The following is a 144,179-nucleotide window of genomic DNA, read 5'->3' as shown; positions in this document are numbered from 1 at the left end:
TAAAATATTCCGGAGGTAAAATAGTCCCCCATTCGGATCTCCGGGCGGGGACTACTCAAGAGGATGTCGTTATCAGGAGAAAGAAAACTGGCGTTCTACGGATCGGAGCGTGGAATGTCAGATCCCTTTATCGGGCAGGTAGGTTAGAAAATTTAAAAAGGGAAATGGATAGGTTAAAGTTAGATATAGTGGGATTTAGTGAAGTTCGGTGGCAGGAGGAACAAGACTTCTGGTCAGGTGACTACAGGGTTATAAACACAAAATCAAATATGGGTAATGCAGGAGTAGGTTTAATAATGAATAGGAAAATAGGAATGCGGGTAAGCTACTACAAACAGCATAGTGAACGCATTATTGTGGCCAAGATAGATACGAAGCCCACGCCTACAACACTAGTACAAGTTTATATGCCAACTAGCTCTGCAGATGACGAAGAAATTGAAGAAATGTATGATGAAATAAAAGAAATTATTCAGATAGTGAAGGGTGAAGAAAATTTAATAGTCATGGGTGACTGGAATTCGGTAGCAGGAAAAGGGAGAGAAGGAAACGTAGTAGGTGAATATGGATTGGGGCTAAGAAATGAAAGAGGAAGCCGCCCGGTAGAATTTTGTGCAGAACACAACTTAATCATAGGTAACACTTGGTTCAAGAATCATAAAAGAAGGCTGTATACATGGAAGAAGCCTGGAGATACTGACAGGATTCAGATAGATTATATAATGGTAAGACAGAGATTTAGGAACCAGGTTTTAAATTGTAAGACATTTCCAGGAGCAGATGTGGACTGACCACAATCTATTGGTTATGGCCTGTAGATTCAAACGGAAGAAACTGCAAAAAGGTGGGAATTTAAGGAGATGGGACCTGGATAAACTGACTAAACCAGAGGTTGTAGAGAGTTTGAGGGAGAGCATATGGGAACAATTGACAGGAATGGGGGAAAGAAATACAGTACTAGAAGAATGGGTAGCTTTGAGGGATAAAGTAGTGAAGGCAGCAGAGGATCAAGTGGGTAAAAAGACGAGGACTAGTATAAATCCTTGGGTAGCAGAAGAAATATTGAATTTAATTGATGAAAGGAGAAAATATAAAAATGCAGTAATGAAGCAGGCAAAAAGGAATACAAACGTCTCAAAAATGAGATTGACAGGAAGTGCAAAATGGCTAAGCAGGGATGGCTAGAGGACAAAAGGAAGGATGTAGAGGCTTATCTCACTAGGGGTAAGACAGATACTGCCTACAGGAAAATTAAAGAGACCTTTGGAGATAAGAGAACCACATGCATGAACATCAAGAGCTCAGATGAAAACCCAGTTCTAAGCTAAGAAGGGAAAGCAGAAAGGTGGAAGGAGTATATAGAGGATCTATACAAGGGTGATGTACTTGAGGACAATATTATGGAAATGGAAGAGGATGTAGATGAAGATGAAATGGGAGATACGATACTGCGTGAAGAGTTTGACAGAGCACTGAAAGACCAGAGTCGAAACAAAGCCCCAGGAGTAGACAACATTCGATTAGAACTACTGATGGCCTTGGGAGAGCCAGCCCTGACAAAACTCTACCATCTGGTGAGCAAGATGTATGAAACAGGCGAAATACCCTCAGACTTCAAGAAGAATATAATAATTCCAATCCCAAAGATAGCAGGTGTTGACAGATGTGAAAATTACCTAACTATCAGTTTAATAAGTCACAGCTGCAAAATACTAACACGAATTCTTTAAAGACGAATGGAAAAACTAGTAGAAACCGACCTCGGGGAAGATCAGTTTGGATTCCGTAGAAATGTTGGAACACTTGAGGCAATACTGACCCTACGACTTATCTTAAAAGCTAGATTATGGAAGGGAAAACCTACGTTTCTAGCATTTGTAGACTTAGAGAAAGCTTTTGACAATGTTGACTGGAATACTCTCTTTCAAATTATGAAGGTGGCAGGAGTAAAATACAGGGAGTGAAAGGCTATTTACACTTCGTACAGAAACCAGATGGCAGTTATAAGAGTCGAGGGACATGAAAGATTATTCTACTCCAACTTTGTGGAGACATGGAATGAATAGAAAGCTTCCGAATGAGTTAAGGCATATTGTCGTTCTTAACAAAGAATTATTCATTTTTTGTCATTAGACATTGACTGCTTACCAGAACCTTTGCCACTAAAAGAGAGACAGCGGGAACATATGAAGAACGTATTGTTCTTGCCACTCAGTTCGATTTCTCTGTTGCAGCAAATGTATCGTTATTTACGTACAAGGGTTGGACAAAGCCATGGAAACACAGTGCCGCGCTGAGTGGCCGCATGGTTTGAGGCGCCATGTCACGGACTGCGCAGCCCCTCCCGCCGGAGGTTCGAGTTCTCCCTCGGGCATTGGTGTGTGTGTGTGTGTGCGTGTGTGCGTGTGTGCGTGTGTGCGTGTGTGCGTGTGTGCGTGTGTGCGTGTGTGCGTGTGTGCGTGTGTGCGTGTGTGTTCTTAACATAAGTTAGTTAACTTAAGTAGTGTGTATGTCTAGGGATCGATGACCTCCGTAGTTTGAACATTTCAAACACGGTGAGAAATACTTGCTTGAACACAAAATACACTACTGGCCATTAAAACTGCTACACCAAGAAGAAATTCAGATGATACACGGGTATTCATTGGACAAATATATTGTACTAGAACTGACATGTGGTTTCATTTTCACGCAATTTGGGCGCATAGATCCTGAGAAATCAGTACCCAGAACAACCACCTCTGGCCGTAATAACGGCCTTCATACGCCTGGGCATTGAGTCAAACAGAGCTTGGATGGCGTGTACAGGTACAGCTGCCCATGCAGCTTCAACACGATACCACGCTTCATCAAGAGTAATGACTGGCGTATTGTGACGAGCCAGTTGCTCGGCCACTATTGACCAGACGTTTTCAATTGGTGAGAGATCTAGAGAATGTGCTGGCCAGGGCAGCAGTCGAACATTTTCTGTATCCAGAAAGGCCTGTGCAGGACCTGGAACATGCAGTCGTGCATTATCCTGCTGAAATGTAGGGTTTCGCAGGGATCAAATGAAGGGTAGAGCCACGGGTCGTAACACATCTGAAATGTAACGTCCACTGTTCAAAGTGCCGTCAATGCGAACCAGAGGTGACCGAGACGTGTTTCCAATGGCACCCCATACTATCACGCTGGGTGATACGCCAGTATGGCGATGACGAATACATGCTTCCAACGAGCATTCACCGCGATGTCGCCAAACACGGATGCGACCATCATGATGCTGAAATCATCCTAAAAAATGACGTTTTGCCATTCGTGCACGAAGATTCGTCGTTGAGTACACCACCGCAGGCGCTCCTGTCTGTGATGCAGCTGAAGGGTAACCGCAGCCATGGTCCCCGAGCTGATAGTCCACGTTGCTGCAAACGTCGTCGAACTGTTTCTGCAGATGGTTGTTGTCTTGCAAAGGTCCCCATCTGTTGACTCAGGGATCGAGACGTGGCTGCACGATCTGTTACTGCCATGCGGATAAGACGCCTGCCATCTCCAGTGCTAGTGATTCGAGGCCGCTGGGATCCAGCACGGAGTTCCGTATTACCCTCTTGAATCCACCGATTCCATATTCTGCTAACAGTCATTGGATCCCGACCAACGCGAGCAGCAATGTCGCGATACGATAAATTTCTCCTCCTTACACGAGGCATCACAACAACGTATCACCAGGCAACGTCGGTCAACTGCTGTTTGTGTATGAGAAATCGGTTGGAAATGTTCCGCATGTCAGCACGTTGTAGGTGTCGCCTCCGGCGCCAACCTTGTGTGAATGCTCTGAAAATCTAATAATTTGCATATCACAGCATCTTCCTGTCGGTTAAATTTCGCGTCTGTAGCACGTCGTCTTCGTGGTGTAGCAATTTTAATGGCCAGTAGTGTAAATTAAACGAAACATTAAAGACGAATTGATAAATGTGTAACAATACACAAATGCAATGAATTTACGTGGCCGAACACAAGTACGTGTATTTCCCATGTAAGTTGACATCCTACCCCCCGCCCCCCCCCCCCCCCGCACCCCCCTTAGAAAGGGTCCCAATTAATACTGGGTGGGATTATTTGTAACCGGTAGACTAAGAACACGCCAGTAAATTTGCATGCATTATTACCTATTAGCTGATAACTTTCTCTTTTGTGTGACATAAAATTAAATATAGGAAACATAAAACCAGTAAAGACAAGAGACAAGTAAGACAGTACACATTTCTTCAATCTCTAAGTCACACCATTTTTCTCTCTTTAATATCGCTACAGCTTTACATGGCGTGGTTTCCTTTCTGCGGAAGAATCTATTGGTTCAAATGGCTCTGAGCACTATGGGACTTAACTTCTGAGGTCATCAGTCCCCTACAACTGAGAACTACTTAAACCTAACTAACCTAATGACATCACACACATCCATGCCCGAGGCAGGATTCGAACCTGCGACCGCAGCGGTCGCGCGGTTCCAGACTGTATCGCCTAGAACCGCTCGGCCACTCCGGCCGGCAAGAATCTATTACCTCATCAAAGTTCGTCAAACGTTTGGCTACATGAAAAATCAAAATGTCTTTGTCTAATACTGCAAAAGCTGTGAATGCGAATAGAACCCAAGACTGGTGTCGTTTCTCGATTTGATTACGTTACTGCCATTTCAATATTTCAGCAATTGCAACACAGGCCAAATAAGCGAGACTGTTGTAGCACAAATGGTCATTTTTATGTCTTTCATTTACATAAAAATCACGACAGAACACAATTCATGAAGCACCAACATCAAATGCGTAGTAGGCCAATTACGAGCAAAAAGTTTTTTGTTAGGGAATAGTTTCACATTTCGTTCAAGCATGAGATCGAAAAGTAGTACTACGAAATTTTTATATAAATTTGGAATCTTCTTATTCTCCCACATAATTTGTAGACCCCATTTCTTCTCCTTCCTCGTTCTAACAAACAATATTGTCATCTCTAATTCTGTAACTATTCCTGCCATTGTGAACACTTATTCTCCGGTTAACTTCACTAACCCTACCCGAGTTATAGGTTCAGTTACCCCGCGTTTATTCTCCGGTTAGATTGTCGTGTTCGTAAACGAATTTTCGGCGCTATTCCGAGAATAGAACCCCAGATCACGTAAGAAACGGATTGACCGTCCTTACGGCGGAACAGGCAACCGTAAAAATAGTTTTCCCGTCGGTCAACAGATGTCGCATGCGACGCTACAATGCTAACTGACCTGTCCATGTCGCGGAATTGGCAACGCTGTATCTTCGGTGACGTGAATGACGCTGATTTGTGTTCGGCTAGAGCGTTGTGCACGAAATGCATTCGTCACACAGCTGACTGTAGACCATGATCGGCTATGGTTTTTCCCGAGTTTTCAATCGAAGAATGTAGATTAGCTCCTGTAATTCTACAAACCAAGTTTATTTCTACTATAGGGATACTTCTCACAATCATATGCGAAATTAAATAAATGAAAAGTAACACACAAGTATTTCTCGTGAGTTACTGTTTAAATGCAGACTGTATTGCAGTCGCATAGGTTTTACGCTCGCCTTCCATGGCGTCTATTTCCTCTTTGTTATACAGCTCTTCTGATACGGATTATGGTGGTAAAAAAGATCTCCACGTGCAGGTTAACACTAGAAAGTTTTCGAAAGCTCAACGTCTTTGAAATATAATCCGTTAATTTACTGACAAATATTGCACTGAGCAGTGGGCTTCGCGTCCTGACATTACCGACATAATTATTTATTTTGCATAAAGTATGTATAGGGATTAGGTGAGTTATAACTACAAGATATTTTTCACATTGAGACTGTAAATAAGTTTAAGAAACAGATTTTGCTTCTTTTCTAAGTATTTCTGTAAACGTTCTTAAGTATAACCACATTTTGCATTTGCTTACTGTTAGTTGTAAACAAATATAATTTCATGTACGCACTTACCAACGATATCTTCGAAAAAAAATATTGTGAAACTTTAAATATCGTGAGTAAAAAAAAAAAAATGTGATGGTAAACATCTTAATTTTGCGGTCAGCACATCTACTATTGTCACAAGCAGTACTGTTTTGCTCAGATTTAACACATTACTTTTTTCTAGTTAAACGTGGTAGAGTGATCAAGGAAAGGCAACCAAACTTATTTGTGCAGCCTAACGGAGAATCTTTATTTGGTACTTAAATACAATATGAATGAACTACATATTTTTTATAATTTTCAGATTTTACGACAGTTCTACTACGTTTGTCTTTGAACATTTAAAAAAGTCCAAATCGCAGCAAAGATTTCATTTAAAAATTATATGATATGATTCTTGTACAGGAAGGGCTGCCACATTATATCAGAATATATGATCGACAAAATGTAGATAGGATCGAATGCTTAGGGCTCTTCATTAATTCTTACTCGTAACTAATTTATTGATTTACCCGAATTTAAAACCCACTCGCGTAACCTTTCTTTATCTTTGACGGGAAATCTGAACATTTTTAATTCAGGATTTGTTCGTCTACTCCTTCCACAGTTGATATACTCGCAGGCCCTCGGCATGACGACTCGATCCACTACCACTGGTATGTCAGAAACAGCCAGCTGCTGACAGCCCGCCTTGTGTAAGGTGATAGAAATTACAATAAAGAAAAAAAAACAAAAAAAACAGAAACAGCTGTACTTCACAGACGCCAAATAGTGGAAAGCTGCACGCGTGAAGCGTATGTTGCCACATATTTCACAGAACGGAGTGCCATCTAGTGGTTGATTCCACAAGTAAGGGTGCGACGCTGTCGCCGCCTGGTGGCCGTTCCCTGACAAGGGTTGCCTGCTAGACCAAGCGATCGGGCAATCTGTTTCTTACGTGATCTGGGATAGAACTTAAAGCGTCTACTAATCGGGGACTGTACAACTGGCAGTGTAGCGATCTGGCAAAAAATTTTTTGGTCAAAATTTCATTTTCTTGTATACACCGAGAAGATAACATGTAATCTATCTTACCTCTTATTCCTGTTAGTCGTTTAATTCCACTCTGGTAGTCTGAATTTATGGATTTCGTTAATAAAACAACGCTGATCATTCGCACACCTAATCAACCACGTAAAGAAACTGCTTGGCGTCACACCAGTTCGGGTTTATTCAGTTCAGCTTGTATATTCGAGCCACGTTTTGTCTGCGGGAAAGTTTTTGCCCTGGTAAAGACCATGTACACTATGTACACATTTAAAAATAAACTTGTGATCCGTTCACAAATCGACTTAGAATGTGTTGAAAAATGTTCAAAAACCATGTGGGACGCGTGTCAGAATCATGTGAATAATTAATAGACCAACGTGCGATGGATGCTAAGGCGCTTTGTGGAACAATGTTTTTTCTTCAAGAATTTTAATTTGGTGGGGAAGATACCCCGGGCTGCCCTCACCACCCTATATCCGGGCCTAACTGAACGTCGCACTCGCGAACCCACCTGCACCAAAACAACACGACAGAAGCTTCACAATCTGGGGTCTGCAGGACGAGCTAGAATCACAAAAGAACACGTCAGTAGAGCAAAACAGGAACACGTGATGGAAGGAAGTTATTCCGTCGGATGAGTTTTGTTTCACACTGTTTCCAACTTCCGGCCAAGTTTAAACTTTCCCTGGCCTACGATGCAGACTGGTTACTACCAAGAGTGAAACATGGTGGGGTGATGACTTGGGGCGCCATGTCGTGGTATTCCAAGGACCTCAAGATTACTCTGCGAAATCGCATTACAGCCAATGATTGATTTTAGGAAATGCAGGAAGAACTGCAGCGGATAGGCACTTGGTGCAGGGAGTGGCAACTGACCCTTAACACATACAAATGAAATGTATTGCCAGTATACAGAAAGACGGATCCTGTATTGTATGATTATATGATAGCGGAACAAACACTGGTAGCAGTTACTTCTGCAAAATATCTGGGAGTATGCGTACGGAACGATTTGAAGTGGAATGATCATATAAAATTAATTGTTGGTAAGGCGGGTGCCAGGTTGAGATTAATTGGGAGAGTCTTTAGAAAATGTAGTCCACCAACAAAGGAGGTGGCTTACAAAACACTCGTTCGGCCTATACTTGAGTATTGCTCATCAGTGTGGGATCCATACCGGGTCGGGTTAACAGAGGAGATAGAGAAGATCCAAAGAAGAGCGGCGGGTTTCGTCACAGGGTTATTTGGTAAGCGTGATAGCGTTACGGAGATGTTTAGCAAACTCAAGTGGCAGACTGCAAGAGAGGCGCTCTGTATCGCGTTGTAGCTTGCTGTCCAGGTTTCGAGATAGTGCGTTCCTGGATAAGGTATCGAATATATTGCTGCCCCGTACTTATACCTCCCGAGGAGATCGCGAGTGGAAAATTACAGAGATGTAGATGTAGAATGATTATGTGACCGTGCTGACTGATCAGGTATATTTGCTCCCCAATGATAGGAAAACAGTTCACAAAGCTCGCACATCTAGTACTGGTTTTGTGAGCACGAGAATGAATTTTCGCATCTTCCATGGCCACCACATTCATCAGCTCTCCATAGTATTGAGCCTTAGCGGTCTACTTAGGAGAGCAGAGTGCGTGATCGCAATCAAATTTCTGGAGAAAGGGGTTCCCATGTGTGAACTTCGCGAGATCACAGATACTGTATTTATACGAAGTTTTGTTATAAACAACCTAATTGAGTTCATATCTGATTATTTCGCTTCAGAACACGTTTTACTAATGAATTGTGTGGACGTGGAGAATGTGATTCCACATATGCACTATAAATGTAAATCACACACAATTCCGATACTAATACCGTAAACACCGTAGGATTTGACTATATACACGTTCACTTATCCCTGTAATCATCGACAACGAAGTTGTTTATCGTTAAAGTATGGTAACATGGCTGTAAGTACGATGTAAACATAACCTGAATGATGTGACAGCTGTCACATGCAATTTGCCCGCACCCCAAAGCTTACACCAATAGCGAACAAGCAGCTTTACTTGTATTAGTTGGTGCCTACATATTAATGGCGGACGTCGCCATTTGCGCGCGCGACCGTATGCATTAAGGTATGCAAACTCGCTTTGAAAATAACACTGCATACACGTTTGAAGTACATCCTCTCAAACGCCACACAAAAACACGCAACTGCAGCAGCACTAATTTAAAAGCAAGAGGTATTTTAAGTAAACGGAAAATACTTATAGCTAACGGTGGGTCAACAAAGCTACATGCAAAGTTTTAACAGTTCACTTCAACCAATTTTATCCACGTGGCTATAGTAAAGAAAAGAAAAAGGAAGAAAATAGTTTTATAACGAAACAAATTATTAGCAATTTGAAGTGATAGATATCGCACAGCAATGCAGCTTACATGTTCGTTGTTGGAGGCGAGATGGCGTGTTGAGATGACAGCAGTGGCTTCTGATGTTGCAATGAAGTTATTACAGCAACTCCATTTGTCCTTTTTTCGCAGCGAAGTATGCTGGTAAAGTCTCGTCTTGGTTAGTCTGCAAAGTTGTACAGCGCACTCCAACTGTCATTACGCGCTGCGACGGCAATCTCTTTGAAGTCCACGATCCATTTTCTCCACAAGGTTTTGCATCTCATATCAACAATGCGCGCGCAATCACGCGGTACACTCGTGAAACGCTCGTACATGAGGATCCCCACATCATCGCTCGTGCGCCGACAACAACACCATGTTTAAACTCACTCCATCTGCCATTATAGCAGCCGCACCGGTCAAACAATTGCGCCAGGCACTTGTCTTATATACGCGTAGCCGATCGCAGCGCCGCATTCTGCCTGTTTACATATCTCTGTATTTGAATACGCATGTCTGTACGAGTTTCTTTGGTGCTTCAGTGTCTTCGACCATAGATACTAGTAGACTGGCCTTGCTGTGCAGAAGCTATAGGGCTGGTGTGGCTCCAACATAAACCACGTGACTGTTGGCAAAATGTGGCGGGATTTCAAATCAGCGGTCTGCCATACTATGTTTGTATCGTATTTTACCCACATTTCTCAATTGAATGTCAAACGCTTCCTTTTTTATTTGCGAAAAATTATGGCAGAACTACATTAAATCTAACAAATACATCGAACGCCTCTCTGGTGGGCAGCGGGACGAAATTACTATAAACTATCAATTAAAGTAAAATGTCGTAAAAATTCTTTTAAACACTAAGAGTGGGCTCGTGTCAAAACTTTAAATATTGGATTCGCCGCGTTTTGAGCTCTAGTCACTTTATAAAAGAAAATGCGATATGGGAATTATGTCAACTATAAGTGCCAAAATTGTCGAATTTAGGAGCAGGTCCATTTTAGAGTATCAATTTTAGGTGCACTTCAAAGGTTCAGTTCCTACTACTTTTACAAAAGTTTAAACTATCAGTTTAAAAAAAATGATATTTTAGATGAAAGGTGAGACTTTGAAGTTTCAGAAAATAATTTTGGAGCCTACATTTATTTAATAGTATTAGAAGGTAGAAAAAAATTCTCTTCAAGTGTCGACTATAGGTGCTCTTGCCTTATTATAATCTCACTTGTATATACAAAAAGGCGCCTATGTGCCAATGGCTTAAAGTTTTTCCGTTTCAGGGCCTGTATCCAAAGCTGCCTTCGATTTTCATCCTTAGGGAACCTATGAGTAGGAACGAGAAACAGTTATATTTACTTCTGTAACCGAATTATCACAGATAGTTTCCAAAATTTAATATGAGTCTGACTTTACAGGCATCACTTTCAACACTTTAATTTACGTGATACTCTATTTCAAGTGTAAAAAAAAAAACATATAAAAGTCACTTCAACAGATTTCAATAAACGCATCTGCACTGTCATAGAAACACACGTGAAATGTAATGCCATTTTCCCCGACAAAACGCTGAGTACAGCCATAAGCGCAACACGAAACCACCATGTTTTGCCAACATTCACGTGACTTTAGCCCAGAGATGTTGGAGCCACGAAAATGACGTCAGGGCCAGTCTATTATATTTATGGTCGAAGTTCATCAGTGTATATGAACCAGGGACCTCTGGCGAGACAGTACAACAGGAACTCGGTTAGATAAGACAGATATTGATCCATTATTTACCTGCCTGGAGCGACACTGTTAATATGCTCGTCTCTGACCTGAGTTCCTGTTGCCTCACCACGTGAGACAAAGCCGACACCGGCACGTGTGAATGAAATGTATGGTAACACAAATCAGTATAGTGTGTCTATTCCACATCGTCAGCGGCATAGTAGGCCGTGTCCGGAATGTTCGTATGATTCTATGGCCCCAGCACACACGTTAATCGCCATGCTTTTACAGGAAAGTTTGCTCAAGCACCGACAATTCCTGCTTTATACGCATGAGAAAAAATATCCTCATCCTCACATTTCCATTCGTAGTTCAAAGGAATATTACAAAAAAAAGGAGGTTCCGATGGCTCTGAGCATTAGGGGACTCAACATCTGAAATCATCAGTCCCCTAGAACTTAGAACTACTTAAACCTAACTAACCTAAGGTCATCACACACATCCATGCCCGAGGCAGGATTCAAAAGTGTTCAAGTGTGTGTGAAATCTTATGGGACTTAACTGCTAAGGTCATCAGTCCCTAGCTTACACACTACTTAACCTAAATTTTCCTAAGGACAAACACACACACACACCCATGCCCGACGGCAGGATTCGAACCTGCGACCGTAGCAGTCGCGCGGTTCCGGACTGAAGCGCCTACAACCGCTCGGTCACCGTAACCGGCAAAGGGAATCTTACCTAATACGAGGAGAGAGAGATAAAAAAAAATACAGTTTGCTGTATCATATACGCAGGGGGAACACATGTTGTGGGCAATTTGAACAGGCTTTTCTTGCTAAGTGTAGGTCAGAGCACATCCAAGCTCGCTTACAGCGAGAAGTGTACAATCCAGAGACTTTCAACCCGAAACAGCGCAGTCTCAGAAAATATTTTCAGAAGTATTAAGGAAAAACACGCAACTGAGACAACCCAACAGCACACAAAGATTTCATAATTGGGTTGTTTATAAATAAATCTTCTGCTACCAGTCACGATTTTCTGTATTTACTTTTCACACGACGCGTTTCGGGAAATGATTTCCATTTGCAAGTGCGTTTTGTGTGTGTATCATGCCATTTTCGTGTGGTGTTGTCGATGTGTGAGAGTCAGCTTCATTTCGTTGACTTTACTGCAGTATATAAGAAACACGCGTTTTATTAGTTGGTTATTGACCTCTTTGTGAAGTTAGTGGCGAAATTTAGAATAATTTGTACTTCCAGTTTTCGCCACTACAGTCCACCCCCCTAGCTCAAGTTTGGTAGGGTTGTCCATAGATCGCTTCCGATTCTGTTGCACGGCCTATGCTGACGATGTAGTCATCTGTTTACGTAATGCCGACGATGTTCGAGCTGTTTTGACGTGGGTAGCGACTTATCGTGAGGCGTCAGGTAGCTCTTTAAACGTACCTAAGTCACAAGTTATGTTCGTTGGCACGGGACTTCCCGTGGAGTGCGTTACACCTCTCACCACCGTTGATACCATTCGCTGTTTGGGAATAGATTTTTCACCTGATCTCCGGCGTTCAGCCACCATCAACTGCCAACGCCTCCTTTTAATGATCAGAGCAGGTCTTATGGACCATCGCCTCCGATCCCTAGATATTCTCCAACGAGCTCGATATGACAATATATACATCGCATCCCGAGTTCCCCATGTAGCACAAGTTCTACCTTTCCCGCTCACTGTGGCACGTCTCATGTTGGCAGCGATGGCATCTTTCGTCAGCTCTGGGCTGTTGTTCAGAGTTAACTATGCAACCCTTACTCTTCCCCGTGAAGCAGGTGGGATAGGTCTGTTTCACGTGCCGTATAGAGCTTTTACTCCAGACAAAGGCAGTATACAATTCCTCCAATTAGGTCGTCCACCTAACCCGATTGAACAAAAGTTCCCCCAGGTTGACTGGCGTCATGTATGGCGCGCGGTGTTCGCCTGTTACCTTGAGACAAATCTTCAATCTGTCTGGTACCTAACTGTCAATGGTAAGCAAATCAACCAATCTCGCCTTCATCGTATCCACCTCGCCCAATCACCTCTATGTTCCACGTGTGGAGTGCCAGATAATGACGAACATCGGTTTGTTTGCGGACCGGCGGCGGAGGTTCGGCAATTGATTCGTCGTATTGTGGCTTTTCTAGCGCGGGACCTTCCGGATCGGATTACTCCTCTTTCATTATTATTTCCGGAACATGACTATTTTCCTCGGACAAAGACCAATGCTGTGAATTGGATTCGCGGACATGCCATTCACTACCTGTTTGGACAAACTGTAGACTCTGTACTCGATTTTTGGACATACCTCAATGACCGTCATTATGTCGTTGTCCGTCACCCAAAATACATTTTTCTCGAACTTCTTTGGGAGTGCTTTCCACGACCCGCCCTGCAGCTGGAAAGTGTTAAGTCAAGAGAGAAGAAAGTTTCCTGTTTGAACCAATGAACATTTCTGAACAATTGAACGGAACACATCAATTTCGAGAAGACGTGACTCAATATATTACCAGCGGGGCGCAGAAGGCCTCTGATCAATTACACACACACACAAAAAAAAAAAATAAAAATAAAAATAAAATCCAGAAAAAGGAAGATTTTGTTTTGTTTGTAAGGATAGCCCTAACCTTGAATTCCCATATTTCCCCTGGTATATAGGCAGCTCTCTCGAGTAGGTTTAGCCAGGAGCCAACGCCTGAAGTGGACCAGACTTTTTTGTTGTAGGATGGAAAAGTGGCGGTGGCACTTAGTTTCTTCTTTTTTTAGTTCCATTTTCCTAGGGGGATTTAGAATAAGAGAGAGAAAAAAGTGGCCAAGCGGCTAAAAAAAGTGGTTAGGGCAAAATAGATCAAAGATCTAAAAAAAAAATTAAAAAAAAACAAGCAAAGGTCCCGAGTTCGAGTCTCGGTAAAAAAAAATGGTCAGCGTGACGGACTGCCGTCCTAAGGGGCCCGGGTTCGATTCCCGCTTCGGTCGGGGATTTTCTCCGCTGAGGGACTGAGTGTTGTGTTGTCTTCATCCCCATTCGGCGCGCAGATCGCCCAGTGTGGCGACGAATGTATTAAGACCTGCCCCGGCCAATGACGCCAAACGCTGATTTCCAATTTTTACTTCACAAAGAGATCGATAACCATCTAAAAAATCGCGTGTTTCTTATATACTGCAGCAAAGTCAACGAAATGATGCAGTCTCTCACACGTCGACAACACCACACAGAAAACGCAGTTGAAAATGGGAATCACTTCCAGAAACGCGTTGTGTAAAAAGTAAATAAAGAAAATCGTGACGGATATCAGAAGATTTATTTATAAGCAAACCTATTGTTTCCACAGTTGCAGGCTTTCAAAACCATTTATGATTGATCAAAGACATCATAGGAATACTGAAGGGCAAACTGCCGATCAGCATTCGTGAAAAATTGATTCATGCCCTGGAAGGCACCGTGGAAAACTGTGCTCTGTAGTAGATTCGCTCGATCTGATTCAGCAGGACACCAAGTGTTAACGCAACGTAGGCGCAGCGACGTACTGTAGAATTCCGAGAACTACAGTTAACAACGGCTGGAATCCGTCAGTCGCAGCAACGGCGACTCACCTCCATCTGGCCCTAGAAATGAAAACCCACACGATCCGATGCAAAACGACTTAGGGCTTTCGAGGAAAACTGAAAATAATCAACACCGATACCATCCTGGATACCAGACGGTTAGGAATATGCCAGATCAGGGGTACTACGGTTCTTCAAACAACGTAAACCACTGGTAACCGAATTTTCGCGGACCATCACCCGTACGGGGTGCAAATGGCAACGATACGAGGGCAGTTCAATAAGTAATGCAACACATTTTTTTTCTCGGCCAATTTTGGTTGAAAAAACCGGAAATTTCTTGTGGAATATTTTCAAACATTCCCGCTTCGACTCGTATAGTTTCATTGAATTCCGACATGTGGCAGCGCTGTACGGAGCTGTTAAAATGGCGTCTGTAACGGATGTGCATTGCAAACAACGGGCAGTGATCGAGTTTCTTTTGGCGGAAAACCAGGGCATCTCAGATATTCATAGGCGCTTGCAGAATGTCTACGGTGATCTGGCAGTGGACAAAAGCACGGTGATTCGTTGGGCAAAGCGTGTGTCATCATCGCCGCAAGGTCAAGCGAGACTGTCTGATCTCCCGCGTGCAGGCCGGCCGTGCACAGCTGTGACTCCTGCAATGGCGGAGCGTGCGAACACACTCGTTCGAGATGATCGACGGATCACCATCAAACAACTCAGTGCTCAACTTGGCATCTCTGTTGGTAGTGCTGTCACAATTGTTCACCAGTTGGGATATTCAAAGGTTTGTTCCCGCTGGGTCCCTCGTTGTCTAACCGAACACCGTAAAGAGCAAAGGAGAACCATCTGTGCGGAATTGCTTGCTCGTCATGTGGCTGAGGGTGACAATTTCTTGTCAAAGATTGTTACAGGCGATGAAACATGGGTTCATCACTTCGAACCTGAAACAAAACGGCAATCAATGGAGTGGCGCCACACCCACTCCCCTACCAAGAAAAAGTTTAAAGCCATACCCTCACCCGGTAAAGTCATGGTTACAGTCTTCTGGGACGCTGAAGGGGTTATTCTGTTCGATGTCCTTCCCCATGGTCAAACGATCAACTCTGAAGCGTATTGTGCTACTCTTCAGAAATTGAAGAAACGACTTTAGCGTGTTCGTAGGCACAAAAATCTGAACGAACTTCTCCTTCTTCATGACAACGCAAGACCTCACACAAGTCTTCGCACCCGAGAGGAGCTCACAAAACTTCAGTGGACTGTTCTTCCTCATGCACCCTACAGCCCCGATCTCGCACCGTCGGATTTCCGTATGTTTGGCCCAATGAAGGACGCAATCCGTGGGAGGCACTACGCGGATGATGAAGAAGTTATTGATGCAGTACGACGTTGGCTCCGACATCGACCAGTGGAATGGTACCGTGCAGGCATACAGGCCCTCATTTCAAGGTGACGTAAAGCCGTAGCATTGAATGGAGATTATGCTGAAAAATAGTGTTGTGTAGCTAAAAGATTGGGGAATAATCTGGTGTATTTCAATGCTGAATAAAACAACCCCTGTTTCAGAAAAAAAAGTGTTGCATTACTTATTGAACTGCCCTCGTAATAGGCCAGTTAATTATTGTTAACCACCTTTTGGTTGGCTGTAGCAATATTCTGAACCTACAAGAGGGGTTGAGGTCCCGGAGAAACGGCCTCCCAGAAAACCAGAAGTGGTTTTATCCTGTTCCCTGGTATCGACTGGTACGGGGCCACACGTTATAACGCAGAAAGACGTGTGTATCGTTAGATTAGATTAGATTAGTTTTTCGTTCCATAGATCCGTGCTGAGGAGATCCTCGTGGATGTGGAACATGTCAATTTTTTAAAAGCTGAAATAACAATACTAATAGTATGAAAATATACAATACATCATTTGTTTCTATTAAAAAATTCGTCAATGGAGTAGAAGGAGTTGGCCACTAGTAAGTGTTTCAGGCTCCTTTTAAACTGATCTTTATTTGTAACTAAATTTTTTTGTTTGCTGGCAAATTATTGAAGATGAGTGTTCCTGAGTAGTGGACCCCTTTCTGAACTAAAGTAAGTGCTTTTAAGTCGTTGTGCAGATCATTTTTGTTCCTGGTATTGTACGTATGAACTGAGCTGTTTATTGGAAAAAGAGATATATTATTTAGGACAAATTTCATTAAGGAGTAAATATACTGAGAGGCAGTAGTTAGTACACCCAGTTCTTTGAAGAAGTTTCTACAGGACGTCCGTGAATTTACTCCACAAATAATACGTATTAACGCTTTTGGACTCTTAAAACTTTTGTTTGACTTGAAGAGTTACCCCAAAATATTATACCATATGACATTATAGAATGAAAGTAGGCAAAGAATGCAACCTTTCTCATTTTTATGTCACCTATACCTGCTAGCACTAGAATTGCAAATACAGATTTGTTAAGGCGTTTCTGCAATTCTGTGGTGTGCTCCGCCCAACTGAATTCATTATCAAGTTGTAATCCCAGGAATTTAAGACTGTCAACCTTTTCTATCTGCCCTTCTTCATACTTTATGCATATGCAGGGTGGAAACCTCTTACAGGTTCTGAATTGCATATAGTGAGTCTTTTCTAAGTTTAATGTCAGTGAATTGGCTTTAAACCATTTATTAATATTCATGAAAATATCATTAGCAAATCTTTCTAGAACTACACTCGACATACTATTTATTGCAATACTCGTGTTATCTGCAAACAAAACGAACTCTGCTTCTGGCAGTGTAACTGATGAGAGATCATTAATGTACACAAGAAAAAGCAATGGCGCTAAGATGGATCCTTGTGGGACACCACATGTAGTTTCTTCCCATTCTGATGATGACTGATGACTTAATTCACTAGTCCCTTGCACTGACACTCTTTGTTTCCTGTTAGCGAGGTATGACTTGAACCATTTTGCAGTCGTTATAGTAACGGAAAGAATTACGCAATAAGTTATGTGATGATCTCTTGTCCTGTACAGAACGGTCTGAACACCAGGTTCAGCACGCACTTCATGCTGTTGTTGGGCCGGCCGGTGTGGCCGGGAGGTTCTAGGCGCTTCAGTCTGGAACCGCACGACTGCTACGGTAGCAGGTTCGAATCCTGCCTCGAGCATGGATGTGTGTGATGTCCTTAGATTAGTTAGGTTTAAGTAGTTTTGAGTTCTAGGGTACAGATGATCTCAGATGTTAAGTCCCATAGTGCTCAGAGCCATTTGAACCATTTGCTATTGCTGGTGGAATACCAAACGTGGTAGTTTTAGAAACAGGAGCAAAAATTAATGCCTTGGCGAGTCTTTTTTTTTTTCAAAAAGATCTCTGGGACTGCAAGATTCCACGCTGTCGTACAAAACTGTATTACGTGATGTCGGGAGCTATTGACGCCCATACGCAGAGAATAGAAAAGCAGGGATAGGTGCAGTTAAAATTTGAGAACTGAACTGCTGAGTGCACATTTTTCATTTTGAAGGGATATGCGCCTTGCTTTCTGGACATGGAATTACTACGGGGATTGGTACAAAAGTCAATTTCCTCAGTGGAAACTGTCTATTGAATATTGAGAGGAAAGAAATAGTTCTTTTTTTTCATCAGTCTTCTCACTGGTTTCTACACCTACATCTACGTGATTACACTGCTGTTCACAATACAGTGCCTGGCAGAGGGTTCAATGAACCACCTTCAAGCTGTCTCTCTACCGTTCCACTCTCGAACGGCAAGCGGGAAAAACGAGCACTTAAATTTTTCTGTGCGAGCCCCGATTTCTCTTATTTTATCGTGATGATCATTTCTCCCTATGTAGGTGGGTGCCAACAGAATGTTTTCGCAATTGGAGGAGAAAACTGGTGATTGAAATTTCATGAAAAGATCCCGTGGCAACGAAAAACACCTTTGTTTTAATGATTGCCACTCCAATTCACGTATCATGTCTGTGACACTATCTCTCCTATTTCGCGATAACTCAAAATGAGCTGCCCTTCTTTGTACTTTTTCGATGTACTCCGTCAGTCCCACCTGATGCGGATCCCATACGGCACAGAAATACTCCAGAATATGGCGGACAAGCGTGGTGTAAGCAGTCTCTCTTGTAGATCTGCTGCATCTTCCTAAGTGTTCTGCCAATGAATCGGAGTCTTTGGTTTGCTCTACCCACAATATTATCTATTTGATCGTTCCAATTTAGGTTATTTGTAATTGTAATCGCTAAGTATTTAGCTGAATTTACAGCCCTCAGATTTGTGTGATTTATCACGCAATCGAAATTTAACTGATTTCTTTTAGTACCTATGTGAATAACTTCACACTTTTCTTTATTCAGGGTCAATTGCCACTTTTCGCACCATACAGATATCTTATCTATATCATTTTGCAAGTCGTTTTGATCATCTGATGACTTTACAATACGGTAAATGACAGCATCATCTGCCAACAATCTAAGACGGCTACTCAGATTGTCTCATATGTCGTTGATATAGATCAGGAACAATAGAGTGGGCCGCGCTGTATTAGCCGAGCGGTCTGTGACGCTGCAGCCATGGACTGTGCGGCTGGTCCCGGCAGAGGTTTGAGTCCTCCCTCGGGCATGGGTGTGTGTGTTTGTCCTTAGGATAATTTAGGTTAAGTAGTGTGTAAGCTTAGGGACTGATTACCTTAGCAGTTAAGTCCCATAAGATTTCACAAACATTTTTGAACAATAGAGTGCCTATAGCACTTCCTTGGGGAACGCCGGATATTACTTCTGTTTTACTCGATGACTTTCCTTCTATTACTACCGACTGTGACCTTTCTGACAGGAAATCACGGGTTTGATGCGACCCGCCATGTTTTCCTGCCCTGTGCCAACCTCTTTTATCTCCGAGTAGCACTTGCAACCTACGTCCTCAACTATTTGCTGTATGTATTCCAATCTCTGTCTTCCTCTACCGTTTTTGCCATCTACAGCTCCCTCTAGTGCCATGGAAGTCATTCCCTGATATCTTAACAGATGTCCCATCACCCCTTCTTCTTGTCAGTGTCCATAAACTCCTTTCCTCTCCGATTCTGCGCAGGACCTCCTCATTCCTTACCTTATCAGTCCACCTAATTTTCAACATTCGTCTATAGCACCACATCTCAAATGCTTCGATTCTCTTTGTTCCAGTTTTCGCACACTCCATGTTTCACTACCATGCAATGCTGTACTCCAGACTTACATCCTCAGAAATTTTTTCCTCAAATTAAGGCCGGTATTTGATATTAGTAGACTTCTCTTGGCCAGAAATGCCTTTTTTGCCATAGCGAGTCTGCTTTTGATGTCCTCCTTGCTCCGTCCGTCATTGGTTATTTTACTGCCTAGGTAGCAGAATTCCTTAACTTCTTTGACTTCGTGACCAGCAATCCTGATGTTAAGTTTCTCGCTGTTCTCATTTCTACTACTTCTCATTACCTTCGTCTTTCTCCGATTTACTCTCAAACCATACTGTGTACTCATTAGACTGTTCATTCCGTCCAGCAGATCATTTAATTCTTCTTCACTTTCACTCAGGATAGCAATGTCATCAGCGAATCGTATCATTGATATCCTTTCACCTTGAATTTTAATTCCACTCCTGAACCTTTCTTTTATTTTCATCGTTGCTTCCTCGATGTCCAGATTGAAGAGTAGGGGCGAAAGGCTACATCCCTGTCTTACACCCTTCTTAATACGAGCACTTCTTTCTTGGTCGTCCGCTGCCCCTATACCTTACCCCTATTTTTCTCAGAATTTCGAACATCTTGCACCATATTACATTGTCGAACGCTTGTTACAGGCCAACAAATGCTATGAACGTGTCTTGATCTTTCTTTAGTATTGCGATGTCAGACTTGCCTCACTCGTGGCTTCACCCTTCCTAAAGCCTAACTGATCGTCACTTAACACATCGTCAATTTTCTTTTCCTTTATTCTGTATATTATCCTTGTCAGCCACTTTGCATGAGCTGTTAAGCTGATTGTGCGGTAATTCTCGCACTTGTCAGCTCTTGCAGTCTTTGGAATTGCGTGGATGAGATTTTTCCGAAAGTCAGAGGGTATGTCGCCAGACTCATAGATTCTACACACCAACGTGAATAGTCGCTTTGTTGCCACTTCCCCCAATGATGTGAGAAATTCTGACGGAATGTTATGTATCCCTTCTGCCTTATTTGATCTTAAGTCCTGCAAAGCTGTCTTCTGATTCTAATACCAGATCCCGTATCTCTTAAAATGGACTCCTGTTTCTTCTAATAATTAATTCACGTCTCATGTTAGTATTTTAGTATTTTAGTATTTCATACTTCCTTGCAGAAATAGTATTAAATTTAATTCGTACGCGGGCACTTCAAGCCAGATTCTGCCAGAACGTTAAGTTAAAAACATTAGCCAGTAAGGTGCTATGGGCAGAAGGTGACCTTGTTGACTATGCAAGTACCGATCCTGTGTCAGTGAATTTAGAAATCAATTTGCCTGATACCAATACGATCTAAACCAAGGCACAAGAATGTGGGTGCCTCACCGAACATCTAAAGGCTGAGCTGGCGGAGTTGTTAGTGTCACTTGTCAAAGTTTTCTCTAGCAAACATCACATGAATGTCATTCCCCATGATAGCCTAGTTTTTCACACCAAACCCATTCCATTCCATGGGCGTAAAGAGAAGCACTGAAACACAAAAAAAGGAAGCGTGAAGCAGGAGATACTTAGGATGACTTTTTGCAGGTTTTACTGTATGACTGTATATACGAGGTGCATTCAAGTTCTAAAGCCTCCGATTTTTTTTCTACGGGCTGGAAAGAGATAGAAACATGCGCATTGTTTTAAAATGACGCCGCCGCGTTCATTGTCAATACGTTCCAGAGATGGCAGCACCGTACGGCAGATGGAATTTTACCGCCAATGGCGAGAATGAGAACTGTTTTAAATACTTAAAATGGCGATGTTTTCCTTACTTGAACAGCATGCAATCATTCGTTTTCTGAATTTGCGTGGTGTGAAACCAATTGAAATTCATCGACAGTTGAAGGAGACATGTCGTGACGGAGTTATGGATGTGTCAAAAGTTCGTTCGTGGGTGCGACAGTTTAATGAAGGCAGAACATCGTGTGACAACAAACCGAAACAACCTCGGGCTCGCACAAGCCGGTCTGACGATACGATCGAGAAAGTGGAGAGAATTGTTTTGGGGGATCGGCGAATGACTGTTGAACAGATCGCCTCCAGAGTTGGCATTTCTGTGGGTTCTGTGCACACAATCCTGCATGACGACCTGAAAATGCGAAAAGTGTCATCCAGGTGGGTGCCACGAATGCTGACTGACGACCACATGGCTGCCCGTGTGGCATGTTGCCAAGCAATGTTGACGCGCAACAACAGCACGAATGGGACTTTCTTTTCGTCAGGTGTGACAATGGATGAGACGTGGATGCCATTTTTCAATCCAGAAACAAAGCGCCAGTCAGCTCAATGGAAGCACACAGATTTACCGCCACCAAAAAAATTTCGGGTAACTGCCAGTGCTGAAAAAATGATGGTGTCCATGTTCTGGGACAGCGAGGGCGTAATCCTTACCCATTGCGTTCCAAAGGGCACTACGGTAACAGGTGCATCCTAAGAAAATGTTTTGAAAAACAAATTCCTTCCTGCACTGCAACAAAAACGTCCGGGAAGGGCTGCGCGTGTGCTGTTTCACCAAGACAACGCACCCGCACATCGAGCTAACGTTAAGCAACAGTTTCTCCGTGATAACAACTTTGAAGTGATTCCTCATGTTCCCTACTCACCTGACCTGGCTCCTAGTGACTTTTGGCTTTTTCCAACAATGAAAGGCACTCTCCATGGCGGCACATTCACCAGCCATGCTGCTATTGCCTCAGCGATTTTCCAGTGCTCAAAACAGACTCCTAAAGAAGCCTTCGCCGCTGCCATGGAATCATGACGTCAGCGTTGTGAAAAATGTGTACGTCTGCAGGGCGATTACGTCGAGACGTAACGCCAGTTTCATCGATTTCGGGTGAGTAGTTAATCAGAAAAAAAATCGGAGGCCTTAGAACTTGAATCCACCTCGTATGTGTATATTGTCTTATGATATGATGTGTTATTTTTTTTTAATGGTACATGAAGGGATACTTCCTGATGTGAAGGTCCATGAACTCCATGAAACTCTAATATGCAGACTAATGTGTCACATGGATCAACTCTAAGATGAAACCATGATTTAGACCCATGTTTTAAAAATAATATATGTTAATATGAAGAGTTAGAGGCTACTCTGAAAGACTGAGTGATCATAACTACTATAGTAGAGTCCAAGTCATGACGTAATTTAGTTGCATAATGGGAAACAATCATAGTTAGCAGGCCATCTAATGATTTTTGTAAATTTCTCTATGTTGTTAATATCAGTTTACAATTTAGATTTATTTTTTTATCTAACAGTGAAAATATTTGATCATCAAAAGCCTGAACATAGGAGGAAAATTTAAAACCATTATGATGTCATGTATCACAATCTATTGATTATACAAAGATATAGTACTATGCATTAAGGTACCTAGAATTGAAAATCTTCTGCCCATAGCAGAGTATTGTTTATACGCTGAAATGACCTCTGAAAAATAACGTAAACTGTTTAATTTAAGTAGCAAACCACAGGAAATGATTAATTAGATTTTAGATGATTATATTATCGTTTTACTAATCCGCTACAGATTTAAGTAACGACTTGTCATCATCTTGAGGTTGACATGGTATCAAAAGGCAAACTGACCCAATGATTGTTTTTGTAAAAGTTTGAGCATGCGAAGTAATTAGGGAATTTCTTTTAGGTCTTGACCGTTTGTGATACTCGCGTTCTTTGTGATTTTCTATTTTGCGTCTCATTCCGAAAGGTTACAAAACTTAAACCACATCATGTGCAGGTCTAGAAAACCTGATGTCCTAAACCTTTCCGTGTAATTATTTCTGTTGTTTCGAGTACTGGGCCAAGATGTAAGTTTCTGACCAGTGTATTCCACAGTTGGAAAAACTGTCAATAAGTAACAGTATCCATACTTAAGAACTTACGCGAGCCCTATCATTATACTTCGTAAAAGAAAAGTACTTATAACGTGAAAGTACTTTGTACGCAGTTATTACGATGCAGGGACCAGAAGAAATAAATGCTTGTTTTGGTGAGGAATATGACGAGTGCTTAAATGCAGTGTCTCACCGATGTGATAAAAAGGTTCCGGTGAAAAATATGAATGAGCGCATTGAAGGGGTACTTCAGCAAGCAGGGTGGAGACGAGTGTGACTTCGTCGGAAACACAAAATCCTGTCAATCTGTAGGAGAGTAGTAACGCAGGCACTTTTGAAAAATACACGTGCTACGATTCTGTGTAGTACTCGCACGAAAAGTTGGCTGTGAAAAATGGCAGCCGACAACACTGGAATCTGCTACGGACTTTACTGTTGCTGCGTTGTGTTCAGAGTGTGGACAAGTTTAAAGTTCCCATTGTTATGAGTTATGCCCATCTGCCAAGAAAGGACACTATTAAAGTGCGCGTAGCGAAGTATTTAGAGTAGATATTTACATCTACATATATACTCTGTTAGCCACCAAGCAGTGTGTGGCGGAGGGCATAATTCGCGCCAAAGTCATATTCGCCACCCCCCCCCCCCCCCGACCTTTGTTCACTCGCGGATCGCGATAGGGAAAAACGACTGTCTGAACGCCTCAGTACGAGCTCTAATTTCCCTTATCTTTGAATGGTGATCATTGCGCGAATTGAAAGTTGGTGTGTATGCTCTACATCCTCGGCGAAGATCGGATTTCGGAATTTAGTGAGCAGCCCCTTCCGTTTAGCGTGTCGTCTATCTATCTCAAACTTTCTATGAGATTTGTAACGCTCTCGCGATGGCTGAATGTACCCGTCACGAATCTTGCCGCTCTTCTTTGCACCTTCTCAATGTCTTGAATCAGACCCAACTGGTAAGAGTCCCAAACAGATGAACAATACCCTAAGACTGGACGAACTAACGTATTGTAAACAATTTCCTTTGTTGTAGGACTGCATCGGTTCAGGATTCTACCAATAAACCGCACTCTAGAGTTCGCCTTGCCCGTTACTTGTGTAATCTGATCATTCCATTTGAAATCACTTCGAACAGTCAAACCCGATACTTGACGGATGTTACCGCTTCCAAAGACTGAGCATTTATTTTGTACTCATACATATTGGGGATTTTCGCCTTGTTACACGCAGTAGGTTACACTTACTAATATTGAGAGATAACTGCCAGTCATTACACCACGCATTTATTTTCTGCAAATCCTCACTGATTTTTTCACAACTTTCTTGTGATACTACTTTCCTGTAGACTACAGCATGATCGGCAGTCTAATTCCGCTGTCAATACCATCAACCGTATCGTTTATGTAAATCGTAAAAAGCAGCGGACCTATTACTCTGCCCTGTGGCACACCTGAAGTTACGCTTGTTTCTGTTGAAGTCAGCCCATAAGAGAACACTAAACCATGGACTCCTGTAGGAGCAAAATAAGCAGTTTGTGAAGACAGCAAACATGAAAACTAATGCCAACATAAAATCAGTGAAGAACACAAGTCCCTATAGATGCCGGTCATGATCGTGTGAAGTAACTGGAAGTACTGTTTAATGACCATGCGCCATTTGATCAGGAATCAAAGCAACGGGAGATTTGCGCTTTCTAGTCTCTATGGTGCGTTGATACTGCCTCGTCATTTTGTTTCATCATAACTGTCGCATGCTGATGAAGAAGGTTGGTAGCACCAATGCCAGTCCGGCTCTATTATCTACGTATGTAGATTGTTGACAGTTGGGATTGTGGGTCTCACGGGAAGCATGCAAGGGATAAGTCCCTGCAGTCGCGTTATTCATCTGTGTCCTCGGTGGCTCAGATGGATGGCTGGCATGGTAGCTCAGCGTGTTCGGTCAGAGAGCTGGTTGGCCTCTGTAACAAAAAAACTGAGTGAAAGGCTCAACAACGAACTTTAACGGATGTCATGTGACGTCCGCAACGACCAAACACGACGAACAAAATGCAATCAATAAATAAATGGATAGAGCGTCTGCCATGTAAGCGGGAGATCCCGGGTTCGAGTCCCGGTCGGGGCACACATTTTCAACTGTCCCTATCGAAGTATATCAACAACTCCTGTCGGCAACTGAGTGTTTCAATTAATTATCATTTATTTTAATTATATACATTTTTTAATCTACATGAACTGTTTCTGGGGTACTTGAACGTACTCAAGTATGGAGGGTAAATATACCTGGAATAGAATGGGGTTTGTACCATTAACGCATCAACAGACACAGTATAATAAATTCATATATGACAACAGAACACTTGTAACGCCGGAAATGCATATCCTCCCATTTCCATCTATTGTACTATAATTTTTTTTCCTTATTTTTGTTACCTGAATATATAACATTTCTGTGTCTTTGCCTATTGTAATCGTTTTACTATTTGTATATATATATATATATTTATGCATTTATGTCGATGTATAATTGGTTTGTTTCGTAAATATTATTTGTATTTTTACGCTGGGTCTTGCCTAGGGAAAACTGCTATCGAACGATTACATCGATAGGTCGTGTGAAGAATCAAAGTGTGTAGGATCTTTGGTAGTGTTAACTCTGTCGCGTGGAGCGCGGGCAGAGAGAGAGGAGTCTGCCTGGAGTAGCGAGTGGAGCAGGTGTGTTGTGTGAAGCTCCCGCGAGTTGCCGCGCTTTCGGGGTTTGGCAACATGTAATTGCGCTCGACTTGCGATGATAGTTTCTGACATGGTGTCGCGGACGGAAAGCATTAGCTGGCGCACATCAAGAGCCCGTTTCGCCTGGTGACCGGGTCGAGAAGGAGGCGCGCCAACATCCAGCTTCTGCAACAGCGACGGCCGACAATGAGTGACTGTCGCCACCTCCTCGGTCGACGGCTTCAAACCTTCAATCAACCAACAAGGAAGACTGCAAGCACGTCAAGTTTTAGAACTGTATGGCAGACCTCAGCTTTTAAAACTGTTCAAATCACAAAATTACAGCAACTTAGCATGAACCTTTGTTGCTCATTGTCCCAATTGCATTGCCAAGCAGGGTCCCTACCTTTTCCGAAATGAACCCGAGTGTCGTTGAAATTCAAATATAATTCGATTTCACTGCTTTAATTTCAAAGTTCAGTTAAGGCATTCATAGCTGGCTACAATATTTAGATTACACAAGCACGAATTAAGAGTGCGAGTTTTGTTACCGTATTTTAGCTTACCTGTGACTGCAGCTCAGCTTGGTACGTACTAAATTTTACTATTGTTAATTGTACAGAATCATTTAATTCAAGTTCAAAGTTAAATCCCTTATTTCTAAATTGCGTAGATTCAAGTAGCTTTTGAAATGATTGTTGAGGTAGTCCAAGACTAACCGTATTTTACTGAATTTCGATGTGCTTCAGAAAGAAAGCTCACTATTAACTTCAGTCACTAAATTAACTTTCGATTTTCCTGTTTTATTAATTCTTTTGCTAAATTAAGTCAGGGTGTAGCGAAATTTATTACTTCTGACAAACTTCCAGTTTTTCACACTACACGTGTCAACCTTCAGTTGCCACATTTCTAGTGCTAATTATATGTGTAATAACCTTTCTTTTTCAGTTACTATAGTAATTGTCCTTAGGACTGGCGACCGTAATTTCCCCAAATCTCAAATATCTAATTACCGCTAGTTAATTGTGAGCGTAACGGCCGCACATTTACTTTCTTTATTAATTCTACCCCTTTTCAAAATTAATTTCCACCTGTTTCATTAGCATTTTTCCTTTCATTTAGATGTAACCCTTTCCTCCCTCTTTACCGACAGATTAACTTCGGTGACGATTGCTTTTCCCAAATTTCCATTAGGTACACGCGGTTTAATTTATCACTGTCATTAAGGTCGATAAGTGAGGGGGAGGTTACACACTTTACAATTCATGCATCTACTTTATGATTTATTCTTGTATTAACTAAAAGTCTTTTCTTTGGAACTGACACTGAAATGAAACACATGAACTCACGCAAATTCTGACAGTTGTCTTTTATCGTATGACCAACTGAAGGCTTTTACCACAAATTATGTCATCAACTGATACTTTGTTGTAGGCTTTGAATGACACTGGCTTTTCTCATACAAAAGCGTTTCCTAAGTGCTAGCACTGAACCAATATGATCACAATAACCTGACCATTAGAAGGAATACCTCATCACAGCTGAGTCAGCTTTGAGTCAAGCCCCACTGCCCCTCAACCAATCTTTCTTCATGCTTCACATACCTTACATACTTCCATAAAACTTGATGCAGAACAGGAAACAAATAACAGTCAACAGGTTATAACGATATGTTTACGTAATGTGTATACATAACCATACAGTTATAAAAATCCCCGTTCGTAGTCACTAATTATAACAATATGTTTACTTTTGTGCTGTAACATATAGCAATAATCAGCGGTGGAAATATATTTGCGAACGCCGACCGTGTGCGGCTGTCTCTTGTTGGATCGTCTGATCAGTCGGAAGTTGCATTGCAGAGGAGAGTAAATGCCTGTTCAAAATATAATTATTTTTGGATAGCTCAACATGAATTTCCTAAGGGACCGTAGTTTATCATGCATTTACCAGTAGAATATGGCGCGGAGAAAATATTTTGCCGCATGCAACTTCCGTCCGATCTCGACGAAAGAATTCGTGACTGTGAACTCTCTATTTGGCAGAAACGTAAAGAAAATTAAATAAATTCATGAAAGAGTGAGGCATAGATTCTATAATAAATAAATAGTCCATACACCAGTTCCACTTAACTCTGAATTTATGGCAATTAATAGATTAACTTACACTGCAATGGACATTTAACATGGATGCCGTTTTGACTGGCACTTCTATTCTCGTAAAGAAAATAATTCCTTTGACATTTACACAGACACGCCGCACAATAAATCTACTGCTATGCAGTATTGCACTTTCAGTATTGCACTTTTACTTTACACTAAAATAATATTATTTTTAACGATAATAATACGGCGGCAAGACATGCGCGTCCGACACAAGTTAGAAGAGACAAGAGAAAAATGAGTAACTGTTCATCGAGAATATCTCGTACATCAAAACAAAATGTGTAAAAATGTTCTTCTTCCGTCCGTTTTTCGCGCCGCGGTTTTCAAAGTCAATAACTCAGTGCTTCTCTGACGGCGCTTGGACAATGAACACATTACGTCACAGGTCGTTCACCTTTTACATTCTCGCAACATTATTTGCTAACTGTAGCGACTACTCGATTAGTGAATGATTTAAAATGATAAGGCAATCACATAATGTTACAAGGTGTGCTGGACGAGATGTCCTGTCGATGCCACTTCCCAGTAAAACTAGCTTCTTCTGAATGCATGCTGTGCCTTCGTGCGAGCCTCACTCCACCACTTATGTGGCAGTCAACCCTAAAGCAATTTTGATCAGAGCACAGTGGTGAATGTGTATTAGGAAGATGGTATAGCTTAACCACACGATTCACACCACAACTTGTGAGGTACTGAGGGTGTGACCATCAGATGATCCCAGTAGCTCCCTCAAGCGGTGGTGATGGGTTGTGATCGTGGTGATGCCTTTCCTGTAAGACAACTCGCATGCCACTGATAGGGTGGATGACGATGGAGAGGGCGAGGTCGTGCAGATCCTCCACCGTGGACACCGGCAGCACAAAGAACTTCCTCAGCACAGCTGCCAGCAAGGTCTTCACCTGCATCACTGCATAACGCTTGCCCACACAGTTGCGCAGCCCTGCCCCAAACGGCACATAACAGTAGGGATGGCGACCCACGCAGTTCTCCGGCAGGAAGCGGTCCGGATCGAACCTGTCCGGCTCCGGGAAGTAGTTGGCGTTCCTGTGCATGAAGTAGCTGAACACGACGGCCATGCTGTCCTCGGGGAGCCTGTACCCACTGGAAGGCAGCACCAGGTCATGTGGCACATGGCGTGGGAGCAGTGGGGCCGCCGGGAACATCCGCATTGTCTCCTGTCGAAAAATGTGTGTGAAATCTTATGGGACTCAACTGCTAACGTCATCAGTCCCTAAGCTTACACATTACTTTACCTAAATTATCGATATGAATAGGAAGGTAGGGCAGAGGGTGTGTTACTGTGAACAGTTCAGTGACCGGGTGGGTTCTAATCAGAATCGACAGCAGACCAACACCGACAACGATAGTTCAGGTATACATGCTGACGTCGCAAGCTGAAGATGAACAGATAGAGAAAGTGTATGAGGATATTGAAAGGGTAATGCAGTATGTAAAGGGGGCCGAAAATCTAATAGTCATGGGCGACTGGAATGCAGTTGTAGGGGAAGGAGTAGAAGAAAAGGTTACAGGAGAATATGGGCTTGGGACAAGGAATGAAAGAGGAGAAAGACTAATTGAGTTCTGTAACAAGTTTCAGCTAGTAATAGCGAATACCCTGTTCAAGTATCACAAGAGGAGGTGGTATACTTGGAAAAGGCCGGGAGATACGGGAAGATTTCAATTAGATTACATCATGGTCAGACAGAGATTCCGAAATCAGATACTGGATTGTAAGGCGTACTCAGGAGCAGATATAGACTCAGATCACAATATAGTAGTGACGAAGAGTAGGCTGAAGTTCAAGACGTTAATCAGGAAGAATCAATACGCAAAGAAGTGGGATACGGAAGTACTAAGGAATGACGAGATACGTTTGAAGTTCTCTAACGCTATGGATACAGCAACAAGGAATATCGCAGTAGGCAGTACAGTTAAAGAGGAATGGACATCTCTAAAAAGGGCCATCACAGAAGTTGGGAAGAAAAGCATAGGTACAAAGAAGGTAGCTGCGAAGAAACCATGGGTAACAGAACAAATACTTCAGCTGATTGATGAAAGGAGGAAGCACAAACATGTTCCGGGAAAATCAGGAATACAGAAATACAAGTCGCTGAGGAATGAAATAAATAGGAAGTGCAGGGAAGCTAAGACGAAATGGCTGAAGGAAAAATGTGAAGACATCGAAAAAGATATGATTGTCGGAAGGACAGACTCAGCATACAGGAAAGTCAAAACAACCTTTGGTGACATTAAAAGCAACGGTGCTAACATTAAGAGTGCAACGGGAATTCCACTGTTAAATGCAGAGGAGAGAGCAGATAGGTAGAACGAATACATTGAAAGCCTCTATGAGGGTGACGATTTGTCTGATGTGATTGAAGAAGAAACAGGAGTCGATTTAGAAGAGATAGGGTATCCAGTATTAGAAATGGAATTTAAAAGAGCTTTGGAGGACTTACGGTCAAATAAGGCAGAAGGGATAGATAACATTCCATCAGAATTCCTAAAATCATTGGGGGAAGTGGCAACAAAACGACTATTCACGTTGGTGTGTAGAATATATGAGTCTGACGATATACCATCTGACTTTCGGAAAAGCATCATCCACACAATTCCGAAGACGGCAAGAGCTGACAAGTGCGAGAATTATCGCACAATCAGCTTAACAGCTCATGCATCGAAGCTGCTTACAAGAATAATATACAGAAGAATGGAAAAGAAAATTGAGAATGCGCTAGGTGACGATCAGTTTGGCTTTAGGAAAAGTAAAGGGACGAGAGAGGCAATTCTGACGTTACGGCTAATAATGGAAGCAAGGCTAAAGAAAAATCAAGACACTTTCATAGGATTTGTCGACCTGGAAAAAGCGTTCGACAATATAAAATGGTGCAAGCTGTTCGAGATTCTGAAAAAAGTAGGGGTAAGCTATAGGGAGAAACGGGTCATATACAATATGTACAACAACCAAGAGGGAATAATAAGAGTGGACGATCAAGAACGAAGTGCTCGTATTAAGAAGGGTGTAAGACAAGGCTGTAGCCTTTCGCCCCTACTCTTCAATCTGTACATCGAGGAAGCAATGATGGAAATAAAAGGTTCAGGAGTGGAATTAAAATACAAGGTGAAAGGATATCAATGATACGATTCGCTAATGACATTGCTATCCTGAGTGAAAGTGAAGAAGAATTAAATGATCTGCTGAACGGAATGAACAGTCTAATGAGTACACAGTATGGTTTGAGAGTAAATCGGAGAAAGACGAAGGTAATGAGAAGTAGTAGAAATGAGAACAGCGAGAAACTTAACATCAGGATTGATGGTCACGAAGTCAATGAAGTTAAGGAATTCTGCTACCTAGGCAGTAAAATAACCAATGACGGAAGGAGCAAGGAGGACATCAAAAGCAGACTCGCTATGGCAAAAAAGGCATTTCTGGCCAAGAGAAGTCTACTAATATCAAATACCGGCCTTAATTTGGGAAAGAAATTTCTGAGGATGTACGTCTGGAGTACAGCATTGTGTGGTAGTGAAACATGGACTGTGGGAAAACCGAAACAGAATAGAATCGAAGCATTTGAGATGTGGTGCTATAGACGAATGTTGAAAATTAGGTGGACTGATAAGGTAAGAAATGAGGAGGTTCTACGCAGAATCGGAGACGAAAGGAATATGTGGAAAACACTGATAAGGAGAAGGGACAGGGTGATAGGACATCTGCTAAGACATGAGGGAAAGACTTCCATGGTACTAGAGGGAGCTGTAGAGGGCAAAAACTGTAGAGGAAGACAGAGATTGGAATACGTCAAGCAAATAATTGAGGACGTAGGTTGCAAGTGCTACTCTGAGATGAAGAGGTTAGCACAGGAAAGGAATTCGTGGCGGGCCGCATCAAACCAGTCAGTAGACAGATGACCAAAAAAAAATTATCCTAAGGACAGACACACACAACCATGCCCGAGGGAGGACTCGAACCTCCGCCGGGACAACCCGTACAGTCCATGACTGCAGCGCCTGAGACCGCTCGACTAATCCCGAGCGGCTCTCCTGTCGATATGAACGTTGTTCTGTCTAATGGCAGATATAGGTGATGGTATAATAGACTTAGAGAAAGCTTTTGACAATGTTGACTGGAATACTCTCTTTCAAATTCTGAAGGTGGCAGGGGTAAAATACAGGGAGCGAAAGGTTATTATCAATTTGTACAGAAACCAGGAAGCAGTTATAAGAGTCGAGGGACAAGAGAGGGAGGCAGTGGTTGGGAAGGGAGTGAGACAGGGTTGTAGCCTCTCCCCGATGCTATTCAATATGTATATTGAGCAAGCGGTAAAGGAAACAAAGGAAAAGTTCGGAGTAGATATTAAAATCCATGGAGAAGAAATAAAAACTTTGAGGTTCGCCGATGACATTGTAATTCTGTCAGAGACAGCAAAGGACTCGGAAGAGCAGTTGAACGGGATGGACAGTGTCTTGAAAGGAGGGTATAAGATGAACATCAACAAAAGCAAAACGAGGATAATGGAATGTAGTCGAATTAAGTCGGGTGATGGTGAGGGAATTAGATTAGGAAATGAGACACTTAAAGTAGTAAAGGAGTTTTGTTATTTTGGGATCAAAATAACTGATGATGGTCGAAGTAGAGAGGATATAAAATGTAGACTGGCAATGACAAGGAAAGCGTTTCTGAAAATTAGAAATTTGTTAACATCGAGTATAGATTTAAGTGCAGGAAGGCGTTTCTGAAAGTATTTGTATGGAGTGTAGCATGTATGGAAGTGAAACGTGGACGATCAATAGACAAGAAGAGAATAGAAGCTTTCGAAATGTGTTGCTACAGAAGAATGCTGAAGATTAGATGGGTAGGTCACATAACTAATGAGGAGGTATTGAATAGAATTGGGGAGAACAGGAGTTTGTGGCACAACTTGACTAGAAGAAGGGATCGATTGATAGGACATGTTCTGAGGCATCAAGGAATCACCAATTTAGTATTGGAGGGCAGGGTGGAGGGTAAAAATCGTAGAGGGAGACCAAGAGATGAATACACTAAGCAGATTCAGAAGGATGTAGGCTGCAGTAGGTACTGGGAGATGAAGAATCTTGCACAGGATAGAGTAGCATGGAGAGCTGAATCAAACCAGTCTCAGGACTGAAGACCACAACAACAACAACAACATAATAGTAAAGCATGGCATGTGGAGCAGATGAGATATCTGTAAGATTCTACACATATTGTATGACAGAAACTGCTTCCCTTCTAGCAACAGTTTATCATAGGTTGCTATAGAAACGAAGGGTACCTTGTCACTGTAAAGAAGCGAGTTCCCTTTTTCTAAAAGGGTCATTGGACAGATGCACATAATTATCGGGCTATACAGTGGTCGCCAACTCATTACTCAACATCGCCAAATACCAGCAGTACCACAATTTTTAAATTTGCATATACACACATAAAAAAAAAACTTTTACGTAGCCCCAGTTCCGAGAACTCCTGAAGACAGACATTGACTGTGGATATTATATCACAGACGTTGACTGTTCAGAGATCTCTCTCAACCCACCCAAAGATGTAAACAACCATACGTGAACCATCCCTACACGGTCAATACCGCGGTTAGATTGCGTCCACATACACTACTGGCCATTAAACTTGCTACACCAAGAAGAAATGCAGATGATAAACGGGTATTCATTGGGCAAATATATTATGCTAGAACTGACATGTGATTACATTTTCACGCAATTTCGGTGCATAGATCTTGAGAAATCAGTACCCAGAACAACCACCTCTGGCCGTAATAACGGCTTTCATACAGCTGGGCATTGAGTCAAACAGAACTTGGATGGCGTGCACAGGTACAGCTGCCCATGCAGCTTCAACACGATACCACAGTTCATCAAGAGTAGTGACTGGCGTATTGTGACGAGCCAGTTGCTCGGCCACCATTTACCAGACGTTTTCAATTGGTGAGAGATCTGGAGAATGTGCCGGCCAGGGCAGCAGTCGAACATTTTCTGTATCCAGAAAGGCTCGTACAGGACCTGCAACATGCGGTGGTGCATTATCCAGCTGAAATGTAGGGTTTCGCAGGGATCTAAGATCTAATGAAGAGTAGAGCCACGGATCGTAACACATCTGAAATGTAACGTCCACTGTTCAAAGTGCCGTCAATGCGAACAAGAGGTGACCGAGACGTGTAACGAATGGCAACCCATACCATCACGCCAGGAGATACGCCAGTATGGCGATGACGAATACACGCTTCCAATGTGCGTTCACCGTGATGTCGCCAAACACGGATGCGGCCATCATGATGCTGTAAACAGAACCTGGATTCACCCGAAAAAAATTACGTTCTGCCATTCGTGCACACAAGTTGTCGTTGAGTAAACCATCTCAGGCGCTCCTGTCTGTGATGCAGCGTCGAGGGTAACTGCAGCCATGGTCTCCGAGCTGATAGTCCATGCTGCTGCAAACGTCGTCGAACTGTTCGTGCAGATGGTTATTGTTTTGCAAACGTCTCCATCTGTTTACTCAGGGATCGAGACGTGGCTGCACGATCCGTTACAGCCATGCAGATAAGATGCCTGTCATCTCGAGTGCTAGTGATACGAGGCCGTTGGGATCCAGCACGGCATTCCGTATTACCCTCAGGAACCCACCGATTTCATGTTCTGCTAACAGTCATTGGATCTCAACCAACGCGAGCAGCATTGTCGCGATACTATAAACCGCAATCGCGATAGGCTACAATCCGACCTTTATCAAAGTCGGAAATGTGATGGTACGCATTTCTCCTCCTTACACGAGGCATCACAACAACGTTTCACCAGGCTACGCCGGTCAACTGCGGTTTGTGTATGAGAAATCTGTAGGAAACTTTCCTCATGTCAGCACGTTGTAGGTGTTGCCACCGGCGCCAATCTTGTGTGAATGCTCTGAAAAGCTAATCATTTGCATATCACAGCATCTTCTTTCTGTCGGTTAAATTTCGTGGTGTAGCAATTTTAATGGCTAGTAGCGTAGTTACTTTGTGTCACGAAGGGCTCTCAACAAGAGAAGTGTCCAGATGTCTCGGAGTGAACAAAGAGATGTTGTTTGGACATGGAGGAGATACAGAGGGGTAGGAACTGTCGATGACATGCCTCACTCAGGCGGTCCAAGGGATTATGGCTCGGAGTAAACCTGACAGCAACGCCACAATGTTGAATAATGCTTTTTGTGCAGCCACAAGACGTCGTGTTACGACTTAAACTGTGTGCAGTAGGCTGCATGATGCGCAACTGCACTCCCGACGTCCATAGCGAGGTCTATCTTTACAACCACGATACCGTGCAGCGCGGTACAGATGGGACCAACATGCTGAATGGACTGCTCAGGATTGGCAGCATGTTCACTTCACCGATGAGTGCTGCATTTGCTTTCAACCAGACAATCTTCGGAGACGTGTTCGGAGGCAACTAGGTCAGGCTGAACGCCTTAGACACACTGTCCAGTGAGTGCAGGAATGTGGAGGTTCCCTGCTGTTTTGGAAGGCGCCGTAACGGCTGTACGATACGTGAATGCCATCCTCCGACTCTTAGTGCAGCCACATCGGCAGCATATTGGCGAAGCATTCGTCTTCACGGGCGACAATTCACCCCCCCACCCCTCTCATCGTTCACATTTTGTGAATGACTTCCTTCAGGGTAGTGGCCAGCATGTTCTCGAGGCATGAGCCCTACCGGACATGCCTCCGCTAGACTGAAAAGGGCTGTTTATGGACGGTGTGACCCACCAACCACTCTGAGGGATCTACGCCGAATCGCCGTTGACGAGTGGGACAATCTGGACCAACAGTGCCTTGATGAACTTGTGGATATTATGCCACGATGAATACAGGCATGCATCAGTGCAAGAGGATGTGCTACTGGGTATTAGAAGTACCGGTGTGTACAGCAATCTGGACCACCTCCTCCGAAGGTCTCGCTGTATGGTGGTGTAACATGCAATGTGTGGTTTTCATGAGCAATAAAAAGGGCGGAAATAACGTTTATGTTGATCTCTATTCCAATTTTCTGTACAGGCTCCGGAACTCTCGGGACCGAGGTAATGTAATAATTTTTTCTGATGTGTGTAGCTAGGTTCATGTTATTAACTTAATTAGGTTACTTCTAAGCTGATCTTCACTAGAGGCGGACTCAGTCTGATTGGGGTACGTTCGTGGAGGTTCATGCCTTCTAAATCTCCCATACACTGTCATCTTGTATACTTGTTTTGTCTGTCTCTTTTCGTTCATCCACTCTGTATATCCAGACTATCAACATATGTTTCTCAATACGTGACAGTACATCTTCTTTCACTCCACAATGCCCCTAAAAATAAACTTAATAAACTATAATAAGAATTTTAAGTCTTAGTTACACTATAAAGTACACTGAAAAAACTCAATATCAACATAGTAACTGTGGTGTCACCGCCAGACACCACACTTGCTAGGTGGTAGCTTTAAATCGGCCGCGGTCCATTAGTACATGTCGGACCCGCGTGTCGCCACTGTCAGTAATTGTAGAACGAGCGCCACCACACGGCAGGTCTAGAGAGACGTACTAGCACTCGTCCCCAGTTGTACGACGACTTTGCTAGCGACTACACTGACGAAGCCTTTCTCTCATTTGCCGAGAGACAGTTAGAACAGCCTTCAGCTAAGTCCATGGCTACGACCTAGCAAGGCGCCATTAGCCTTACAGTGCTTGTATTTAAAGAGTCTCACTTGTATCATCAAGAATGCTGTATACAAATGATGGATAAAAGTTAAGTATTCCCGCAGCTACGTACTTTTCTTTATAGCATTCATTACGTATCCTGTTCCAGACTTCACGCCAGCCGGCGTGTGTAACGCGTGCATTTCGGCTACTTCCGAGTGGCGTGGCTGTCTTGTTACGCCACAACAGTAACTATGTTAGTTATTTATAAAATTAAATCATAAGCTACTTATGAAATTAAATCATGACAATGACTGACAACCACTAATGCGAGTTATTGCCCTGCATCTTCTTCGAAGATCAGGTGAGTCAAGTTTCTTTCTTGTTTTTAATTTTGGGCACGATTCTGGCTTCTCATCAATACGGCAGTCTCTCAACTGACTCTTGATAAGGTGGAATTGCCAACTGCACGTATGTGGATTTTGACTACAACTCTAGAGTTTCCTGTGGAGGCACACAGTCGAAGGAATACGTTGTAGAACAGCATACAAAAGTACGACTTGATGATACACGTAGAGATGTTATCTTTCTGGAAATGTTTTCCCGATTCAGAGCACTCACCTAAAGAATAATACGCAGGAATACCAATTAAGTACGTAAAAATAAAATAAGAATACAGATGATATTTATAAGTATTTTCATTTGTTAAATCACAAGCTTATATGTGTCACTACCATTGTCTGTATCACTTATTTCCGACAGAGTGTAAGTAGGTTGTTTATGTTTTCTTATTGGCAACGTTACGTAGCGCTCTGTACGAAAATCACTGGCTGTGTGCTGTGTGCAGTCTGTGGCTAGTTTGCATTGTTGTCTGCCATTGTAGTGTTGGGCAGCGGCAGCTGGATGTGAACAGCGCGTAGCGTTGCGCAGTTGGAGGTGAGCCGCCAGCAGTGGTGGATGTGGGGAGAGAAATGGCGGAGGTTTGATATTTGTAAAAATGGATGTCATGAACTGCTGTATACATTATGACTGTTAAGGTAAATACATTGTTTGTTCTCTATTAAAATCTTTCATTTGCTAACTATGCCTACTAGTAGTTAGTGCCTTCAGTAGTTTGAATCTTTTATTTAGCTGGCAGTAGTGGCGCTCGCTGTATTGCAGTAGTTCGAGTAACGGAGATTTTTGGTGAGGTAAGTGATTTGTGAAACGTATAGGTTAATGTTAGTCAGGGCCATTCTTTCGTAGGGATTTTTGAAAGTCAGATTGCGTTGCGCTAAAAATATTGTGTGTCAGTTTAAGCACAGTCGTGTATAATTTTCCTAAGGGGACGTTTCAAGAGTTATTATTATATCACTTTACAAATTATCTCTTATCATTTCATTACTGACGTCTTTATATTATTCTTCTTCCGTCCCATTGTACACTTTTTTCACACTTCATGAGAAGCAGTTCCGCAACATTTCAGCATGATAAAAATTATCTCAAGTGCCTGCTTTATACAACCACCCACTTTCGAAGATGTAGTCATAACTAGCAAACGACAGTATAGGGGACATTGAACACACGCTCTCTGGTGATTTCACATAGCCCTTTCAACCGCCATGTCCTAAAAATGGATTCTCCCAGTCCATCAACCGACTTCTGCACAGCGGCCACGAAGTTTCAATCATACTGCACATGTGCACCCCTGGGTGGTATTTTGTGGAAGAGCCACACTCAAGGGAGCAAAGAGCCAAATGTGAGTCGCAAGCTGCTGTTTTCCGACCACTGGGCCATATCACGACGTCAATCTATTGCAGAGTTACTGAACATGTTGTACGCTAACATACTGTGAATTTTTAGAGAACCAGAATCTCCTCTATAAATATCAACACGGATTCCACAGAAAGAGAATTTGCTACACGCAGGTCGCTCTCTTCCTCCATGAGATCCACAGTGCTGTAGACACATGGAATATACACTCCTGGAAATTGAAATAAGAACACCGTGAATTCATTGTCCCAGGAAGGGGAAACTTTATTGACACATTCCTGGGGTCAGATACATCACATGATCACACTGACAGAACCACAGGCACATAGACACAGGCAACAGAGCATGCACAATGTCGGCACTAGTACAGTGTATATCCACCTTTCGCAGCAATGCAGGCTGCTATTCTCCCATGGAGACGATCGTAGAGATGCTGGATGTAGTCCTGTGGAACGGCTTGACATGCCGTTTCCACCTGGCGCCTCAGTTGGACCAGCGTTCGTGCTGGACGTGCAGACCGCGTGAGACGACGCTTCATCCAGTCCCAAACATGCTCAATGGGGGACAGATCCGGAGATCTTGCTGGCCAGGGTAGTTGACTTACACCTTCTAGAGCACGTTGGGTGGCACGGGATACATGCGGACGTGCATTGTCCTGTTGGAACAGCAAGTTCCCTTGCCGGTCTAGGAATGGTAGAACGATGGGTTCGATGACGGTTTGGATGTACCGTGCACTATTCAGTGTCCCCTCGACGATCACCAGTGGTGTACGGCCAGTGTAGGAGATCGCTCCCCACACCATGATGCCGGGTGTTGGCCCTGTGTGCCTCGGTCGTATGCAGTCCTGATTGTGGCGCTCACCTGCACGGCGCCAAACATGCATACGACCATCATTGGCACCAAGGCAGAAGCGACTCTCATCGCTGAAGACGACACGTCTCCATTCGTCCCTCCATTCACGCCTGTCGCGACACCACTGGAGGCGGGCTGCACGATGTTGGGGCGTGAGCGGAAGACGGCCTAACGGTGTGCGGGACCGTAGCCCAGATTCATGGAGACGGTTGCGAATGGTCCTCGCCGATACCCCAGGAGCAACAGTGTCCCTAATTTGCTGGGAAGTGGCGGTGCGGTCCCCTACGGCACTGCGTAGGATCCTACGGTCTTGGCGTGCATCCGTGCGTCGCTGCGGTCCGGTCCCAGGTCGACGGGCACGTGCACCTTCCGCCGACCACTGGCGACAACATCGATGTACTGTGGAGACCTCACGCCCCACGTGTTGAGCAATTCGGCTGTACGTCCACCCGGCCTCCCGCATGCCCACTATACGCCCTCGCTCAAAGTCCGTCAACTGCACATACGGTTCACGTCCACGCTGTCGCGGCATGCTACCAGTGTTAAAGACTGCGATGGAGCTCCGTATGCCACGGCAAACTGGCTGACACTGACGGCGGCGGTGCACAAATGCTGCGCAGCTAGCGCCATTCGACGGCCAACACCGCGGTTCCTGGCGTGTCCGCTGTGCCGTGCGTGTGATCATTGCTTGTACAGCCCTCTCGCAGTGTGCGGAGCAAGTATGGTGGGTCTGACACACCGGTGTCAATGTGTTCTTTTTTCCATTTCCAGGAGTGTATGTGGGGGCATCCAGCTGGTCCAGCCTATTAGACAGCCTTTCCAGAATGATGTCAACGTTTATGTAGCTTATGGTTGATACACAATAGTGTAGTGCTATGGTAAACTACATCTGAGAGATTACAATCTAATCATTAGCAGTTCATAACTAATCAATTGAGATTCAGTTGGATTTTGTGTCATTAGCCGATAATAAGCAGAAAGAGGGTGGTAAAGCAAATTTATTTTTGCCAGTGTCATGATTTAAATACACTCCTGGAAATTGAAATAAGAACACTGTGAATTCATTGTCCCAGGAATGGGAAACTTTATTGACACATTCCTGGGGTCAGATACATCACGTGATCACACTGACAGAACCACAGGCACATAGACACAGGCAACAGAGCATGCACAATGTCGGCACTAGTACAGTGTATATCCACCTTTCGCAGCAATGCAGGCTGCTATTCTCCCATGGAGACGATCGTAGAGATGCTGGATGTAGTCCTGTGGAACGGCTTGCCATGCCATTTCCACCTGGCGCCTCAGTTGGACCAGCGTTCGTGCTGGACGTGCAGACCGCGTGAGACGACGCTTCATCCAGTCCCAAACATGCTCAATGGGGGACAGATCCGGAGATCCTGCTGGCCAGGGTAGTTGACTTACACCTTCTAGAGCACGTTGGGTGGCACGGGATACATGCGGACGTGCGTTGTCCTGTTGGAACAGCAAGTTCCCTTGCCGGTCTAGGAATGGTAAAACGATGGGTTCGATGACGGTTTGGATGTACCGTGCACTATTCAGTGTCCCCTCGACGATCACCAGTGGTGTACGGCCAGTGTAGGAGATCGCTCCCCACACCATGATGCCGGGTGTTGGCCCTGTGTGCCTCGGTCGTATGCAGTCCCGATTGTGGCGCTCACCTGCACGGCGCCAAACACGCATACGGCCATCATTGGCACCAAGGCAGAAGCGACTCTCATCGCTGAAGACGACACGTCTCCATTCGTCCCTCCATTCACGCCTGTCGCGACACCACTAGAGGCGGGCTGCACGATGTTGGGGCGTGAGCGGAAGACGGCCTAACGGTGTGCGGGACCGTAGCCCAGCTTCATGGAGACGGTTGCGAATGGTCCTCGCCGATACCCCAGGAGCAACAGTGTCCCTAATTTGCTGGGAAGTGGCGGTGCGGTCCCCTACGGCACTGCGTAGGATCCTACGGTCTTGGCGTGCATCCGTGCGTCGCTGCGGTCCGGTCCCAGGTCGACGGGCACGTGCACCTTCCGCCGACCACTGGCGACAACATCGATGTACTGTGGAGACCTCACGCCCCACGTGTTGAGCAATTCGGCTGTACGTCCACCCGGCCTCCCGCATGCTCACTATACGCCCTCGCTCAAAGTCCGTCAACTGCACATACGGTTCACGTCCACGCTGTCGCGGCATGCTACCAGTGTTAAAGACTGCGATGGAGCTCCGTATGCCACGGCAAACTGGCTGACACTGACGGCGGCGGTGCACAAATGCTGCGCAGCTAGCGCCATTCGACAGCCAACACCGCGGTTCCTGGTGTGTCCGCTGTGCCGTGCGTGTGATCATTGCTTGTACAGCCCTCTCGCAGTGTCCGGAGCAAGTATGGTGGGTCTGACACACCGGTGTCAATGTGTTCTTTTTTCCATTTCCAGGAGTGTAAATGTTACGAGTTGTGGTCGAGAAAAATTTCTGAATAATTTATGGATTGGGTCATCAGTGTAATTAAATTTAACAACTTGCCTTACTGTAATAAATATAGTGATAATAAGGGTGTCAGTTAGTGTGAAATACAATAGTGACGACTTGCAGATGATCTACCATTAAGAATTTTTTGTTTAGTACCGAATCGAAAGAACATTCTTGTATGAAGTGAAAGTACAGTCTGTATTCAATGTGATACGGCAAGGAGAAGACAAATGACTTTATGACACTATTTATGATCTTACTGTTAAAAAACAGATGCTTCACGTGATTCTTTATAGCAGAGAAAAAGAATTTACAACTGAAGGTAGGAGAAACTGCGTAATAATTAATATTCGGTGCATTGCAATATTGTAAAACGACGACGGTGTTAGAAGAGGTTTAACACAACAATAATAAGATTGTGATATTTAATGATGAAGAACCTCGTCCACATGAGTCAAATAAAAGTTCAAGGTTACTACAAATGCCTGAAGCGATTTCTTAAATTCACTGTGCTATATCAACTGACATACTGTCACACTCCTAAAGAAACACTCAAAAACTTTTGTATTGCTGCAGTCACTCTTCATATTTCTGCCACAAGAGCGCAGCAGTAGCCAATTAGGCAAGATGGCGACAGGCGCCGAGAAAGTGTATGTTGTGCTCGAAATACATTAGCGTCAGTCTACTGTGACAGTACAACGACACTTCAGAACGAAGTACAGCAAAGATCTTGGAACTGCCAACTCCATTCGGTGATCGTACGCTCACTGTAAAGCTTGAAGATGTGTCTGCAAGGCATCAACGGGCGGGCCTGCAACGAGTGAAGAAACGGTTGACTGAGTAAGGGGAAGTTTCGCATGTAGTCCACAGAAGTCGACGAACAGAGAAAGTAGAGAGAGCTGAACACACCACAACTGATCGTTTGAAAGGTCTTAAAGAAACGACTGAAGCTGAAGCCTTACCTACTGCAGTTTCTACAACCCTGACTCTCGATGACGAAGTCAGATGCTTTGAATTTCTGGCACAGATGCGACAGATTATGGGAGAGAGTGGGTTTATTAAGTTACATATTCTGTGAATGGCACAGTAAACGGGCACAATGAGCGAGTTTGGGGGACATAGAATGCCCATGCTATCACGTAGCACATTTGAGATTCACTAAAAATTAATGGCAGTGTTTAAAGCTCACAGTCCTTGTTTCTTCTGCAAGAAACCGTTACAGGACACATGTATCTGGATTTTCCGGGAAATTGGCTCATGCCACAATTGAGACCAATAGTGTGGACTTCATCTACCAATAGGATGATGCTCCACCCCACTTCCATCAAAACGTTCGTGAACTCTTAAACAGAAAATTGATAGATGTTCGTGATAGGGATGATGATCATTCATGTCATGGGCTCCATTCTCTTCCAACGTAATACCATGCGACTTTTGTGTGAAATTACGTGAAAAATTCATTGTTTACACCTCCTCTACCAATAAAGTGCCATAACTACAAGCAAGGCTGCATCAGTAGTGCTTCTGAACAGAGTGATAGCGACATGCTGTACTGAACGCAGTAAGAACTTGATTATCGACTTCATATACGCAGAATCAGTAGTGAGGCACACATGGATTGCAATATGTCAAAAAAACTTCCAGAGTTTTAATGTATTTGCGCAAAAACCCTGTGACAATAAGTAAAATAATATAGCTACAGAAAATCTGTGAAATCACTTGAATATTTATAATTACCTTGTAGAAAGATTTCCTTTTCAAGTGAATTATGAGCATGATTTTCACTTTCAATAATGTTTAATGTTATAACAATCAGTGATAAATGAACTTTGGCCTTCTAAGCCAATTAAAAGAAGGATTTTCAAGAACTACGTTAGCTTTGTGTTATGAAAGTTATGCACAGGGGTCAGTCAAAAAGTAATGCCTCTTATTTTTATTTTATTTGTCAAAAGGCTGAAAACCACAACACTGACGATTGATTTATGGCTTTTCAATATAATCTTCGTCCATGTCTACAGTTTTGGTCCATCTTTTAACTAGGGCATGTATTGCAGTATGGTAAAACGCATTGTCCTGCTTCAGAAACCATTGGCACACAGACGTTTTCATGGCTTCTTCATCTTCAAAGTGAACCCCCACGATGAACTTGTTTTAGCAGCCTGAACAGATGGAAGTCTGATGGTGCCAGGTCAAGTTTGTGTGGGGGGATAAAACAAGACTTCCCATCCAATTTTCACAATATCTTCAGTGGTCTGACGATTGGTGTGTGGTTTTGCATTGTCATGCAAAAAAAGAACATTCGCCTTAGTTTTTGTTGGGCGAACTCTTGAAGACTGGGTTCAAGCTTTTTGAGGGTTCTGACCTATTGGAGAGATTTTCTTGTGCAGCTCTGCTCCAAAAACTCAAACATAATCACACGCTCTGCAGTCCAGAATACTGTAGCCATAACTTTGCCTGTCGATTGAACAGCTTTAAACTTTTTCTTCTTCGGCGAGTTTCTCTGATGCCATTCTACTGACAGCCTCTTTAATTCTGGTTCAAGAAAGTGTACCCATAATGAGATTTTCACTCTGCAGCGGAGTGTGCGCTGATATGAAACTTCCTGGCAGATTAAAACTGTGTGCCCGACCGAGACTCGAACTCGGGACCTTTGCCTTTCGCGGGCAAGTGCTCTACCAACTGAGCTACCGAAGCACGACTCACGTCCGGTACTCACAGCTTTACTTCTGCCAGTACCTCGTCTCCTACCTTCCAAACTTTACGGAAGCTCTCCTGCGAAACTTGCAGAACTAGCACTCCTGAAAGAAAGGATATTGCGGAGACATGGCTTAGCCACAGCCTGGGGGATGTTTCCAGAATGAGATTTTCACTCTGCAGCGGAGTGTGCGCTGATATGAAACTTCCTGGCAGATTAAAACTGTGTGCCCGACCGAGACTCGAACTCGGGACCTTTGCCTTTCGCGGGCAAGTGCTCTACCAACTGAGCTACCGAAGCACGACTCACGTCCGGTACTCACAGCTTTACTTCTGCCAGTACCTCGTCTCCTACCTTCCAAACTTTACAGAAGCTCTCCTGCGAAACTTGCAGAACTAGCACTCCTGAAAGAAAGGATATTGCGGAGACATGGCTTAGCCACAGCCTGGGGGATGTTTCCAGAATGAGATTTTCACTCTGCAGCGGAGTGTGCGCTGATATGAAACTTCCTGGCAGATTAAAACTGAGTGCCCGACCGAGATTCGAACTCGGGAACTTTGCCTTTCGCGGGCAAGTGCTCTACCAACTGAGCTACCGAAGCATGACTCACGTCCGGTACTCACAGCTTTACTTCTGCCAGTACCTCTCAGTTTGTAGAGCACTTGCCCGCGAAAGGCAAAGTTCCCGAGTTCGAGTCTCGGTCGGGCACACAGTTTTAATCTGCCAGGAAGTTTCAAGTGTACCCATGTTTATGTCCATGGTCACAACAGCTTCCAGAAACTCCCCTCCGTCCAAACACAAGCGTTGCAAGAGTTGAGAGGCAATTGTTTTTCTTGTCTCCGTTGAATAATCGTCACGCCTTGCCTTAGCTAAGAGAAGCAATGCGACGTAAACCATCTGCTAACTCCTGGTGGTCGCCACAAATGATATCATCGACTCGCTGGATGTTGTGGGGAGTCACTGCAGGCAACGGCTTGCTGCTCTGCGTTTCGTCAGCCAACGGGATTTTCCCGTCAGCTTCGTCACAGCGACGAACCCACCGTCTAACAGTACTGACATCCGCTGCTGTATCACCACACACATTTTTTGTTCCTTCACGAATGTGAAAGGGCGTTCACCTTTTGCAATCAAGAATCCCATCACAGAACACGGTCTAATGCTCCGATAGCGGTCATTTTGCAAGTAACTGCAATACTGGCATCTGTTGATGCAGAAAGTTACTACTGCAGTGGATTGGAGACGAAACTTTGCGGAATAGCGCAAAATTCAAATTGTTTACATAACAAACTTCATTTAAGGTGAAAAGAACAGGATCATTACTTTTTGACTCACGCTCGTAGTACAAAAACAAATTATGTAAATGGTGCACAGCCTATCAGAAATTTTTGAAACCATATATCATGAGGCTATGGACAGGGTTCTATAGTTATACAGCATCTGACACTGTACCACTATGAATTTGACACCTCCATGATATATGATGAAGTACATATTCTAACGAATTTTGTGTTATTAATTGTTACCTAGAAAAGACCAAAAAATGTTTGTTGAGCTTTTCAGTTTGTTGCGTGCTCATCATGGAGACTTGACGTCAGCAGAAGGATCTTCTGCGTGTGGTAGGAAGTTTTCAAGTCATACAATTATGTATTCTCTGAGCTAGCTGTTCCTCGCAAGAGGAGTCCTGAAACTTTGTCAAGAATCCTGCTGTCTATTATTGGCATCAAAAAGAAAAAATCATGTTAACTTTGTAGCAGCTCCCTTTTAGCTACACTTGCTTTTATTTGAAGAGCATTATTTTGCCCCATGTCTATTTGAATGATACTTCAGATATATAGAAAACGTCAATCAAATGTGAAATCCAGATACACTCGAAAAAAAAAAAGAAAAGAAAGAAGCACCATGAAGAAACTATCCGAGTGGGATGGATATTGGTAGATGGCATATACACCTATAGACAAACGAAACTACAATTTTAGAAACACTGGTTGATTTATTCAAGTAAGAGCTTCACAGATTCAGCAACAACGCCTTGGTTCTGCCTCTGGCTCTTATGCAAGCAGTTATTCGGGTTGGCATTGACTGACTTGTTGGACGTGCTCCTGAGGGCCATTGCGCCAAATTCTGTCCAACTGGTGCCTTGGGTAGTCAGAATCTCGAGCTGGTTGGAAGGCCCTACCCAGCTCTAGAAGTTCTTAATTGAACAGAAATCCAGAGATCTTGCTGGCCCAAGGTAGGTTTTGGAAAGCACAAAGACAAGCAGTAGAAACTCCCGCCATCTGCAGGCGGGCATTGTCTTGCTCAAGGGGCTCTGGAACAGTTCAATATCATGAAATGTTCAATTTTTACTTTCTTGCATTTTAAAAATCTACAGACTTTCCTCTTTCAATTTCTTTTGTTGAGGTCAGAAGACAACAAATATTTTTAAAATATTTTTGAAATATGTTCTGCATTGGTGTGACCCATTGTGGCGCTCTTAAAGTGCTGTCAAATGTTGTGCTCATGAATCTACACGTTTATCATGTACATTTTAATGATGTGAGAGAAAATAAGTGTTACAAAATAAATGTGTGGCCAACCTGTGATACACTCATGCTCATAAATTAGGGATAATTGCAGAATGTGGTGCCACACAACGTGGCACTACACAAAACTGGCGCTAATAACATAGGCACATAGGGAACACACTCGACACATATCTGTAAGTCCACGGTATTGGTGATAAGTTGAGAAAACCGTCCCGAAACACAGGTGCTACGAAATGCCACTGTTTCCTGCGCATGTAACCCGACATTAATGTGGGATATGATCACCATGCACACGTACACAGGCCGCACAACGCGTTGGCATACTATGGATCAGGTGGTCGAGCAGCTGCTGCGGTATAGTCTCCAATTCTTGCACCAGTGCCTGTCCGAGCTCCTGAAGTGTCCTAGGAGTTTGAAGACGTGCAGCGATACGTCGACCGAGAGCATCCCAGACGTACTCGATGGGGTTCAGGTCTGGAGAACAGGTAGGCCACTCCATTCGCCTGATATCTTCTGTTTATAGGTACTCCTCCATGATGGCAGCTCGGTGGGGCCGTGCATTATCATCCATCAGGAGGAAGGTGGGACCCACTCCACCCTTGAAAAGGCGGTCATACTAGTGTAAAATGATGTCCCGGTGCACCTGACCAGTTACAGTTCCTCTGTCAAAGACATGCAAGGCTGTTCGTGCACGAATCATATCATAATCCCACCCACACCATCAAACCATGACCTCCAGACAGGTCCCTTTCAAGGAAATTAAGGGGTTAGTATGTTCCTGGTTCACGCCAGATGAAAACCCGACGAGAATCACTGTTCAGTCTATAACTGGACTCGTCCATGAACATAACCTGCGACCACTGTCCCAATGACCATGTACTGTGTTCTTGACACCAGGCTTTACGGGCTCTGCTGTGACCAGGGGTCAGTGGAATGCTGGAATGTACCTTGCAGGTCTCCGTGCGAATAAACCACGTCTGTTCAATCATCTGTACACTGTGTGTGTCTGGAGACCACTGTTCCAGTGGCTGCGGTAAGGTCCCGAGCAAGGCTACCTGCAGTACTCCGTGACCGAATGCGGGCACTGATGGTGAGATATCCGTCTTCTTGTGGTGTTGTACACTGTGGACGTCCCGTACTGTGGCGCCTGGACACGTTTCCTGTCTGTTGGAATTGTTGTCATACTCTTGAGCTCACACTTTGTGGCACTCGGAGGGCCCGTGCTACGACCTGCTGTGTTTGACCAGCCTCCAGTCACTCTAATATTCTACCCCTCCTAACGTCATCAACATGTGTTCTTTGAGCCATTTCCAACACACAGCCACCATTAGCACGTCTGAAAACGTCTGCAGACTTACTCGCTGCGCCGTACTCTGACATGCACCAACACACCTCTGCGTATGTGGACTGCTGCCAGCGCCACTGTGCGACGACCGCAGGTCAGATGCACTGTATGGTCATACCCTGAGCTGATTTAAACCCGCAAACCGCCCGCCAGAGCGTTGTTTCACCATGTATCAGCATTATCCTTAATTTATGAGCATGAGTGTAGCTCGATGTATATCGCTCGCTCGATTGTCGTGTGTTTCGTGTTTTATTTACTCGTCTGTAGTCCTGAAAATATTCCTAGTGAATTGTGTTCATTGAAGTCTCTGATTTATTGAAGGATAATCGTGGGTAAACGTAAAGCGACTAGAAATCCTCTGAAGGCTTTTAAGAAAGGGAGAAACGTTGGAAAGACAGAGGTAGGTGTTATTACCGTAAACAATAAAGACGAGAACTAAGTGTGTGAACCTAACCATGCTGGTACACCTGCACATTGCAATGAAACTGAGAAAGAGTACTTTGCAAAGGAATCTTGGTTCAGTTAGCGAAAAGTATGAATGTTTTATGGGCCAACGAGATGTGAATGAAATATTTGATATGTCAGTTCTTAACGGAATTTTTGCAAACTGTGTAAGATTTATTCAGTGTAGTGAAATCGATCTACAACTCTCTATACAAAATTACGTAGGACTTGCCAATGAAATGGAACTGAAGTGTGGTAAGTATTCATACATGACCATCTTTTGGAACAGTGTTGCAGTAACTCCAAACGAAGAAAATGGTAGCAAAATCTATGAACACAGCGTTAGATTTGTTATTGTGTTGCCGGCAATTGGTCAACGGTGCTACTGGAGGTGTAGTTTCTGTGGGATGAAGAATCTCCCAAACAAGTTTACGAACTATAACAGATTTATAGGGTATAAAGTAGAAGATGTCTGTATAGAATCGACGAAGAATGTTGTGGAAGAGATAGTAATAGAAAACATTGGTAATAGAGATTTGACTGCAGCATTCGATGATACATGGCATAAACGGGGACACACATCTCTTCATAGAGTAGTGTCTGCCAACAATACGTATAAAGGGAAAGTTTTAGATGCAGCAGTTATATCTAAATATTTTAGGTGTCCACAAAAAATTAAAGGTACACATGAAAATAATTGCACAGGTAAACACAGTGGTAGTATTGGAGGAATGGAAGTGACTGGTGTTGCTAGAATATTTCAACGTCCTGTTGCATGTGACAGGGTGCGATAAGTGAATTAGCTTCGTGACGGTGATTCTAAAAGTTTAATACATATTCAAGAACTGAATCCCTATAGCGATGACGTTGTAGCACAGAAATTTGAGTGTACTAGACACAGAGAAACGAATGGGATCAAGACTTCGGCGACTGAAATCTTAGTACAAAAAACAAAAACTCAGTGATGGTAAAGTGTTGGATGGGAAGGGAAGGTTAACTGACAGTGCAATTGACAAAACACAGACCTATTATAGAATGGCCATTAAGCAAGGCACACACAATGTCGATGAAATGAAACAGGGTGTTCGTGCTCCTCTTTTTCCCTTACTGCCGGTCGCAGTGGCCGAGAGGTTCTAGGCGCTTCAGTCAGGAACCGCGCGACCGCTACGGTCGCAGGTTCGAATCCTGCCTCGGGCGTGGATGTGTGTGATGTCCTTAGGTTAGTTAGGTTTAAGTAGTTCTAAGTTCTAGGTGACTGATGACCTCAGATGTTAAGTCCCATAGTTGCTCAGAGCCATTTGAACCATTTTCCCTTACTTTTTCAATTGATGAAAGTCCCCATCGTTACTTGTATCCAAAAGGAGAAAACAGTTGATGTAAGTGCAACAAGGAATTGATAACTGTTGAAGTCTGGCAGATGCGGTAGTGGAGGTAATAAAATCAATTTTCAGAGACTTAGCAGCACCTGAACTGTGGAAAATTGTGTTCCTGGAGAAACTCAAAACCCCAATGAAGGTGTAAATAGTGTTATACGAGGTGTGGCTAGAAAAAAACCGGACTAGTACTGGTGAAACAATAAAACGAATGCAATAAGGCTGAAAGTCGCGTGGCCTGTCACGTGACTCTCGCTCCGCCTACTGCTCGAGTTTCATCTGCCTCCTGCACTCAGTCTGCCCGTGGCGTCTGTTTTAAGTAGTTGACGTTTTGTCTGGGTGTCGGAAAATGTTGAGTGTACAGAAAGAACAGCGTGTTAAAATCAAATTTTGTTTCAAACTAGGAAAATCTGCAAGTGAAACGTTTGTAATGTTACAACAAGTGTACAGCGATGATTGTTTATCGTGAACACAAGTGTTTGAGTGGTTTAAACGATTTAAAGATGGCCGCGATGACACCAGTGATGACACTCGCACTGGCAGACCATTGTCAGCAAAAACTGATGCAAACATTGAAAAAATCGGTAAACTTGTTCGACAAGATCGCCGTTTAACAATCAGAGCAGAGCAGCGATGACAGTGGTAGTGGGAAAGAGACGGAAAAGTAATAATCACTGGGCGATGGTAGACAGCAGTTGAGATGCAGAAAGAGCGAAGGAGACAATGGCACTGTGAGGGAAAGAGAGGGGCAAAGTGGCAGTGGAGTGTGGTTGACAGGGACAAAACAGTGCTAGGAAAAGAGTGAATGCCAGAGGGGCTGAAAGGGGGGGGGGGAGAAAAAGAGGAAGTGGAAGTGGGTGAGAGCCAGTGTTGATGAGAAACAGAGTATATGACAATGGTAACGAGGAAGAGAGAGATAGTCACGATGAGGAGAGAGAGTAGCAGTAGGAGGCAAGAAATGAGACATTAGCAGAAAGAGAGAGCAAGAGGGAGATATCAAAATTGAGAAGAGACATTTGTACTAGCACAAAATGAACGGGACAGAGGCTGTGAAACGGGGAGACAATAACAGAGGGATACAAAGAGATAATGACAATAAGTTGAACTGAATGAGTTAAGGAGAACGCACAAGTGGAAGAGGATGGGTATAAGCGACTTACAGCGATGGATTAGTGTGTGTGTGAGTTACAGTTAGGAGAGTGTGTGGGAGTCCAAGGGGAGCTGCAGTTCAAAAAAGTATGAATATATTCACATGATAAAATGTTTGGAAATTTTTTTAAAGGTGCTGAGGAAGGTGAATAAGGCAGCTGGTACCCTACTTTTGAGTCAGAATCTTTTAAATAAATGGGAGCATATTTGCGTCTTTTGTGCTCCGATACGAGAATTTTTCTACTTGACAAAATTTGCCTATTATGTGATGAACGACTCTACAGAGTTTGATACATATGGCGTTGCTGTTTCATGGTGTTACACTTCATTGCTATCGAAGTCATTATTTATAAAATAAAGTTATTATTTATAAAATCCTAGGTACCCATGGCATGTAAAAAGTGGCAGTGACAGCAATTTATATTTCTTTGTGGTTTGGGAGGGATGGGAAAGAGCCTGTGTCAAATTATGTTCCAGCCCCACCACAAAAAAGAAATCTAGACAAGCACCTGCTGTCCTCAGTTCATTTCTGAGCTCACTGATCTGGTGTGAACACAGGACTATTGTATGGTGTTGTTTTGTGACATTCCTGCGACATCCAGTGTGAATCGATCTCAACATGTGAAATCACTGTGGCCATTTTCCATGAGGACCACACTGTATATAGGGCAAGTGTGAAATAATTCTGACACGCCAGCAGTGGTGCTTCCTCACCTTGATGACCCGGTCGAGCACCTGCAGCCTCGCAAGGTCCTGTGGAGTAGCTGGCCTGTGGCAGTTCTCGCCCTCGCACCCCTCGCCGAACACGTCGTCGAGTTCGTCGTGCACTGCCTGCTGCCACTCGGGGTGCAGAGCCAGAAGCGCCAGGGCGAAGCTGATGGTATTTGCTGTTGTCTCGTTGCCAGCTGAGATTAGTGTGTACACCTGTGCAAGGGGACCACTGTTAAACATACTGATTTCCAAACATCAAGGAAAAATCACAAAAATTGTAATTTATTATTTACATTTCTCCTGGCAGGATAAGAGACGTCGGCAGTAGCATATGGCAGGTTGACACACATGAAAATAACATCTTCTGGAGTTATTATTTATTTGGCGACTGGTGGTTCCATGATAGTTTATTTTATGACAGTTGGCTTACATTGGGCAGTGTTCTCGCTTTTGCTACTATTGTTGAAGTTACCAAACATCAAACAACTCCAAGAATCAATTCCAAGCCGAATAGCTGCTTGCATAAAGGCTAGACATGTACCAACATTTTATCAACTTGCTCACTTTGTGAAGCTCTTGAATAAATCATCCAATTTTTCTGAGATTTTAATGATTTGATTTTCTCTACATGTACATCACATCTATCGATTTTGGCCCATTCAGATAATTCCTTCATGGCGAATATTTTTTTTATTTTTTTTTTTTCTTAGAGTGTATGGTGAGCAAAGCAAGGAGAACTTGAAAACCGGTGGCACAGGCAAAGAAGGCATTCCAGGCCAAAATAAGATTTTCTAGAGCCAAAAATTGATCTTAATGTGATGAATGAATTTCTAAACATATATGTCTAAAGCAAAGCATTGCAAGGAAGTAAATCAGGGACTGTGGAGGAAACCCAGAAAGAAAATGAAGTGCTTGAGATGAGATGCTGTAGAAGTGTATTGAAAATTAGATTGGAGATAAAATAAGAAAGGAGGTGCTTTTTTTGCAGAGTTGGTGAGGATAGAAATGCATGGATACATTGACTAGGGGAACAGGGTGATACAACAATTTTTAAGACAATAGGGAATAAAATACATGGTACTCGAGGAAGCTGTAGAGGGTAAAACACGTAGGGGAAGCCAGGGATTGGAATACATCCAAGAAATAATTAAGGATATTGGGTGAAAATGCTGATACGATGTGAAGAGGCTGGAACATGAGAGGAATTTGGCTTAGGACACATCAAACCAGTCAGATGACTGATGATTCAGCAGGACAGTCTAAGTGCAATCAAGTGCTTGATTATGAAATTCCAGCATAATGTAGGAAACAGTACCAGCAACTATTATTACTAAATTTCATTTTTTCTCAGTTTCTGTCACAGTTACATTCACAATTTTTTTATTTCTCGTGACTAGTTTCAGATTACATTGTCCATTCTCAGACTATAGCCTTTATTGTGGATGTCAACATACTTCCCACCAATGCACGCATGTGCAATAGCCATTGCTATCACTGTTAGATATGTATAAAATAGTAATACTTGTACAAGATTCAAAAACTTCAGAAAGACCAGAAAGACAGCTCACCCCTACTGCAGACAGTACTATTACTACACTCCTGGAAATGGAAAAAAGAACACATTGACACCGGTGTGTCAGACCCACCATACTTGCTCCGGACACTGCGAGAGGGCTGTACAAGCAATGATCACACGCACGGCACAGCGGACACACCAGGAACCGCGGTGTTGGCCGTCGAATGGCGCTATCTGCGCAACATTTGTGCACCGCCGCCGTCAGTGTCAGCCAGTTTGCCGTGGCATACGGAGCTCCATCGCAGTCTTTAACACTGGTAGCATGCCACGACAGCGTGGACGTGAACCGTATGTGCAGTTGACGGACTTTGAGCGAGGGCGTATAGTGGGTATGCGGGAGGCCGGGCGGACGTACCGCCGAATTGCTCAACACGTGGGGCGTGAGGTCTCCACAGTACATCGATGTTGTCGCCAGTGGTCGGTGGAAGGTGCACGTGCCCGTCGACCTGGGACCGGACCGCAGCGACGCACGGATGGACGCCAAGACCGTAGGATCCTACGCAGTGCCGTAGGGGACCGCACCGCCAATTCCCAGCAAATTAGGGACACTGTTGCTCCTGGTGTATCGGTGAGGACCATTCGCAACCGTCTCCATGAAGCTGGGCTACGGTCCCGCACACCGTTAGGCCGTCTTCTGCTCACGCCCCAACATCCTGCAGCCCGCCTCCAGTGGTGTCGCGACAGGCGTTAATGGAGGGACGAATGGAGACGTGTCGTCTTCAGCGATGAGAGTCGCTTCTGCCTTGGTGCCAATGATGGTCGTATGCGTGTTTGGCGCCGTGCAGGTGAGCGCCACAATCAGGACTGCATACGACCGAGGCACACAGGGCCAACACCCGGCATCATGGTGTGGGGAGCGATCTCCTACACTGGTCGTACTCCACTGGTGATCGTCGAGGGGACACTGAATAGTGCATGGTACATCCAAACCGTCGTCGAACCCATCGTTCTACCATTCCTAGACCGGCAAGGGAACTTGCTGTTCCAACAGGACAATGCACGTCCGCATGTATCCCGTGCCACCCAACGTGCTCTAGAAGGTGTAAGTCAACTACCCTGGCCAGCAAGATCTCCGGATCTGTCCCCCATTGAGCATGTTTGGGACTGGATGAAGCGTCGTCTCACGCGGTCTGCACGTCCAGCACAAACGCTGGTCCAACTGAGGCGCCAGGTGGAAATGGCATGGCAAGCCGTTCCACAGGACTACATCCAGCATCTCTACGATCGTCTCCATGGGAGAATAGCAGCCTGCATTGCTGCGAAAGGTGGATATACACTGTACTAGTGCCGACATTGTGCATGCTCTGTTCCCTGTGTCTATGTGCCTGTGGCTCTGTCAGTGTGATCATGTGATGTATCTGACCCCAGGAATGTATCAATAAAGTTTCCCCTTCCTGGGAGAATGAATTCACGGTGTTCTTATTTCAATTTCCAGGAGTGTATTTTATACATATACAAGGTGGTCAGAAGCAATCTGAAAAGCTTTTACATACGTCAGAGGGAAGGCTGTGCTGAGCAGTAATTATTAACAAGAAAGATAGACGCATTGCGCTGTTTTGGGGTTATTTAGCATAAGTTAGTCAATCAGGTCGACGCACATGCAAATTCAAGCACTTAAACGTGATAATATGTGGTAATGGACAGACATATGTGGGTCCGTCAGTTATTACTTGATGAAATGCTTATTACCAGTTAAAATATTCCTCTATAGGAAGTGATAAATTTAAGACAGGTGAGCAAAAGCTACATTTCTTTGGTTTGAGGAAACCAAACGAAGAATATGTTTGGCGGGACTGCCTCTGTCAGACTGCTTGAATTTGCATGTGCGATGAGTGACTGGCTAACTTCATTGCCAAATAACTCAGAAACAGATCAACTTATCAAACTTTTCTCTTAAAAGTTATTTCTCAACACAACCTCTCCTGCAACATCCTTAAAAGCATTTCAGATTCTTTCTGACAGTAGTGTATAAGAATACGTGTTAGTGCTATTGCATGTAAGTGCACTGGAGGAAATGTATGTTAACTTCTACAACTAAGGCTATGGTTTGAGAATGGACAATGATAGATAAATTTCGGGCGTATTATAGTATTTGAGAGTTGTAGCATCGCGTTTTAGTACCTTTGTTGTTGTTGTTGTTGTTGTGGTCTTCAGTCCTGAGACTGGTTTGATGCAGCTCTCCATGCTTCTCTATCCTGTGCAAGCTTCTTGATCTCCCAATACTTACTGCAACCTACATCTTTCTGAATCTGTTTAGTGTATTCATCTCTTCGTCTCCCTCTACGATTTTTACCCTCCACGCTGCCTTCCAATACTAAACTGGTGATTCCTTGATGCCGCAGAACATGTCCTACCTACCAATCCCTTCCATCCAAAACTAACCACCACAAATGAATTAATTTTGTAATGCAGCTGTGATAGAAACTGGGAAAAATACATTCTAAGACAGAAAAAAAGTTCTCTACGAAGGAGGTATGCAAATTGGTCACAAACTTATATTCATTCAGGTTTCAACAGAAAATGCAGAATGGTCGATGGATGAGTTTGTGATGTTGCAGTGTGATATCACCACGCAGCTGGCAAGGGTAGTAAACAGCGGACATGTCGATATCAGGGCATAAATTGCTTGTGAATTTCAGTCTGTGCACTGAGCTGGGCAGTAACTATGCCTCGCAGACAGGTGCATGGACAACCTACACAAATATCAGCATTTGAGAGAGGACACGTAGTTGGGGTTGAAGAAGCCAGTTGGAGTAATTGGCGAATTGCTCGGTATTTGAACGACAGAGATGTCACTGTTCGACAATGTTCGCCAGAATGCGCGACCCATGGCTGAACACAGCATCAAAAAGGAAGAAGTCGGCCTAGAGAGACGATACAACGTGAGAACTGAGCAATGGTCAGAGAGGCATTCAGAGCCCCGGATTCATCACTATCGTCGATCCGACATGCAACTGGTCCTTCACTGACCACAAGGGGCATTAACAGTCAGCTCACAGAAAGGGGGCTGATATCAGAGGGCCACTTGCGCCTACTACCATTGACCTCTCCTCCAACAAGCCCATTTACAGTGGCGTTGGGCACATTGGGCCTGGAATCTCATTGGACAAATTGTCTTCAGTGATGATTCGCGCTTCGAACTGAGCCCCGATGACCAGCGAAGACATCTCTTGAAACGTCTTAGACAGAGATGGGATACCAGCATAAGTGTCCGCCACATGGTCCAACAACCAGGAGCGACCAACTGGGGTGCTGTTTCATTTCCTTGCAGGGCCTCTTTGGTTGTCATCAGTGGTACCCTTACAGCACACCAGTACAGCGACGATATTATACGCCCTTTTTCTTGCCCCTCAAGGTAGACCATCCTGGACGTACGTCAAAGAAAGGTAATGCCCGCCAGCACATGGTGAGAATTTCTACTGCTTGTCTTTATGCTTTACAACCCCACCTTGGCCAGCAAGGTTGCCAGATCTCTCTCAAACTGAGAACATTTATAGTATTATGCGTAGGGCCCTCCAACTGCCTCGGGATTTTGCGGAGTTAACTCTCCAGTTGGACATAATCTGATATGATATTCCTCAGGATGACATCAGACAACGCTGTTAATCAATGGCAAACTGAATAACTGCTTGCATAAGAACCAGAAGTGGACCAACGATTTACTGACATGCTGAACTTGTGCAGCCCTTTCTCTTGAATAAATCATGCAGTTTTTCTAAATTTGTAATCAATTGTTTGCCTTGACATGTACATTACGTCTACCAATTTCCATACTGTTTGGTTAATTCCTTTGTGGTATGTCGTTTTTTTTTGTCTTAGCGTGTATTTTTACTGATGCTCTCGTAATAACCAACAGTTAGAAAACAGTTAAGTTCTTTAAAGCAAGCAAACCAATGTTCTGGGTTCTGATCCAGATGGGCTAATTGGGATCGATCGACCGTCATGTCATCCTATGGAGGCGTGTGAGGTCAGCACACTGTTGTCCCGTCTGCTAGCGGCTTTTTAGACCTTGGAGCCGCTATTTACCATTCAAGTCGCTCCTCAGTTGGTATCACGAGGCTGGTTGCACCACATTTCAGCCTTCCCATCAAGGAAAAATCCTTTCGAGTACAGCGAATAGAACTGGGATTCTCTACATTGCACTCACACATGCTGACCACTGAGCTACGGAGACAGGCTTGGGTTCATTAAGTACTCAGTTCCCATTCATTTGCGTAGAACATTGGTTCGTCACCTGCGAACCACATTACATTGATTTTTTTTCACCTAGGTTGTTTACAGATCTTTACGCCATTATTGAAATGATAATTAAATGGACACCCTAGCTGCAAACAGGCATTGATGTACTTCATTAGGGACATGTTGAAAATGTGTGCCCCGACCGGGACTCGAACCCGGGATCTCCTGCTTACAAGCGGTGGCTCAGGTGGATAGAGCGTCTGCCATGTAAGCAGGAGATCCCGGGTTCGAGTCCCGGTCGGGGCACACATTTTCAACATGTCCCTAATGAAGTACATCAACGCCTGTTTGCAGCTAGGGTGTCCATTTAATTATCATTTCATTTCTAGCAAAGCTGCAAGGTCATCCACGGTAACTGTTCTTTCGGGAACAGATACTACCGTCATATATAGTTAAAATATGGCTTCCCGGTCATTGACCTTCTTGTGCGAATGCACACGCTATGCCCGAACTCGTACGGGACTTGGTAGATTAATCTGCCACGAATAATATGATGGGCAAACATCTATTAGGCGCACTACGAATGTAGTGGTGTGGACATGTTGGGATTGTGGGTCTCACGGGGAGCGTGCAAGGGATAAGTCCCTGCAGACGCACTATCCTCTGTGCCCGCGGTGGCTCAGATGGATAGAGCGTCTGCCACGTAAACAGGAGATCCCGACTTCGAGTCCCGGTCAGGGCACACATTTTCAACACGTCCGCAATGAAGTTCATCAACGCCTGTTTGCAGCTAGGGTGTCCATTTAATTATCATTTTATTTCTAGCAAAGCTGCATGGTCATCCACGGTAACTGTTCTTTCGGGAACAGATACTACCGTCATATATACTTTACGCCATTCTCCACAACTTCGTATCCAAGCCTCTTGATCCTGGTATAAATCATCTTACAAATTTCTTCGTTGCATATCCTCCTCCACTTGATTTTTCCATTCTGAACATCTTATTCCTCCTTCTCTCTTGCATAGAAGTTGGTGACATAGACCTTTTTATAGCTACCGTTCACCCCCTTATTTCATCATACGTCCATACCATTTCAAAAGCTGTTTTTACTCTTCTTCCGTAATATATGTAGGAGTTAGCATTGCTTCCTGACTCCTCCATTTGGGACCTTCTGTCGCCTTGAGACTACAACTTCTCGGAAAACGCATTTGCATGGCGAGAGGTCTTCCTCTATCTCTTTTCGTTGTTTCCCAGGATTTCGCTCCTACAAACGAATGGTGTGTGTTACTGATTGATAATGCATTTTCTTGTGTTTTTCTTAATTTCATCCGACCAAAGCTTATTGAAGGCTGGTTTGGCTTGAGTTGTCCTCTGCTGTATTTCTTGTTTACTAGAAGCCTAGTCTCAGACTATGGCTCAAAGATATTTGTACTTTTGGCATGCCTCAATTGCTTTTCTATCTATGATAGTGTCATGTTGTTTACTTCTTATAGACAATTTTGTCTCAGAAAAATTATTGTTTGTCTGGCAATATTTAATGTTTCACCTATTCTCTTCGTCATGAAGGGGAGAGTACACTTTTCAGACTTACGCTTCTGGCCAGCCCTGTATAGACGTTTAATACATTTTCTTGAAATTTTGAAAAGACGGCATTCACAATTTATGTGCTGCAGCCATTTTCTAATATCACAAAAATTATTCCGAAAAATTAAGGTTTTCCAAAATGTGTAAACGTGTTTCAAGGTATAACATGTCCGCCCCCGGTAGCTGAGTGGTCAGTGTGACAGAATGACAATCCTAAGGGCCCGGGTTCGATTTCCGGCTGGGTCGGAGATTTTCTCCGCTCAGGGACTGGGTGATGTGTTGTCCTAATCATCATCGGAAGTCGCCGAAGTGGCGTCAAATTGACAGACTTGCGCCCGGCGAACGGTCTGCCTGACGGGAGGCCCTAGTGACACGACATTTACATTTAAGGTATAAAATGGTCATGTACCTAGGAACAAATATTCGACTGAGGTTTAAAAGCGTATTTGATTGCCTGTCTGTCATATTGTTACTCTGTTACACACCAATAATCAGTAAGTGAAGTGATATTAAGCAGAACAATAATCAACAACCAATTACGAGTTAAATACATTTTAAAATAGAAACTATTGGCAACTAAGACAAATTTACATTTTCTAAATAGATAAAATTGTTAAGGCGTTAGAGAAACTCAATCTATTTGCAAGAATCACGGGCTCTTAGTACCAAGGTACAAGATGCTGTGCGATTGACGACATATAGCTTAACTGCACATACAGTGAGGTGACAAACGATATGCACAAGTACACAAAGTACAGGGCTATTACAAATGATTGAAGGGATTTCATAAATTCACTGTAGCTCCATTCATTGACATATGGTCACGACACACTACAGATACGTAGAAAAACTCATAAAGTTTTGTTCGGCTGAAGCCGCACTTCAGGTTTCTGCTGTCAGAGCGCTCGAGAGCGCAGTGAGACAAAATGGCGACAGGAGCCGAGAAAGCGTATGTCGTGCTTGAAATGCACTCACATCAGTCGGTCATAACAGTGCAACGACACTTCAGGACGAAGTTCAACAAAGATCCACCAACTGGTAACTCCATTCGGCGATGGTATGCGCAGTTTAAAGCTTCTGGATGCCTCTGTAAGGGGAAATCAACTTGTCGGCCTGCAGTGAGCGAAGAAACGGTTGAACGCGTGCGGGCAAGTTTCACGCGTAGCCCGCGGAAAATTGGCTCATGCCACAACTGGAGACCGACAGCGCCGACTTCATCTTTCAACAGGATGGTGCTCCACCGCACTTCCATCATGATGTTCGGCATTTCTTAAACAGGAGATTGGAAAACCGATGGATCGGTCGTGGTGGAGATCATGATCAGCAATTCGTGTCATGGCCTCCACGCTCTCCCGACTTAACCCCATGCGATTTCTTTCTGTGGGGTTATGTGAAAGATTCAGTGTTTAAACCTCCTCTACCAAGAAACGTGCGAGAACTGCGAGCTCGCATCAACGATGCTTTCGAACTCATTGATGGGGACATGCTGCGCCGAGTGTGGGAGGAACTTGATTATCGGCTTGATGTCTGCCGAATCACTAAAGGGGCATATATCGAACATTTGTGAATGCCTAAAAAAACTTTTTGAGTTTTTGTATGTGTGTGCAAAACATTGTGAAAATATCTCAAATAATAAAGTTATTGTAGAGCTGTGAAATCACTTCAATCATTTGTAATAACACTGTATAAAAGGACAGTGCATCTGCGGAAATGTTATTCGATTTGGTCGATTCGTGTGAAAAGGTTTCCGACCTGATTATGGCTGCTCGGTGGGAATTCACAGACTTTGGATGCAAAATGGTAGTTGGAGCTGGACGCAGGGGACACTTCATTTCGGAAATCGTTAGGGAATTCGATATTCGTAGGTCCAAAGTGTCGAGAGCGTGTCGAGAGTGCCAGATTTCATTTATTACCTCTCACCATGGAGAATGCAGTGGCTGATGGCTTTCACTTACCGACCGAGAGCATTGGCGTTTGCGTAGAGACAAGCAATGCTGCTTGAAATAACTGCATAAATCAGTGTGGGACTTACGACAAACGTATCCGTTAGGACAATGCCACGGAATGAGATTTTCACTCTGCAGCGGAGTGTGCGCTGATATGAAACTTCCTGGCAGATTAAAACTGTGTGCCCGACCGAGACTCGAACTCGGGACCTTTGCCTTTCGCGGGCAAGTGCTCTACCATCTGAGCTACCGAAGCACGAATCACGCCCGGTACTCACAGCTTTACTTCTGCCAGTATCTCGTCTCCTACCTTCCAAACTTTACAGAAGCTCTCCTGCGAACCTTGCAGAACTAGCACTCCTGAAAGAACGGATACTGCGGAGACATGGCTTAGCCACAGCCTGGGGGATGTTTCCAGAATGAGATTTTCACTCTGCAGCGGAGTGTGCGCTGATATGGAACTTCCTGGCAGATTAAAACTGTGTGCCCGACCGAGACTCGAACTCGGAACCTTTGCCTTTCGCGGGCAAGTGCTCTACCATCTGAGCTACCGAAGCACGAATGACGCCCGGTACTCACAGCTTTACTTCTGCCAGTATCTCGTCTCCTACCTTCCAAACTTTACAGAAGCTCTTCTGCGAACCTTGCAGAACTAGCACTCCTGAAAGAACGGATACTGCGGAGACATGGCTTAGCCACAGCCTGGGGGATGTTTCCAGAATGAGATTTTCACTCTGCAGCGGAGTGTGCGCTGATATGGAACTTCCTGGCAGATTAAAACTGTGTGCCCGACCGAGACTCGAACTCGGGACCTTTGCCTTTCGCGGGCAAGTGCTCCACCATCTGAGCTACCGAAGCACGAATCACGCCCGGTAGAGCATTTGCCCACGAAAGGCAAAGGTCCGGAGTTCGAGTCTCGGTCGGGCACACAGTTTTAATCTGCCAGGAAGTTTCAATGCCACGGAATTTGGCGTTATTGGAATATGGCACCCAACGACCGACGCGAGTGCTATCGCTATGATCACGACCTCACATATACCGTCTTTCCTGGGCTTGTGGCCATATCAGTTGCACCCTAGACAACTGGGAAAATGTAGGCTGGTCAGATGAGTCCCGATTTCCGTTCGTAAGAGAGCTTCATGGTTGGGTTCGAGTGTGGCGCAGACCCCACGAAGCCACGGACCCAATTTGTCAACAGGGCACTGTGCAAGTTGGCGGTGGCTGCATAAGGAAGTGGGCTGTGTTTATAAGGAAGCGACTGGGTCCCCTGGTCCAACTGAACCAATCATTGACTGGAAATGGTTATGTTCGGCTCCTCGGAGACCATTTTTAGCCATTCATGGAGTTGTTGTTCCGAAATAACAACCAAATTCTACGAGAAAGGCCAACAATTGTAACAAAAGACGAATACAGGGTGATTCAAAATGAATACCACAACTTTAGGAATTTAAAACTCTGCAACGACAAAAGGCAGAGCTAAGCACTATCTGTCGGCGAATTAAGGGAGCTATAAAGTTTCATTTAGTTGTACATTTGTTCGCTTGAGGCGCTGTTGACTAGGCGTCAGCGTCAGTTGATGCTAAGATGGCGACCGCTCAACAGAAAACTTTTTGTGTTACTGAGTACGGCAGAAGTGAATCGACGACAGTTGTTCAGCGTGCATTTCGAACGAAGTATGGTGTTAAACCTCCTGATAGGTGGTGTATTAAACGTTGGTATAAACAGTTTACAGAGAATGGGTGCTTGTGCAAAGGGAAAAGTTCTGGACGGCCGAGAACGAGTGATGAAAATGTAGCACGCATCCAGCAAGCATTTGTTCGCAGCCCAGGAAAATCGACTCGCAGAGCTAGCAGAGAGCTGCAAATTCCACAATCAACTGTATGGAGAGTCCTACGAAAAAGGTTAGTTATGAAACCTGAACGTCAACTACCCGAGGCGATGGATCGGCCGCCAGGCAGCCCGTGACAGAGCACTTCATCACTGGCCTCCAAGAAGCCCTGATCTTACCCCTTGCGATTTTTTCTTATGGGGGGTATGTTAAGGATATGGTGTTTCGGCCACCTCTCCCAGCCACCATTGATGATTTGAAACGAGAAATAACAGCAGCTATCCAAACTGTTACGCCTCATATGCTACAGAGAGTGTGGAACGAGTTGGAGTATCGGGTTGATATTGCTCGAGTGTCTGGAGGGGGCCATATTGAACATCTCTGAACCTGTTTTTGTGTGAAAAAAAACCTTTTTAAATACTCTTTGTAATGATGTATAACAGAAGGTTATATTATGTTTCTTTCATTAAATACACATTTTTAAAGTTGTGGTATTCTTTTGGAATCACCCTGTATAATGAAGTCAGCCAGTCATATAAGTGAAATGAAGTTAATTTTTTTATATACAAGAACGAAGCTAAGGGATGCACTCCTGCTGAGATGGAGGCAACTGCATTCTGGATCGACTATTACAAAACTTAATCTAAAGTATTTTTCAGCCACCCAGTCTCAGGTGACAAGAAGAAAGGTGTCGATACTTTATTGTAAACTATTTTCGGAGATTACTGGTAAAATCGGGAGAGGACTAAGTTGATATGGATCCATTATTGGCGATATATCCATGTTGTTCACACACAAAGACAAAAGAAACTGCTTGTGATTTGTTAGCAGATGCTTCTGGTTTATATTTTTAAATGTAATAGTTACCTCAAAGAATCATTCTAATAATAGGTAATGTCATCATTACACCGCTGTATTCTGTTGTGGTGATATGAAATATTTTAAACAAATGTGAAGCAACAGTGAAATCAAAAGTTTGTAAAACACTGAATACCAATGTTCCAGTTGCCAGTTTTTCGATAATATTACATACTAAATTGTACCAAACACGTAATATGCTGTAACACGACAAGCATTATACAATAAGATGTAATTTAATCATTCAAAGTCGACCATGTCCAAATGGTTTGTGCAAATGAGATCATGTTCATACTTACATATGCTTTCTAAAGGAATACTTGTAGATTTGATTTATATGTATGATCTACGCTTTGGTACAAAAGTAGGCGCTTGCACTGAAATATATTATATTCATTCATAGGTATACATGAGATAAGTATTATGTTGATTGTAAAAAACTGCGTTTGGTGTATATCTTCGTCCTTGTGTGTTAAAACCTCATATAGAAATTGAAACATCAGTGGTGAGGATGAGAAATCCTGACTTACACCTTTCCTGTGTTTTGGCCTCTTAGTTTACTTCTAATAGTACTGATAATTACTACGCAATAAGAATAGGAAACAGATAAAGGCTCCACCAAACGCTGGCCCACTGAGGCTGAGAACGACACGTTGCAAGACAGCTCACCTCATCGCAGACCTCCTTGCTGGTAAGTAGTCCGCCACCCGAGGAGAGGACCATGTCCAGGAAAGCTAGCCGGCGCTTCTTGTCAGGGGCAGGCTGGCTCTGGTTGGCTGCGACGCCGCCGCGCAGTTGGTGCCTCTTGAGAGCCACCACACGGTCGCCATACTGCCGCAGTGTTGCCACCACACGCTGTGTCTGCCTGCCGGTGCGCGTTAGGTGTGTCAGCCATTTCACCCGCAACCAGGGCCGCACTGTCAGCTCCTGACAAATTCCATCATAATGTCATCATTGCTGCTCCCACTTCCTCACTCAATCATTCACTCATGAAGTTACACTCCACTACATTATGCACTAGTAGCAATTAAAATGACAACCAAGATCAAAACTAAATAAAATGTGGCGTTTCAGTCTTCGATCGCTATTCTTTTATTTTCAGTTACAGGTTTCGGGCTAGCTGCCCATCTTCAGATCATGTGTTGTAGTTACAGAGTAACTTGTCCGTACAGAACACACAGTACGGACAAGTTACTCTGTAACTACAACACATGATCTGAAGATGGGCAGCTAGCCCGAAACCGGTAACTGAAAATAAAAGAATAGCGATCGAAGACTGAAACGCCATATTTCATTTCATGAACGATCGCGGAATTCCCAGTGAGACAACCATGTCCAGTTTTGATAAAGATCAAAACTGGCATGAAGTGTACTACACGCTTGAATAAGCAAATGTTTAGCATTTCAGTGCAAGAGCAGAAAGTAGATAGTAGTAATGCCCTCTTCATTCTGTACACAAGGAAAGATAACGCAGTGGATACCTAATTCAAAAATTACATTTGAATGTTTCTACATTTGCATCTATACCTGTACTCTGCGAATCTAATTGTATCTGTTATTAATGCTTTTTCCCATTCCTTTCACCTATGGAGCATGGGAAAGAATGTCTGTTGTTGAAATGGCACTGGGTATGCTGTAAGTGATCTGATCTTGTCCTTATGATCCCTACAGGGGCGGTACGTAGGGGGTTGTGGTATCTTCCTAGAGTCGTCATTCAAAGCCTGTTCTTAAAACTTTGTTATAAGACGTTCTTAGAAAACAATATTACAGGAAACGGGACGTCAGCCACTTACAGGCATTACAATAAATCAATGGTGAATGTTTAAATTTGTACTCAAAACTGGATGCTACATTTCTCTAGAATGGTTGCCATAACCACTTCAGCCGTCCAGAGGCACTTACTGTGCATCCCATATCCTTAACCTGTCATGCACAAGTAGCTCCCCATCCATCAGTCCCACTGATCATAGCATCCATAAGTGCTGCAGGGGTTCGTAAGACGTGGTGCATCTGCACTGAAAGTACCGAGAGTGATCTTCGCTCATATACGTATTGATGTGTGGTGTTTGCTCTAATGGACATGTCCAAGAGAACAGGTATCACGTATCTCCTTTGCACACTGTTTGCAGTCTCCATAACATTCTACTAATAAAATGATTTCTGCCACCTGCTTTATCTACAAATGATTCTTCTATTTCAAATCCTTACAAAGTGGTACACCCAGATATTTGTATGAGTTCATTGTGTCCAGTTGTGATACAATGACATTCTACTAAAGACAAACTTTTTTTTTCTTTTTGTGAAGTGCACAATTTAACGTTTCCGAATATTTAAGGTTACCAGTCTTTTCGCGACTTTCATATCTTTTCAAGATCTCACTGATTATTTGTGTAACTTCTTTCAGACTGTACTTCATTGTCGATAACTGCATCATCTTTGAAAAGTCTGGGGCTAATATTAATTTTATTTACTTGCTAATTAAAGTGCAACATGAATAGCAAGGACCGCAACGCACTTCCATGGAACACACCTGACTTTTCTCCTACGTCTGTCGATGACTCTACATTCGAGACAACTTGGTGCATACTTCCTACCACTGAGTCAAGTGCTTTTTGGAAATTGAGAAACACTGCACGTATACCTGCCTGCTTCTAACTTTGGCCTTCAGCAGACCACCAGTCAAACACATGTATAACCACTTTTTGCACAGTGGGCCACTGAGATTGGAGAAGGTACTGACAGTGAGTGGAGACATGCTGACTGCAGTGACATGGCCAGCTGTGCTAGGTCTCCCAGTTGAGGATCCACAGCATGAACAGATGGATAGAGGTGCTTTCACAAAGTCTTGATTGGGTTTACATCCAGGGGGTATGACGGCCTGGGGAGTACAGTAAACTTATCCTTGCACTTTACGAACCACGTACATACACTTCAAGCCGTGTGGTACGTTGCCTTATCCTGCTAGCAGATGCCATCGTGCAGAGGAAAGAGAAACTGTATGTGAAGGTGGACATGGTCCCCAAGGACAGGTGCACACTTTTATTGATCTGCTGTGTCTTCCTGATTGACGAGATCACCTGGGAATGCCATGAAAACAGTCCTCAGACTACAGTGCTATGACGATTGTTGCAGGATGTTTGCTTTGAGACATTTCAGTCTGTGCACACTGACGGCAATCTGTCTCATGGCGTATACAATGTGATTCATAAGAAAAGGCTACCTGTCTCCACAAACGGAACGTACATTTGTGGTAGTGTCACTCTAATTCCAACCTTCATCGCGGATGAACAGTATTCAGCATGAGTGCATGAACCAGGTGACTGCTGAGGAGCCCCATATGCAACAATGTTCGCGGGCTGTCATTGTGGAGACACAGTTGATAATCCCTTGGTTCATCTGGTCTGTCAGTCACTCAACTGTTGCACGTTTCTTTACCTGTATACATCTCTGAAGCCGTCATTCACCAGTGTCATCTGTGGCCTGTGGTGCACCGCAATTGCCTCAGTGCCAGTTTTGGATTGCGCCGTTTTGTCATGCACAGCATACCTTAACCACAGTGGCAGGTGAACAGTTCACACACTTAGCTGTTTCGAAAATGCTCCATCCTTGGTCCAAAAGTCAATGATCATGCCCTTTGTATGTCAGACGAAGCACTCCTTTTCTGCACTATGACAACGACTGCGCTGTTTTGCATGTCACCCAACACTCTTTATATACCCTCCATGACTAGCGCTGTCACAAGCCGTCAGTGAGAGGTAATTGTACATCGACATGAAACATAACCAGTAGTCCATTTGACGTGACTGGACAATGGAGAATAGATGGATTCAGGAGAGCCACACTTAACAGCATGCAGGATGTCAACGTGTCAACGTGAATAGAGACCAAGAGCACAGACATGTTGTTCGCTTGTATGTTCTGGATCCTTCTGCCACACCTTCTATCTGGAGTTAGGAAATGAGTTTGTTCACAGCAAGACAAAAATCTGTCTTCACTGGGGCCTCACATACTGTCAGTACAGCCAGTAGAGTTACTGCTTCCTTAGACGTGACAGTGGAGAGGGTCATACCTTCACCAGTGCACCCTTCAACAATACAGGAGTGGCACAGTGTCATCATTAAGACGAGTCTTGTTCCCGCATAAAGCATCACGATGGACATATCTGTCTCATCTGTGTGTGTGGAGACTTTGATAAGGACAAACGTTTCCACGTAGCATTTGTCAATATTCTACGGACCCAGCACTTGAGACGATGTGGTGTACCACTGGGCATACAATAGGACCACCACAGTTCGCATAGCCACCAGTTTGAAAAGTAGCCATTATATTACTGATGTACCCTATCTTCGATACCTCTGTGATCTTATTTTCCAACAGTGTAATGCCAGACCACATGTAGCTCTTGCTGTCCTGATTCACCCAGTTACATAGGGTGTGGCCATTTCTCTAGATCTCTCACCCATTGAAAATATCCAATTTTGTATTGCGACAGACTGGCACACCAACACTCACCAGGCACTACATAGAGTCGGAGCAGTATGGAATCATGTATCTGTATCTTGTGATCAAAGCTCAGTTTCACTTGACGTCCAGCCAGCTTACAGTTACTGTTGTTGCCAGAGGTGATAGGTTTCTGTAAGGAATTTCACATTCTGTATACATGCAAATCACCTACAAATTAATTATGCATTCTTCCTTCCATATTTCATACTCTTTTTATTCTTATTCTTCTCCCTTCACCTCTTCCAGTCAACAACATTCAGCCACCTCTTCCTTGGTCTTCCCCTCTGTCTTGCACCTCTCGGTTTCTAGTCAATAGTTTGTTTCGAAAGTCTATCTTAATGCATTCCATCTACGTGTTCCCACCGTCTGTTTATGTTCAGATATTTTTGCGGCACCGTGCCTCAGTGTGTAAAAAAGATATCATTATAGAATCGCTTTGTTGTTCATGCGACTGTCTGAATATCTGTCTTGCTATCAGTCTGTTGGTCTGTCTGTCCGACTGTTAAGAACCCTTCATCTCTGGAACGTATCAAGTTCTAATTCATGTCACTTATTAAGATCTTGGTCCCTTGGCAGTGCATAAATGCTAAGCTTCAAAGTCAATGCAGTGGAAAGAAATGGCCGTTTATGCCACATATTTTGATACTCAATAACTCTCATAAAAACCTATGGGATGATTCCCGTTGACCTAGAATCCTGAAATTATGGCAAGAAGTAGGATTTCCTTGTACAAGTAAAGAAAAATATACGGTAATTGTTAATTTGTAACTATATAACATGAAAATATTTTTTTGTCATTTTATCCGTCTGTCTATGTGCCTGCCCTTCTGTTAAGACCCTTCCCCTCTGTATCATTTTGGTGTATTAAGTTCAAATTTATGTAACATACTAAGGTCCATGGTTCCTTGGCAATTTAAGAACTTTAAGCTTATAAGTGAATGCAGTCAAAAGATACGGCCATTTACGTAACAGCCGAAAACTCCCTGATCGAAACCTCTGGGTACTTCCTGTTAACGTAAAATCATGAAATCTGTGCAAGAAGCAAGGGTTCACTGTACAACTAAAAGACAATTGTTCATTTGCAGTTACAGTATATAACCAGAAAAAATATTTTTCGTTATTTTTTTATTCATCTGTCGTCCCAGCGGAGGTTCTAGTCCTCCCTCGGGCAAGGGTGTGTGTGTTTGTCCTTAGGATAAGTAGTGTGTAAGCTTAGGGACTGTTGGCCTTAGCAGTTAAGTCCCATAAGATTTCACACACATTTAAACATTTGAACATTCATCTGTCATTCTCTGTCGGCTAACATCCTTTTCCTCTGGAACAGGTTAAAGTATCAAGTTCAAATTTGTCACCTATTAAGGTCTATGGTCCCTTGGAGGTGTAAAAAAATTTAAGCTTCTAAGTCAAGACAATCAAAAGATACTGCTCTTTATGTCACATATTCCCATCAAAATCTATAGGACACTTCCCGTTGACCTAGAAAATAATCTCCGGTGACTCCCTCATTACCATGTGCACTGGCATCTTGTAGTTTTTGAGTGTTAACCCAGATTTCAGACACAAAGAACACAGTCTGCACTTCCATGAGTTTGTAAAACTATTTTGCGTACTTTTAATTGTTCCATAAAACTTTGTGTTCTGCCTTACGGCAGGTCTTGTCACGGGGGAAGCCTCGTCAGAGACGTCCACCGCATCATCGTCTAGGGAAGTGAGTCCAGTGGTGTTTGCCTTCCACTGGTGATGATGAAATGATAATGATGACAACACATGACCCAGTCCCTGAGCAGAGAAAATCTCCGACCCAACCGAGAATCGAACCCAGTCCCCTTGGCGCGACAGACCGCCGCGCTGACCGTTGACCTACCGGGGCGGACATTGTTCCAGAGACTGCATTAAATTTTAGGGTCCTGTTAGCTGTTCCACTGTCGAAATTTCGCTTGAAAACTATAACCTTCGTTCACTTTATCAAAAGCTTTCACATAATCTAAAAATTCTGTTTGCGCCTCTTAGTTAATTCTTTCCTTTTCTCCACCAAATCTTTTGTACTAAAAGTACCATTATTGCAGGACTTCCTTTTCTAAAACCTATTTGTTATTCTAAAAAATTTGTCTCAGAGATAGGGTGCAATCTATTATTTGAGACAATGCTATAGATTTTATACCTTGCGTTGAGGCTAACTCCTCAATAGACTTTTTGGTCGTTTCTGTGGCGTTATGAAGTTTTTGCATGTATATTGGCTGTATATTTCTCTTTTTATTTCACGTGTCTCAGTAAAATGTACGCTGTTGACTATTGACCATTGATGTCATTTTCATTTTCGTTACTGAGTACCTCCCACGATTTCTGCTGCTCTTCTTTCTTTTCCTGCAATATATTAGATGTTCTTGAGCATGCGATCGCAGGTAAATATTATATGCTTGTTGTTTTACTTTTTCTGCTCGGTCTGTGTCTTCGTCCTAAAGTTGTAAGTGTCTCTCTCTTCTGTACACTGTTTATTTATTTATTTATTTATTAGCCAAGAACCCCGTCACTGTTTTCAAAGACGCATTTTTAACGATATGCTGTTCTTCTTCACTCGCATCCGTAGCATTCACAGTAGTTAATTTATCACCTAGTTTCGTCGGATAGAGATACGTAAAACTCCCCCCTTATCGAAGGTGTGTCTCATATTTTTCTAAATGTCTAGGACTATTTTCTCCATCTGGCCGAGATTTGAAACTTATCACATACCATAAAGTTATCTGAGGGAATACTGTATGCACCAAAACATGTGTGTCAATCAGTTGCGGTGCTATTCTGGTGTTAACAATTTCATAATCAGTAAGGGAGCCAGTTCCTCTTGCCCTCCCTGAATATTTATCAGTAGCTTTCTTTAGAAAGTACGTGTTGGTTATCGTCAAGGAGTTAAAAGCGGAGAAGTGTATAAGCTTTTGGCCGTTTTCCTTGATGTGGTTTTCCATATATTCCCACTAACAGTGTATTGGTGTTTCGCTAGCTTTAACGTCAACGTCTATGAGAATTAAAGATGGTCTAATCCAGTGTGCAGGACGCGTTCTTGTAATTATTCGTAGAAGGTATCCGATTCTTCATCTGTCTTCGAGTGTAAATGCCTACTACACACAGATGTCCGCCATCAGTTTTAAAACGAGCTATCGTTACCTCTCAATAATACACTCCTGGAAATGGAAAAAAGAACACATTGACACCGGTGTGTCAGACCCACCATACTTGCTCCGGACACTGCGAGAGGGCTGTACAAGCAATGATCACACGCACGGCACAGCGGACACACCAGGAACCGCGGTGTTGGCCGTCGAATGGCGCTAGCTGCGCAGCATTTGTGCACCGCCGCCGTCAGTGTCAGCCAGTTTGCCGTGGCATACGGAGCTCCATCGCAGTCTTTAACACTGGTAGCATGCCGCGACAGCGTGGACGTGAACCGTATGTGCAGTTGACGGACTTTGAGCGAGGGCGTATAGTGGGCATGCGGGAGGCCGGGTGGACGTACCGCCGAATTGCTCAACACGTGGGGCGTGAGGTCTCCACAGTACATCGATGTTGTCGCCAGTGGTCGGCGGAAGGTGCACGTGCCCGTCGACCTGGGACCGGACCGCAGCGACGCACGGATGCACGCCAAGACCGTAGGATCCTACGCAGTGCCGTAGGGGACCGCACCGCCACTTCCCAGCAAATTAGGGACACTGTTGCTCCTGGGGTATCGGCGAGGACCATTCGCAACCGTCTCCATGAAGCTGGGCTACGGTCCCGCACACCGTTAGGCCGTCTTCCGCTCACGCCCCAACATCGTGCAGCCCGCCTCCAGTGGTGTCGCGACAGGCGTGAATGGAGGGACGAATGGAGACGTGTCGTCTTCAGCGATGAGAGTCGCTTCTGCCTCGGTGCCAATGATGGTCGTATGCGTGTTTGGCGCCGTGCAGGTGAGCGCCACAATCAGGACAGCATACGACCGAGGCACACAGGGCCAACACCCGGCATCATGGTGTGGGGAGCGATCTCCTACACTGGCCGTACACCACTGGTGATCGTCGAGGGGACACTGAATAGTGCACGGTACATCAAAACCGTCATCGAACCCATCGTTCTACCATTCCTAGACCGGCAAGGGAACTTGCTGTTCCAACAGGACAATGCACGTCCGCATGTATCCCGTGCCACCCAACGTGCTCTAGAAGGTGTAAGTCAACTACCCTGGCCAGCAAGATCTCCGGATCTGTCCCCCATTGAGCATGTTTGGGACTGGATGAAGCGTCGTCGCACGCGGTCTGCACGTCCAGCACGAACGCTGGTCCAACTGAGGCGCCAGGTGGAGATGGCATGGCAAGCCGTTCCACAGGACTACATCCAGCATCTCTACGATCGTCTCCATGGGAGAATAGCAGCCTGCATTGCTGCGAAAGGTGGATATACACTGTACTAGTGCCGACATTGTGCATGCTCTGTTGCCTGTGTCTATGTGCCTGTGGTTCTGTCAGTGTGATCATGTGATGTATCTGACCCCAGGAATGTGTCAATAAAGTTTCCCCTTCCTGGGACAATGAATTCACGGTGTTCTTATTTCAATTTCCAGGAGTGTAAAAACCGTGAATGGTACATCTCAATTGCGTTTTTGTTTCCGTTATGAGACTGATGTTGGCCTGTTCCTGTGACAGAATTTGGATGACTTTTGTCACCCTAAAAGCCAGTCCACCTTTCATGTTCCATGGTACTAACTCAAGGGTGACTCTTATTTCATCTCGACGCACTTTTCCATTGCCTGTTCGTCGATGTTTTGATCCATCTGCTTTTTCTTTAATTTTTTTCCTTTATTGAATTTCGATTCCGCCCCGAAGGGGGCGGGCTGGCAGCAGCTTAGTACGCTGCTCTTGAGCCTACAAATTTTTTAAGACATAAGAAGATAAGAAACAATAGAATCAGGCGATAAAACGATGACTTAAATTGTAAAATGGCGGAAAATTGTGGAAAGTTAAAACATAAAACAAAGGAGTAGGCGATGCTAATAAAATACACAAGACAGACAGGTAAAATAGTAGACAGACAATTAAAAAACACGGCGACAGTCTGGTTTCTGTTTGCAAGAGACATAAAATCACATCCAGCCACAGTATAGTGTCCCTTCACAACACTTTGGAAAAGATGCACAACACTTAACATTCACTGGGAACACTGCACTAAAAAAGCAGCACGAAGATGACACACCACAGCCAATGGCAGTTGGGGGGGGGGGGCTGGACAGATGAGGAGAAAAAGAGGGGGGAGGAGAGGAAGGGGGGGGGAAACCAATGGAGGGAGAGGATTCATAAAGGGGGGGGGCAGGGCAGACGCAAGAGTGAATGGAGAATGGCAGGGGAAGGTAATGCAAAAGGACTTGGGGGAGAGAAGGGAGGCAGAGTGACGGTAAGTGGAGTAAAAACAGTATGGAAGGGGTGGCAGGGAGCCCAGGAAAAGGACAGAGGAAGGGCGGTGAGGATCAGAGTTGATAGAAGGGACAAATGGAGGGAGAGAGGGCATCATCTGGGAGGAGGAGTCGACAGAAGCCACCTTGGGAAAGGAGTTGAAGGGTGTAGAGATGGAGGTTAGGGGGGAAGAGGGCGGGGTTTTTTCTTTAAGTGATTTGCAAGTATTTAAAGGTGCCTCATGGCCACCTTACGACAGCTGCGTGGGGTAAGAGTGGTGGGGCTGCCATCTGTAAGCTTCCACCTCAGCTTGTCTGTTAATTGACTGCAACTGAGAAGGTCGATGCTTCCATTCATTAACGAGGCGCGTGGTGTCAAATTGCCTCGATGATCATTGCAGTCTGTGTCTGATCATTATATAAAATTTTGTTTTTTTGTCTTGGTGATGTAATTTTAATCGCCAGCATTAAAGACTACTGGAATATAAAAATTAGAACACCTGTAAGGGCGTTGCAAATTTGGACTCGGTGCCACCTAGGGTATAGTAGATGTACTAATAGTAGTTTCAACGTTGTCTGCCAACAGACAGCGTAGTGGCATAGCTATCAGAGCACCATCTGTGTGTACCCTTTAATAGGGAATGTCAGGTACTGCGTGCCGCAAAATTTGAATCCGCCCCAGACGTCATGGACGTCGAAGACCCATAGAGGTCGCTGCACCATAAACTGTGGCAGCGCGCGCCTCCTGGCCCGCTTTTAGTGTGGGGGCGCCACAGTGGAACACGTGGTCCCAGCGGCCAATAGCGGTGCCCCCGATAGTGTACTTAAGCGCCGGCCACTCTCTCATCCAGTCTCACCTCCATGTTCAGTAAGGTCTTCGAGGCCATCCTCTCTCGCCGTATTCACCGCCACCTTAACCAGCATCACCTCCTCCCTCTTACCCAGTGCGGCTTCGGGCCTTCCTTCTCTGCCGACGACCAGCTCCTTAACCTTACCAATCTTCCTTTCCCTCCAACTTAACTCCCGTCGCTCCGCTATCTTTGTTTCCCTTGGTCTCCAGAACGCCTATGGCCGTGCCTGGCATCCCGGGCTCCTCTTCAAACTCCAGACCTATGCTCTCCCCATCAACTACGTCCGTCTCGTTGCTTCCTTCCTCTCCCATCGTCCCTCCTATGTGACTATCCACAATTCCAACTCCCATAGTTTCTATCCCTCTGCCGGCGTGCCCCAAGGTTCTGTCCTTTCCCCTCTCCTCTATCTCCTGTACACTGCTGATATGCCCAAACCTCCCCCTCCTGTTCATCTTCTCCAGTTCACTGATGACCGCCTTCCTAGCCCTTTATCCTACCCTTCAACGGTCCCAATGTACCCTCCAAACCCACCCTGACCAATTCACCGCTTGGTGCAACCAGTGGTTCCTCCGTGTTAATCCCTCCAAGATGCAGGCGATCATCATAGGCCGCACCACCTGCTCCTTCCGCCTCCATGATTTCTACCTCACCATTTATGGCCGTCCTATCCACCTCACTCCTACCCTCAAATACCTTGGCCTCACACTTGACCACCACCTCACCTGGACTCCCCATCTCCTTACCATCCAAAACAAAGCTCACAACCGCCTCTGCCTCCTGAAACTCCTGTCCAGCCGGACGTGGGGTCTGCATCCTTCCACCATCCTTCAAACCTACAAATCCTTGATCCGCCCAATCCTGTGTTATCCCAGCATAGCTTGGATTTCCGCCCCTCCTGGTTCTATAACGCCCTACAAATCCTCGAACGCTATGCGCTCCGCTTCACCTTCTGCATCCGCCTTCCGTCCCCCACGCGCATCCTCTACGACCTCATCCCCTTCCCCCACCCCCTCCTTTTCCTTGAACACATCCGCACACTATATATTGTCCGCCGCCTTGATCCCCCTCACCCCTAGTGTCTCCCTTCCTCTTCACCCTCAACCAGTTGCCGTGCCTTTACCGTTGTGTCCCACCCTCTCTCCATCTCTACACTCTTCATCTCCTTTCCCAATGCAACTTCCACCGTCTACCCTTCCCGGATGATGAGCTTCGTCCTGACATCTACCCTTCCTAACAACTCTAACCCCATCTACCTGCCTCCTCCTCAGGGCTCCCTCTCCTTCCCCTCCCTTCTCCTGAGCGGCTTCCCCCTCCTACTCCCCCTCCATCTCTTGTGCCTCCTTTCAGTGTCTCTGCGCTCCCTCCTGCCCTGTCTTCTGTCTTCCTCTCCCGCCCCATGTGTCTCCTGCCTCTTCGTGAACCCACTGATGCCCCTCCTCTCTTCATCCCGCCGCTTCCCCTGCTGCCCCTTGCTCTCCCCTCCCTTTCTATCCTCTCTGCCCTTTCCCTCGGCAGATCCCGCCTGGGAGTTTTATTCTTCGTTTTGTGTGCTCCAATTGGGTTTTAAGTGTGTTGTTCCGGAGTGATTTTACTACTGTGGCCGCCTTGTAAAGTGTGCATGTCCATTCAGTGCCTTCTCTGGGTTTTGAAGAATCGCCAACTGTGTTTTTTTTTTTAACTTTCTGGTGACTTTTTTTTAACTGTCCTCGATGAACGTCTCCATGTTAGTCTATATTTTTTACCTCCATTTTCTCCCATTATTCTGTTTTAAGTCCCCTTTATCGCCTTCTGTATGTACCATTTTATTCTTATTTTAAGTTCATGTCACTCGGTTGAAGAGCGGCGGATTGTGCCACTGACAGCCCTCCCCGGCCCATGTGGGGTGGGGGAATGAAATCACAATAAAGAAAAAAAAATCTCATCCAGTCAGTCTAATCTCGCTTACGTTGGTTTACAACTCGCTTGTGCTAGACTGCTTTCTTCCTGGTTCATGTACGAGTTTGTTTCCTTGTGACTCTGTTGTTCGGTCTTGTTGTATTTGTTCTGTCCTACGTTGGTTGTGTTCATCCTTTTCCATTGTGTTGTTGTTCGTGGGCCTCTCCACAGGTCCTGCTGCACCTTCCCTCAGTGCTACCCCTCGACTGTCCTGGTCGCAGTTACAACATTTTGGCGACGAGGTAAACAGTGGTCGTTCTTGGTATGGAGGCGAAGTTGGTCTGTCTGCTGGAGCAACAGCAGCAGCTCATGTAGCAGCAGCAGCTCCAGTTAGGCATCTTCAAAAAGTCTCTGCAGTTGCTAACGGACAAAGTTGATGCCCGGGACACGTTACCACGCCAGCTTCAGGGTCCTTGGGTGTCTGATGCTTTCCCGCATCTGCCGTCGTTTCCACCCTTTAATGACGCTAAAGAGGACTGGGAAACCTACTTACATAGGCTGAAACAACATTTCATGGCTTTTCAAGTCACGGACGACTCCTTGCAGCGATCGTTGTTTTTGCCTTGCGCCTCTCTGGAGACGTTCTTTCTTCTCCAGAACTTTGGCACTGTTGTCCGATCCTGTGGCTCTCTCTTTCCAGGAGACCTGCCTTTTGCTGACAAACTATTATTCCCAATGCTACTATGCTGTCGCTTCTCGGATGGAGTTCCGCCAGTACCATAAACAGCCTGGTCAATTATATTGTTCCTAGGTCACGGACTTGCAGGGTCTCAGCCGTCAATGTTATTTTACGTGCATCAATCAGCAGTGTAAGGCTTTGTATGCGGACTCCCTGATCCGGGATGTGGTGGTTGAGCTGGCTCCCGACCCTGAGGTCTGTACTGTGGCATTGAAGCTCGACAAACCCTCCTTGGAAGACATTCTTCGCATTGCCCACTCCTTTGAAATTGCTCAAGCGGCTAATGAGTGTCTTATGGCGCGACCGCAGGTGGCAGTGATCGCGGCGTCCCAGTGGGTTCCGCCCTCGCGATGTCGACGTGGCCCTGCTGACAGGGGCCAGTGCCATCAGGACTCTTCACATTCCGACGTCTCTATGGCATTGGCACCTTTGGTCGTCCCTTGCTGCCAGTCACACGACCCACTTCCGTCTTGCCCACAGTGCCTTACTGCCCATTCGCAGGCTGATTGTCCCCACCGCTGGAAAACGTGGACACTGTGTAACAAGGAGGGCCATATCCAATTGGTTTGTCGTAGTCGCTCGACTCGATCCAGTCCTTCCCCTCCTGGCCGTCATGATACCGTCCACGCTCTGCAATCGGTCGTCCCACAGGATGACCCATCAGCGCGGAAGCTTTTCCTTACGCTCCGCATTTTCACTGCGGATGTCAGTTTTCAGGTCGACACTGGGGCCACCGTCTCCCTGATTAATATGGTGACATATACATGGGTGGGCTCTCCTGCATTGTCGCCTCCCTCCCGCCGTTGTTTGGCTTTTCAATTTCCGACGAAGTTAAGGTCGTTTCCACTGCTGTTCCTTTTTAGGACTTGGAAGATCTCTGCTCCGCATTTGCGTCGTTGTTTACACTGGATCTTGGATGTGCTTCCAGCTTTCAGGTGCACATCACCCTCCGGGCGGATGCACAGCCCGGCCCCTTCCGGTGACCTTACGGCCAGTGGTCAAGCAGGAACTTGATCAGCTCCAGGCCGCTGGCGTGCTGGAACCTGTAACCTATAGTGCATTGGCAACACCACTGGTGGTCATACGGAAAGCCAATGGGTCCCTTCGGCTGTGTGGGGACTTTGGCGCTACAGTCAATGCTCAGTCCCTCGTTGACACTTACCCCATTCCCCCACAGGAAGACCTTTTTGCCAAGCTTGCCGGGAGAGAGTATTTTTCAAGAGGCATACCACCAGTTGCCCTCGGTTGCCGAATCTCAAAACATCATGGTTATCAAGATGCCTTTTGGACTGTATAATTACAAGTGCCTTCCCTTTGGTGTCTCTTCGGCGCCGGGCATTTTCCAGCGATTCCTGGAGCAGCTTACCCAGCCTATCCCTGCATGTGTGAATTATCTGGACGACATTTTGGTCACTGCGCGTTCCCGCCAGCAACATTGCCAAAACCTCAGCGCCTTATTTCATGCTCTGCAGTCTGCTGGTCTCCGCTGTTGGCTGGACAAGTGTTTTTTTTTTTTTTTCAACCGGAAGTGGAATACTTGGGCCACTGGCTTAGCAAAGATGGCATTCGCCCTTCGGGTCGTAATGTCGCGGACATTGAGGCCCTTCCTCGTCCCAAGGACTTTTCGGAACTGCAGGTGTTTGTGGGTAAGGTTACTCATTACTTAAATTTCTTGCCCCAGGCTGCCTCCATTGCTCAACCCCTCAATCACTTGCGTCGCAAAGGGGTACCTTTTGTTTGGACTCCTGCCTGTGACCAGGCTTTTCTCCGTTTAAAGGCGATGCTGAAGTCTGCCCCTTGCCTTACTCCCTTCTCTCCAGACTGGCCCTTGGTTGTGGCAGCTGATGCGTCGGCGTACGGGATTGGGGCCATCCCCGCGCACCGGAATGCCGATTGCTCTGAACAGCCCATCGCTTATGCCTCTAAGACGTTGACCCCAGTGCAACGGAACTACTCCCAGATTGAAAAGGAAGCCCTGGCGATCGTGTTCGCCGTCCAAAAATTTCATTCCTATCTCCTTGGGCCAAAGTTCACCCTCCTGACAGACCATAAAGCCTTGGTTACCTTTTTGGGCCCCACTCTCACCTTCCTGAGCGGACGGATCAACGTCTCCAGCGCTGTTCATTGTTTTTATGTAATTACGCTTACACCATCTAGTATAAGCCCACCGCCCAACATGCTAATGCAGACGCTTTGTCACGTCCCCCAGTGGGCCCCGATCCTGCCTTTGACCAACAGGAGGTCCTCTGCTTTCACACTGATTTCGCCCACCTGGATGCGCTGGATGGCCTTCCTCTTATGGCTGCTGACGTTGCTGCAGCTACCCGTCACGACCCTGTCTTGTGGCAGGTTCTCAACTACGTGGTCCACGGGTGGCCGTCCTATGTTACTCGTCAGATGCAGTCCGATTTCAGCCCCTGGCGGCACTTGTCCCACAGGCTCTCCATGATCGATGATGTCCTCCTGTTGGCCACGGAGTCAGATTCCCACTAGGTAGTCATCCCTCCGGAATTGCGGCTTCGGGTGCTCAGTTTGTTACACCGCGGGCACTGGGGTATGTCCCGTATGAAAGTTTTGGCTCGCTGGCATGTGTATTGGCCCGGCATCAATGGCGATATTGAGCGTCTGGTCCGTGGCTGTACTGTCTTTGCACGTCACCAGGAAGGGCCCCCTCAGGCGTTTGCACCCTGGCCTGTGCCTCGGCGGCCCTGGGATCGCATCCATCCGGGCCCGTTTTCGAGGTCGATGTGGTTACTCATCGTTGATACCTACTGCAAATACCCATATGTTGTCCGAATGGCATTCACCACCACGGAGGCTACACTCATGGCCCTGGATCAGATTCTCGCCATTGAGGGCCTGCCCCACACGTTGGTCTCCGATAATGGTCCCCAATTCACAGCATCCTCCTTGCACGACTTCTGTCAGGCCAACAGTATCAAGCATATGCATAGCCCCCTTTCCACCCTTCGTCCAATGGCGTGGCGGAGAGGCTTGTCTGCACTTTTAAACACCAGTTGACTAAGGCAGTCGCCACATCTCCAACCACGTCGGCCCTCACCCTGTTTTTGAGCACCTATCGCTCTATGCCAATTGACGGTCGCAGTCCGGCAGAGCTCCTTCATGGGCGACAGCTGCGGACCCTGCTCCATTTGCTGATGCCGTCTTCCTCCCGCCCCCACTCCCGGCCGTCGCAGCGGTATGCCCCTGGCACAGCCATGTGGGCCCACGAGTACGGCGCAAGGTGGGTTGGACACCCGCCGCGGTGGTCGCGACCCATGGGCAGCGTGTTACTTCAGTGCAGATGTCGAAAAGGCTGGAGCGCCGCCATCAGCTCCGCCCTTGTGCTTACACGGGATTCGCGCCGCCGCCTCCTTCCCTACCTCCTTTGGGTACGGACGTGGTCCTCGAGTCACCATCCCAGCCCCCCAGCTGCCGTCAACCCACGGGCCTGCCGCCGGCCCTCTCCATCTCCGGGTGGATCGGCGGCTCCCTCCCTCGCCCTTGACTCTGGATCGGCTGTCATGGATACCTCAGGCGTCCCTTCCTCCCCGCCGCTAGCAGTTGATACTGTACAGGATGGGGCGTATGGGCAGGCGGTGGACATTATGGAATAATAGTGTAATTTTTAGAGAAAGGCCATTTATTGGCTAAAGCATGTTGAAAGGGGATACATAGGCCTAGGGAGGTGAGGGTGAGCCAGAGCTTACAATTTGGCGAACATTGTTCGCGAAGCTACCGAAAGTGGCTGTCTGCCAAAACTAAGTCCACAGTGCCACAGCACCAGGAGAAGTGGGAGATGTTCAATGCTACAGGGCGCGCATCCGACTCGCGAGTGAGCAAGAATACAAGAGCGCGGCCCCGGTGGCTGGCGGCCGGGTGTATTCGATGCACCATGCGGCTTCCTCTGCCCTGATTGGTCAGGACCGAGCAAACCGTGCGAGCGGCATGGAACTTTCCAGAGCGTTGCCTGCTAAGCGACGCCTGGGGCGGCGTTACCTCGTCAGCACACGAGAGAGGTGCGTGAACAAGGTGCCCTTTCTCGGTGCTGACTTCCTGTTACCAGACCGTGGGACGAAAGAATTTACAGGCAGCTAACACTGCCAGCTGTGGCTTGACCATAGCCAGGATCGTTGTATTATAAGGGCAGCAGTGGCAAATTGTATAGCTACAAAAGCACAGATAAGAGGGCTTGTGAGCACAGATGTCTCAACGCGAACCGGTGCAAACCGGTTACGGTCACCCAAACCTCTAATCCGTCTTCCACTCACGCGACATCATTGACGGGAAGCTGGAATGATGCACCGTGGTCTTCAGTGATGAAAGCAGATTCTGCCTGCACACAAGTGATGGTCGCTTGCGCGTACAACGCAGTTCCAGAATGAGATTTTCGCTCTGCAGTGGAGTGTGCGCTGATAAGAAACTTCCTGGCAGATTAAAACTGTGTGCCGGACCGAGACTCGAACTCCAAGACTCAGCAATGCCTCTGCGACGTCTAGGTCACCGTCGTCGCTGGCGGCGCAGTGTACCTGTGTATCGGAGCTTAAAAGCAATTGGTATTGACTTGGCGGGACCGTTTAATAAACAGAAATTAATTGGAGGTCCCAATGTGTTTCGTGGACTGCGTCTGCACTTCACTTGCGATGAACAAGCTGTGTTTGGAGACTCAACAGGGCTTACCTTGGCTGTTGTTTGGGGCAATCATGCAGACTATGGTGGCCTTGAAGCATTTCCAGATGCTAACATTCTGGCCTGGAAGACGTGGTGTATTGCTGAGACTACAGGACTGTTGGCTAAACTACCTTATGGTACATAGGTTCCCAGCATGCCTTTTGTTTTGTCTACGAGGAAGAAGAAGAAATTAAATGCTGATGAGTACCTTTTTATACGGGCCGAAGTCGGAAATGGCAATTGTAAATTAAAGCCGGCCGGAGTGGCCGAGCGGTTCTAGGCGCTACAGTCTGGAACCGCGCGACCGCTACGGTCGCAGGTTCGAATCCTGCCTCGGGCAGGGGTGTGTGTGATGTCCTTAGGTTAGTTAGGTTTAGGGGACTGATGACCTCAGAAGTTAAGTCCCATAGTGCTCAGAGCCATTTGAACCTTTTTTTTGTAAAATAAAGATCAATGGTGACTGTATGTTATATTATAGACAGTAAAAATCCTTATCTCCTTTTAAAAAAATATTAACAATTATCATACAAGTAGTGTGGACTTGGTTTCGTGCTAGGCAGCACGTGACCTTGTACTGCACGTAGTATCTCTGATTTGGAGTTCGAGTCTCGGTCTGGTACACAGTTTTAATCTGCCTGGAAGTTTCATATCAGCGCACACTCCGCTGCAGAGTGAAAATCTCATTCTGGAAACATCCCCCACGCTGTGGCTAAGCCATGTCTCCGCAATATCCTTTCTTTCAGGAGTGCCAGTTCTGCAAGTTTCGCAGAAGAGCTTCAATAAAGTTTGGAAGGTAGGAGGCGAGATACTGGCGGAAGTAAAGCTGTGAGGACGGGGCATGAGTCGTGCTTGGCTAGCTCAGTTGGTAGAGCACTTGCCCGCGAAAGGCAAAGGTCCCAAGTTCGAGTCACGGTCCGGCACACAGTTTTAATCTGCCAGGAAGTTTCAACGTAGTTCCAGTTTTCAAGAAGGGTCGTCGAGAAGATGCGCAAAACTATAGGCCTATATCTCTGATATCGATCTGTTGTAGAATTTTAGAACATGTTTTTTGCTCGCGTATCATGTCATTTCTGGAAACCCAGAATTTGCTCTGTAGGAATCAACATGGATTCCGGAAGCAGCGGTCGTGTGAGACCCAACTCGCTTTATTTGTTCTTGAGACCCAGAAAATATTAGATATGGGCTCCCACGTAGATGCCATTTTCCTTGACTTCCGGAAGGCGTTCGATACAGTTCCGCACTGTCGCCTGATAAACAAAGAGCCTACGGAATATCAGACTAGCTGTGTGGCTGGATTGAAGAGTTTTTAGCAAACAGAACACAGGATGTTGTTCTCAATGGTGAGACGTCTACAGACGTTAAAGTAACCTCTGGCGTGCCACAGGGGAGTGTTATGGGACCATTGCTTTTCACAATATATATAAATGACCTAGTAGATAGTGTCGGAAGTTCCATGCGGCTTTTCGCGGATGATGCTGTAGTATACAGAGAAGTCGCAGTATTAGAAAATTGCAGCAAAATGCAGGAAGATCTGCAGCGGATAAGCACTTGGTGCAGGGTGTGGTGTCACCGCCAGACACCACACTTGCTAGGTGGTAGCCTTTAAAGCGGCCGCGGTCCGCTAGTATACGACGGACCCGCCTGTCGCCACTGTCAGTGATTACAGACCGAGCGCCGCCACACGGCAGGTCTAGAGACACTTCCTAGCACTCGCCCCAGTTGTACAGACGACTTTGCTAGCGATGCTACACTGAGAACTACGCTCTCATTTGCCGAGACGATAGTTAGCATAGCCTTCAGCTACGTCATTTGCTACGACCTAACAAGGCGCCATTACCAGTTAATATTGAGATTGTGAAACCTGTACAGTCAAGAGCGATGTACACCAGTTATGGATTAAAGTTAAGTATTCCAGCAGCAACGTACCTTATTGGCTATATTAATTACATTGTCATTTTCCAGACCTCACGCCAGCCTGCTTGAGCTTAAAAGCGTACATTTCGGCCTCCTGTAGCAACACGGTGTTGGCTCTTCTGCCAACACAATACAGGGAGTGGCAACTGACCCTTAATATAGACAATTGTAATGTATTGCGAATACGTAGAAAGAAGGATCCTTTATTGTATGATTATATGATAATGGAACAAACACTGGTAGCAGTTACTTCTGTAAAATATCTGGGAGTATGCGTACGGGACGATTTGAAGTGGAATGATCATATGAAATTAATTGTTGGTAAGGCGGATGCCAGGTTGAGATTCATTGGGAGAGTCCTTAGAAAATGTAGTCCATCAACGAAGGAGGTGGCTTACAAAACATTCGTTCGACATATACTTGAGTATTGCTCATCAGTGTGGGATCCGTACCAGGTCGGGTTGACAGAGGAGATAGAGAAGATCCAAAGAAGAGCGGCGCATTTCGTCACATGGTTATTTGGTAAGCGTGATATCTTTACGGAGATGTTTAGCAAACTCAAGTGGCAGAATCTGCAAGAGAGGCGCTCTGCATCGCAGTGTAGCTTGCTGTCCAGGTTTCGAGAGAGTGCGTTTCTGGAATATACTGCTTCCCCCTACTTATACCTCCCAAGGAGATGACGAATGTAAAATTAGAGAGATTCGAGCGCGCCGAGCGCGCACGGAGGCTTTCCGGCAGTCGCTCTTGCCGCGAACCATACGCGACTGGAACAGGAAAGGGAGGTAATGACAGTGGCACGGAAAGGGCCCTCCGCCACACACCGTTGGGTGGCTTGCGGAGTATAAATGTAGATGTAGATAGACCAGGTGACCGCTGCGTTGTAGAGCGCATTCGTCCAAGACACACTGGACCCAACCAGGTCTTACCGTCTGGGGAGCGATAAGCTACAACTCTGGTCCACCTCTGGTGTTTCTGGAGGGGACGCTAACCAGCTCTCGGTACGTGCAGAATGTTCTTAGACCCTTCCTTTTGCAACAGAAAGGTGATGCGTTGTCGCAACATAATAATGCTCGCTGACACACTGCACGTGAACTTCAAAAGTGCCCTGCAAGACGTACAGCAACTTCCCCGACCACCACGATCTCTCGACTTGTTTCCAGTCGATCACGTGTGGAAAACAATAGGACGGGAAGCATCTCTTGCGACGCGTCAACAACCTACTCTTACAGAACCTCGTGAACAGGTCGAGCAGGCCTGGCGTAACGTATTCAAGGACAGTATTCGCTATTTGTACGATCGACTGAATGCTAGAACCAGCGCCCGCACTGCCGCCCGTGGAGGCTACCCCATATACTACGAGGGCAAGTCAATTATTACCCGCAAAGTAGTTGAGGTGTCAGGTCAGACGGGTGTTCTGAACACAATTTCGACACAAAGCAGCTCAATATGCTGTGGAGTGGAAGAGGTAGGCTAGCAATAGAACAGTGCATCACCATTGATAGACACTCATAAGTCAGGTATTACCCAAAAGGAACAATCAGTACAAATTACAAAATAATATTATTTTCCTTTAAGTCACTCAAACATTTAAACAGGAGAATAGCAACCATTTAACTGGAAGCCTTTTAAGAAAGCAAGACTAGAAAATTTGAATGATGAGTTAAAATCATATTTAAATAGGCTCTGACCGAGCACATATTTTAAAACGAAATACTTCCTTTAAGGAACCAGCGATCAAATTTACATAATCCTCAAAATAAGTATAAATGTAGATGTAGATGTAGATGTAGAACCATATTACATCGAAGACATTTAAAATTAAACAGTAATGTATAACATCAGAGAGCTGCAGTCCCTAGTTTTAAGCAGCACGTTTCAGATGGACTGCACTGCAACAGTACAATACAAGTCCCTCAGAGGATCTCCCACACAGGAAGTTATTGCCGCAATCGACAAAATATCAACATCATTCCATGTACAGACCTAAAACAAACTAAAAGCTCTCTTAAGTTTGGTACAGTTAATTCCCTTTCGATATAACATACATCACAAGTCTAGCCCTAGGACGGCACCGACACCCCGCAATTTAGCACGCGAGAAACTACAGCGATGCACTCATCACGTATCCTTACACAATCCAAGAACAGAGAGCCGGCTCCCCAATAGCGGAACATTTAACCACGCGCAGCATGCGGGTTTGCGGGATGCTGATCTCGCCCTTAACCTCAACACCACTTCAGATACTAGTCAGCCTACAATCTTGAACCACCATACACATTCCTCCAGTTACTGCATAGAAAGCCAATGTGATAGGCAAACAGACCAGCATATGATGAAAGCTTAAGCAATTTCCTTACCAGACAACCCTTATGAATAGTAGCCGTAATTATATTTTTTTTATTTTTTAACGTGAGCACACCCACAATCAAAAGACAAACAACGCCAATCATAAGGATAGTAGCACGTAAGCAAGTAGCAATGGTAACTTCTGCTTAGATTGACTACAAATCAGCGCATGATTTAACACACCAGAGAACAGTCTTTACAACATAACCATCAATAGAATAGAAAATTACTCACACGTTTACTCCCCCACGATTTCGATTCGCAAAACCATAGACAAAACGTGGAGAACGTATCACTTAGACCAACATAATGGTGCTCCCTCAGTTACCCCAAATAACTGACTCCCTTAGTTGCACAGCAAAGAACCAGACCTAATGAAACCACCACAGTTTTCGCCTCTAAATTGTCACAGCACAAGTGAGACTCAATCACAAATGTAACTTTACATCACCAGTTCCCGTATAGTCAATGCAAGCGCCTCATTTTCATCCGTTTATAACGGTAGGCAGCAACATCGTACGGAAAAGAGTGTAGACACAAGCTTTTACCAATTCTCTTCTCCGAAAGCAGCCACCGCAACTCTCGAGAACCAGTGGGACATCCAATGCAAAAATCGTTACTCCTTCACACAAATTACAGGACGCCCGCTTTTCGCTGCTTGCTACGGCGCCTTCCGTTCAGAGCCAACCTTGTGTATCTCCATGCGATAGGTCCGGTCCCACACTCCAGACAACTGTCTTCCACCACGTCCCAGAGCACCCCCTCCCCTCCCCAGGACATCGCCTCGTTACGCCTCGAGTAGGCTCCAGAGGGCGCTGCTTACCGCCCTGATCGTGGCAGGAAAGATAAACCACCAGAGTGGCACTATCGATATCAGCCGCCTCGGCTCAGTAGTTATAAAATTTTATTGTAATTAAAAACGAAACTTACAAGAACACCACTTTTCGACACAGTCTCCTTGCGTTACAAAGCACTTGGTCCATCGTTGTACAAGCTTCCTGATGCCCTCATAAAAGAAGGTTCTCGGTTGAGCTGCGAGCCAGGAATGCACCGCTTCTTTCACTGGTTCGTCCGAGGCAAATCGACGACCCCTTAATGCCTGTTTGAATCGACTAAACAAGTAATTGTAAGAAGGGGCAAGATCGGGACTATATGGATGATGGTCCAGTACTTCATATTAGAGTTTCTGGAGCGTTTCAGCAGTGTGGGCAGCAGTAAGCGGACGGGCATTGTCGTGCAACAACACAACACCTTTTTAACAGCAATCCTCCGCGTTTGCTTCGGATTGCAAGCTTTTCACTGGCAGTAAACATCTCAGTGTAACGTACACTGTTTATTGTTGTGCCCCTTTTCTCATAATAGTCCAGTACTAGACCTTGTGCGTCCCAAAAATCCGCAAGCATCTGAACTTTTTATTGCACGGCGAATTTGGATCTTTCCATTCCATACTCTGCCTTTACTCTCCGGCTCGTAATGATGGACCCATGTTTCGTCACCAGCAATGACCCTGTCTAAGAAGTTGTCCCCTTCGTTACCATAGTGATCCAAATGTCTTTTGCAGATGTCCAAGCGCGTTTGTTTATGCATCTGTATGAGTTGTTTTGGGACACATCTTGCACAAACTTTATGAAACACAAGTCTGTTGTGGATGGTTTCATAAGCAGAACCGTGACTACTTTACAGGTTCAAATGGTTCAAATGGATCTGAGCACTTAGGAGTTAAGTAACTCCTAAGGTCATCAGTCCCCTAGAACTTAGAACTACTTAAACCTAACTAACCTAAGGACAACACACACATCCATGCCCGAGGCAGGATTCGAACCTGCGACCGTAGCGGTAGCGCCTAGAACCGCTCGGTCACCCCGGCCGGCGCTAATTTGCAGACGGTGTGCCACTTCGTCAATAGTTAATCGTCCGTCTGTAAGAATCATTTCACGGGAATGCTCAATGGTTTCTTCATTTGTGGCAGCAAACGGTCGTCCGGCTCCTTCGTCGTGCGTAACACTTGTGCGACCATTTCGAAATATTTCAGTCCATTCGTAGACACTCCGTTGTGGCAAACACTGTACCGAAAGTCTTCGATGAATTTCGGCCCCTTGATACGCCTTCCGACCACAAAAAACGGCTCACTGAACGTTGCTCTTCTTTGGTGCTAATAGACAGCAGAGCAGCCATGATTAACAGGACGGCAGCGACAACGAAACTAACCTATCAACTTGAAAATTGCAAAGAAATAACAACAAATAAACAAAGCATGTGTCATCAACGTAAAACGACAGTACTACCAAAAATAGCAAAAATGTAACTAAATTGCGGATAATAATTGACTTGTTGTTGTGGTCTTCAGTACTGAGACTGGTTTGATGCAGCTCTCCATGCTACTCTATCCTGTGCAAGCTTCTTCATCTCCCAGTACCTACTGCAACCAACATCCTTCTGAATCTGCTTAGAGCATTCATCTCTTGGTCTCCCTCTACGATTTTTACCCTCGACGCTGCCCTCCAATGCTAAATTGGCGATCCCTTGATGCCTCAGAACGAGTCCTACCAACCGATCCCTTCTTCTAGTCAAGTTGTGCTACAAGCTCCTCTTCTCCCCAATTCTATTCAATACCTCCTCATTAGTTACGTGATCTACCCATCTAATCTTCAGCATTCTTCTGTAGCACCACATTTCGAAAGCTTCTATTCTCGTCTTGTCTAAACTATTTATCGTCCACGTTTCACTTCCATACATGGCTACACTCCATACAAATACTTTCAGAAACAACTTCCTGACACTTAAATCTATACTCGATGTTAACAAATTTCTCTTCTTCAGAAACGCTTTCCTTGCCATTGCCAGTCTACATTTTATATCCTCTCTACTTCGACCATCATAATTGACTTACCCTCGTAATATGGGTGTTTCAGCATGGGTCGATACCTGATACCTCAAAACTGCCTGTGCTATTGATCTGTAAATGCAATCGTTTCATGTACTCCACATGCCATGTTGCAACAATAAATGTTGAGTGAATTTCAAACCCCTAAAAGGGTGTACTACACTCCTGGAAATTGAAATAAGAACACCGTGAATTCATTGTCCCAGGAAGGGGAAACTTTATTGACACATTCCTGGGGTCAGATACATCACATGATCACACTGACAGAACCACAGGCACATAGACACAGGCAACAGAGCATGCACAATGTCGGCACTAGTACAGTGTATATCCACCTTTCGCAGCAATGCAGGCTGCTATTCTCCCATGGAGACGATCGTAGAGATGCTGGATGCAGTCCTGTGGAACGGCTTGCCATGCCATTTCCACCTGGCGCCTCAGTTGGACCAGCGTTCGTGCTGGACGTGCAGACCGCGTGAGACGACGCTTCATCCAGTCCCAAACATGCTCAATGGGGGACAGATCCGGAGATCTTGCTGTCCAGGGTAGTTGATTTACACCTTCTAGAGCACGTTGGGTGGCACGGGATACATGCGGACGTGCATTGTCCTGTTGGAACAACAAGTTCCCTTGCCGGTCTAGGAATGGTAGAACGATGGGTTCGATGACGGTTTGGATGTACCGTGCACTATTCAGTGTCCCCTCGACGATCACCAGTGGTGTACGGCCAGTGTAGGAGATCGCTCCCCACACCATGATGCCGGGTGTTGGCCCTGTGTGCCTCGGTCGTATGCAGTCCTGATTGTGGCGCTCACCTGCACGGCGCCAAACACGCATACGACCATCATTGGCACCAAGGCAGAAGCGACTCTCATCGCTGAAGACGACACGTCTCCATTCGTCCCTCCATTCACGCCTGTCGCGACACCACTGGAGGCGGGCTGCACGATGTTGGGGCGTGAGCGGAAGACGGCCTAACGGTGTGCGGGACCATAGCCCAGCTTCATGGAGACGGTTGCGAATGGTCCTCGCCGATACCCCAGGAGCAACAGTGTCCCTAATTTGCTGGGAAGTGGCGGTGCGGTCCCCTACGGCACTGCGTATGATCCTACGGTCTTGGCGTGCTTTCGTGCGTCGCTGCGGTCCGGTCCCAGGTCGACGGGCACGTGCACCTTCCGCCGACCACTGGCGACAACATCGATGTACTGTGGAGACCTCACGCCCCACGTGTTGAGCAATTCGGCGGTACGTCCACCCGGCCTCCCGCATGCCCACTATACGCCCTCGCTCAAAGTCCGTCAACTGCACATTCGGTTCACGTCCACGCTGTCGCGGCATGCTACCAGTGTTAAAGACTGCGATGGAGCTCCGTATGCCACGGCAAACTGGCTGACACTGACGGCGGCGGTGCACAAATGCTGCGCAGCTAGTGCCATTCGACGGCCAACACCGCGGTTCCTGGTGTGTCCGCTGTGCCGTGCGTGTGATCATTGCTTGTACAGCCCTCTCGCAGTGTCCGGAGCAAGTATGGTGGGTCTGACACACCTGTGTCAATGTGTTCTTTTTTCCATTTCCAGGAGTGTATTTTTTTTCCGGCGGTGTCCTTTAGTTGTACAAAGTTTGTAACTGACTTTTCAGTGGCTACAGTGGTAGTGGCCAATCGCCAGGTAACCGTAGTTCTCACACTGTGTTACCTGTCATGTAGGTAGATGAAGATCCTTGTCAAGTGGATGTGGTGGCGCGTTGGCAACACTGTCTCCTGCCCCTGCAATCTGTCAATCATGAACTCGTTTCATCTGAGCTTCAGTCCTGTTCCATTGTTCCCCCAGAGAAGGGTCTCTGGGTTGTAGAGACTAGACAGAGATGACATTTTATTTAGTACAATATATAAAACGACCGGTTCGTATGCTATATTGGACGATGCTGCCTCTCTCCTCATTGTCTCAATAATGTAATTATATATTTTCTTTTGCTGTTAACTTTTAGGAAGTGGACATTGAAAGGCTTGATTGATAACAGTCAACCTCTTCGTTCCCTTGGTTCACAAATGAGGACCTTCGTTCAATTTTTTTTTCTTCGCTTATAGACCAATGGTCTGCGAGTGTGGACTTTCTTGTTCTTAGTTTTAAAACCGCGGCGGAGCATCTCGCAAGTATCGATTCGTGTGTTAGTTTACAACTGGTCGTACGCTGAAATGGTTAGTTCTACAAACTGAAAAGTATATACATCCTGAAGAGCAGAATTGCAATCAATTTCAGAAGTTAGGCTCACAGTGTTGGCCCACTAAAAAAAATTTTGTTGAAGCAACGAAAGCCTCAAAATGCAGGAAATGTGGCGCAATTACAAGATGAGACATATTGGCGTCAAATGTGAAATGTACTTCTGAAATGAGAAAAATATTAGTTCTAGAGCTTATCGCAAAACGTACTGTAAAAATTATTTTTACTTAGCGTAGCAAATCATTACTTGCCAAAAATTATTGTATGATTATTATTTTCTTGCATCTATGAAGTTGTTTTTGAGCATCAACATAAACCTACACTGCAAATTATATATTTTAAAGATATTGACATTAAAAATCGTATTTCCTGTGAATATTAGCATATAAATTTAACTGTTTGAAATATAATATATACCTCAGAATGAAATGATTTTTTTAAGGAAAGGGAAAGAAAGTACGTCGCGCGGGATTAGCCGAGCGGTCTGCGGCGCTGCAGTCATGGACTGTGCGGCTGGTCCAGGCGGAGGTTCGAGTCCTCCCTCGGGCATGGGTGTGTGTGTTTGTCCTTAGGATAATTTAGCTTAAGTAGTGTGTAAGCTCAGGGACTGATGACCTTAGCAGTTAAGTCCCATAAGATTTCACACACATTTGAACATTTTTGAAAGAATGGTCAAAGTAAATACTAATACATTTTCACGATAAGTGAGACCTGAGGTCTGCAATTGAGCACCGCCATTAATGACTTAGTAAATCATTAAAAAAATTATTTGCGTATGTGTCATGCTTGTGTGTTAGTTTGCCGGAAAATATGAAAATAAAGATTTCCTGCGAATTTTTTTTTTTTTTTTGCCTCCAGAGTAAGGAGATTAATAGTAGATCACACAGAATACGACTTATTACCAAAGCGATAACAAATTCCTAAACCAGTTTAACTGCTCTCAGTAGTAGTAAGACCCCGCATGCCAAAATAGGACAATAATCACGTCACACAGAAACCTTAACAGTCAGAACCCGCCACGGATAATTGGCCCCAAAACATATTAGTGAGCGCCATCACATAATGCCCACTCAATACCTGAGTTGTCCATTCGCTGTAGTGTTGCCACGCCAAGCGCGCTCACAAGGCAACAATCTCCGTTTCAGAAAAGCATTGTCAGTGGGAAACGTCTGCTCCAAAAAGCTGGTTGCAGCTAACCCAGGGGTGGCTGAAGTGATGTAATATACAGGGTGATTCAAAAAGAATACCACAACTTTAGGAATTTAAAACTCTGCAACGACAAAAGGCAGAGCTAAGCACTATCTGTCGGCGAATTAAGGGAGCTATAAAGTTTCATTTAGTTGTACATTTGTTCGCTTGAGGCGCTGTTGACTAGGCGTCAGCGTCAGTTGATGCTAAGATGGCGACCGCTCAACAGAAAGCTTTTTGTGTTATTGAGTACGGCAGAAGTGAATCGACGACAGTTGTTCAGCGTGCATTTCGAACGAAGTATGGTGTTAAACCTCCTGATAGGTGGTGTATTAAACGTTGGTATAAACAGTTTACAGAGAATGGGTGTTTGTGCAAAGGGAAAAGTTCTGGACGGCCGAGAACGAGTGATGAAAATGTAGCACGCATCCAGCAAGCATTTCAGCAGGATGGAGCGCCACCACATTGGCACTTATCTGTCCGTAACTACCTGAACGTCAACTACCCGAGGCGATGGATCAGCCGCCAGGCAGCCCGTGACAGAGCACTTCATCACTGGCCTCCAAGAAGCCCTGATCTTACCACCTGCGATTTTTTCTTATGGGGGTATGTTAAGGATATGGTGTTTCGGCCACCTCTCCCAGCCACCATTGATGATTTGAAACGAGAAATAACAGCAGCTATCCAAACTGTTACGGCTGATATGCTACAGAGAGTGTGGAACGAGTTGGAGTATCGGGTTGATATTGCTCGAGTGTCTGGAGGGGGCCATATTGAACATCTCTGAACTTGTTTTTGAGTGAAAAAAAACTTTTAAAATACTCTTTGTAATGATGTATAACAGAAGGTTATATTATGTTTCTTTCATTAAATACACATTTTTAAAGTTGTGGTATTCTTTTTGAATCACCCTGTACACTACTGGCCATTAAAATTGCTACACCACGAAGATGGCGTGCTACAGACGCGAAATTTAACCGACAGGAAGAAGATGCTCAGATATGCAAATGATTAGCTTTCCAGAGCATTCACACAAGGTTGGCGCCGGTGGCGACACCTACAACGTGCTGACATGAGGAAAGTTTCCAACCGATTTCTCATACACAAACAGCAGTTGACCGACGTTGCCTGGTGATACGTTGTTGTGATGCCTCGTGTAAGAAGGAGAAATGCGTACCATCACGTTTCCGACTTTGATAAAGGTCGGATTGTAGCCTATCGCGATTACGGTTTATCGTATGGCGACATTACTGCTCGCGTTGGTCGAGATCCAATGACTGTTAGCAGAATATGGAATTGGTGGGTTCAGGAGGGTAACACGGTACGCCGTGCTGGATCCCAACGGCCTCGTATCACTAGCAGTCGAGATGACAGCCATCTTATCCCTATGACTGTAACGGATCGTGCAGCCACGTTCCGATCCCTGAGTCAACACATGCGGACGTTTGCAAGCCAACGACCATCTGCACGAACAGTTCGACGACGTTTGCACCAGCAGGGACTATCAGCGCGGAGACCATGGCTGTGGTTACCCTTGACGCTGCATCACAGACAGGAGCGCCTGCGATGGTGTACTCAGCGACGAACCTGGGTGCACGAATGGCAAAACGTCATTTTTTTCGAATGAATCCACGTTCTGTTTACAACATCATGATGTTCGCATCCGTGTTTGGCGACATCGCGGTGAACGCAGATTGGAAGCGTGTGTTCGTTATCGCCATACTGGTGTTATCACCCAGCGTGATGGTATGGGGTGCCAGTGGTTACACGTCTCGGTCACCTGTTGTTCGCATTGACGGCACTTTGAACAGTGGACGTTACAATTCAGATGTGTTACGACCCGTGGCTCTACCCTTCATTCGATCCCTGCGAAACCCTACATTTCAGCAGGATAATGCACGACCGCATGTTGCAGGTCCTGTACTGGCCTTTCTGGATACAGAAAATGTTCGACTGCTGCTATGGTCAGCACTTCTCCAGATCTCTCACCAATTGAAAACGTCTAGTCAATTGTGGCCGAGCAACTGGCTCGTCACAATACGCCAGTCACTACTCTTGATGAACTGTGGTGTCGTCTTGAAGCTGCTTGGACAGCTGTACATGTACACGCCATCCAAGCTATGTTTGACTCAATGCCCAGGCGTATCAAGGCCGTTATTACGGCCAGAGGTGGTTGTTCTGGGTACTGATTTCTCAGGATCTAAGCAGCCAAATTGCGTGAAAATGTAATCACATGTCAGTTCTAGCCACGCGGTTTGGGGCGCCTTGCCACGGTTCGCGCGACTCCCCCCGTCAGAGGTTCGAGTCCTCTTTTGCGCATGTGTGTGTGTGTTCTCCATAGCGTAAGTTAGTTTAAGTTAGATTAAGTAGTGTGTAAGCCTAGGGACCGTTGACCTCAGCAGTTTGGTCCCTTGCTCCGCCGAGAGGACCCCCAGTGAGTGGTAGTTGTGGCGTCCAGGTCACTGTGCGCCACGGTTTATTGGATTGCGTTTTAGTTTCTGACCAGCGGGCCGCCGCTGACTTACCGGCGGATCTGCCATCTCTTTTAGGAAATACTCAAACGAATGTGATTAAAGTTTTAAAGTTCTTGACTTGTCCAATGTTTTTACCAAGATTTTAGGGAGAGGGTCTTAATTTCCAGAATGAGATTTTCACTCTGCAGCGGAGTGTGCGCTGATATGAAACTTCCTGGCAGATTAAAACTGTGTGCCCGACCGAGACTCGAACTCGGGACCTATGCCTTTCGCGGGCAAGTGCTCTACCATCTGAGCTACCGAAGCACGACTCACGCCCGGTACTCACAGCCTTACTTCTGCCAGTATCTCGTCTCCTACCTTCCAAACTTTACAGAAGCTCTCCTGCGAACCTTGCAGAACTAGCACTCCTGAAAGAAAGGATATAGCGGAGACATGGCTTAGCCACAGCCTGGGGGATGTTTCCAGAATGAGATTTTCACTCTGCAGCGGATTGTGCGCTGATATGAAACTTCCTGGCAGATTAAAACTGTGTGCCTGACCGAGACTCGAACTCGGGACCTATGCCTTTCGCGGGCAAGTGCTCTACCATCTGAGCTACCGAAGCACGACTCACGCCCGGTACTCACAGCAGGAGAGCTTCTGTAAAGTTTGGAAGGTAGGAGACGAGATACTGGCAGAAGTAAGGCTGTGAGTACCGGGCGTGAGTCGTGCTTCGGTAGCTCAGATGGTAGAGCACTTGCCCGCGAAAGGCATAGGTCCCGAGTTCGAGTCTCGGTCGGGCACACAGTTTTAATCTGCCAGGAAGTTTCAGGGTCTTAATTTGTTCACTGTGTGACTGGCTTCCCCATATTTTACGTAAGTGGCCAGCCAGTGACAATTTCCTGTGGCATCCTTGACGCTCCTTTCTCGTTTTCCTCACGTTTCATTTTCTTATACAGAATTTCTCATCTTCCCCCGCTTTCTTTGCGTGTATGCTTCCATTTTAGTAAATTTGTTCACATTCGTTTCTTTTAATGTGTGTCAGGGCGCTGATGACATCAACGTTTAGCGCCCTTAATGCCGAACACACACATACACCATAGGACTTATCACAAATTTCTGCTTTACTTACAAGGGGACCCTCCATACTGTAAATCACGGATTTTGATGCGCTTCAAATATGTTGTAGAGGCACTTACCCTGAGTACCTGGCTACCCGGTTTTTTGGCGACGGGCCTTGGGTTTTGAGAAAATCGGTTTTGAAGTTCATTACGTGCTGTCTATATTCGTAACATTACATGCATTTCGAGCAAGTCCGCGTTGCGCAGTGGTAAAGGATCTGGACTGCTGGGCTGGAGGTAGTGTGTTCGAATCCTGATCGTGTACTTTTTCTTTTAATCGATTGAATTTTCCAATTCTGTTTCAAATAATATCACCAAACAGTGTAAGGTGTGCGAAGTTATAAAGATGTATTCAGTTATTATTTTTTTTCTCAAATATTCATAACATTGTAGTTCGCATCATATTCTCTCAGTTCATCTTCTTCGTTGAACTCTATCAATTCATCATCAATAATGATACGTCATTCGACCAAGAGATTGCGATACATATCTCCTCGCCAATTGCAACGGAATTGGCAGAGATTACGCTAGGCGGTGTATTCTTTACGAGATTCAAAACGCGGAGTGGATTTTCGGCGTATTTAATGGCGTTTGTGATTTCGCCTTTTGATTCTCCGTTCAACTCCTCTACTGGTGGATCTTCTTCTGGCTGCACTACGCTTGGTTCTTGCATTTCACAGAATTTTTCTAACACACGGAACTAGAGACGCTTTGCGAGCAACTGACGCTGTAATTAGATGCGAACGTAAAGGAATAGAACTCGCATCTTCATTGGCCTAGGAGCTGGGGTTCCCGTTACGGCTAATGGTATTCATGGGAGAGGGGACGATAATGGGCGGAGATCGATTTCAGGTCATACAAGAAGCCACCGTTGTACGAAAATTTGGAACTCCAACGAATACTTGAAAAAATTAATATCTGAATAAATCTTTATAATTTCGCACATCTTACGCTGTTTGTTGATGTTCTTTGAAGTAAATTTGAAAAATTCGGTCGATTTTGAAAAAAAAAATTGTACACAAGCAGGGTTCGAACACAGTACCTCCAACGCAATAGGTCTCAACTTTCAACGCTGCGCTACGCTGACTTGCTCGAATTATTTGTTATGTAATGAATATACAAAGCATGTACTGAACTTAAAAAATCGATTTTCTCAAAAACCAAGGCCCGTCGCTAAAAAACCGGATAGACAGGTTCTCAGGGTAACTGCATCCACAACATATTTGAAGGGCATCAAAATCCGTGATTTACACTATCGAGGGTCCCCTTGTTACACAAAATTTCTAGGGTGATGAACGGCAGCTAGCTCTGAATGTGGAATAATGTAAGTTAGCGCGCATGGGTAGGAAGATCAAGCCTGTTATTTTCTGATACAGTATTGTTAGTTTCCTATATGACACAATCAAGTATATGGGCGTAACGTTGCAGAGCGATATGAAATGGAACGAGAATGTGAGAACTGTGGTAGGGAAGGTGAATGGTCGACTTCGGTTTATTGGGAGAATTCTCGGAAGGAGTGGTTCGTCAGTAAAGGAGACTGCATATAGGACGCTGGTGCGACCTACTCTCGAGTACTGCTCAAGTGTTTGGGATCCGTAACAGGTTGGACTGAAGGAAAACATCCAAGCAATTCAGTGGTGGGCTGCTAGATTTGTTACCTGTAGATTCGGACAACACGTAAGTGTTACAGAGTTGCTCCGGAAACTCAAACGGGAATCCATGGAAGGAAGGCAACGTTCTATTCAAGAAACACTACTGAGAAAATTTAGAGAATCGGCGTTTGAATCTGTCTGCCAAACAATTCTACTGCCGCCAACAGAGATTGCAGGGTAAGGACCGCGAAGGTAAGATACAGGCTCATGTGGAGGCATATACGAGGGCAGTTCAATAAGTAATGCAACACATTTTTTTTCTGAAACAGGGGTTGTTTTATTCAGCATTGAAATACACCAGGTTATTACCCAATCTTTTAGCTACACAACACTATTTTTCAACGTGATCTCCATTCAATGCTACGGCCTTACGCCACCTTGAAATGAGGGCCTGTATGCCTGCACGGTACCATTCCACTGGTCGACGTCGGAGCCAACGTCGTACTGCATCAATAACTTCTTCATAATCCGCGTAGTGCCTCCCACGGATTGCGTCGTTCATTGGGCCAAACATATGGAAATCCGACGGTGCGAGATCGGGGCTGTAGGGTGCATGAGGAAGAACAGTCCACTGAAGTTTTGTGAGCTCCTCTCGGGTGCGAAGACTTGTGTGAGGTCTTGCGTTGTCATGAAGAAGGAGAAGTTCGTTCAGATTTTTGTGCCTACGAACACGCTGAAGTCGTTTCTTCAATTTCTGAAGAGTAGCACAATACACTTCAGAGTTGATCGTTTGACCAAGGGGGAGGACATCGAACAGAATAACCCCTTCAGCGTCCCAGAAGACTGTAACCGTGACTTTACCGGCTGAGGGTATGGCTTTAAACTTTTTCTTGGTAGGGGAGTGGGTGTGGCGCCACTCCATTGATTGCCGTTTTGTTTCAGGTTCGAAGTGATGAACCCATGTTTCAAGAAATGTGACAAGAAATTGTCACCCTCAGCCACATGACGAGCAAGCAATTCCGCACAGATGGTTCTCCTTTGCTCTTTATGGTGTTCGGTTAGACAACGAGGGACCCAGCGGGAACAAACCTTTGAGTATCCCAACTGGTGAACAATTGTGACAGCACTACCAACAGAGATGTCAAGTTGAGCACTGAGTTGTTTGATGGTGATCCGTCGATCATCTCGAACGAGTGTGTTCGCACGCTCCGCCATTTCAGGAGTCACAGCTGTGCACGGCCGGCCCGCACGCGGGAGATCAGACAGTCCTGCTTGACCTTGCGGCGATGATGGCACACGCTTTGCCCAACAACTCACCGTGCTTTTGTCCACTGCCAGATCACCGTAGACATTCTGCAAGCGCCTATGAATATCTGAGATGCCCTGGTTTTCCGCCAAAAGAAACTCGATCACTGCCCGTTGTTTGCAACGCACATCCGTTACAGACGCCATTTTAACAGCTCCGTACAGCGCTGCCACCTGTCGGAAGTCAATGAAACTATACGAGACGAAGCGGGAATGTCTGAAAATATTCCACAAGAAATTTCCGGTTTTTTCAACCAAAATTGGCCGAGAAAAAAATGTGTTGCATTACTTATTGAACTGCCCTCGTAGATAGCCGTTTTTCCCTCGTTCGACTTGTGGGTGGAACAGGAAACGAAACAACTACTAGTGGTACAGGGTACCCTTCGCGTCGCGGGGACAATTATTGACCTATGTGAAATGAAATCGTCGTAACTTGTGAACGGTTTGCGTTAGGACGTATAAACTGCGCGGTTGGCCGCGGGGCATGATGGGAATTAGTATGCGCATGTATGGTTCGGTTTAGCGACGAATCCCATTTTCATTTGGATGTGTTCGTCGATAAGCAAAATTGACGCATTTGGGGGACCGAGAATCCGCATTTTGCGATCGAGAAGTCTCTTCACCCCCAACAGGTGACTGTGTGGTGTGCAGTGTCCAGCCACGGAATAATTGGTGCGATATTCCTTGATGGCACAGTGACTACCGGTGACTAGCTCAAGCTTTTGGAAGGTGCTTTCGTGCCCATTACCCAAAGTGACCCTGATGTGGTTCACGCAGGACGGAGTTCCACCCCATCGAGGCAGGAGAGTGTTTGGTGTCCTGCAGGAGCATTTTGGGGACCGCATCCTGGTTCTGCGGTACACGGAGCCATGGGCCTCGATTGTCCACCATATTCTCCGGATATGAACACATGCGAGTCCTCTCTGTGGGGCTATATTAAAGACAAAGCGTAAGCAATAACCCAAAGCTACTGCTGATCTGAAAACGACCATTGACGACTTTCTTTAAAGTCAGTAGACTGTTGTTTATTTACAGTGTTACATTTACACTTACACAGTCATGATTTCGGCTTAAAAGTGCTATTATCAAGTGTTTTCTGAAAGCAGGATAGACAAAAACAGTGAAATACATAACAAGTGAAATAACGGTATAACAATCCATATTTGTAATGCTTACTTACAAGTGTTATAAATTGCTGGGATGGCATACTATCGTATTAAAATACTCTATTAGACACACTATCTAAGAGTCGATGTTTCTGGGAGAGCCTACTGCTTTGTTTCATTACTGTGTGTGCCATCTTGACTGAATGACAGTTGGCTAAGTGTCAAATTGTCTTGGTCAAAGAAAGTCCTGTTACAAGCAGGTGACCTTTTTTTGTCTTTGGACTCAGTGTCCGGTAGGGTAGGAAAGGTTAGGAGCAATTTATTTTCTTTGGTAGTTGTTACATCTTTGCAGTACCTGTTTATCTTAGTATACAACGAAGTTGCCTGCTCATAAAGATGAACAGCAACAAACCTCTCGATAATATTCTCTACATCCATAAATATAGAAGTCCAGCTAGTCACTGATCTTGTTTAAAGTACATTTTAGTTGGTATACAGATTTGTACGTGACATTAACACTTTCCTAACTCTAAGTAGAGTTATTTTGCCTCAATTCAGAATTAATACAATACAGTGAAATTAATTATTCACTCACTCATTAATTAACCAGTGAGGTTTGAAGCAATATTTATGATGTACGTATCAGGCATGTAAATTCTGTTATATGTGTTGGAAAATTACTTAGGAATAATTTCAAATAACACAGGTATGTGGAACATGTCATGTACATGAAAGCATTTAAGCAAATACAAGAGTAAAAAGGTTGCATGTTAAACAGCACATTTAAATTTAACGTAATATAAAGAGTAGGGATATCCTAGTATTTGTTAATGGTTGATGAGATACAATTACAAACGTGAGTGCACCGTGTTATTGATACATATGGCTGCAATCTTGGTGCTATAAATCTTATTTACATGTTATAGTAGTGACATCTTATTTATATGACGTAAAGATAAGATAGTAATGTTAACAACTTTATCAGCTACCACATATAAAAGCCCCAAGGGGGTTAATTCCTATTTCATAACAACAAAGATAAATGTAACATTATTGATCATAGTTACTTCTTAGAGAGGTAATAAACAATTGAGAAGAATCGCAAGGTCTACAATACTATAAATAATCCATTGAACAATGTAGGCATGTGGAGTGTAAGTGTAAGGGGGTGGGGGGTGTAGAAGGATGGATGGGGGGTTATAAAATGAAAATGTCTAATGAAATGAGGAAGAAGCTATTATAGTGGGGTGCAGGGGTAGTGGGAGACAAAAGGGTGGCTAACAAAGGAATAAGAATATAAATGTGAAGGGAATTACCTTTTTTTAAGGTACATCTATGGTAGATGGGCACTATTAAATCTTAAAGCTAGGACCAAATATAGCATATGTTAGGGCATTGTGTGAGAATGATGTGTCCAAAGTGAAGGTATGGCTTAAACTTGTATCAGTATATTGTATATGTAGATTCATATATCCTAGTATTTTATGTATTAAATAGTTGTGATACTAAAATTTATTCCATAAATTTAATAAAATAAAAGGTTTTATTGAGACTTACTCAGTTTGTCCTTTGGTTAGTGATAGAAGTGCAGGGTGAGTTATGAAGAGGGATATTGATTCCTCATAAAAGTAGTACGTCTCAAAGGGAGGAAGGGGTTAGTGAATCAGTGGTTAGCAATAATTCCTGATCGTGGTGATGGGCATGTACATGACACGTTTCAAATACCTGTATTATTTGCACTTATTCCTAAGTAATTTTCCAACACATATAACAGGATTTACATTCCTGATGATATGTACATCATAAATATCGCTTCAAACCTCACTGGTTAATTAATGAGTGAGTGAATAATTAATTTCACTGTATTGTATTAATTCTGAATTGAGGCAAAATTACTCAATTTAGAGTTGAGCATATGTTAATTTCACGTACAAATCTGTATATTTACCTACTAAAATGTACTTTAAACAAAATCAGTGACTAGCTGGACTTGTATATTTATGGATGCAGAGAATATTATCAAGAGGTTTGTTGCTGTTTTTGTTTATGATCAGGCAACTTCGTTGTATACTAAGATAAACAGGTGCTGCAAAGATGTAACAACTACCAAAGAAAATAAATTGCTCCTAACCTTTCCTATCCTACCGGACACTGAGTCCAAAGACTAAAAAAAGGTCATCTGCTTGCACCAGGAATTTCTTTGACCAAGACAATTTGACACTTAGCCAACTGTCATTCAGTCAAGATGGCACACATAGTAAAGAAACAAAGCAGTAGGCTCTCCCAGAAACATCGACTCTTAGATAGTGTGTCTAATAGTGTATTTTAATACGATAGTATGCCATCCCAGCAGATTATAACGCTTGTAAGTAAGCATTACAAATATGGATTGTTTTACCATTATATCACTTGTTATGTATTTCACTGTTTTTGTCTAACCTGCTTTCAGAAACCACTTGATAATAGCACTTTGAAGCCGAAATCATGATTGTGTAAGTGTAAATGTAACACTGTAAATAAACAACAGTCTAATGGAGGTACTGACTTTATAGAAATATATTATGAAATTGGCCCCGCATTATGAAAAAGTTATCAGCCATTCAGGAGGTCATGGACAGCATCGATGTTCCGACACTCCAGTGGGTAATGCAGAATTTCGCTATTCGTCTGCGCCACATAATCGCCAATGATGGCAAGCATATCTAGCATGTCATACCCTAAATTCGAATATCTGTAGTTATGTTTACATGTTGAATAAAATGTGTGTACGCCATAGTTGGTAACTAATTTACGTTTTTTTCATATAGTTCAATAATTGTCACCCTGTATGTAGATGTATCCATCCACATCCAAGGCAAGTTTGTGTTTCGTAGCAAAGAGTTTTTTACAGGATTGGGTTGTTAGCCCAATGCCCAACCCTCCTCCTTTATCCGGGCTTTGGATCGGCAGTGGCTGTTGCAAGGCAACTGACCCCAGGCGGAATAGAGATGGACGGAAACTTGAATTGTCTCTTATATGCAGATGACATAGTACTACAAAGTGAATCAAAGTTTGAGTTGAAAGGTATGTACCAGAAAATCGACAATTATACACAGAAGGTACGACTCAAAGTGAATCGAGACAAAACAGAGTTCATGCAATTAGGAAGAAGACAAGAGCAGGAAGAATTTCTTGAGATATATGTCAAGAGGTTCAAGAGAGTACACCAGTTCAAATACTTGGCATCTTGGTTTACCACGGACAACAACATAAAAATAGACACCAAGGAAAGAATAAAAGTGGGAATGAAATGCATGGATTCCCTCAGAGAGACGCTCGGCTCTAAATCTATCTCAGTGAACACTAAGAGCCGGCCGTAGTGGCCGAGCGGTTCTAGGCGCTACAGTCTGGAACCGCGCGACCGCTACGGTCGCAGGTTCGAATCCTGCCTCGGGCATGGATGTGTGTGCTGTCCGTAGGTTAGTTAGGTTTAAGTAGTTCTAAGTTCTAGGGGACTGATGACCTCAGCAGTTAATTCCCATAGTGGTCAGAGCCATTTGAACCATTTTGAACACTAAGATGACAATCTACAACACAGTGATATGCCCAGCAGTAATACATGGAGCATGACTAAGCGAGAAAAGGAAAAACTATTAATATTTGAAAGAAGAGTAATGAAGAAGGTATGGGAACCAGTTTTAGATAACAGGGAATGGAAAAGGATGAAAAACGAGGAAATCTGATGCGACAGCCAACTATCCTACAGAAGATAAAGAGCAAGAGAATACAACGGGTGGGACATGTAGCACGTATGCCGGATGAAGGCAGGCGAAGATGGCACTAGAGGGGAAACCAAACACCAAACGCCCCACTGGACGACCAAGGCAGCGTTGGATGGACGACCTGGCGAAGGACCTAGCAGCCCTGGGAATGGAAGACACCTGGAGGAACCGGACAAAAAACAGGAAGGAATGGAGACAGAGTGTGGAAGCAGCGCGTGCTCTGCAGGGCCTGTGATCGCTGGATATCTGTCCATCTATCTGTATACAGGGTGTTACAAAAAGGTACGGCCAAACGTTCAGGAAACATTCCACACATACAAAGAAAGAAAATATGTTATGTGGACATTTGTCCGGAAACGCTTTCTTTCCATGTTAGAGCTCATTTTATTACTTCTCTTCAAATCACATTAATCATGGAATGGAAACACACAGCAACAGAACGTACCAGCGTGACTTCAAACACTTTGTTACAGGAAATGTTGAGAATATCCTCCGTTAGCGAGGATACATGTATCCACCCTCCGTTGCATGGAATCCCTGATGCGCTGATGCAGCCCAGGAAAATGGCGTATTGTATCACAGCCGTCCACAATACGAGCACGAAGAGTCTCTACATTTGGTACCGGGGTTGCGTAGACAAGAGCTTTCAAATGTCCCCATAAATGAAAGTCAAGAGGGTTGAGGTCAGGAGAGCGTGGAGGCCATGTAATTGGTCCGCCTCTACCAATCCATCGGTCACCGAATCTGTTGTTAAGTAGCGTACGAACACTTCGACTGAAATGTGCAGGAGCTCCATCGTGCATGAACCACATGTTGTGTCGTACTTGTAAAGGCACATGTTCTAGCAGCACAGGTAGAGTATCCTGTATGAAATCATGATAACGTGCTCCACTGAGCGTAGGTGGAAGAACACGGGGCCAAATCAAGACATCACCAACAATGCCTGCCCAAACGTTCACAGAAAATCTGTGTTGATGACGTGATTGCACAGTTGCGTGCGGATTCTCGTCAGCCCACACATGTTGATTTTGAAAATTTACAATTTGATCACGTTGGAATGAAGCCTCATCCGTAAAGAGAACATTAGCGCTGAAATGAGGATTGACACATTGTTGGATGAACCGTTCGCACAAGTGTACCCTTGGAGGCCACTCAGCTGCTGATAGTGCCTGCACACGCTGTACATGGTACGGAAACAGCTGGTTCTCCCGTAGCACTCTCCATACAGTGACGTGGTCAACGTTACCTTCTACAGCAGCAACTTATCTGACGCTGACATTAGGGTTATCGTCAACTACACGAAGAAATGCCTCGTCCATTGCAGGTGTCCTCGTCGTTCTAGGTCTTGCCCAGTCGCGAGTCATAGGCTGGAATGTTCCGTGCTCCCTAAGACGCCGATCAATTGCTTCGAACGTCTTCCTGTCGGGACACCTTCGTTCTGGAAATCTGTCTCGATACAAATGTACCGCGCCACGGCTATTGCCCCGTGCTAATCCATACATCAAATGGGCATCTGCCAACTCCGCATTTGTAAACATTGCACTGATTGCAAAACCACGTTCGTGATTAACACTAACTTGTTGACGCTACGTACTGATGTGCTTGATGCTAGTACTGTAGAGCAATGAGTCGCATGTCAACACAAGCACCGAAGGCAACATTACCTTCCTTCAATTGGTCCAACTGGCGGTGAATCGAGGAAGTACAGTACATACTGACGAAACTAAAATGAGCTCTAACATGGAAATTAAGCGTTTCCGGACACATGTCCACGTAACATCTTTTCTTTATTTGTGTGTGAGGAATGTTTCCTGAAAGTTTGGCCGTACCTTTTTGTAGCAACCTGCATAGATGTAGAAGTAAATGTAAACTCTGTTTCTGCGGGTTGTTAGTAGTTTTCACTAGCTAACGACCCACCGTAGTTACCAAGGTGATGGATCATCTGTAAAGCTAACGACTAGACAAATGAACGTACCTGCATAAGGCGGACGGCCTCAGACAAGGCGGCCACGAAGTCCCGGTTGGTGGGGCCCCCGGCTGCCCCGTCGTCAGCACTCGCGCTGCCCATGGCGGTCTCCACGATCATCTCCAGCGTGGTCAGGGACACCACGGGGAACAGGTCCACCTCCTGCCCACACGTCGCGGACAGGCGTTTCGTCAGGACCTCAGCGCCCGCGTTAAAAACCTCCAAGAACTGCTCCAGAATCTGCAGCAGGTGCATAATGATAATACAGGGTTATTACAAATGCTTGAAGCGATTTCACAGCTCTGCAATAACTTTATTATTTGAGATATTTCCCCAATGCTTTGCACACACATACAAAAACTCAAAAAGTTTTTTTAGGCATTCACAAATGTTCGATATGTGCCCCTTTAGTGATTCGGCAGACATCAAGCCGATAATAAAGTTCCTCCCACACTCGGCGCAGCATGTCCCCATCAATGAGTTCGAAAGCATCGTTGATGCGAGCTCACAGTTCTAGCACGTTTCTTGGTAGAGGAGGTTTAAACACTGAATCTTTCACATAACCTCACAGAAAGAAATCGCATGGGGTTAAGTCGGGAGAACGTGGAGGCCATGACATGAATTGCTGATCATGATCTCCACCACGACCGATCCATCGGTTTTCCAATCTCCTGTTTAAGAAATGCCGAACATCATGATGGAAGTGAGGTAGAGCACCATCCTGTTGAAAGATGAAGTCGGCGCTGTCGGTCTCCAGTTCTGGCATGAGCAAATTTTCCGCGGGCTACGCGTGAAACTTGCCCGCACGCGTTCAACCGTTTCTTCGCTCACTGCAGGCCGACCCGTTGATTTCCCCATACAGAGGCATCCAGAAGCTTTAAACTGCGCATACCATCGCCGAATGGAGTTAGCAGTTGGTGGATCTTTGTTGAGCTTCGTCCTGAAGTGTCGTTGCACTGTTATGACTGACTGACGAGAGTGCATTTCAAGCACAACATACGCTTTCTCGGCTCCTGTCGCCATGTTGTCTCACTGCGCTCTCGAGCACTCTGGCGGCAGAAACCTGAAGTGCGGCTTCAGCCGAACAAAACTTTATGAGTTTTTCTACGTATCTGTAGTGTGTCATGACCATATGTCAATGAATGGAGCTACAGTGAATTTATGAAATCGCTTAAGTCATTTGTAATAGCCCTGTACTTTAAATCCTATAATACGTTAAATCGTTTCGCTTTTGCTACTCTTGCCATAAGAATTGTCATCATCGGGGGTACAGAAGTCAGCGATTTCATATTTTTTTATTCACTTATACAGGTTAGTCCACTGATAGTGTTGTTGTTGTTATGGTCATCAGTCCTGAGACTGGTTTGATGCAGCTCTCCATGCTATCCTATCCTGTGCAAGCTTCTTCATCTCACAGTACTTACTGCAACCCACATCCTTCTGAATCTGCTTAGTGTACTCATCTCTTGGTCTCCCTCTACAATTTTTACCCTCCATGCTGCCCTCCAATGCTACATTTGTGATCCCTTGATGCCTCAGAACATGTCCTACTAACCGGTCCCTTCTTTTTGTCAAGTTGTGCCACAAACTCCTCTTCTCCCCAATTCTATTCAATACTTCATCATTAGTTATGTGATCTACCCATCTAATCTTTAGCATTCTTCTGTAGCACCACATTTCGAAAGCTTAATTCTCTTCTTGTCCAAACTATTTATCGTCCATGTTTCACTTCCATATATGGCTACACTCCATACAAATACTTTCAGAAACGACTTCCTGACACTTAAATCAATACTTGATGTTAACAAATTTCTCTTCTTCAGAAACGCTTTCCTTGCCATTGCCAGTCTACATTTTATATCCTCTCTACTTCGACCATCATCAGTTATTTTGCTCCCCAAATAGCAAAACTCCTTTACTACTTTAAGTGTCTCATTTCCTAATCTAATTCCCTCAGTATCACCCGACTTAATTCGACTACATTCCATTATCCTCGTTTTACTTTTGTTGATGTTCATCTTATACCCTCCTTTCAAGACACTGTCAATTCCATTCAACTGCTCTTCCAAGTCCTTTGCTGTCTCTGATAGAATTACAATGTCATCGGCGAACCTCAGAGTTTTTATTTCTTCTCCATGGATGTTAATACCTACTCAGAATTTTTCTTTTGTTTCCTTTACTGCTTGCTCAATATACAGATTGAATAACATCGGGTATAGGCTACAACCCTGTCTCACTCCCTTCCCAACCGCTGCTTCCCTTTCATGCCCCTCGACTTTTATAACTGCCATCTGGTTTCTCTACAAATTGTAAATAGCCTTTCGCTCCCTGTATTTTACCCCTGCCACCTTGAATTTGAAAGAGAGTATTCCAGTCAACATTGTCAAAAGCTTTCTCTAAGTCTACAAATCCTAGAAACGTAGGTTTGCCTTTCCTTAATCTTTCTTCTAAGATAAGTCGTAAGGTCAGTATTGCCTCACGTCTTTCAATATTTCTACGGAATCCAAATTGATCTTCGCCGAGGTCGGCTTCTACTAGTTTTTTCATTCGTCTGTAAAGAATTCGCGTTAGTATTTTGCAGCTGTGACTTATTCAACTGATTGTTCGGTAATTTTCACATCTGTCAACACCTGCTTTCTTTGGGATTGGAATTATTATATTCTTCTTGAAGTCTGAGGGTATTTCGCCCGTTTCATACATCTTGCTCACCAGATGGTAGAGTTTTGTCAGGACTGGCTCTCCCAAGGCTGTCAGTAGTTCTAATGGAATGTTGTCTGCTCCCGAGGCCTTGTTTCGACTCAGGTCTTTCAGTGCTCTGTCAAACTCTTCACGCAGTATCGTATCTTCCATTTCATATTCATCTACATCCTCTTCCATTTCCATAACATTGTCCTCAAGTACATCGCCCTTGTATAGGCCCTCTATATACTCCTTCCACCTTTCTGGTTTCCCTTCTTTGCTTAGAACTGGGTTTCCATCTGAGCTCTTGATATTCGTACAAGTCGTTCTCTTTTCTCCAAAGGTCTCCAAATATCTCTCGAAATAAGCATCAAACGAAAAAACTACAAAGAACGAAACTCGTCTAGCTTGAAGAGGGAAACCAGATGGTGTTGGGGTTGGCTGAAGAGCCAACACCGTGTTACTAGAGGAGGCCGAAATGCACGCGTTTTAGCTCACGCAGGCTGGCGTGAGGAGGAAAGGACTATACTGACGTGAGGCCTGGAACATGACAAGGAATGAGAGTTCAGAAATCGGACATAATTAGTTTGATACTTAACTTTAATCCATTAATGAGGAACGTCGCTCCTGACGGTACATGATTCACAATATTATCTGTTCAGAAGAGATGTAGTAACTGAATGTGGCGCCTTGCTAGGTCGTAGTGAATGACGTAGCTGAAGGCTATGCTAAACTGTCGCCTCGGCAAATGAGAGCGTCTGTAAACAGTGAACCATCGCTAGTAAAGTCGGCTGTACAACTGGGGCGAGTGCTAGGGAGTCTCTCTAGACTAGACCTGCCGTGTGGCGGCGCTCGGTCTGCAATCACTGATAGTGGCGACACGCGGGTCCGACGTATACTAACGGACCGCGGCCGATTTAAAGGCTACCACCTAGCAAGTGTGGTGTCTGGCGGTGACACCACAGATGCCGCTATGGTTGGCCCGCTATATGGCGCTGCCACAGGTCAAACGGATATCAACTGCGTTTTTTTTTAAATAGGAACCCCCATTTTTTATTACATATTCGTGTGGGACGTAAAGAAATATGAATGTTTTAGTTGGACCACTTTTTTCGCTTTGTGGTAGATGGCGCTGTAATAGTCACAAACGTATAAGTACGTGGTATCACGTAACATTCCGCAAGTGCGGACGGTATTTGCTTCGTGATACCTCACCCGTGTTAAAATGGACCGTTTACCAATTGCGGAAAAGGTCGATAACGTGTTGATGTATGGCTATTGTGATCAAAATGCTCAACAGGCGTGTGCTATGTATGCTGCTCGGTATCCTGGACGACATCATCCAAGTGTCCGGACCGTTCGCCTGATAGTTACGTTATTTAAGGAAACGGGAAGTGTTCAGCCACAAGTGAAACGTTAACCACGACCTGCAACAAATGATGATGCCCAAGTGGGTGTTATAGCTGCTGTCGTGGCTAATCCGCACGTCAGTAGCACACAAATTACGCGAGAATCGGGAATCTCAAAAATGTCGGTGTTGAGAATGCTACATCAACATCGATTGTACCCATACCCTATTTCTATGCGCCAGGAATTGCATGGCGACGACTTTGAACGTCGTGTAGAGTTCTGCCACTGGGCACAAGAGAAATTACGGGACGATGACAGATTTTTTGCACGCGTTCTATTTAGCGACGAAGCGTCATTCATCAACAGCGATAATGTAAACCGGTATAATATGCACTATTGCGCAACTGAAAATCCACGATGTCTGCGACAGGTGGAACATCAGCGACATTGGCGGGTTAATGTATAGTGCGGCATTATGGGGGGGAAGGATAATTGGCTCTCATTTTATCGATGGCAATCTAAATGGTGCAATGTATGCTGATTTCCTACGTAATGTTCTACCGATGTTACTACAAGATGTTTCACTGCATGACAGAGTGGCGATGTACTTCCAACATGATGGATGTCCGGCACATAGTTCGCGCGCGGTAGAAGCGGTTTTGAATAGCATATTTCATGACAGGTGGATTGGTCGTCGAAGCACCATACCATGGCCCGCACGTTCACCGGATCTGACGTCCCCGGATTTCTTTCTGTGGGGAAAGTTGAAGGATATTTGCTATCGTGATCCACCGACAACGGCTCACAACACGCGTCAGCGCATTGTCAATGCATGTGCGAACATTAAGGAAGGCGAATTACTCGCTGTTCAGAGGAATGTCGTTACACGTATTGCCAAATGCATTGAGGTTGACGGACATCATTATGAGCATTTATTGTATTAATGTGGTATTTACAGGTAATCACGCTGTAAGAGCATGCGTTCTCAGAAATGATAAGTTCACAAAGGTACATGTATCACATTGGAACAACCGAAATAAAATGTTCAATCGTACCTACGTTCTGTATTTTAATTTAAGAAACCTACCTGTTACCAACTGTTCGTCTTTAATTGTGAGCCATGTTTGTGACTATTACAGCGCCATCTATCACAAAGCGAAAAAAGTGGTCCGACTAAAACATTCATATTTCATTACGTACTACACGAATATGTAATAAAAAATGGGGGTTCATATTTAAAAAAACGCAGTTGATATCCGTTTGACCTATGACAGCGCCATCTAGCGGGCCAGCACTGGCGCTATATGGTTTCCCTGTTCAAGCTAGAGAAGTTTCGATCTTTGAAGTTTTTTCGTTTGACGCATATTTCGTGAGATATTTGGCCTGGTCACTATCTATGGACCTCCCTGTATATCATGTGGTAATAATATGAAGTAACTCCTCATTGGTCAAAAGATATTAATTGTACAATAATTAAAATTACGTGTGGTGTTCACTCACATCTATCATACAGGCATCCCTTTAAGCAAAATCGGCACCAAACCAACACCTTCCTTGCCACTGGCTTCTATCCCGACCTGTAGAAAACCTCCCATATCCTGATGTTCTCCAAACCCAACAAGCCTCCATTTGATGCCTCTTCCTATCGTCCTATCTGTCTCACATCGGTGTTCAGCAAGCTCTTGGAATCCATCCTTTCCCGGCGCATCCATCTCCACCTCCACCAAAACCACCTCCTCCCGAACACCCAATGTGGCTTTCGACCTCCCTTCTCTGCTGATGACCAACTCCTCCGCCTCACTCCTCTCCCTCCAGCTTAACTCCCGTCGCTCCGCCATTTTTGTCTCACTTGACCTCGAAAAGGCCTACGACCGTGTCTGGCATCCCGGTCTCCTGTTTAAACTCCAAACCTACGCCCTTCCTATCAACTACATCCGTCTGATGGCCTCCTTCCTCTCCCACCGCCCCTCCTATGTTACCATCCATAATGCCAATTCCCACACCTTCTACCCCTCTGCAGGTGTGCCCCAGGGCTCTGTCCTCTCCCCTCTCCTCTACCTCCTGTACACGGCAGATATGCCCCAGCCCCCCCCCCTCCAGTACACCTCTTGCAATATGCTGATGACACCGCATTCCTCGCCCTCGCTCCTACCCTCCAACGGTCCCAATGCCTTCTCCAGAATCACCTTGAACTTTTTGCTGCATGGTGTAACCAGTGGCTCCTGAAAATCAATCCTTCCAAGACCCAGGCAATCATCGTAGGTCGTACCACTCGCTCCTTCCGGCTCCTGGATTTCTCCCTTACTGTCTGCGCACGTCCAGTCCGCCTCACCCCCACCCTCACCTACCTTGGCCTCACCATTGACCGTCACCTCACCTGGATCCCTCATCTCCGCTCCATCCAATCCAAAGCCCACAACCGCCTCCGACTCCTCAAACTCCTCTCTGGCCGGACGTGGGGGTTGCACCCCTCTACCATCCTCCACACCTACAAATCCTTAATCCGTCCCATCCTCTGTTATGCCAGTCCTGCCTGGATATCTGCCCCCCCCCCCAAATTCTATCAGTCCCTCCAAATCTTTGAGCGTCATGCACTCTGCCTCGCCTTCCGTATACGCCTCCCGTCCCCCACGCGGATCCTCTATGATCTCATTCCTTTCCCCCATCTGCTCCTATTCCTCGAACATATCCGCACCTCCCGCCGTCTTGAACCCCCTCACCCCCTGGTTGCTCCTCTCCTCTCCCATCCCCGCCCCCTGCCACGTCTTCACCGTTGTGTCGCCCCTACCCTCCATCTCTACACCCTACATCTCCTTTCCCAAGGTGGCTTCCATCAGCTCCCCCTCCCGGATGATGCCCTCTCTCCCTCCATTTATCCTTCCTATCAACTCTGATCCTCAACCCCCCCTCCTTTCCTCCGTCCTTTCCCTGGGCTCCCTCTTCCTCCCCCCTTCCATCCTGTGTTTTGTCCCTGCCTATCATCTCCTTTCTCTCCCCCTCCCCCTGAGTCCTTTTGTACTCCCCTCCTCTGCCTTCCCCAATCCCTGGCCCATCTGCTCAGCACCCCCACCCCTCTTATGGATCCTCCTCTTCCATTGGCTCATTTCCCCCCTCCCCCTTCACTTTTCCTCTCCTTCCCCCCCTTTTTTCCCGTCATCTGACCAGTTTCCCCCACCTGCTCTCGGGTGTGGTATGTCGTATTTGTGCCAACTTTTAGCGCAGTGTTTAAGTGAGTGCTCGGTGTTGTGCGTCCTTCCACAGTGTTGCGAACAGAAATCATGCTGTCGCTGGGTGTGCTTTTTATATCTCTTGCGAACAGAACCCAGACTGTTGCCGTGTTTTTTTTAATTGTCTGTCTATTGTTTTTCTGCTTCCTGTGTGTTTTATTAGCTTCATCGACCCTGTATTTTATGTTTTACGCTCCAGAATTTTCTGCCATTTTTACCTTTAAGTCACCGATTTTATCGCCAACTGTTATTATTTTTTATTATCTTCATCTTTTTAAAAAATTCTGTAGGCTGAAGAGCGGCGTAATAAGCTGCTGCCAGCCCGCCACCTTTAGGGGGAATCGAAACCCAATAAAGGAAAAAAAAAAGAAAAAGAAAACCAACACCGACAACAGTAGTTGAGGTGTACATGCCAATTTCGCAACCACAAGAGAAAGTATGTGAGGATACTGAACGGGTGTTTCAGTATGTACAGGGAGATGAAAACCTAACAGTCATTTAGGACTGGAATGCGATTGTAGAAGAAGGAATAGGACAAGCGGTTGCGGGAGAATATGGGCTGAGTAGTAGGAATGGGAGATGAGAATGACTACTTGAGTTCTGCAATAAATTTCAGCTAGTACTTCAAGAATCGCAGGAGGAGTAGGTAAAGATTGAAAAGCTCGGGAGATACGGGAAGATTTTAGTTAGATTACATCACGGTCAGGCAGAGACTCCGAAATCAGATATTGGATTGTAACGCGTACCCAGGAGCAGATATAAACTTAGATCCCAATTTAGTAATGATGAAGAGTAGGCTTGGAAAAGCAGTTGAACAGGATGGAAAGTATCTAGAAGCGCATATAAAAGATGAACATTTCAAAAGCAAAACAGGGATAATGGAATGTAGTCGAATCAAATCAGGTGCTGCTGTGGGCATTAGCTTAGGAAATGAAACACTTAAAGTTGTAGATCAGTTTTGTTATGGTTCAAATGGCTCTGAGCACTATGGGACTCAACTGCTGTGGTCATAAGTCCCCTAGAACTTAGAACTACTTAAACCTAACTAACCTAAGGTCATCACACACATCCATGGCCGAGGCAGGATTCGAACCTGCGACCGTAGCGGTCGTGCGGTTCCAGGCTGTAGCGTCTTTAACCGCGCGGCCACTCCGGCCGGCTAGTTTTGTTATGTGGCCATCAAAATAACTAATGCTGGCCGAACTAGAGAGGATATAAAGTGTAGACTGGCAATGGCAAGAAAAGCGTTTCTGAAGAACAGACAATTGTTAACATCGAATATATATGCACGTCAAAAAAGTTCTGCATCACCTCGGTTCCGAGAGTTCCGGAACCTGTACAGAAAATTGGAATATAGATCAACATAAACATTATTTCCGCCCTTTATTCCTCATGAAAACCACACATTCTGTGTTGTACCACCATACAGCGAGACCTTCAGAGATGCTAGTCCAGATTGTTGTACACACCGGAACCTCTAATACCCTGTAGCACGTCCTCTTACATTTATGCATGCCTGTATTCGTCACGGCATATTATTCACAAGTTCATCAAGGCACTGTTGGTCCAGATTGTCCCACTCCTCAACGGCGATTCGGCGTAGATCCCTCAGAGTGGTTGGTGGGTCACGTCATCCATAAACAGCCCTTCTCGATCTATCCCAGGCATGTTCGACAGGGTTTGTCTGAAGGACATGCTGGCCACTCTAGTCGACCGATGTCGTTATCCTGAAGGAAGTCATTCACAAGATGCGCACGATGGGGGCGCTAATTGTCGTCCATGAAGACGAATACCTCGCCAATATGCTGTCGATATGGTTGCACTATCGGTCGGAGGATGGCATTCACGGGTTACCTCGAAACACGTTTCTGACGATTGTCTGGTTGGAGGCATATGCGGCACTCATCGGTCAAGAGAACGTGTTGCCAATCCTGAGCGGTCCATTCGGCATGTTGTTGGGCCAATTTGTACCGCACTGCATGGTGTCGTGATTGCAAAGATGGACCTCGCCATGGGCGCCGGGATGAAGTTGCGCATCATGCAGCCTATTGCGCACAGTCTGAGTCGTAACATGACGTCTTGTGGCTGCACGAAAATCAACATTCAACATGGTGGCGTTGCTGTCAGGTTTCCTCCGAGCCATAATCCGTAGGAAGCGTTCATCTACTGCAGTAGTAGCCCTTGGGCGGCCTGAGCGAGGCATGTCATCGACAGTCCTTGTTTCCCTGTATTTCCTCCATGTCCGAACAACATCGCTGCGGTTCACTCCGAGAGGCCTGGACACTTCCCTTTTTGAGAGCCCTTCCTGGCAGAAAGTAACAATGGGGACGCGATCGAACCCCGGTATTGACGGTCTAGGCATGCTTGATGTACAGACAACACCAGGTGTGTACCTCCTTCCTGGTGGAATGACTGGAACTGATCAGTTGTCAGACTCCGTCCGTCTGACAGGCGCTGCTCATGCATGGTTGTTTATATCTTTGGGCGTGACATCTGAGGACAGTGAAAGGGACTGTGTCTATGATACAATATCCCCAGTCTACGTCTATCTTCAGAAGTTCTGGGAACCGGGATGATGCAAAACTTTTTTGATGTGTATAGATTTAGGTGTCAGGGCGTCTCCTCTGAAAGTATTTGCATGGACTGCAGCCATGAACAGAAGTGATACGTGGACGATAGACAGTTTACACAAGAAGAGAATAGAAGCTTAAAAATGCGGTGCTACATAGGAATATTGAAGATGGGTAAATATCGAGAAGGTACTGAACAGCATTGTGGGGAAAGAAATTTAGGGCACTGCCTCACTGGAGGAAGGGATCGGTTGGTAGGACACGTTCTGGGGCATCAAGGGATCACCAGTTTAGTATTGGAGGGAAGCGTGGAGGGTAAAAATGGTAGAGGGAGACCTAGAGATGAATACAGTTAGCAGATTCAGAAGAATGTAGGCTGCAGTAGGTACTGGGAGATGAAGAGGCTTGCACAGGATAGAGTAGCATGGAGAGCTGCATCAAACCAGTCTTCAAACTGTAGACCACTAGAACAACGAAGAGGAGGCTGAAGTTTAAGAGAGTAGTCAGCAACAGTCAATGCGCGAAGAAGTAGGACACGGAGATATTAGGAAATAGAGAAGTACGCCTGATGTTCTCTGATGGAAAATATACTGCGATAATGAATAGCTCAGTAAGCAGTTCATTGAAGATGAATGAACTTTTCTAAAAGGGGCAACCACAGAACTTGGAAAAAAAGAACTTAGGTAGAAGGAAAGTAACTGCGAAGAAACCATGGGTAACAGAAAAACCACTTCAGTTGATCGACAAAGGAAGGAAGTACAAAAATGTTTATGGAAATTCAGGAAAACATAAATAGAAGTCAAGAACGGAACAAACAGAAAGTGAAAGAAGTGAGGAAATCGAAAAAGAAATGATTGTTACAAGGACTGACTTAGCATACAGAAAAGTCAGAACAACCTTCGGTGAAATTAAAAGCAAGGCTAGCAACATTAATAGTGCAACGGGATTCCGCTGTTAAATGCAGAGGAAAGAGCGGAGTGGTGGAAAGAGGCTCCTGTGAGGGGGAGGAAATAGGTGATGACGTGATGGACGAAGAAACAGGAGTCGACAGGGCATGCTGCTGACAAAAATAATATACAGAAGAGTGGAAATGAAAATAAAATTGAGGTTTTGTTACATGACGATCAGTTTGGGTTTAGGAAAGGTAAAGGCACCAGGCAGGCAGTTCTGACGTTGCGGTTGACAATGGAAGCAAGACTGAAGAAAAGCCAAGACACTTTTCTAGGATCTCTCGACCAGGAAAAAGCGTTTAATACTGTAAAATGGTGCAAGATGTTCAAAATTCTGGGAAAAATAGGAATAAACTGAAGGGAAAGGCGGCTGGTGTACAATATATACAAGAACGAAGAGGGAACAATAAGACTGGAATACCAAGGAAGAAGTGCTCGGATTAAAAAGGCTGTAAGAAAGGAATTTAGCCTTTCATCCCTAGTGTTCAGTCTATACGTGGAAGAAGCAATGACGGAATTAAAACAAAGGTTCAAGAGGGGGATTAAAACTGAAGGTGAAAGGATCTCAATGGTAAGATTCGCTGATGACACTGCTATCCTGAGTGAAAGGGAAGAAGAATTACATGCTCTACTGAATGGAACGAATATTCTAATTAGTACAGCATAAGGAGCGAGATAAACCGAAGGAAAGTGAAGGTAATAAGAAGTATAAGTTGACATCAGAATTGGTAACCAAGAAGTAGACGAAGTTAACAAATTCTGGTACTCAGGCAGGAAAATAATACATAATGAATGGAGCAAGGAGGACATCAAACGCAGACTAGTACTGGCAAGTAGGCAATTCCTGGCCAAGAGAAGTCCGCCAGTATCAAACACAGGCATTAATATGAGGAATACATTTCTGAGAATAAAATTATAAACAGCCGACCAGTTGCAATGGATAAAGAAATCTTTACCTAGGTTTCAACAAATTTAAATTTGTCTTCTTCAGAAGGTGGCCTGAGGACAATGAACATCGTAGCTTACATTAAAAGGTATGAAACTTACGTCAAGAAGAGAGTTTAACACATATTAGAGAGCTCTTGTATTACAAAAATATGAGAAGGACGCCTAGTACTTACAATTTTACATTAGTATGGACTGATGTATCATCGTCGTTTTTACAAATATCTGCATAGATCCATTTGTCCAAATTAAAATATAGCCATGAAAATAGGGTTTGTCATGTAAATGTAAATTAGTACATGGATGTTGCAGAGCTCGTAAGCGACTGAGTGTAATCGGCCAGCGTAGTTACACTGCGGCCAGGGCAGGTGGCGCTCATGTCGCGAACCATGTGCCGATTGGCGTACTAAAGCAACGTGTAAAATATCAGTATTAATAGCGTCCTTAGATAAAGTGACAATACTGTTATAACGGGAGTGTTAAACGCTTTCCTTCTTTTTATTGTCACTTTATCTAAGGACGCTATTAATATTGATATTTTACACGTTGCTTTTGTACGCCAATCGGCACATGGTTCGCGACATGAGCGCCACCTGCCCTGGCCGCAGTGTAACTACGCTGGCCGATTACACTCAGTCGCTTACGAGCTCTGCTACATCCGTGTACTAATTTACATTTACATGACAAACCCTATTTTCAGGGCTATATTTTAATTTGGACTAATGGATCTATGCAGATATTTGTAAAACCGACGATGATACATCAGTCCATACTAATGTAAAATTGTAAGTACTAGGCGTCCTTCTCATATTTTTGTAATACAAGAGCTCTCTAATATGTGTTAAACTCTATTCTTCACTTAAGTTTCTTACTTTTTAATGTAAGCTACGATGTTCATTGTCCTCAGGCCACCTTCTGAAGAAGGCAATTTAAATTTGTTGAAACCAGGTAAAGATTTCTTTATCCATTGCAACTGGTCGGCTGTTTATAATTTTATTACGTGGAACCGTTGCTGTTGTGCAGCTATGTTTAAAATACTGAAATTTCTGAGAATGTTTGTTTGGAGCACAGTATTATACGGTGGTGGAACATGGACTGTCGAAAAACAGGAACAGAATGGAAGAATCTGAAATGTAATCCCACAGAACAATGTTGAAAATTAGGTGGACTGATAAGGCAAGGAATGAGCAGGATCTACTCAGAAAAGGAGAGGAAAGGAATATGTGGAAAACACTCACAAGGAGAAGGGACAGGATGATAGGACATGTGTTAAGACCTCAGGGAATAACTTTCATGGTACCAGAGGGAGCAGTATAGGCTACAAATATCTAGAGGAAGACAGAGACTGGAATACATCTGGCAAATAAAAAAAAATGTTCAAATGTGTGTGAAATCTTATGGGACTTAAGTGCTAAGGTCATCAGTCCCTAAGCTTACACACTACTTAACCTAAATTATCCTAAGGACAAACACACACACCCATGCCCGAGCGAGGACTCGAACCTCCGCCGGGACCAGCCGCACAGTCCATGACTGTAGCGCCTTAGCCTGCTGGCAAATAACTGAGGACATTTACTGCAAATGCTACTCTGTGATGAAGAGGCTGCACCTAAATAAATTTATCAGTGACTCCGATGTTTCGACGACGAAATAATCCTGTCCTTCCATTTTGCCACGGTAGGCGTCTTGTCAACAAGATGTTGGTTGGAAGTATTAACAAGATGTGTTGTTGACAGTGTAGCGTGTAGCTCGGAGATCATTTCTGTAAGCTTACATCGTGCAATAATACCCTGGTCATCAGAGACTGGTCAGATTCACACAACAGAGAATGATAATAACAGGAATAATGTTAACCCTGCAACAGTACGAAACAGAAACAATGAAAATTACAACGTACGAGAGGCGTTCAGGAAACAATTCTCAGCCAATTTCAGTTGAAAAAGTGCGGAAATTGTAGTGAGACATGGTTGATATTCCCACTACAGCCCATGTAATTTCATGAAGTTGCTGTAGGGGGCGGCGACCGTGACGCAGGGGCGTTCCAAGTAGAGTGTTTCTTTTGGTGGATGACCATAGGATCGCAGATAGACATGAGCGCTTGCAGAATGTCTACATAGAGCTGGCAGTGAACAAAAGCACGGTGGGTCGTTGTGCGAGGCGTCTGGTCGCGTAAACTTATCCGGCCTCCCGCGTGCCGGCCAGCCGCACACATTTGTGATTCCTGCAATGGTCGAACGCGCGGACACCATCATGTGAGGTGATCGGTGGATCAGAATCAAATACCTCGCAGCTCAGCAGGACGTCTCTGTCGGTAATGCTGACACAATCGTCCACCAGTTGGGATACTCAAAGGATTGTGGCCACTGGGTTCCTCGAGGTGATCGGCGGATTAGAATCAAATACCTCGCAGCTCAGCAAGACGTCTCTGTCGGTAATGCTGACACAATCGTCCACCAGTTGGGATACTCAAAGGATTGTGGCCACTGGGTTCCTCGAGGTGATCGGCGGATTAGAATCAAATACCTCGCAGCTCAGCAGGACGTCTCCGTCGGTAATGCTGACACAATCGTCCACCAGTTGGGATACTCAAAGGATTGTGGCCACTGGGTTCCTCGAGGTGATCGGCGGATCAGAATCAAATATCTCGCAGCTTAGCAGGACGTCTCTGTCGGTAATGCTGACACAATCGTCCACCAGTTGGGATACTCAAAGGATTGTGGCCACTGGGTTCCTCGAGGTGATCGGCGGATTAGAATCAAATACCTCGCAGCTCAGCAGGACGTCTCCGTCGGTAATGCTGACACAATCGTCCACCAGTTGGGATACTCAAAGGATTGTGGCCACTGGGTTCCTCGAGGTGATCGGCGGATTAGAATCAAATACCTCGCAGCTCAGCAGGACGTCTCCGTCGGTAATGCTGACACAATCGTCCACCAGTTGGGATACTCGAAGGATTGTGGCCACTGGGTTCCTCAGTGCCTAACACAACACCATTAATAGAATCGAAGGACCACCTGAGCGGAATTGCTTGGGCATTGTGGGGATTATGGTTACAGCTATTGTCGAGCATCGTCAGAGACGACGAAAAATGGGTTTATCACTTCGAGCCAGAAACAAAACGGCAATCCGTGGAGTGGCGCCACAGTACCTCTCCTCTGAAAAAAATGTCTAAAGCCGCACCCTCAGCTGGTGAAGCCATGGCGACAGTCTTCTGGGGACTCTGAAGGGGTTATTCTGCTTGATGTCCTCCCTCATGGTGCAACTATAAACTCTGAAATGCACTGTGCTACCCTCAGGAGATCGAAAAAAAAGACTTCAGCGTGTTCGTCACAACAAAAATGCAGACGAACTTTTCCATGACCACATATCTGCACACCCGAGAAGAGCTCACAAAACTTCTTCAACTGTTCTTCCTCATCCACCTTATGCTTGAATCACCTCCGATTTCCATCTGTTTGGCCCAATGCACGCCTCAGGAAGCAGTACGTGGATGATGGGGAGGTTAGTGATGCAGTGAGACGATGGTTCCGGCGCCGGTCAGTACAGTGGTACCATTCGGGCGTACAGTGCTGCCCACTAAGGTGGCGTAAGGCCATCGCATTGAACCGAGACTGTGTTTGAAAGCAGCATATTGGAACCAAAAGAGTGGGGAATACACTACTGGCCATTAAAAATTGCTACACCAAGAAGATATGCAGATGATAAACGGGTATTCATTGGACAAATATTTTATACTAGAACTGACATGTGATTACGTTTTCACGCAATTTAGGTGTCTAGATCCTGAGAAATCAGTACCCAGAAGAACCACCTCTTGCCGTAATAACGGCCTTGATACGGCATTGAGTCAAACAGAGCTTGGATGGCGTGTACAGGTACAGCTGCGCATGCAGCTTCAACACGATACCACAGTTCATCAAGAGTAGTGACTGGCGTATTGTGACGAGCCAGTTGCTCGGCCACCATCGACCAGACGGTTTCAAATGGTGAGAGATCTGGAGAATGTGCTGACCAGGGGAGCAGTCGCACATTTTCTGTGTCCAGAAAGGCCCGTACAGGACCTGCAACATGCGGTCGTGCATTATCCTGCTGAAATGTAGGGTTTCGCAGGGATCGAATGTAGGATACAGCCACGGGTCGTAACACATCTGAAATGTAACGTCCACTGTTCAGAGTGCCGTCAATGCGAACAAGAGGTGACCGAGATGTGTAACCAATGGCACCCCATACCATCACGCCAGTTGATACGCCAGTATGACAATGACAAATACACGCTTTCAATGTGCGTTCACTGCGATGTCGCCAAACACGGATGCGACCGTCATGACACTGTAAACAGTACCTGGATTCATCCGAAAAAATGACGTTTTGCCATTAGTGCACCCAGGTTCGTCGTTGAGTACACCATCGCAGGCGCTCCTGTCTGTGATGCAGCGTCAAGGGTAACCGCAGACACGGCCTCCGAGCTGATAGTCCGTGCTGCTGCAAACGTCATAGAACTGTTCGTGCAGATGGTTGTTGTTTTGCAAACGTCCCCATCTGTTGATTCAGGGATCGAGACGTGGCTGCTCGATCCGTTACAGCCATGTGTATAAGATGCCTGTCATCTCGACTGCTAGTGATACGAGGCCGTTGACATCCAGCACAGCGTTCCGTATTACCCTCCTGAACCAACCGATTCCATATTCTGCTAACAGTCATTGGATCTCGACCAACGCGGGCAGCAATGTCGCGATACGATAAACCGCAACCGCGATAGGCTACAATCCGACCTTTATCAAAGTCTTGAACGTGATGGTACGCATTTCTCCTCGTTACACGAGGCATGACAACAACGTTTCACCAGGCAACGCCGGTCAACTGCTGTTTGAGTATGACAAATCGGTTGGACACTTTCCTCATGTCAGCACGTTGTAGGGGTCGCCACCGGCGCCAACCTTGTGTGAATGGTCTGAAAAGCTAATCGTGTCCATATCACAGCATCTTCTTCCTGTCGGTTAAATTTCGCGTCTGTAGCACGTCATCTTCGTGGTGTAGCAATTTTAATGGCCAGTAATGTAATATGATGTATTGGAATAAAACCAACCTGCTATCAGGAAAAAAATGTATTGCATTATTTACTCAACGCCTGTCATACAATGAATCATCCAATTGGATGACAGCAAGCAGCCAGAAACTGGAGGACAAAGCAGGTGGGAGGCTTAACAACTTTGGAATCCCAGATGGTTGCTGTGACTGTTGAGCCAGTCCTCAGAGATTTGCTGAATGTGTACTGTTCTTTCCTTGGAGCCTATGTCCACCACTTGCTTCATAGTTGTCAATGCTAAAGTAATTTTGAAGAGACTATAGATGTGCTGACCTGCAGGTGGAATGTGGGCGAAATGATCTTGCGGTGAGCCCGCCACTGGTCGCCCCTCTTGCTGAAGAGTCCATCGCCAAAGAAGATGCTGACCATGTTGTGCAGGTAGGGGGAGTCGCGTGTGCGGTCGACTATCTTAGTGGAGCCGAGCAGCAGCTCGGCATCGCGGGGTTCTGCGACGACCACGTACAGGATGGGGCCCACGTAGATACTGCACACCAGAGACACATCACCAGCACTGGAGGGGGCTCCCCACGGTTAGTTTGTCTAGTGTAGTTATAAGTAGGCTGTTTATGTTTTCTTATTGGCAACGTTACGTAGCGCTCTGTATGAAAATCACTGGCTGTGCTGTGTGCAGTCTGTGGCTAGTTTGCATTGTTGTCTGCCATTGTAGTGTTGGACAGCTGGATGTGAACAGCGCATAGCGTTGCACAGTTGGAGGTGAGCCGCCAGCTGTGGTGGATGTGAGGAGAGAGATGGCAGAGTTTTGAAATTTTTAATACTGGATATCATGAACTGCTATATACATTATGACTTTTGAACACTATTGAGGTAAATACATTGTTTGTTCTCTATTAAAATCTTTCATTTGCTAACTATGCCTATCAGTAGTTAGTGCCTTCCGTAGTTTGAATCTGTTATTTAGCTGGCAGTAGTGGCGCTCGCTGTATTGCAGTAGTTCGAGTAACGAAGATTTTTGGTGAGGTAAGTGATTTGTGAAAGGTATAGGTTAATGTTAGTCAGGGCCATTCTTTTGTAGGGATTTTTGAAAGTCAGATTGCGTTGCGCTAAAAATATTGTGTGTCAGTTTAAGCACAGTCATGTACAATTGTTCTAAGGGGACGTTTCATATGGCAACCCTGTCAGGATACCTCACTGGAATCTTCTGATGTAGTTTGTGTAATTAGTGTAATTATTGTTTATTGCTAGCACGTAATTGTAGAGAGAATCTCCTTTGTAGTTGCAGTCTTTCATTGTTGTACAGTAAAACAGTTGTGTCATGCATGTAGATTTGCACCAAGTATTTCGCAGCTGCGCTTGCAATTAACTAGATATTATTTTCAGTGCTATGTTAATGTGTTCTCTTATTTTTGCTCTTCAAATTGTGCTTTTCTGTGTTATCGTGTGAAACATTGTGACAATAATGGCGTGTGAAAAACGTAACACTAGGCTCCAAAGTAAACTGAGAAATAACAGTGACGACGAGTGTAGCTTATCAGCACCACTGTGTAGTGAATTAACAGACATTCGAAGTAGTAATTTGGTAATTGTGCATAGGGAAATGGAGCGGGCGGCAAATAATGGTGTAGACAGTGAAACAGGTAGTGAACAGGGAAGCATTATCGGTCGATCGGTCGGCAACAGCTCGCCTCAGGAATCCGAAATGACAGAACACAATATTGCAAATACTGTAGACTTAGATTTTGGGTCCTCATTGTTTTCTCAAATGAATCAAGACACATTTTCTGCTTGTCAAAATGTGAATGTTGCCGGTGAAAATGCACTGCCAAAAAGCATAGAGAAACAGATTCCAGGCACTAATACATTATTATTGCAATTAATGCAACAAATGGAACAAAATCAGAGACAAACACAGCAAAAGCTTCAAAAGTTAGACGCAATGGAACAAAAGCTTCAAAAGTTAGACTCAGTGGAACATAAGCTTGAACAAACACGTGAAGTTTTAACTACTGAGTTGCATAACATTGAATCGAAATGTCAAAAAGTCTGTAATGATGTAAAAACACAAATTTGTGAGCATTTTCAACCTATTTTTTCGCGGCATGAAAATGCATTACAGAATCACGAAGCAGCCATAAAAGAACTGCAAACTATTGTTCATGAAAATCATGAGACCTTGCAAGCTAAAATTGACTCAGTTGCATCTACCGATTCGGTTACGCAACTTGCAAAAACTCAGGAAAACTTAAAGGACACAGTAGATACTCTGAAAATTGGTTCAGAAAGACACATGGAGGAAATTAGTTCATTATCAGAGAAAGTAGTTGAACTTTTGGATCAGCTAAATAATTTATCTACGAAGGTAGATGATAATCTGAATGACACAAAACCGGTAGTCTTTAATGACTCAGAAGAGTGCGAACAAATTAAGAAATTCAAACAAAATCAGAATCAAATAAATACGCAACACCAAAGAGAAATCCGGGAAGTACAAGATCAGCTGACACAGGTAATACAAGAATTACGTATTTCAGAGGACACTCGCGCCCCAATACGGGAAGAGGGACATAGAAATAAGGAAAAGCCACAAAATAATAACACAGGGCATTTCGGAAATTATGAAAGAAATTGGCAAGGTGCACCGAATTTTGAAATGGAACCGCCGAAACGACGTAACAATGACCGATATGCGACTCGCCGACATGATGATTTTGACTATAAGCTGTTCATTACTACACGTAAATTTAAAACATTTAAGAATTCTGGCAACGACATTCATCCACAAGCGTGGCTCCATCAATTCTCTCATTGTTTTCCTCCCAACTGGTCATTAGAGCACAGATTAGAATTTATGTGTGGCTATTTAGAGAATGAACCAGCTGTAAGAATGCGATCGGTCATTCACGATTGCCACAGTGAAGGAGAATTTTATCATGCCTTCCTCTCAGCATATTGGTCTCAAACTACACAAGACCGAGTAAAACATAGCATCATAATGATGAAACATTTCGAACAATCTGAATTTTCCAGTCTTGTGAAATATTTTGAAGACATGTTGCACAAGAATCAGTACCTGTCAAACCCATACAGCCCCTCAGAACTCATCCGCATTTGCTTAATCAAATTACCTGAACATTTACGACATATCATTTTGGCAGGACGTTGCAAAGACGACATTGAAGCTTTTAGGGACTCTTACAAGAATTAGAAATTGACACTGACAATCTCGGAACGCGAAAACAGGAACACAACAATTATAGGTCACATCCGTCGCAATTCCGCGATGAAAGAAATAATAACTGGACACAACAAGACTATTCTCACAACACAAATCGTGACCAAAACAGACACCACCTGTATGACAACCGTTGTCAGATCAGTAATAATTACAGGGAAAGATCACCTCTCCGCGGTAGTGACTATCACAGAGACAATCAGAGAAACAGACAATATGGGAAACAAAATAATTATTATCAAGGGAGACAGAATAACTTTAGACACAACGGTCCAGCGCATAGTTACGATTCAGGGAGAAATTCTCCACCACATGACCGACAAGAAAGAAACTATGGAATCTACCGACATGACGACAGACGATATGATCGTAACGACAGAGCTGAATTGCATCAAAACTGGTGGGATTCAAACAGAGCAGGGCCCTCTCAACAAGACGAATTTGTTGAAGTTAGGTCTCCCAATCCCAATAACGACGCACGCCAACAAAGGAACAGACAATGACTCGCACCGCAGGCAGCCGCGTGCGCCGGCTGGATCAGAGAAAAATAACATAGACGCTAACCTTGAGAAAAATTTTAGCATTCCTCAGCATACCACATGATAATTGCGTTGAAGTTGAAACTCTGCGTACTAGGAAGAGTAAAGGTTTACACCACATTTCACATGTAAAACCGTTTATTGAAAGATAATCTGCTTTTTAACTTTGTCTTTGCCATATAACTTTTCACTTTACATTGCTAGTATGCTTTGTCAGACTTAGAATCTGTTAACATGCAACAATGTTTTGAAGTTAAATATCCAGTCAAGAACCAAGAGAACTTATTTAAACAGAAATTACGAATGCATTGTTATTGCTTACAGACGACACAGTGTAATTGTGTGTGTACATTCTTGCTTGTTAGTTGCACGATTACATAACGACTATAAGGCTCACGTTCTTAGAACATTTACCATTACTGCTAATGAATTTTAATGCAACATTTTGGTTTACTTGAAAATACATTCTGGATTTAAAGTACTTTCTGTGAGATACCAGATGACACAGTGGTTAGTTTATGTGACAGCTACACGATTTTATCATGACACTACTAATGAGTGACAATTTACAATGTTGCTTTTGCGGTGTATCTGTTTTATATCTGCACAGTTTTTCTGAGTTATTCTGGAAAGTAAAACATGTTTTAGTAGTAACTTTTGTGGTATAGCTACAATGAGACAGCCTTTTCCGTAGCACAACAATACGTTACAGCACAGTACTTTCATCATCACGGCAATAAGCGTAATAACTAAGATATCTATACGCAAAGCATTTCACTTTTGTTTATCATGAGGTAAGTACATTGGCTTCTGCAGAACTTAGCTTTCAGAGGACAATAACTACGACACTTCCACAGAGATTATCTTACAGCAAGACGCACATTTAGCGCTACAGGACACGTATTTGAGTGATTAATTTTGATTTAAATCATTTATTTTTAAAGATATTTGAAGTACAATGATACATAGGTTTTCCGTAATACATTTCATTCCATTGTTGTAATCTGTAACACCTGAGGGTATAATTACATTAATCCTCAGGGGGGTACACGCTTACTTTGTGCACCATGTGTGTGGCAAGCACAAGGAGCCCTAGCTAATATGGTATTTGCTTATACAACTTTACACATCGGTACCATATTCCTCTAACACACAAATTACACAGCTATCTGATCATTTAACTGAGAGATAAACATTTTTTTTATTACATCAGTGACAAATGTTTACGTAATTACACAGTTGGATAACTTCACACTTATGAAACTGTATTTTGTCTGTACTTTGTGAACTGTTCATATTTTTTCGGAACCATTGTGATACTATGAGAGCTTTGAATGATGTATTTGGTATGAGATCATGATTTTTAAAGTACGTTTGAGGTAGATGACACTAATGAAATGAGCAGAGAATTTTTTTAGGTTTTGAAATTATTGCAGAAAGCTACGACGATTTTGAGATTTGACTGAGGTGTTTTGATGTTATTTTTACGACGACGATGTGTATTATGTTGTTGAGGTATGTTTATGATCAATAAGCTGATGCTATATGAGGAATTTGATTATGCTATGTATTTATTATGATGAAATATTGAAGTGTCGTCGCAGGATTGACGTGTCGACGAATATGTACATGTGTATTAAGGTAAGGAGTAATGAATAGTGGTTACGGACTCTGACTTGTGAAAAAGGATGTTGGAAACCAAGAATCGTACTTTAAGAGTTATGAAATGTGTGTAAATGCGTGAATGTGTCACAATGCCGGCGAAAATTTTTTGGACACTGTTATATTCATAAGATTTTGCTTCTACACATTTGCAACGCAAATTCTCGACCTGTGAAATTTTGTATATGAGACTGTCCCTATAGCGGAAACTGCTGTCATAAATATTTCGGTAAGAAAGTTAAGTGAACACCTTCACGTAATGCGTCGTGGACACCCAGCTGCGCAAAAGACGCCTGGAAAAAAGCCATTAGTGTGTGCCTTTCAGAGGCACAGGTGGAGAAAAAAAAAAGGAGGCCATTATCCTCGCTATTGACATTCCTTTGTAGAAAGCATCGTAAATACGACACTCTCAAACTTAAAAACATGATTACACTGTAGAGTTCTTAATTTATGATATTTACTGAAATGAAATGATGAGAAACATTTCATGTCTATTGTCTTGCTAGTTGAAAGATTGTTTATTGCATTATGAAATGCCATATGGCTAGTGAATGACGTTTCACACCTTGCTTTGCCTATTTTGTTTAATATCTAGTTTCTAGCTGCACTACAGCATTGGTTAAAATAAAATTTAATAGATGTACTAATATAGATATTTTATGCCTACAGATCCAGTAAATAACCATTTTATAATCTACTTAAAAAAAACGAGGGAGCACAAAAAGACATTTCCCTTCACAGGAATTGCATACATAATTTTTTTCAATGACTGGGTAACTTATTTAGTAGTGTAATTTAAGGTGATGCATCACCCTAGTGTTAAGATGTGACATAGGTATTAAACATGGCCATTTTTACTGTAATATTTTTTCTGCTTGAGCTTTGTCATGTTTAGATGTAAGTTATTGCATTTGCTGCTGCTGTTTGCCAGGCATAGTGCTACTAAATTTCACTTTACATTACTCTGTTAAGCCAGTTTTACTACTGATTTATTTTTCTTGTTTGCTGCTCATTGCCTTATATTAGTTGTAATGCTGCTGCTTGGTTTGCCAATTTGCATTTTTTTGTCCTTGTGGTTTGTGTTAATTTGTTATGTGCTACTACATTGCCTTGTCCCTTGGTATATATATCTGAGCTCAGTAGATTTAAGTTAGCTTAAGAGGGGGTAGACTATATAAGAAACTAACTATGATGGATTGGAAGAAATGCGTTGAGAAGCTATAAGAAAATGGTTTGGCCAAAAAAAGTAGTGTACAGTGGAGAAAAACTATTTTTGAAAAAGGATGTGAACAGAATACAGAAAGCATGCATCGACAGGATTTTTTTCGGCTGGAGCAAATGTCGAAATAAGAGGAACGATTTATGGAATGAAGTTTTGGGTTGGACTGCAGTACCAAATGTTACACTGAAAACGAACCCTGTCCTTTCCTTTTGTGTTATCCCACTATGTGTTTGTGTACCCTTGTGTATTTGTTTTCTTCCTGTCTCTGTGTAGTTTCATAGAATTTTTTCTTCTTCTAATACTAATCTACATTCACTATGATGAGGAATACTGTTATCCTCGAATATAATTGGCATTAATAATATGTTATTTACCTTGTAAATATGCTTAGACATTATTTATTCTCTTTTGTTTTAATGCTCATGTGTAAAGTTGATGTTTCAAAAGTTATTCTGATCTTTTATGTATGTACTCATGTCATAATTCCTGTAACACTGATGTATATGTTATTTCGATTCTTTTGTAAAGCTTGTACTACAAATGTTATCTGTATTGTTATGTTCTTTAATGATGTATTTTGTACCTTTGTAATTGTATTCTTATATTATAAAATTGTAATTGACACCAGTTCATCATATTATTAACTTGTAAGTTCCATTTCACTGCACACGTTTCTGTTGGTCATAGTATATAGACAATATATGAGAAGTAGGGTCTGTTTGTGTTTGCACATGTGTTAATAATTCAGCAAGGGACTGGATAACAGCATTGCTGGTTCTAAGAACAATTCCAAAAACTCTGTGAGTGCACAAGTGGTGGTTATGGACTTGCTATATTATCCGCAAGACCTTCAATGGTGATTGTGCACCTGCACAGTCACAACAGATGGCTGCTGGCCATCTCTACAAGGACTACAGTGGGTCTGCATCTTTGATGACGCACCAGTACCATTATTTCTACAAGGACTGCAATGGGTCTGCACCTCTGGTGGCCCACCAATACCGTAATCTCTACCAGGACTACAGTGGGTCTGCTCTGTGATGACCTACATACCAATATTCTTCAAAACGTCGAATGACTCTGCTGTGGGTTTGCTCTGTTCTGGCCCATTACCTGTCAGCATGTCAAGAGTCAGCACTCTTTCCGTTGGAAGGACAGCACTACTTCTTCAAGACTGCATGGAAATCCTCTACTTCCGTGTGCATTGTCTTTTACTGCTCAGACTTTGAGAAAAGAAACGGCAGTTTTACTGTGATGAATGATCAGGACTGTCTTTATGGACTGTGAGAAAATGTTAGCTTTTGACCAACATTGTATTAATAAGTGTGTGCATTTGATTTCTTTGTTATTGTAATTATGAAAAATTTTATCAAATCATTATTGGCCACTGCCCAAAACAATTTGTAAAATTTTTTGTGGGGAGCATAGGGGCTATGTAAGTAGGCTGTTTATGTTTTCTTATTGGCAGCGTTACGTAGCGCTCTGTATGAAAATCACTGGCTGTGCTGTGTGCAGTCTGTGGCTGGTTTGCACTGTTGTTCGCTATTGTAGTGTTGGCGGTCGGCTGTTAGCGGCACGTAGCGTTGCGCAGTTGGAGGTGAGCCGCCAGCAGTGGTGGATGTGAGGCGAGAGATGGCGGGGTTTTGAAATTTGTAATACTGGATATCATGAACTGCTATATACATTATGACTTTTGAACACTATTGATGTAAATACATTGTTTGTTCTCTATTTAAATCTTTCATTTGCTAACTATGCCTATCAGTAGTTAGTGCCTTCCGTAGTTTGAATCTTTTATTTAGCTGGCAGTAGTGGCGCTCGCTGTATTGCAGTAGTTTGAGTAACGAAGATTTTTGGTGAGGTAAGTGATTTGTGAAAGGTATAGGTTAATGTTAGTCAGGGCCATTCTTTTGTAGGGATTTTTGAAAGGCAGATTGCGTTGCGCTAAAAATATTGTGTGTCAGTTTAAGCACAGTCATGTATAATTGTTCCAAGGGGACGTTTCATAGTTTCCTTAACCCTTTCGTGAGCCGTGGGAAACATGCTTCCCACTACAATGAACTCGCTCCTAGTCCCGTGGGATTCACAGTTCCCACCTCTGTACTGTGCTACCACCTAGTGAACAGTGTAGGGTACTACTTCCAATCGGAAGTTCGCGTCGTTTTTGCTGTACCTTCGCGCAGAGGCACTGTGTAGCTGAGTGTTGCTCTGTAGAGGGGCCTTTCAGTGCTGTTTGCGTGACATCTTGTGATTTTTTTCCCTCAGAGCTATAGTATAAGGTAAATACTTTTGATTTACCAAAATTTATGAAGGAAAACGTAAAATTGGAATGAGGAGAACTCCAGTTTGAAACAAAATGAGCCATTTCTGCAGTAAAATGGATGGATAACCGTCCAGTCACTTTCCTGTCCTCCATTCATGACCCATGAGAAACAGCCATAGTGAAAAGGAAAAACAAGGATGGTACTAGTACAGAGATTTCTTGTCCTGAAGTTGTGGCAGAATACCACAAAATAATGGGTGGTGTCGATAAGTTTGATCAATTACGAGAAAGGTATGCTATTGGCAGACGTTCTGTAAAATGGTTGGCGCTGCAGTCCGGAACCGCGGGACTGCTACGGTCGCAGGTTCGAATCCTGCCTCGGGCATGGGTGTGTGTGATGTCCTTAGGTTAGTTAGGTTTAAGTAGTTCTGAGTTCTAGGGGACTTATGACCTAAGATGTTGAGCCCCATAGTGCTCGGAGCCATTTGAACCATTTTTTTGTAAAATGGTGGCACAGAATATTTTATTTCCTGATGGACGTTGCTGCAGTGAACAGTTTTATCCTGGGGAAAATAAGTAAAAGAGAAAGGGGACAGCATGATCAGCTCACATACAGGATCCACCTAGCCTGAGAATTGATCGCTGGCTTCTCATCCCAAAAAAGGCGTGGACGAAAACCTGTCTTTCTGGCAAAAAGGGGTAAAGTACCTGAAGATTTTCGTCATGTGGCTGTAGGGCAGCATGAACCCAGTTTAGGAGTAACCTACTGGACGGGCCGTCATTGTAGTACCAAAGCTGCGGAAAAGAGCACTCGCTGTATTTGTACATATTGTCAAATACCACTTTGCATAGACCCATGTTTCAGAAAATTTCATGGCTAGTAATTGTGAACAATCATTGTAACAAGAGAAGTAAATTTATCAAATAAATATGACATATATTAAAAAAGTTGTTTTTGTCATTTAACTCCAAGGAAGGGCAGTGGGAAGAATACTTCCCACCTTGTTGTGTGACCTCACTTTCACAGTTGGATCAAATTTGATATTCTGTATGATAAATATACCTATCTGTTAACTACTATCTGCTCTCCATTCATTAAAAAAAACTGCTCAATAATTTTGCCCACGAAAGGGTTAAGAGGGCACTGTGGTTGTGGATTTATCATCCTTTTTCAAAGTCTTTGCATGGAACATCTAGAACTGATAGGACACCCCACTGGAAACAAATTTTGGCTGCCACTTCCCAGCGACATTAGGTGTCCATTTGTATTGGTTATGCACCTGGGAGGCGCCAAGGCGTAGGTACTCGGCTGCACGCATATGCTATGTTTGTTGCCTAAAATGCAGTCATCTGCTCTACGTGAAAGAAACTGAGCCGATCAAAATAAAAGTTTGTCATTCCCTTCTAATAATCTTTCTCCACTTAGAGACGCTCATTCTTACGGTTATCTTCTCATGGCCGGGGTTCACAGTCATTTAGTCGTTGACAGTAGAAATTATTTATTTCACAATTGTAATTTTGGCCTTTAGGCCATTTTCAAGTGCTACTGTGAAAGATTTTGCTTCAGCACATGTCATACATAAAATCATATGTGGCAATTACGTAGGTTCTCATCAGCAGTAGACTGCTATCCAAATGACACAGTGGAAGCCCACCCTGTAACTTTACGCCCACATATTTTTATAATTTCAGTAATTTTACAATCATGCCCGCAGATATTTATAAATTACAAATTGTTTTCATACACTAATTTATCGTGCACCAGTATATGGAAAATGACAGAGATGTAAAGCAGCTTCTACATAGGCGCACAAGTGAACATAATACGATCAATTTTTAGCTTCTGTTTTAATAACTATTTTGCAGTAATTTTAGAAAAGGTGCTTATGGATTCTTTTATCGACACATAATTGGAAAACATATTGTAATTGAAATACATAAATAATTTTAGTAAGATGTACATGAATACACTACCGCCCCTGTTGGGGCTTACTGTCAATCTGCTGGCCAGAACTGGGCACTACCTTTCAATATAGCAGTGCCCTGGCTGCAATGAAATACACACATAGTAGGTTGTGATACGGCACACGAGCATTCTTCATCTTGTCCCTCACGTACCTGGCAATACTTCAGAAAGCGTACTTGCACAGCTGGTATAGGAGACATTTAATAACCTTTTATCGATATCTGACTACGGTAACTATGCTTACCGGCACCGTAATCGACGTAAAGGTTGTTTACTAGGGACCTTGGCTAACAAGTTCACTTTCTCTCAAGTAACTGTTTGATTTATTAAGCATCTTTGTTTTAAGTTGCTGGAAAGTGTTAAGAAATGTTGTCTCTAACAGAATTTATTCCCCATGACGTGATCAATCACCCTTGGACGTTTGATGCAAAGAGAACTAGCTCATATACGAGGTGCGACATTAAAGTAATGAGACTGATGTGAAAAAAAAATGTTGATTACTGTTTTAGTCAAGTTTTGTGTTGTCTCCTTCAAAGTAGTTCCCTTCTGATTGCACACACTTTTTCCAGCGCTTCTGCCATTGATGGTAACATTTCTGGAACTCATCTTCTGTAATATCCTCCAAGACTCTCGTCACAGCTTTTTGGACATCTTGTGTTGTTTGAAAATGGTGTCCCTTGACCGCCGTTTTGACTCTTAGAAAATGAAAAAAATCGCATGGAGCGATATTTGGTGAATAAGGTGGCTCTGGTAGTCCTGAAATTTGTTTTGAGGTTAAAAATTGCTGTACTGACAGAGCAGTATGGGATGGCGCATTATCGTGATGCAGAATCCAGTTATCAACAATGTTGCCAAGGACACAAAGAACTCTTTTACGAAGTCTTTCTAAAATTTCTTTGTAGTTATATTGGTTAACTGTTTGTCCAGGAGGCACCCACTCTTTATGAACAACTCCCTTGGAATCAAAGAAGCACACAAGCATGCATTTTGCTTTTGACTTTGACATGCGAGCTTTTCTTGGTCTGGGTGATGCCTTTGAGCATCATTGCGAACTTTGGCCTTTTGTCTGTGGATCGTACTGAAAAAACCAACTTTCATCACCAGTGATAACATGGCTCAGCAATTCTGGATTGATTTCCATTTGCTCTAACAGATCGGCTGACACATTTTTCCGTGTTTCTCGCTGTTGTGGTATGAGATTTTTGGGGACAATTTTTGCACAAAACTTTCTCATACCAAGAGCTTCAGTTATTATTAGACGAACCGTTTGTCGATTGATGTTCAGTTCGCCTGCAATCATTTTCACGGATAATCATCTATCAGATCGTACGAGTTCACGCACCTTGGCCAAGTTGACATCCGTCCGTGAGGTTGTGGTCGTCCACTGCGGTCTTCATCTTCAACATTCGTTCCGCCTTCACTTAACATTTTATACCAACGAAAAACTTGAGCTCTTGACATAACCTCCTCTCCGAAAGCCTTCTGAAGCTCACCGTAAGTTATCGTCGCGTTTTCACCCAATTTAACGCAAAAAGAAATGGCATACCGTTGCGCAGTATTATGTATGCTGTTCCTGTTCCAAATCCGTGACGAGACACAAACACGTGTTAACGTATTACAGCACAATTCACGACTGAGCAGTTGCATTGATGTGCCGCTTGGACTAGAAGCAGCTTATAGACCAAGGTGAAAGATATTGTGCCTACGCAAGCCTGAAGGGTTGTCACATCTTGCAAAGAAAATCAGTCTCATTAATTTATTGCCACACCTTGTATGACCATTCCTCATGGAGAGAGTGAATGATACCTTGTTGTGTTGCAGGCACGTAACTGTACAGGGTGTCCCAAAAATGTTGTGACAAACTTCGAGAGGTTGTATAGAGTGTTGTGAGCAACGAATGGAGGACGGGAAGCTGTGTCCAGAAACGTCATCCAACGACACTGTGGAGCGCCAACGTTATAGGCGCTGGAGCCCGCCACTGGGACACCCCTTTGTCAAAATGGTTCAAATGGCACTGAGCATTATGGGGCTCAACACCTACGGTCATCATTCTCCTAGAACTTAGAACAACTTAAATCTAACTAACCTACATTCGAACCTGTCACCACAGCGGTTGCACGGTTCAAGACTCAAGCGCCTAGAACCAATCGGCCACACCAGCCGACCCCCTTTGTCGACAAACGTGACTATGTACACTGGCGGACTGTGGGCGGAAAATCTTGCAATGTCGTTTGTTATTCAGTGATCGTGACTGATTGCCACGATCGGCAGTGGAGAAGATGGAGCTAGCTGCAGTGTAGACATGTCTCGTCTCCTGTGAATGCCATGCTCTGTTGCCTTGGTGGATGACGATTTTGGACATGGGTTTCCATCTGCAGTTTATTTTTCTCCTGTGTACCAAGATCTTAGAGGGGTCCGTCGCGACAATAGAGCATCACTTTCATAGGAGACACGGCCTAAGCAGCTCTGTCGATCGTGGCAGTCAGTCGTGAACATTGCGAGATGTTCCATCTTTGGTCTGTCAGCCTACACAGTCACGTTTGCTGCCGAAGGGATGGCCACCGCCTATAACTTTGACGCTTCACAGCGTCGTTGGATGGCATTTCCAAGTTCCTACCCTCGATTTGTTACTCAATATGTACGCTCCACAGTACCTCGAAGTTTGTCACAACATTTCTGGGACGACCCTTAGAAGCAAAGCAGAGACTAATGCAGAATCATTCTAGCGACGATATGTGCCACAGATAGGGAAATATGTAAAGAGTGTAACGCTAAGTACATATAAAAGTGTTTTGAGGAGATAAAAACACTTTCTCATGTGACAGAAATCTCACATGTGATACGTTTTTCCCTAAGGAGTCCATGAATGCTTTGGCGCTCGCAATGTTAAGAGCCGATGTTCAAACCGCTGCGTGATGATTAACGGTTTTTAGAGACGTTTACAGGCCACTATGGATTTATTTTTGTGGACGTAAATGTAATGTCTATATCAGGAGGAGTGCTGATTTTGTAAGAGTACAATGTGCCACACCCCAAGTGAAAATGCGTTATCGTTATCATGAAACTTCACTCTGTGATTTACAATCAATTTTCTGCACCAAAATATTCGCCTATGTTGCAGTATGTTTGGAGGAAGTCGGGTTATGACATTAACACACTCATATTATTGTATGAAAATATAATTACTGCGGTTTCCGATATTGGACTGCTTGAATGCGAAAGTGATTCTGAATATAAAAACCTGTCTTTAGTGAGGTGTGCACATTGTTCTGTTCCACTTTGTTTTAACAACTTCAACGAAGCCCCCATCTGCACTATGAGGACTAATATGAGCACTATCAGCTGTGCGGGATACTTATGTTTGGAAATGTTATAAATACTTAGAGCAGAGAGTTTTTGGCACTGTTGACTGAAAATGTAATTATACACTGGCGTTGTGATACTGGTATGTTGTTACTTTGTTTCTCTCTATTAAAATGTCACTTACCGTAGAATGCAAGGTTTTGCATTGAAAAGACACAGACACTGTTGTTTTTATGATCGAGTGTTATTCTAAGCATGGTTTCGTGCTATTCCGAGCGTTTGAAACCAAAAGTGTCCGTTGTAAGTGGGGTACTGAGAACAAGATGGCAACTGTCGAGTACATACTGATTGCCTGTTTTATTTTTAATCGTGGTAAAATACTGGACTATGATTGGGAACTCTAAATATTTCTATCTTGGCATATAAATTCTCTGACTGGTCTATTCCCAAGAAGGTGGGAGAGATGAGGGAATTGGGGCTGGGGGGGGGGGGGGAGTCGGGGCATGATGACCTCAAAGCATATGCCACTCCGCCTTGCTTGTAGGTGAGCCAATAGTGCAAGTATATTTTTATTGAAAGTCGCTACTGCTTTCTCAATGGTGTCATCATAGGATGTTCGCCGATTTTGAATGTGCTTTCTGATCAAAAAGCTGGAATGATCCTTTATTTGGCAACATACATAGTTGTCACCATTGTAGGCTAATCTTTTAAGACACCAAGTTTTTCTTTCGTCAGTTCTATAAGCCACAATTGAGTACATGACAATTCCAGCGATATCAGTGCCCTCCAAGGTTTTACTTGTAGGTACGACATTCTCAAAGCCATTTAACACATTATCTGCGAAACAACTGGACAAAATGTTACTTTTGAACTACATAGACGAAGGCTAGAAACTTTAGGGGGGCTATTAACACATTTTTTTTATCATTTGTTATGTAATGTTATGTCTCAAGTTCCAGTTTTTTTAGAATTGCAACCTGAAATGAAAACAAAAAATTGCTTGATTTAAAGCTTCATTATTCTGTTTAAAACGTGAAGCCGGTAGAGAACATCTACTCTAACATTTTTGTCAGAGGTAAGTATCGATATTTCTAGGTCTCCTTAGTGTTCGTTCAAAACTTTTGTGATATTTTTCTTATGATACCACTCGTGAGTAAAAGTATTTATACTCTCGATTCGATACTGTGTTCCCATATGTGCTTACCAGAACGTGGACCCGTGAACGGCATGCATGCGACAGAGGGTGCGGAAGCTGGTCCTGGGGTTCCCCAGCTGCATGAGGTTCCCCAACAGAGGGACTGGGGGATCCCCCGGCGCGTCGCACCGCGGCCGCCGCAGCCACGCCCACCACAGCCCGGCCGCCAGGGCTGCCAACAGCTGCAGCAGCCACCACAGCACCGCCATCCTCACAGAGAAACACACACCTGCCTGCTGAGCGCTCACTGCCGCTTATGTACACGGCGGCTGGCGGGATACCTCCACGGCTGCACAGGGCGTTGTTATAAGTCCCCCTGTTTTCTCCTTTCCTCAAATCACCTCACGTCCCTAACAGACAAGAGATAAGGCTTCCGGAATCGCTCGGGCCAGTAATCCCAGGCGACGAAACGTTTTTGTTTGTTTAACAGTGTGTTATCAAGTTTTCAGTTGAGTTGTTGATTCCGCTTTTCTCCACAATGTTTTGACTACCGACCCTGGCCCCGTTTTTCAGTTGCTGAGGCTTAAGTCGTTACTGCAACCAGACTGTGGAGTGCTGCTGGTGTCTCACCACCTTTCAGTAGCGTCTGTTCTCTTGTTGTCTACATTTTCTATGATCCATGTTTCACTTACGTATAAAACTATACTCCAAACTAAATACTTTTAGGAAAATACTTCCTAACACTCACTTTTAAATTAGATGATAGTATATTCATCGTTTCATTTGTAAGAAAACAGTTTTTCCAGTTGGCGGTCTGCATTTTATATCCTCCATTTTTTCTATCTTTAGTTATTTGGCTCCAGATAGTCGTCTTTTAAACCTGGACTCTGATCTCTGAATGTAATCCCCACCTCACCACCTGGTCTGATTCGCCTACATTCCTTTACTCTACTTACCTTTTATTGATATTCATTTTAAAAGCTGTTTTTGGGGACTTTCAATTCTGATCAACTGATTTGCCGAGTCCTTCGGGAGTTTCTAACACAATTACCATGACATCATCAAACCTCAAGAGTTTTTACTACTTCTCTCTGACATTTAATCCCATTACAAAATTTGTCCTTGGATTCCTTTACAGCATGCTCAACGCACAAACTGAATAACGTGGGGGATAGGCTAAAATTCTGTCTCACGCTCTTTCCAAATATCTTCCGTTTTATGTTATTCGGATGTCGTAACTGCAGCCTGGTTGCTGTGAAGTTGTATATAACCTCTCGCTCCGTGCATTTTATACCTTATTTCATCCCAAGTGGGCTTGCTGTAGACAACTATTTGATTACAAAAGTGAAATTGGTAGTGGCTTTACTGAGAGAATATGTCATGTGATGTAAAGGAAAACAGTGGAATATTTGAACTAGATGAACGAGAGGACGTATTGAAATTATGCATCTACATTGTTTGCACACTATCACAAAAAATGGCTCTCAGCACTATGGGACTCAACTGCTGAGGTCATTAGTTCCCTAGAACTTAGAACTAGTTAAACCTAACTAACCTAAGGACATCACAAACATCCATGCCCGAGGCAGGATTCGAACCTGCGACCGCAGCGGTCTTGCGGTTCCAGACTGCAGCGCCTTTAACCGCACGGCCACTTCGGCCGGCACACTATCACAGGAAGGGATCAATTGTTGTGTTTGAGGTTGGGCAATAAACATCACACTATTGCAAAAACAATTTTTTTCGTGGCAGAGTGAACACCGGAATTAATAAAATGACTGTTATGCACGGTCAAGCCACATCAATATGATCACCATCCATGTGTCCGCCCCCGGTAGCTGAGTGGTCAGCGCGACAGAATGTCAATCCAAAGAGCCCGGGTTCGATTCCCGGCTGGGTCGGAGATTTTCTCCGCTCAGGGACTCTGTGTTGTGTTGTCCCAATCATCATCATTTCATCCCCATCGACGCGCAAGTCGCCGAAGTGGCGTCAGATCGAAAGACTTGCACCAGGCGAATGGTCTACCCGACGGGAGGCCCTAGTCACACAATCTATGTTCGATGTCAACGTGCAGTGACCACTCCCAGACGACAGGTGGCAGCACTGGCGGTGGAGACTATATAAAAAGTTTCGGGGAACGCAGGGAAACGGTGCAGTCGTTATCGTAATGCAGAAATGGAGCGATTTATCTGATGTCCAAATGGGCATGACCATTGGTTTCAGGCCAAGGGTGCAAGCATATCTGAAATGTTAACTGTTCACATGACACTGTGGTTAACGTATACCACGCATAGTAAAATGGTGCTACCCAGTACTTGTGCCGAAGCAACAGTGGTTAAACCAGCGCCATAGATGATCAGTGGCTGCAGAGATGTGTACAGGCGAATAGGCGAATAGGTTGTAAGTATTCCGCTTAGGTTTTTTTATTGGTAACGCCACGTAGCGCTCTGGATGAAAATCACTGGCTGTGCTGTGTGCAGTCTGTGGCTGGTTTGCATTGTTGTTTGCTATTGTAGTGTTGGGCAGCTGGATGTGAACAGCGCGTAGCGTTGCACAGTTGGAAGTGAGCCGACAGCAGTGGTGGATGTGGGGAGAGAGATGGTGGAATTTTGAGAGTGGATGATCTGGACGTGTGTCCATCAGAGACAGTAAATTTGTAAGACTGAATGTCATGAACTGGTATATATATATATATATATATTTGTGCACCGCCGCCGTCAGTGTCAGCCAGTTTGCCGTGGCATACGGAGCTCCATCGCAGTCTTCAACACTGGTAGCATGCCGCGACAGAGTGGACGTGAACCGTATGTGCAGTTGACGGATTTTGAGCGAGGGCGTATAGTGGGCATGCGGGAGGCCGGGTGGACGTACCGCCGAATTGCTCAACACGTAGGGCGTGAGGTCTCCACAGTACATCGATGTTGTCGCCAGTGGTCGGCGGAAGGTGCACGTGCCCGTCGACCTGGGACCGGACCGCAGCGACGCACGGATGCACGCCAAGACCGTAGGATCCTACGCAGTGCCGTAGGGGACCGCACCGCCACTTTCCAGCAAATTAGGGACACTGTTGCTCCTGGGGTATCGGCGAGAACCATTCGCAACCGTCTCCATGAAGCTGGGCTACGGTCCCGCACACCGTTAGGCCGTCTTCCGCTCACGCCCCAACATCGTGCAGCCCGCCTCCAGTGGTGTCGCGACAGGCGTGAATGGAGGGACGAATGGAGACGTGTCGTCTTCAGCGATGAGAGTCGCTTCTGCCTTGGTGCCAATGATGGTCGTATGCGTGTTTGGCGCCGTGCAGGTGAGCGCCACAATCAGGACTGCATACGACCGAGGCACACAGGGCCAACACCTGGCATCATGGTGTGGGGAGCGATCTCCTACACTGGCCGTACACCACTGGTGATCGTCGAGGGGACACTGGATAGTGCACGGTACATCCAAACCGTCATCGAACCCATCGTTCTACCATTCCTAGACCGGCAAGGGAACTTGCTGTTCCAACAGGACAATGCACGTCCGCATGTATCCCGTGCCACCCAACGTGCTCTAGAAGGTGTAAGTCAACTACCCTGGCCAGCAAGATCTCCGGATCTGTCCCCCATTGAGCATGTTTCGGACTGGATGAAGCGTCGTCTCACGCGGTCTGCACGTCCAGCACGAACGCTGGTCCAACTGAGGCGCCAGGTGGAAATGGCATGGCAAGCCGTTCCACAGGACTACATCCAGCATCTCTACGATCGTCTCCATGGGAGAATAGCAGCCTGCATTGCTGCGAAAGGTGGATATACACTGTACTAGTGCCGACATTGTGCATGCTCTGTTGCCTGTGTCTATGTGCCTGTGGTTCTGTCAGTGTGATCATGTGATGTATCTGACCCCAGGAATGTGTCAATAAAGTTTCCCCTTCCTGGGACAATGAATTCACGGTGTTCTTATTTCAATTTCCAGGAGTGTATATATATATAATGACTTTTGTACACTATTAAGGTAAATACATCGTTTGTTCTCTATCAAAATCTTTCATTTGCTAACTATGCCTATCAGTAGTTAGTGCCTTCAGTAGTTAGAACATTTTATTCAGCTGGCAGTATTGGCGCTCACTGTATTGCAGTAGTTCGAGTAACGAAGATTTTTGTGAGGTAAGTGACTCATGAAAGGTATAGGTTATTGTTAGTCAGGGCCATTCTTTTGTAGGGATTATTAAAAGTCAGATTGCGTTGCGCTAAAAATATTGCGTGTCAGTTTAGTGATGATCAGAAGAAATAAAGAGAGTAATGTCTGAGTACGTTCAGTTTTGCTCAGCTGTTTGAAAAGCAAATAAATATTGTGTGTCAGTTTAAGCACAGTAATTCATAAATTTTTCTAAGGGGACGTTTCAAGGTATCCAACGGTGTCTCCTCAACAAGCGTTCAGCAAATGTTGGTGCCTATGGACCACCGCATCTGATGCCTGGTTCATGCACCCATGCTGACTGCTGTTCATCAACGACAAATGCTGGAATTTGCACAGAAATAACGCAACTGGACGTCCACAAAGTGACGATAGATGATCTTTTCAGATGAATGACGCTTTATGCTACATCGCCGGATGCCCGTTGGCATGTACGGCCCTGCAACAACCGTCGAAAGGGTCCAGGCCCGAGAAGGGAGTGTTATGGTTAGGTTAGGTTAGTGTTGTTTAACGTCCCGTAGACAACGAGGTCATTAGAGACGGAGCGCAAGCTCGAGTTAGGGAAGGATGGGGAAGGAAATCGGCCGTGCCCTTTCAAAGCAACCATCCCGGCGGGAGTGTTATGGTCTGAGGAATATTTTCGCGGCATTCCCGGAGCGATCTGATCATTCTGGAAGGCACAATGGATCAAAACAAGCGATCAGTATTTTTTGGGACCATACCACCCAAACATGCAGTTCGTTTTTCCTCGGCACGATGGCATCTACCAGCAGGACAATGCAGTCTGTTACACAGCTTGCGGTGTACGTGAGTGATTCGATGTGCACAAAGATGAGTTTAACTTACGCCTGTGGCCACGAAACTCCATGGATTTAGACCCAATCGAAAATCTGTGGGACCAACTCGATCGGACAGTTTGCGCAATAGATCCTCACTGTTGAAACCTAGAGCAGTTCGCCACAGCAGTGGAGTCTGTATTCCACATTGCTCCACAGTCAAATTTTCAGTGACTTGATCTACTAACCACAATAACAGGACAAAAAATAAGCTTTATCATTGTGACAGGAGTGCATAACAATGTTACCTATAAGAGAAAAGACTGTTTCCACAAGAATAGTTACTGTGTTACATGTATGTCTTGAGAACATGGTTTCAGCAAAAGTTGTGATGGGATCTCAATTAAACACAGCGTTCCTACTACTTCTAGTTCTATTATGGATCAAATGATGATGGACAAAACTCAGTGGAGCGACTAGAGCTAATGCTAAACTAGCGATTTAATATGTACCAATGAGTCTACTTTGACACTGTCCACTACAGCAGGACAGGTTTACGTGTGGACAACACCAGGGCAATATCGTCCTTGTGCGTAATTCCGCCCAAACCATAGCAAAGTCAATCTATTCGCCATACTAGTTTTCCTGCAGTCAGTTTCGAGCTTTGGGTTTCGACTCCACGCGCAACTAGTACCACAGAGCTTCTCCTCAGTGAGTGA

General features: G+C 44.5%; 1 protein-coding gene and 1 non-coding gene across 2 annotated transcripts; one reads left to right on the top strand and one right to left on the bottom strand.

Moving 5' to 3' along the window:
• Window positions 1-29,243: 29,243 nt before the first annotated feature.
• LOC126106737 (cytochrome P450 4C1-like) lies at window positions 29,244-138,780 on the bottom strand. Its single transcript, XM_049913112.1, has 6 exons — window positions 138,581-138,780; window positions 123,505-123,715; window positions 106,434-106,664; window positions 65,184-65,441; window positions 52,546-52,755; window positions 29,244-29,711 (listed from the first exon to the last, which is right to left on the bottom strand). Exons 1-6 carry the CDS (start codon window positions 138,778-138,780, stop codon window positions 29,244-29,246), a joined length of 1,578 nt encoding a protein of 525 aa, XP_049769069.1.
• Trnat-ugu (transfer RNA threonine (anticodon UGU)) lies at window positions 58,525-58,603 on the top strand. Its single transcript has one exon. It is a non-coding gene; the product is annotated as a tRNA-Thr (tRNA).
• Window positions 138,781-144,179: the final 5,399 nt, after the last annotated feature.

This window comes from Schistocerca cancellata, chromosome 10, assembly GCF_023864275.1.
Source record: "Schistocerca cancellata isolate TAMUIC-IGC-003103 chromosome 10, iqSchCanc2.1, whole genome shotgun sequence".
NCBI lineage: Eukaryota > Metazoa > Arthropoda > Insecta > Orthoptera > Acrididae > Schistocerca > Schistocerca cancellata.
The sequence above is the reverse complement of the archived record's forward strand: the minus strand, read 5'-3'. Positions and strand labels throughout refer to the sequence as shown.

Coding starts and splice junctions, on each gene's coding strand:
- LOC126106737 (XM_049913112.1), bottom strand. CDS start 138,780: ATGGCGGTGCTGTGGTGGCTGCTGCAGCTGTTGGCAGCCCTGGCGGCC. Junction 106,665..123,504: donor CGCCCACATTCCACCTGCAG/GTCAGCACATCT, acceptor CACCTGCTGCAG/ATTCTGGAGCAGTTCTTGGA. Junction 52,756..65,183: donor GCAAGGAGGTCTGCGATGAG/GTGAGCTGTCTT, acceptor CCCCTTGCACAG/GTGTACACACTAATCTCAGC.